The 144,179-nt window shown below is 48.2% G+C and overlaps 1 long non-coding RNA gene across 1 annotated transcript; it reads right to left on the bottom strand.

The window, feature by feature from the left end:
• Nucleotides 1-59,205: 59,205 nt before the first annotated feature.
• LOC146860805 (uncharacterized) lies at nucleotides 59,206-125,505 on the bottom strand. Its single transcript, XR_014979206.1, has 3 exons — nucleotides 125,264-125,505; nucleotides 115,494-115,532; nucleotides 59,206-59,246 (listed from the first exon to the last, which is right to left on the bottom strand). It is a non-coding gene; the product is annotated as an uncharacterized LOC146860805 (long non-coding RNA).
• Between the last annotated feature and the right edge of the window lie 18,674 nt (nucleotides 125,506-144,179).

Below are 144,179 nucleotides of genomic sequence, written 5' to 3'. Positions count from 1 at the left end.
TGTTGGCTCCGGCCTGCTGGATAGATACCCGCCCAGAGACACGGGGGGGGGCTCAGAAGTGGCTTCCAGACTTTCTAGATACGCTTGGCCTGATAGACTGCTGGAGGCTCCGGCACCCCACACAGAGCCAATACACTTTCCACTCCGGGGCGCATGGTAGCCTTTCTAGGATTGACTACCTACTCACTCTGGCTGCGCATGCCTCATTGGTGTCTGAGGCCCGGCACATGGCGCGTGGTATATCTGACCATTCGCCGGTGTGGGTCAGGCTGGATCTGGGTCGAGAGGGAGGGGGAAGGGTGGCCCCTATCAACCCTTGGTATTTCCGAGACCCCAAGATGCGCAGCGCGCTGGTAAAGACAGTAGATAATTTTTTCAAGGACAATCAGGGATCCGTGGACTCGGCAGTGTCGCTGTGGGAAGCATTTAAGACCGTGCTGCGAGGGGAAGCCCTCTCCCTTGTAGTGGCGGCCAAGCGGCGGAGAGATGGCGAGGTTTTGCAGGTTGAGGAGGAGATCGCGGCTTTGGAGGGAGCACTGGAGGAGGAGGTTACAGAGGCCTCACTGCATGAGCTGTGCTTGAAGCAATCCGAGTATAAGGACCTGGTGACGAATGCCGCTAAGACCCTCGGTAGGGAACAGCAGGGCCGTCTGTATGATGTTGGTGACAAGGCCGGGAAACTCCTGGCTTGGCTGGACAAAAAAGAACGGGTCAATAGAGTAGTGCCGGAGTTGACGGGAGAGGGGGGAGAGGTGATTGTGGAACCTGAGAGGATTGTGCAGTGTTTCTCGGACTATTTCCGTATGGTTTATGCCTCAGTGTCGGACAGGCCGCCCGAGGACTCGCATGACCTCCTGCGTGATATTGCATTGCCCTGTCTCTCTGATATAGATAGGGACGATCTAGATGGTGACATAACGGTCGATGAGGTGGCGGGGGCTATCCGCGCGTTGAACTCGGGCAAGGCCTCGGGTCCGAACGGCTTGCCGGTCGACCTGTACAAGCTATTTCCGGATAGGGTTGCCCCTCACCTGCGCGCCATGTTCGTGGAGGCGCGGGGGAGTGGGGCCCTCCCGTTGGATCAGCGACTGGCGACGATTGTGGTTATACACAAAGAGGGCAAACCCCGAGATAAGTGCGCCTCATATAGGCCTATCTCACTCCTTAACGCAGAGCCGAAAATTCTGGCTAAAATCCTGGCGGCCCGTTTGATCAGGGTACTCGGTGACTTGGTCCATCCGGATCAATCCGGATTCATCCCGCACCGTAACACAGCGTTAAATCTTCGGCGCCTACATGGTGTAATCGCCAGGGCGGGCACGCTGTGTGAACCAGCTATTGTGGCGTCTCTCGATGCCACGATGGCCTTTGACACGGTGGAATGGGCATATTTGTGGGCCGTGTTGACCAAGTTCGGCTTTGGCCACGGTTTTGTGAGCTGGGTGAAGTTGCTGTATGAGGGCCCTCTTGCGAGTGTGGTGGTAAATGGCCGGGCGTCGACTCCGTTTCAGCTTGGGAGGGGTACTCGGCAAGGTTGTCCCCTGTCGCCATTGCTGTTCGCCCTCGCCCTTGAGCCGCTGGCTGCGTGGATACGCTGGCACCCGGACATACGGGGACTTAGATGGTCGCCTGAGCACGAGGACCGTATATCGCTCTATGCTGATGACATCCTGTTGTATCTTGCCTCACCCAAGAAATCACTTATAGTGGTCTGTGACGTACTCACATCTTTCGGTAGGAACTCGGGTCTCGTTATCAACTGGAGTAAATCGTATTTATATGTTCTTAGTGGCGAGGTTCCACCGATCCCTCGAACTTGTTCGATCCAGGTTGCTCAGCAGGGCTTCGTGTATCTGGGAATCTTTATCTCCATGGATTCTGCCGTGCGATATGAGAGGAACCTGCTCCCCCCCCTAGCGCGCCTGAGGCGGGATGTGGAGGGCTGGCGGAGGCTGCCGCTCTCCCTCGTTGGGCGTGCGGCCCTGTTCAAAATGATGTCTCTTCCCCGGTTCCTCTACGCGCTGCAGAATACTTTGGATTGGGTACCGGCCAACTACTTTCGGGAGGTCGAAGGCCTCCAACGAGCTTTGCTGTGGGACGGGCGGCCGCGAATAGCTATTGCAAAGTTGACGCTCCCATGGTACGACGGGGGTATTGCGCTTCCAGACATCCGACGGTACTATTGGGCCACCCAGCTGAGTGCGATTAATCATGGGTTTTATGGCCCGGCCCTCGGCCCTGGGTATGCCATGGACAGGTGGTTGCTGCGTGGTGGTAACTATTACAGGGCGTTGTATTCGCGGTCCCTGGACTCGTCCCTCACGGGGCCCACTGGTGTGGCGGTGCGTGTGTGGAAGATGGCAACTGACTCGCTGGGCTGGAAGGATAGGCTCACCCTCGCTACCCCGCTGTTTGAATCTGAGAGATTGGGTAGGCTCTGGCACACAAAAGGCTTTGACAAATGGGACTTGATCGGCATCTCCAGGGTCGGAGATGTCCTGATTAAGGGGAGGGTGAAGTCCTTTGAAGAGTTGCAGAAGGAGTATGAACTGGGGCCATCTGAGTTTTTCCGCTATATTCAGGTGCGTCACGCCCTCCGATCAGTCCTCATAGAGGGTGAGAAGGTGCCTGAGTCCTCTCCTTTGGAGGACCGGGTCCTTGATGGTCATATGCCCGAGAGCACGATCTCGCTCATCTATAAGAAACTGATAAACGTCCGGGCGGATATGCTTCTGGGGTTGAGGGACCAGTGGTCTAGGGATGGCCTCGAGTTGGATGACGAGGATTGGCAGTCTGCTGTTTCCTCTCCTAAGGAGGTTGCGATCCCGTCGCGTCTGAGGCTGGTGCAGCTTAAAATACTGCATCGAGTGTACGTGACGGGGCCTAGGTTGGTTCACATGGGATTCTCGGAGGACGGCCTATGCAGGAGGGGATGTGGTATGGTGGGTACTTTCCTGCATATCATTTGGGAATGTGGTGTCATCACGGAATTCTGGCGGAGAGTCCATGCAGTGATGGGGGAGGTGACGGGCATTGCTATGCAGCCGGAAGCGCGGTGTTGTCTCCTGAATGTCTGGGGGCCCACTGATCACAATGCGGCGCAGACCCAATGGGTGACTCTGGGCAACATGGTCGCTAAGAGAGATATAGCGCGATTGTGGGGATCCGTGGGCCCCCCCACATTGACCGCGTGGAAAGAAAATATGGACTGGAGTATGCTAAGGGAGAAGACGGTATATTGCGCTAGAGGCCGCCCTCGGAAGTGTCACGCCATCTGGGGGCGGTGGAACCAATACAGGGGGGGAATTTGTCTTGCCCCTGATCTGGATCCCCCCGAGGAACAGCTTTCCTCCTAACCTTCTTTCCAGCTCAGTATGGTTAATGGACTTCTTTGGCCCCTGCTGTCCCCCTTCTTCCTCTTTTCACGATACTGTAAATGGTAGATGATTGGGGTCCTGCCTCCCCTGGGGGGCTATCACCATGGGCATTCAGTGTTATTGCCTTGCTGGGGGTTGTTGTGTGTTTTGTGTTTATTTAAAAAATGGAATCTTTGCACTCCTCCTTCTCTGTACTGTGGACGCGTCTCTGTTCCTCTTTACCGAAGCTGCCGAACCTCCGGGTTGTCGGCTGAATAGCTGTGTCCAGACTTTTGAAAATAAAGGTTTTTAAAAAAACAAAAAAAAAAAAAAAACATTTTAATAAAAACTACTTATCAATTACTAAATTAGGATCTCAAAGAAAGGGGAAAATATTATTATCATATCAGTATAACATTTATATTGAAAAAAGAATGAATGAGCTTTCAACTATACAATTTCACATTTATATCAATAAAGAAAAACATATCAATAAATGAAAAAACTTGTAGTGACATAAAAATACATGCGTGCTGCACCAGGCATCACCAGCACTAAAGCTGACCCTACTGGGAAAACAGCTTTTAGTCTCGGCGTCGGCTCAGCATACTGTGAGTCTGGGCAAATCAATTATTCTGCCTTTGCCTGAAAAAAAAATTTATGTTGTGACTTTGCACAATGTAACTGGTGCTCATGTAAAGCGCTCCAATACCTTCAGGTCTAGTACGCCCTTTATAAAATAATCTCCCTCTTTTTTCTGTGATTTGTCTTATGTTATTATGGTTGTATCTTTTGTACTAGTTTGTTTTGGATCCTTAAGTTCCTTTCATTTTAAACTGTTTTGTGGACAGCTGTTGCACAACAGCTACATATACCATCCTTGAGGAAGGCTTGCTGCTAGAGGTAGACTACCAAGGCTCTGACAAGGATTCTTTACAAGTGATAGTTAAGTGTGCATGCCTGTTTTTTCTCATCTTAAGGAATCTCAATTACAATTCACATCACAATTGTGCCCCTCAATACCACAGCCATCTTCAGACATTGCCACCACAGACATTAACGCCATCCAGCATTGTAGAGAGGAAGAGCCCCGTTGGTTGAGCTGACAAGAAGGATGCACTTTTTGTTTCTTCATCCACTTAAGGTTAAAACATTAGGTGTGTTTCAAAAGCTATCTATTTTACGAATGTTCTGAGCAGGAGTGAGAGGCATGAATGATCGTCCTAGCCGTTTTTGGGAGAGTGATAGCAATACAGAGTTGAGCATGCTCACCTGCAGACTCGGGCAAGGGGCTCAACAGAATGGTTTCTGTTAATTTGTGTCTTATTAAGAGGGCAAACCAAGAAAGAAACAGACAATGGCCTTTTCTTCCCTCTAGCACTCTTTTACCTTTGTTCTCATTCCGTTCCATTCTGCTCTTTTTCTACACCTTCCTTCTACCGCTTTAACAGCTGTGTCCATCATTTTCTTTCCATTTTCAATCACTAACCCATGCATCTAACGTGCTTATTTTCATACTTACTGTCAGAGTTCTCAACACTTCCTGTTCCTTAACCATTTATTTTTTATCATCTCTCCCTATCGTAATTTTCTTCCATTCACACTTTAATCCTTTAATCCTAACTTTGTTCTTTTTCCCCTACCAGCATCCTTTTATAGGTCTCACTAAGCCCAGCGCATGCTCCGGCTCGGAGAGACATTTTGGAGGTGAGTTTTGAAAGTGCTGCTGGCTATCCTAGCGCTTGCGTTCACGCGTCCATGCATGCGCGAACCGCCAGCCTTCAGCAGCACTTTGAAAACTTGTGCTTTAGCGCGTCATCGCGATCACTTTTGCTTTCAGAGTGATCGTGATAACTTTCGCTTTTACTGCCCTGCGGACAATGCTTGTTATTTTTAGTGCTGGATTTAAATAAACAGTGTCTAGTTTTACGTAATCTGCCAGCTCCTTTTCTCCTTTAAGAGCATGAAGCCTGCCTAAGTGGTGGAGCCGTATTAATTGCTGTTCATGTGAAGTGCTGGGCGGAGGGGGCGACCTTCTTGCAGGCTCGCTCGCTCTCCGGTGGCAGCAGCCGCTTTCACGGCGTTGCTCTCTGCATCCACAGCTCTTGTTCGCCGTGCGTGGCCTACGAATGCCGACGATGATCCAGCGCTTGGGAAATGCCTATTGACGTTTAGACAGCGCTCCAAAACCAACCAGCCTTTTAGAGATTTGCACAGACAACAAAGTAGATGCCGAAAACCGTAATTACATTCCTGAACTTCTCAGGCGTGCAAGAATGGAGTCTGGTGTGCTCCTAATCACGTTAATGATACGTCTGCCGGGCTCTGTTTTCCCTGCACAGCACGCTCGATTTCGGTCTGTGTTGTCAACCACCGAAGAGAACTCCAGCACATCCTTTCTCATGTGGCGCCAGTTCGCTTACCACTGTATACCGTCAAAGTGATGTTAACCCGGCCTACCAGCCACACACTTTCCTCGCTTGGCGCTATTTCTATTTGCGTTGTATAGCGCCTTCCTTGGCTCCATACAAGTACTCGGCCGTGTCCTTCTCCCCTTCGGTGCTGTTGGTGTAAAAATGTAAAATGTAAATTCAGTATTTGTAAAGCGCACAGCTACCCGCAGGCATCCCAGCGCTGGGGGCCGTCGGGAAGATTAAGCGAGCTATTGCCCAGAGTCACATGGTGCTGGGCTGACCTCCCGCCAGTGCCAGGGATCGAACCGTGATCCCCAGCATCAGTCGCCCTGGCCGCTGCACCACACCTCTTTCCTGGTGTTTGTCCTGAGATCCGCTCAGTGCACCTCTACTAGGTTTTTGCTGGTACCTTGTGCGTTCTGTACTCTATTTTTGCCAAGATTATATTGTATATATCACACTGTCCTCCATTGCGCCCTTACTCTGCACTACTTCAGATTCTGGCTCAGTGTTGTACAAAGAAAAAGCCCAGTACTTCTATTTTTATTGTATAATTTAGTTAAATTATACTGGGCCCACAGGAGTGTCCTTCCCATGCGTGCTTACCTTTCCTTTTCTGTTGTGCAGCCAGCCACAGTGGGCATTTGCTCGCATACATTTGTCTCTTACTCCGCTATTTCTTAATTTAAAATGTACCACAAAGGTTTATCCAGGCTCGCCCTTGCTTCATTGCTCTGCGCTCTTTCTGGCTTAATGCACCCAGAAAGTGTTTTAATAGGGTCCCCTCATTTGTGTCCTATCTCTTATTTTGGGCCAGAAGGATACCCTCTCAAATTGGGAAAGCAAATAGTTATCACCCTGAGAGTCAACGACGACTAAAATGAAAATCTGTCTTCTCTGCACACCACCGATGTGCGCTGTATGGGATTCTTTCCCCTCCCTTATTGTTTTGGCGTACCGTCTTCCTGTACTGTTTACCAACTGGTCACCAGTGTAATTCTTTCCCCATCTATTTCTGTTTACTTTGTACCATGTGCAAGGCTTGAACTGTACTCACAGTTGCATCCCATTTCCATGCTAAATCTCCCCTGCATGGTGTTCAAGTGTGTTTTCTGCCCCTGAGTGACAGTCTGTGTGTTTTTGATATCCTGGGTTTTGATTTTTTTTTTTTTACACTAATCTAGGCCTGTCCCATGACATGATAACTTAAGCGCAAAATCACTTGTGCGCTTCTGGCACTAAGGAAGAAAGGCATCAAACCAGCCCAAATGAAGAAAAAGAACTCTAGGAAGAGACTGACCAAAAAGCTACGTTTTTAAAGGACTAAACCTTGGTAGAGAATGCAGATTCTCCAGATTGATTAATAGGGGAATCAAGTTTATTAAGGACACGTAGACTAACATGCATAGAATCCTTTCAATGCTGCCCCATGCAGCACTTCAAAGCTTAACCGTCACAATATGAAAGACCTTGCACGTTAGTCAGCACCTCTATAACCCCCCCAACATTCCCCTTCCCCAAAATTCCATCTTTCCCCCTTTTGGTTCTGCTCTAAGGCTGCTTTATTTTTGAGATTTCTCCAAATCCAACTAAACCTCACATTCAATCGCCATAAACTAACTGCTCTCGGCCAATTTGTCCTTCATTGAATCATAGGCCATCCTAAATGGAAAGAAATCTCACCATAATTATATATAAAGCCTTTGCTACTCAATGTACCCCTTACAGAGTGAACTGAAAATTTCTAACGCTACCCAGACTTTTTCCATGTCCAAATTGACCCAAATTGGCACAGTAACTGAGGTAACGGGTCTGCGAGGCTTCACTTGAGATAAAAGCAACCATGCTACCCCATCGGCTCTGAATTCCAGCAGTCTTCTCTTATACTCCCTAAAACAACTCTCCACACTCAAATTAAATTTTGCCTCAAATCTAGGATAGAAAATACTTGAAATCACCGTTTTTGTTCATCATGAAACTACAACTATAACCTCCTCCCCTTCAGAAGAGTAGAACCTTCCATCTAATGCGCAAACATCTGATAGAGCGTCATGTGATTCTGAAATTCTTAGGGGTGCATCATATTCACCGTTAGTCAGCACCCGCATATTAATTGATGTATTCTGAAGAACGCCATAGAAATGTATTATTAGAAATCGTTAACATAGAAGTGATTAGAAATGTAATAATGCATTTGTGAAGAGTAACATTGCAAGTTATCATGAATGTACTTAGTAATGCATAATGATTAGTTTCATGCAATGCCATGTATTAGGTTAAACGTGTGCCATGTTAAAGTTAAACGTGTAGGTTGCTTATTTACGTATATGAGAATAATGAACTAATGCTTAGAGTGTGATTTAATAGTGTGTTTAGCATTGTAAAGGCCTGATCGCATATACGTTAGAAGAGAAGGGCCTGTTCATTTCTTATGTTAGTTATCATTGTAGGATGAAAATGATTTCCCTTGGTAAAGGCTTTGGGTTACCAGAGGATGGAAAATCTTAGAGAAGTGCAATGTTTTTTCTCGTTCCCATGTTTCTGTTGCAGGTGGAAGGACATTTAGCTCGTTAGTGAGACTAGGTCTTTGTTTTAGGAGTTAGGATGCTGCGAGAAGCCTACAGGGGAGTGCATCGGAATGTGGACATGATACTTTCGGCGGAGAAGGTGCCTGGGACCCAAGGTCAAGCTAACCATGGTTGGATGCCTTACAAGTTGTCGGAAAACTACTGGGAGAAGACCTGGCAGAAGAGGTGTGCCGAAGGGCATGTTCTATGATTTTGGGGTTTTGTATTAGGCACAGTGCCCCGTGGGTTGAGCAGTTGAGGTTTAGACGGGAAGCTAGAAAGAGTATCTTAGATCGAGCTCTGGCTAAGTGAATGTACTTCTTAGGAAGTCTTCACTTCTGACACCTTTATCCTCTTGCCTGGGAAGGGAAATGTTAAGTAGGGATGTCACCTTAGAGTTAGAGTAGGGATAGACTAACGTTTTCTTTGTTAGACTAATGATTCCTAATTTGGATATTGGCTTAACCATTGCTTTCTTGATGTTCTTAGAATCAGTGATCATTTTTGTTTTTTTAGTCGGATGAGAATTCTACGTAGGCTTGCATTTGTATTAGTGCCCATTTATCTCCTACACCTTGTATTGAGGTGTCTGTAGGTTCAGGTATTTCTGGTTGTAATAAAATCCTATAAATTTTAGATTCAGAGTCAGTGGTCCTTTCCAAATGAAGTCGAATTTCGGTAATTATATTCTGATAATTGTATTTCCTCCCCTCTACGCTATTTAGCAGATAAAAAGATCCTGGCGACCTGAGAGGATTCTTGGAGGTAACCAGGTAGGCAAGAATCCGGTCCTATCAGTTGGTAGCAGAGTAGGGTGGTTGTCTCTGATAGCGAGGGGAGATCTAGATCAGGATAAGAGATTCTTGAGGCCCATAGAAGTCAAGTGATGGTGAATCATCGGATGGTGAGCAGCGGACGACGGCGGCTGATGGAGATTGATGGAGAGTAGCAGTGCGGCGGAGAGCAGCAGTTCGTGTAGGAGTGAGTATGAATAGGGTCAGATGTTTGTAGATTGCGGTGTTGATTTGTTGTGTGATGTCTTGCGGAGTTGGAGTGAGTGTTGAGTGATTGTGAGATCACTGTGAGCGCGCGCAGCCCGGGAAAGTCTTAGGCTCGACGAGTAGCTTAAGCGATTGTGGTGTAGAAGACACCCAAGGTAGATTTTGTTGACCACCAAAAGGGGATCGTGAGACGTCATTGATTAACCAGACTGAGATAGGGGGTGCGAATGTGTGACTGCGTGAGGAACCGACGCTGGTCGTGGGTTGTTGCACGTGGAATTTGAGTATTTGTAACCTATCAAAGGTGATTGTCAGGTCGTTTCGCGGACAGACAGTTGCCAGCCGAGGTCGACAATTTCCAGAGACTGTGGACAGACAGTCAGAGATGTAACTTATTTGGGAGAGCGTATGAATGGGACGAGTGCAAGGGTGAGATGTAAATTGTGAAGGAGGGGAACTGCTGCGAGTGGAGGAAGAGTGACGTCAGAAGGTGCCGCGCTGCAATAGTTCGGTAGGTGTGGAGATGCGCTGCTATTGGTGGATTTGACATCAGGAAGTAAACGAAAATATTGTGTGTGATCTAAATTTGTCCATCATGAAATGCTTTAAAGTTTTATGAGAGTTATGTAGAGGTGACAAACATGTGGTTAATCGTGGGGGAGAAGAAGCCCCTCCCGAGGATACTCCGGCGCATTACATGGCAAGAAATGTGGGGTTGCATACCATAATTTGGCTTGAAAATTGGCATAAAATGACTCAGGGTGAGGGACAATTGGTTTTCCCATGATATGGCTCCTTCAGGTTGGAAGTGTTGTACCAGTTGAAATCTGTGATGGCGGCTCTACGACCTTTGCCGAGACCTAACAATTTGAGGCGTTGCATGCATGGATTAGAGCAGCGCATGACAGGAATAGAGATCGAAATCAGAAAAGGGTGAAAAAGTCGATTAAGGCATTTCAGGATGCAAGATGGGATGCAGAAGAGAAAAGGTGGAGAGTGCAAACAATAGAGGGAGACAGGTTGTATCCATTATTGGTAAAGACTGATGGCTCAAAGGTAAAGAGTGTGGATGATGATGACAGTGATACAGATGATAGCTTACTAGAGAAGTTGTTGTCCGAGAGACCACCTCTGTACAATCCAGATCCCTACGAAGGAATGTCGGTTCAAGCAGAAGGAACTAGTGGAGTACCAACTCAGTCGGAGGTGAGAGTAGAAGGGAAAATTTCAACAGGGGCTGAGGGTACTAGAAACCAGCCTGTAGCCAGCACAGAAGTTGGGAGAGGTGTGAGGCTACCGTATGCTCTAAAGGTACCGGTCACCATTGGACCCATTGTTGCTGTTTACGACCCAGATCAAGAGAAGGTTGGGAGTTCAGTGCAGTCAGTTGTAGGAGCGAGGAGTGTGGTCGAGGGAAATGGATCAGTGAGTGGAATGGAGCAAACTCCAAAGCCTATAGAATGGAGTACGCCATTGCCAGCTACAGCAGACTCCTCTAGGGGATAGGGGGATGAAAGACCAGTGAGGCCGAGGGCTTTGGCCAAGTCAAGATCACATTTGAGGATGTTGGCACCGCCAGCGAGAAATGAGAATCAGAATGAGAGAACTGCAGAAAGTGAATGAGGCACAATAGTAAATTGTTCCGTTCCTATGAGCATGTCGAAAGAGAGTAGGTCTCAGGAACGGGAATGTGATTATGATGAACGAGATGGAGCAGCTTGTCGGGAAATATTGAAGGGGGCCCTGAAAGGAAGAATGTTAGATGTTGTGAGGTTGAAAGCAGAAGTAGATGAGATAATAAGTGGAAACTTGCCTCTTGAGAGAACGTACATGTACGAACAAGATGAGTTACTCTTTGTAGCGAAGGATGTGACTCGCAAGGCACGAACCGCATATGAGAAGTTGTCAGAATTGGCCAAAAAGTATGATGTGGACCTGTCTAAAATGAAATCATTGCAGGGAAGTCATAGATTGCAGTATAGCAATCAAGAATTGGAAGAGAAAAGGGTCATGGGATTGAGGACCTATATCAAATATTTGATCATAGCAATGCATGCATGGATCATGCTTGATAAGTGGAAAGAAAGGTGGTCTAAGAAGAAGAGTTCTAGAAGGACAATTGGAGAGACGCCACCTCCAGGTGGAGGAATGGCCTAGGTGGGGAGTTCCCTTTACGAGAGGTACAGAATGGAGAATACGTGCATGTGCCTTGGAGTAGGGGTGATTTGTCCGCATTTATGAACGATTTTCCCCGGCTGCGGGAGAAGCCCGTGGAATGGTATAAGCAAGTTGATCGGTTTGTCAAGATTTCGAAGGTGTTGTGGGTCGACTTGAACACATTGTTTGATATTGGGGTTCCGAGTGATTTATGGTCGGCATGTAAAATCGCTGTTGAGTGGCCAACCTCAGAGCTTGACAGGGATCCAGTTTCAAATGGTCCATCACCCGTAGTCATGAAGAAGTTCGAACAGGTGATCACGTGGTTGAAGTCGAAAATCTCACCTCAGGACATTGATTGGGTAAAGATAGATCGGACAGTGCAAGAGCCAAAGGAGACGGTGCATGAGTTTTATGAGAGACTCTTGCAGGCCTTTAAGCAGTACAGTGGACTAGATGTGTTAGATACAAAATACATGCGACAGTTTGTTTCAAAGTTTGTATTGGGATTGAGGCCAGAGGTTAGTCTCATGATACAGCAGCATTTGATTTGTTGGCAGAACAAGCCTGTAGATGAGATCTTACGGTATGCCAGGTACTGTAATGATGAGAAAGAATCAAAGCACAGGAAGTTGAAAGACAAATTGATGCTTGTTCAGATGCAAACAGCTCAGGGACAACCTAATGGAGGGACGTTAGGAAGGAAGCAGAGAAATAACCAAGGAGGAAACCAGAATGTCCAAGGTCAGGGAAGACCAAAGTCAATAGATCCTAAAACAGGAATGGATGTGGCGACATTGAAGAAGACCACTGCGTGTCATCTTTGTCACCAGATTGGACACTGGAAGCACGAGTGTCCTTTGAACCCGATGAATCAGGTGCAGCAGGAAGGAGAGATAGTTCAGGTACCTGTATCTGAAATGGTTCCCACAGTGACTAGACCTTGGATGGTGAAAGGGGGGACTAATAGCCCGCAAGTGCAAGTCCCTCAACCACCTAGGGTTCAGAACGTACAACAAGGAGTCCGAACTTACATGCAGATGCCCATGTTCGAGGGGAGTGAGGAGTTCGGCCCAGATCCGTTAACATGATAGTGCCTGAGAGGGGAGGAAGACTGCAGACTTGGAGCAGTCTTAGAGGTAGACCAAAGGGGACCATTTGTGGAAGCAGACATTGATGGTCACCCTACCACCTTTTTGGTTGACACTGGTGCTATCCGGTCTACTGTAAGATCAGCAGTAGTCCCCAACCTACACCTCTCGGGACAATCGATCCAAGTTGTAGGTGTAGCAAATAAGAAATTGACTAGCCCACTGACCGAGCCTATGCTGGTGAGGATAGGAACCTTCAAAGATTGACACCAGTTTGTGGTGTGCGATTCAAGTCCAGTTTGCCTGTTAGGAAGAGATTTGTTGTGCAAGCTGAATTGCACCATCTATTGTACCCCGAAGGGAGTGGAAGTACAGACAAGGGATGGTGATGCAACCTTTTAGGTTGCAAACCAGCGTGTGTGTATAGAAATGTATCCAGCACTGACGGTGGAGGAACTTCCACTTGATTTGAGGGATTCTATGTCAATTGATGTGTGGGACCTCAGTGGAGAGGAGATTGGATTGGTCAAAGGTGGAGACCCAGTGAAAATCCATGTCAAGCCGAATGTAGAATTTCCTAGGATGCCCCAGTACAATCTGTCACCTGAAACGATTGCAGGGATCAAGCTTGTAATTGAGTCTATAATCAAGCAGGGAATTCTGAAAGAGATCATGGGTAGCCCATGCAATTCACCTATCATGGGACTATAGAAACCAAGTGGGAAATTCAGGATTGTACAAGACCTGCGGAAAATCAATGAGATAGTTGTTCCATGTTGTCCAGTGGTACCGAATCCATCTGTAATCCTGTTTCAGATTCCATGTGAAGCTGAGTGGTTTACAGTGACTGACCTGTGTCAAGCATTTTTCACGATCCCATTACATGAGGAAAGCCAGTTTCTTTTTGCTTTTCGGCTGGAGAATCGCGTGTTGACATGGTGTCGTATCCCACAGGGGTATACAGAGAGCCCGTCGATCTTTAATCAGATCTTGAAGAAGAATCTTGAAGGTCTTGTGTTGCCGCAGAACTCCGTTCTGGTGCAATACATTGATGATTTGCTTGTTGCGTCAGAAACCGAAGACGCTTGCAGGAACGATACTATTGCCTTACTGAATAATTTGGCAGAGAACGGACACAAGATGTCTCCGAGCAAATTACTGTTTGAGTGAAGTGCAGTATTTAAGTCACAGAATCGAGAAGGGCAAGAGAAAGGTGTCACCGGATCGTATTGAGGCTATTATGAATATGCCTGTGCCCACCACTCAGAGAGAAGTCAGAATGCTTTTAGGGATGGTTGGCTATTGTTGCCAATGGATTCCTAATTTCTCCTTTGAAGCAAAGCCCTTACAATGGCTGAAGCAAAAGGATGTGAGTGATCCGGTACCATGGGACGAAGACTGCATGAGGTCATTTTTGAGGCTGAGAGAAGCCTTGTGTTGCGCTCCAGCTTTGGGGATGCCTGACTGCATTCGCATTGTTCTGCTGTGAGAGAGAAGGTTGCGCATTATCAGTCTTGACTCAGAGTCATGGAGGTATCTGTAGACCAGTTGCCTACTTTTCAGCTACTCTAAATCCAGTAGCTTCTACATTGCCCGGATGTCTCAAATCCGTTGCTGCAACAGGTGTCAGTATTGAAAGTTGTGAGAGCATTGTAATGGGACATCCACTTACAGTCTATGTGCCACACTCTGTTGAACTGTTGATGACGAGGACTAAAACACAGCACCTCACAAACAACCGATTGACACATTATGAGCAAGTTATACTTGCTGCAGAGAATGTGACGTTGAAGAGGTGTTCTGTTTTAAATCCGGCAACATTGCTGCCTATTCCAAATGACGATGATGAAGATTGTGAGGATCACGACTGTCTTGATGTGACTGAATTGTGCACCAAACCAAGACCAGACATTGCTGATGAACCATTCCTTGACCCTGATGAAATCTTCTTTGTGGGCGGTTCATGTCTCAGAGACAGTGCTGGTCGACTGAGAGCAGCGTTTGCTGTATGTACCATCACAGGGGTGGTTGAAGCTGCTTGTTTAGAGGGAGTACACTCTGCACAGGTAGCTGAAATCATTGCCTGGACCCGTTCCTGTTTGGCTGCTGATCAGATTCGGATAACGATTTATGCCTATAGTCAGTACGGGTTTGGTGTTGTTCACGACTTCGGACAGTTATGTCACAGAGAGGGTTTATGACATCTTCAGGTTCGCCCATTAGAAATGGGGAATATGTGAGACAGCTGTTGGAGGCATTACAATGCCCGAAGGAAATTGCAGTTGTCAAATGTTCTGCACACGGCAAGGGGAATGATTTTGTGTCATTGGGAAACAACTACGCGGACGAAGTTGCCCGGTTCTGTGCAGAACAAGGATGCATATTTACTGGAGGGTATACTGGAGAAAGCCAAGAAAGAACCGATCTCAGCATGATGTTAGCAATGGCCGATACATGGGAGGAACTAAAACGATTGCGGGATGGGGTTTCTGATCAAGAACGAGATAGTTGGATACAAGCTGGATGTGAAAAGGGAGATGTGGACATGTGGGTTTCGAGCGATGGACGAGCTGTGCTACCAGAATGTTTGTTGAGTCCAATGGCAAGATTGATACATGGTGCAGTACATCTTGGTAGAGATGCGATGGTGCGAGTGTTCCGACAGACATGGTATAATCTGAAGTTTCATGCAGTTGCTGAAGCTGTGTGTCAGAGGTGTGTTACATGTCAGCAGATGAATGCAGGAAAGAGAACTGCTGTGACTTTTAGTCACATTTGGAGATCAGGAGGGCCTTTCAATAGGATGCAGTTAGATTTTATCGAGATGCCGAAGTGTAATGGGTTGAGGTACATCTTAGTTGTGGTATGTGTCTTTTCAAGATGGGTGGAGGCTTACCCAACACGTAGGTGTGACACACTCACTGTAGCTAAACTGTTACTGAGAGAGCTTATACCGAGGTTTGGTTTCCCGACCTCTTTGAAGTCAGATAGAGGGACACATTTCCATAGCGAAATTATGAAATTGCTTTGTGCTGCTTTGAATGTGGATCAGAGACTGCATTGCAGTTATCGACCAGAGGCTGCTGGGATTGTGGAACAAATTAATGGAACTTTGAAAGCGCGGATGGCCAAAGTGTGTTCTTCGACATCCCTGAAATGGCCTGACGCACTGCCCTTGGTCCTCATGAGTCTTCGTAGTGTTCCTGACAGAAGGACAGGGTTGTCACCCCATGAAATTCTAATGGGGAGGGCAATACGATTACCAGTGATACCTGCTACTGCTTTGATTAACATCACTGATGACTTGATTCTCGACTACTGTAAGGGACTAGCTGGTGTAGTCCGTTCGGTGTCCCAGCAGGTGCAAGCAGCAACTGTTCCAGCCGCAAGTGACCTGTGACACGACTTGTGCCCGGGAGATTGGGTGCTTGTGCGTAAACACATGAGAAAGAGTTGCCTGGATGTTCATTGGCATGGTCCGTACCAGGTAATAATGGTCACGAACATGGCAGTGAAGTGTGGGGGACTGCCGAACTGGGTGCATGCCTCCCATACCTGCAGAGTTCCAGCACCCTTGGAAGATACAGCCCCTCTCGCAAACGAAAATCCAACTGAGGTGACAGGGCCATCTGAGAGGGCAAGCCAAGCTGTGAGAGTTGCTGATGCAGTTGGTTGTGCACTAGATCGAGCAGAAAGGGGTTGTGCAAATCGAAGACCCGAATTTGACTCAGATGAAGAAAGTGCTGCTGTGGGTGGAGTAGAGTCAAATTCTGCTGAAGAGAGAAGTAGTGCACAGGGTATCCGGAGGGAGAGCAGAAGTGCCACAGAAGCAAAAAGAGTTTGGCCCGTGAGTCAGAGGCGGTTGAACTTGAGATTGACACCTGAGAGAGACCTTGCCCCAGTTTCTGAAACGTCTGAATCTGAGCAAAGTGACGAGGAGCAGGCTCAAGTCAATCTGAGAAGGTCCAGGAGAACCAGAGTGCCGTGTCAAAGGTACGCCTCACCAGAGTGGACTTACGTTGTGACTGATGCCAGGCGTATTGAGCACGGGGAGGCTAAGGTCCTTGACGCTGATCAGCAATTCTCCAAACCTGAAAATAGACGTGTTGTTACGGGTTCCTGGGGTGGAAATCGAAGGGATATTGACTCTCAATATTCTGAATCCACTACTTCTGAGTAAGGTTCGTGAATTGATCTTGGAGACGCTGGTTTTTCCGACTTTTGGTATTGTGCCACCACACCATGAGATAGTGGTACTTCGTCTTGAAATTTTGCAAGGTGTCTTAGAGATTTTGGGAGCTGATCTTGTTCTGGACTGAAGGTAAAACCTTTGTTGTACATAAAAGTCCAAAGGAGAAGATAACCTAGGCCCGAGTGAAAGAAGAATAAAGTTAGGGACTTTCCGTCAAGACAACGAAAGAGGGCTTGGGAAGTCTTTTTGTGGACTATGTAAATAAAGAACTGAAATTGCAAGGGGATTTCCAGCTTCGAGGCGTTGATTGAACTGGTTTGACAAGCAATACCCAGAGGAGAAAGAGACTCTTACATGTTGCTGTCGAGCTAAGAACTTTGAGAATTTTGCAAAAATGGCAGATGCTGGGATTACTCACCGTAAGGCTAAATTAGTGATAGGTACACTCTTAGGGTAGTGATAGTCACTATAGTTGCGATAGTTGTAGCCTCATATATTGCTTCACATGAGCAGGAGGGGGAGGTACAGGGGACACCTGCACCTACCACCTCTAGCCAGAAAGAGGTTACTATAGGAGCTCAAAGAGCTTTGATACTTGAAGAGAGTCGTAGATTTCACACAGATCTGTCTAGAAGTGACTTTAAGCTTAATGCTTATGCAAAGCTGTTGTATAAGTATGTTGATGCAATGGATCCGAAAGATTGCTATGGGTGTATGCAGCTACCTTCTTCAGTAGATGAGGGTATTAGATACCATCACTTGCCACTAACCTATGGAATTTCTTGTAGTTTGCTACTTAGTATCTTTTATGAGAGAAGACAATTTGAGTATTTCTTTTCTAATTACGATGCAGTACTTCCTGAAGTTCCAGCCTATACGCATTTGAATAAATACGATTATTACAAGTCAGAAGATAGACTTCGGAAGTATTTCATACCGAGTTTGGAATTGGATATGGCTTACGCTCACCGACATAATCTGACATGTTAGTTGTCAGACACAGAGAAAAAGTTCATAGGTCAGGTAGAAGATAGATATAGAAAACTAACACAGACACGAAATACAGGAGAGAGTCCAGTGGATTGGACTGACGAGGAGAGACTGTACAGATCTAAGGGGAGTTATGGACCCACAGCGTTAGATCAGGTGCAAAAGGGGAAGTTGTGTGTGAGACGTCCTCAGACGTATTATGAAAAGGTTGCGGTAGGACAGAGTACATGTGACCATATCTTTACCATGGAGGACTCTGCTAAGAACTTTTTGCAAGGTCCGGTGCAAGTGATTCCAACTGTTTATTATGTGTGTGGAAGGAATGCCGATGTGAGGTTGCCTGCAAATTGGTATGGTACATGTTACTTGGCTATTATTTTTCCAAAAATCTATCATGCAGAAGATTTGAATCTTTTGGAGACTGGACATCATTCTAAAGTACGGAGGGCTGCGAGTGCAGGAGCAGTGATTGGTGATATCTTTGGAGCGATGATACCAAGTTTGGGTGTGATTCTGAAAGATGTGAAGATTAGAAGGCTGGCGACTGTGGTTGACGAGTTGTCGATGAACACTGCGAGGTCTTTGCTGTTGGTGGATGGAGAGATGTTGTTGATAAGGACGATGGTTTTGCAAAATCGTCTTGTTTCAGATGTATTATTGGCAAAAGAGGGTGGAGTCTGTAAATTATTGAAAGTTCAGGAATGCTGTACGTACATTCCAGACAATAGAAAGGATATGGAGAGATATATAGACAACATTACTACGATTCATCAAGAGATTGAGGATTTGACTGAGGAGGGTGTGTGGGAAAAGGTTGAAAAAGGATTTGGTCGCGTGGGAAGCTGGTTTGCGAGTTTGGGAAAGGGGTTCCTTGGAGTCGTGCTGAAGCCCCTTATTATTGTTGTGGTTTGTGTGATCTGCTTGTGGGGTCTCATTAGAGCCTATAAGTGGTACAGAGGAAACAGAATTGAAAGAGCTCTCAGAGCAAATGAAGCACGGATGGCTAGACTGCAGGACAGTCAATATCAGAATCTCAAGAATATGGAGAGGTCCGACGGGGGAGAATGGCAACAAGTACTGTTTAGGTCGGTTCTTTCTCCAAGGGAATTAAGTGTGATGATGTGATGACATTTGTCATCAAAGGGGGGAACTGACAGAGCGTCATGTGATTCTGAAATTCGTAGGGGTGCATCATATTCACCGTTAGTCAGCACCCGCATATTAATTGATGTATTCTGAAGAACGCCATAGAAATGTATTATTAGAAATTGTTTAACATAGAAGTGATTAGAAATGTAATAATGCATTTGTGAAGTGTAACATTGCAAGTTATCGTGAAAGTACTTAGTAATGCATAATGGTTAGTTTCTTGCAATGCCATGTATTAGGTTAAACATATGCCATGTTAAAGTTAAACATGTAGGTTGCTTATTTACGTATCTGAGAATAATGAACTAATGCTTAGAGTGTGATTTAATAGTGTGTTTAGCATTGTAAAGGCCTGATTGCATATACGTTAGAAGAGAAGGGCCTGTTCATTTCTTATGTTAGCTAACATTGTAGGCTGAAAATATTTCCCTTGGTAAAGGCTTTGGGTTACCAGAGGATAGAAAATCTTAGAGAAGTGCAATGTTTTTTCTCGTTCCCATGTTTCTGTTGCAGGTGCAAAGACATTTAGCTTGTTAGTGAGACTAGGTCTTTGTTTTAGGAGTTAGGATGCTGCGAGAAGCCAACAGGGGAGTGCATCAGAATGTGGAGATGATACTTTCGGCGGGGAAGGTGCCTGGGACACAAGGTCAAGCTAACCGTCGTTGGATGCCTTACAAGTTGTCGGAAAACTACTGGGAGAAGACCTGGCCGAAGAGGTGTGCCGAAGGGCGTGTTCAATGATTTTGGGGTTTTGTATTAGGGACAGTGCCCCGTGGGTTGAGCAGTTGAGGTTTAGACGGGAAGCTAGAAAGAGTATCTCAGATCGAGCTCTGGCTAAGTGAATGTACTTCTTAGGAAGTCTTCACTTCTGACACCTTTATCCTCTTGTCTGGGAAGGGAAATGTTAAGTAGGGATGTCACCTTAGAGTTAGAGTAGGGATAGGCTAACGTTTTCTTTGTTAGAATAATGATTCCTAATTTGGATATTGGGTTAACCATTGCTTTCTTGATGTTCTTAGAATCAGTGATCCTTTTTGTTTTGAGACGGATGAGAATTCTACGTAGGCTTGCATTTGTATTAGTGCCCATTTATCTCCTACACCTTGTATTGAGGTGTCTGTATGGTCAGTTATTTCTGGTTGTAATAAAATCCTATAAATTTTAGATTTGGAGTCAGTGGGCCTTTCCAAATGAAGTCGAATTTCGATAATTATATTCTGATCATTGTATTTCCTCCCCTCTACGCTATTTAGCAGATAAAAAGATCCTGGTGACCTGAGAGGATTCTTGGAGATAACCAGATAGGCAAGAATCCGGTCCTATCACATCTAAAACCCTCATAAAGGAGATAAGACACAGCAAAGTTGTCCATTTACAACTGCACCGAGGCAAACTTAATAATGCATTACCTGGCCATTTTTCAGTCAAAGTGAGAACCATTTCAACACAATAAACAAAGCTATATTTTGCCTTTGGAGGTCTATGTAGTTTGTTCTGACTTTATCACTCTACAATTTAACATATCCCATCCAGTTTGACTTACCATCCGGCAACTTATGACCCACAGCAGCCGCAGACCTATAACATTTAATAGGCGTATAGCTTAAACCTTTACCAGATAGCGCAGTTAAGAAATTTGCCAACATTACTGCAAACCCCTCCAAGGAATCAAAATCCTTTTTTATGCACCAAGGTTCCAAACGCTTTCAATCACCTGTTTAGGTCTCGCTGAGTCAGCGCGCATGCGCTGCTCGGAGAGACTTTAGTAAGGGCTTTAAAAAATGCTACCGCCGGGCTACAGCTTGCTGTGCAGGTGCGCGGGCGCGCGCTTCAGCAGAGGCGCCATATGGCGTGATTACTGCTGCACGTGCACCACTCGCGCACAAGCACTGCAAGCTGTGGCTGGCGGTAGCATTTTTAGCTTGCTAATCGCGGCACCGGTGCTTTACTTTTAACATTAAAAGTAAAGCGCCGGTGCCACGACTATAGCAAAAGTAAAGAAATAGATGTTTGTTTCTATTTCTTTACTTTTGCTATAATCGTGGCACCGGTGCTTTACTTTTAACATTAGCTCACTCTACAGATTTACAAAAAATGTACTTCATTTGTGCTTTCCTAATTGCTGATATATTTTGAAATATACGTTCAGTTCATTTGCTGGTCTTTTAATGTAAACAACTAACATGCTACAGGTTTTCTTCTGACACTCGCTGTACCCCAGCAAGAGTGTCAGATAGTTCACTTTAGAAAATTCTCCAACTTCGCGGAGAAATTAAAGTAAAAACCAATCTCTATATTAAAAGAATAAGTAGCAATTTGTCAGAAGACATATCCTAATATTGATCTCTGTCTTTGCAGGCACAACAAATGTGATGAGATAGTAACAAAATGCATTTTTAATGCTCATTCGCCTTCTGACCACTTGCATAGGTATTTAGGGGGTGCTGCAGCACCGACCAACCCCCTGCACTCCTACGTTCAGCACTTCTGGGCAGGACCGGACTTGAGAATCCAAAGCAACCCTGGTAAAAACGCACAAACTCATCTCACTGCTTCTATTCCCTCGCACTATTTCTCTTTCCGTGCACCATTCTCTTCTTCCTCTTTGATCACTTTATCTCTTCCTCCCCCATCTCTTTGTCTCTTTCTTCAAGTCTCTTGTGCCTGCTGCAATTAATCTCAGGGGAAAGTGACATTTGAACCAGGAGCAGCCCTGGTGTTTCAAAACCAGCCTCGAAAGGCACTAGCCCAACAGGGAAATGTCCAGAGGCCTGAACTGGTATATGAAAAAACAGTCACAGTGGAGCAGTTTATCTTAATAAAAACACAAGTATGTGAGTATACACTTAAATCGAGTTATGACAACACCTTATTGAGATACACAAATGACCTCATTTAATCATATTCAGCATAGAAAAGGGTCAACATTTCAACCTATTAAATAGACAAATGCATGTCACAATCATCATTTTCAATTACTACGGGTGTAAGTGAAGTGAAAAGTGCAACATAAATCGGGATAAGTGCAGACAAAGTGAAGGGGAAGGTCGTGTGTTTTAGAACATCCAAAATGAATTTGAAGACCTAACCTGCCACTCGAATGGCAATAACACAAATGCAATAACATTAGCAAGAAAAGCAGTTGTACAATCACTGTCAGTCTTGTGTATTAAACAAAGGGAAAAGTCGTCGACGTTTCGACCCCTAATCGAGCCAGCAATTAGGAAATCTTGGAAGCGGGGTCTTCTTCAGGACCAGCGGGGGGTAGGGAAGAAGGACTTACACCAGCAACAGCAAGGAAAACTCATGCTGGATTATTTGTGGAGTGGGCCCGAACGGCTCCATTCAATGTTGAACAACCGGTGCTATTGATGGCAATATTCTTGTCGGTATGTGATGAATCACAGTGGGCAGTGGTTCAAAAGTAACCAACGCTCTACCTTCAGCCCCAGTACATAGAACTGTGGAAACGATGTCAGTGACACAGAAGCCGTGGCTCCAACAGTACATATAAAATTATCATTGTCTCACTCCACCACTGACAGCAACTTCTCAAAACAAGATGCCTCAGGCCTGAACAGCCAGCCTGGCCCTGGTGCAGGGGCCGCATTCACACTGCAGCAATTAGAGCAGATTTGAAAACTATTTTCATTGTCGACTGGCTGGCTGTGGGGCTGCTGATGCCCGTGAGACAATGTTTGTTGGCGACACTTAATGACTTCCTTCTCCACAAATTCCCACACAACCACCCTTTAACAGTGCCCCTCATCTCTCCATAGCCCCTCTCCCACATGCATTTCATTTGTTTTATAGAGTTACTCCTACCAGTGTAGGTTGTCACAGCATTTTACATCACACACACATTATACAGAACCAGGGAATCCTACATGTGTAAATCAGTTTATAGGAATTTTTACATGAGACAATGAGGTTTACAAGGTGTAGGAATCATGCCTTATCCATACTAGTTGGCACTATATTTTGAGAGGGTTTGGTCGCGAGAAGTACAAACTCAGGATTCAAAATACCACAGGGGTTGGAGTTGGAGTTGGGTTTACTAATAAGAATGTACTTCTACCCAAATAAACATGTTTTAGCAACATTAGAATAATGAATGACTATGGTAAATATATAACTTTATAACCTATACCATGCAGTTTGAATGCATCTCTTTAATGCCAGTTCATAGGTCCCTTTGCTGTATTAGGATTATAATTTATAAACTAAAAGTAACAAAAGCATCTCTCTGACAAAAGCAGTAACCCACTGAACTATCTCTACATTGGGTATCCTTTGAGAGCTGCATTGTATACGTGCTTTGCAGAAGGCAAAACTTCCACTTGACATAACTCTGATCTCTCTCCAGCAGAAACATTTATCACCAGATTTGTCTTGACATTTTTATTGTTGTCTGAAGATTGCTGAAGGCAATGAACTGTGCAGCAGATGCTTTTAAATCCATTTTATATAATTGTAAAATCAGCGCCCACCGAGGTCAGCAGTGGCGCCAGTTGCACCAAACAAAAGCCGGCCTTCATTGTAGCTTTCTGGAGCATTGTTTCCTCTTGGTATCTCTTTTCTGGCTCTCCTGGAGTCACATGTCTGGAGCAGGAGGAATCTTTTCCTGATCTGGTTCATACACAGTGACACATCAGCAGCAGGGGACCCTGCAACCTGTGAGGGCTGGCACAGGTAAGCGCTGTTAGGAAGAGGTGGGTGGGAGTGGGGGAAGTTGATAGACGATAGTATAGGTATAGGTATAATTAAATAAATAAATAATTCCATGTGGCTAAGTTTGGCCATGAATGACTTCTGAGCTCTTCTTCCTCTAGTTCATTCTTACTTCTGGTGCATGCTAGGTATTGCCGAACCATGCTGCCCGTCACCATTGTGATCAGGAATAAGAAGCTGGAGTCCAGAGCATAACCAAGTTGAAAACCCAGTGCCTTATCAAGTAAACACAGTTTCAATGAACCAAGTGGTCTTAACCCACATTAACAACAAACATTTCCTCATAAAAATGCAAGTAATTTATTGAGGCAGCCTGAATCCCCATTACCGATAAGAAATCAGTCAGTAAAACTCTCATATATAGAAGACATTTTCATTACTAAAACAAGCCCAAAATGGCAAACCCTGGATATGGGAGGGCAGTTCATTTATACTGTTAAAGAAAATTTCAAAACATGCTTCAAATTAATATTAGTTACAGGTGCCTGATGAACCAAAAACAAAAACCGGCAAACTGCCCTGCCTCACTTTGCAGTTTGTAAGGGCAGGGGTATGAAAAATACCCTACCAGGCACGTATATTCATATGCTTCTTGCCTTCCTGGAGGAAACAATAGCCACAGATCAGAGATATCTGTGCCACTTTCTGATGACTCTTTCCTCAAAGAAGATCAATTTTGCAAATACAAGGACAGATTTATCTCCCTCCTCCTAGGGCTACAGCCAAAAGTCCCAGTTCCTTCAGATGCTGGATATATTCCACCCTATTGAGGCACACACTTACTCATTCCTGTGAGAGCAGTGCAAGTGCCAGTGCAAACTGGTCTACTGGTTCTTTTGCTAGTCTTTTATTGTGACCCAATTGCAGGTCTTGTAGAAGGACAGATCTCAGTCCTCTCCACAGCTCAAACAGATGTTGTTATGTTAGGTTCTGATTTTCTCCCTCCTGCACACAAGTTCCATTTTCACACAATGGCCACCACACAAACACACACTGACTACCCAAACACATCCTGCTTACAGCTTCCCCCACACACAGACCACACCACGCACAAACTTAAATATCCCCAAATAGTTATTCATAGACATTTCCAAAAATGAGACGCTACCTGCTCCCTACAAAGACACAGTAGCGGCCCGTTGAGGGAGTGCCACGAGGGCAGGGAGGCGGGAAAGTGGAGGGGCAGGGTGGGGGGTAGTAAACTCTGGCTCACGGCTGACCGGAGTAATGTCAAGAAATAAATAAATAAAACGAATTTCATTGTGCGCGCTGAAACACCAAATGCTTTACTTCTTTTAGGCACAGGCAGCTCCTCTGCTAAGGTGGAGGAGCACCGCCCCACCCCACTGATGTAAGAGCAGAGCAGCAAAAATAAAATGATAATAATGTTGTTATTATCAATTTATTTTTGGTAGCTGCGGGGCTGGGTTAGGGCAGGGTGAGGCTGATGGCACAGGGGGAGGAGTGGTTTGCACACTTCTTAAGTGCACATGACTGTTTGGCTGGCCCTCTTTGGCCGGCCAAACAGTCGTGTGCACTTTGCATGTTCCCCACCAGGCTGCATTACACAGCCTGGTGAGGAACATGCAAAGCCTCGCGTTCCCTGTCTGAGCGCCAAACCACGGCACTCGGAGAAATCACAATGCTGCATTTCAGCGTTGTGATTGGATCAGGGGAGCCCGGGAGCTTCCTGCTGCCGGGACTGCAGGAAGAAGGAAGCTGAACAAGACAGAGAAGAAGAGGCGGCCGGTGAAAAGGTACTTGGTATTTTTTATTTGTATTTTTTATTTTGTCTCCCCCTCTCCCCACCACCCCTGCCCCTCCACCTCCATTCACTGCCAGCTGCTACTGCTTTTAGGCACTTCATTCTACACTTACTCCAAGAGATGGTAGTCATAGCATGACACACTATAAAGCATACAGTTAACTCAATGACCAGTCGTAGCTATCACTCAATATAAAACAACATTTTTATAATAGTAAGTCCAATGTGGCAATAATTAAAATGAAAATATACATGAAAAATAGAAGGTGTCTTTTCCTTCAGCAGGTGCAAAACAATCCCAAACACTTTTATAAAATGCATGTTTGTGGTGCTAGATTTTTAAAGCAAGGTGCCTTACTGCCAAGGTTATCCAAGGGAAATACTCCAATGATCTTGGTCTCCTTTGTAAGTCCCTATGTTTTCTACAATTTATTGCTCGCTGCCCTGGTTTCTTGGTAGCCATAGAGGAAAGATAGTGTTGAGCCAGATTGGCTAAATTCACCATATAAAAATTCAAGAAACAGTAAATACAAAATCTACCGTTCAAACTAAATTATATCACTAAGTAGCTTCTACAATAGATTAGGCTACCCAACGCATCTTCACTAAAGTGTCTCCGTTTCCAAGTTAGCAGGACTACCATGTCTTCAGTGATCAAGCGTTAAATGTACTGGGCACTGAAAGGGGGTTAGCTATGGCTATAACTATTCTAATGTTTATGAAAGGAAAATTGATGCAAGCTCATTTGGGAACTCAAAGCAAAACCCCCAACAGTACTAATCTCCAGGGATATTTATGATGGAACATGCTGGTCCAAGTCAAGGATTTGGTTGGCATGTGAACCCATAGAACGAGGAGCACCCACTGCAACCAAAATATTAATTATTCTCAAGTCAAGTGGATAATGGGATTTAGGGATAGTGGCAATTGCAGCTTTATAAGCTTGTAAGTCTGGTATAGCTAAGGAAGGGAAGGCCTTTCAATACAGTTGCGATAAGGTAATACTATCATACATTTATGTCCTGGCTCATTCCTCGTCTTTGTAGGTAGATTCCACTGTACTTGAGAATGAGTAATGGATAGGGAGAAGGCGGCAATGGGCAGCTACGATGTAGCCAAATAGCATGGAGAGAAGTTCCTAGCCTAATCCTGCATTGCTCTGGGAAGAAGCCTCACCGCTGTAGTGTTGGCCTACATGGCAGTCAAGCAACTCTCTTTGACAGATACTTGCCTATCAAATGTCACAAACACAGCATTAGCTTAGTGGTCTGTGCCTGGCCATCACAAGCTTCATGTATTGCAGCACACTGAAGAGTGGACAAGCTGAATGCAGCCACAGTGTCCTGTTTACAATATGATTAGTCAATAAGGGAACCATGGCAGCTGTCCTGGTCATAAAAACAGGGGTGTAGCTTGGTCAATAAGATGGGGCAGATGGTGAACTTTAGATTTCCCAACATTCACGCTGGTATAGCTTGTTTAAATACAATATATGAGGAGAAGGGTGTGAGTGGGGGCTTAAGAGCACTACTAATTATGAGGAGTACACAATATTTTTTAAATGAACCCACATGTTCAATTCCTTCAAAACATAGATAAGAGAGCAAGTGTGTGTGTGTTTTTGATTCTGTTTCTATAAAACTCCCAGGTGAAATCTGACAGACAGCTTGCCATACCCAACTGAAAAACTGAAAGCACGTGTACCCAACTATTTATTATAGAATACATTTTTAAGGGGGTTGAAACACCCTACATAAAGCTACGCCCCTGCATCCAAATGGCAGAAAACTCTCTCTTATCCTTGGTAAAGGTTAGGGGGATCCAGCAAGCAACAGCTCTGGCCTAAGACTATGCCATGAGGAGCACAGGAGATCAAGACAGCTGTTAAGCTGCCCTATTAAAAATAGATGATGAAATCCCCCCTACCCTTTGGTAAGGTGTGATGGTAAATACTCCTCCAGGCCCTTGGACGAGCTCAGAAGCTTGGAGGACTCTAGATATCAGGGGACAACATGAAATAACCTCTATAATACTGTTGTCGGTCCCGCAGGAGCTATGTGGATTCATCACTCCCTCACTTACTTGCAGATTCAAGGCCTGAGTGACACAAATGAGTGGGGGAATGGGAACAGAAAAGACAGAAAAGAGAATAGACCTCATATGCTGCTTGGTCCACAGCCATTCTGTTGCCGTACATCCATACTCTGGTCACATCCTGTGTGCTGGATGTAAAGAGGAAGTCTACAAGCAGAGACTTCTAGATTTGGTGTGGCTTTCAGACTGAGCCAATGTTCAAGGTATTTTTATTTGATTTCAACTACCAGCTTAACCAATAAGACATGGAAGACTGAACATAAACAATGGGAAGGAAAATCAGTTTCATTGCTACAAGATTAATCATCTCCAATGTCCAATATAATCGGGTTGGAATGGGATTCACTGTTTTCTAGACAAATGTTTGGAAGACAGCCATGCCTGGGGACACCTATATGACGAGAATTTGCATATAAGTTCTTCTTGGCCTTAGCTTCCATGAGATTTTGCAGCTCAGCATGTGAAACATGGAGCTGCTCTTGGTGGTTTTGCACAGCAGGTGGCTTTTGAGGGCATGATGCACTCATACATGGCATTACCCTTGGCAGCAGAAGTATGGGGAACCGTTTTGAGGTGTGGGTTGAGTTCTTGCTTCCAAATTCTGCCAACCACAATGAAGAGGCGTATTCATCAGACTCATGTAGTACATGGTAGTGTAAATAGTGTTCAAGTGTGTGGTTGGTTTTCTACATCTGGTTATCAGTTTGAGGATGGACAGTTAGGCATAGACGTATATCAGGTTGCACAAGACTCACCAAAAATGGGAAATAAGCTATGAACCTTGATCATTCATCAATAGAGAAGGCATGTCATGCAGGCATGCTATGTCAAAACAAATAGCATTTGTAAAGCTCAACAATGTTATCCCTAGGGTTATCTGGGTGCTGTGTCTCTGTCAAAGAACCACGTCTTGAGTCTCCTTCTGAGGTCTGCCAGTGAGGGGGCTGTATGGAGAAGGTCATTCCAGGTCTTGGCAGCTATGTAGGAGAAGGAGCGGCCACCGTTTTGACTGTGACGGATGCGAGGTGTGTATGTGTGGGCAAGTGAAGGGGAACGCAGGTGTCTAGTGGTTTGGTGTAAGATCAGTTGGTGGTTGGGGTAGGCAGGTCCTAGGTCATGGAGAGCTTTGTAGGCGTGCATGAGGATCATGAACTGACATATTTTCTAGATGGAGAGCCAGTGGATGTTTCTCAGGTGGGGGGCAATGTGAGTTTCTTTGGGTAGGTCCAGGATGAGTCTGGCTGCAGCGTTCTGTTTGGTCCGGAGTCTTGTGAAGAGCTAGGAAGTGATGCCGGTGTAGAAGGTGTTGCCATAGTAGAGGCAGCTGGCGATGAGGCCCTGAATGTCCGTCTTTCTGATGTTGGTTGGGATCCATCTGAAGATTCTGCGGAGCATGCAAAGTGTGTGGAAGCAGGAGGAGGCGATTGCGTTGACTTGTCATTTCATGGTCAGTTGGCTGTCGAGGATAATGCCGAGGTTGCGTACATGGTCCGTTGGTGTGGGACCTGGGTCTGATATCTGAAGGCCACCAGCTGTGGTCCCATGTAGAGTTGTTCTTCCTGAAGATCAGTACTTCATTTTTGTCGGAGTTGAGTTGGAGGTAATTGTCTCTCATCCGTTTGGCTATGTTGGTGATGGAATTGCAAAAGTCATCAGGAAGCTAGAGGATCAGTTGATTGTCATCTGCATAGGAGATCATGTTGAGTCCATGGGATTTGACGACATCCAAGAGGAGGGGTTCAAGTCGATGTTGAACAGGGTGGGGCCTAGGGATGATCCTTGTGGCACATTGCATATGATGTCTTTGGGTGCGAAGGTGAAGGAGGCAATTGGATGCTCTGTGTGCATCCTGTAAGGAAGGAGGCTATTCACTTGTCCACTTGAGCGCATCGTGCGTTATGCCTAAGTTGTAGTCTGTTGATGAGGGTGTTGTGGGAGACTATGTTGAATGCCACAGAGAGATCAAGGAGGATCAGGGCCACAGTTTCTCCACGGTCGAGGAGTGTTTTGATGTTGTCTGTTGGCGATCAGGATGATCTCAGTGCTATGGTTGGCATGGAATCATGATTGAGAGGCGTCCAGTAGATGATTTTGTTCCAGGAATTCAGTGAGCTGCTGGTTGATGACTTTCTCAAGAACTTTGGCCGGGTAGGGTAGCAGGGAGATTGGACGATAATTTTTGAGATCGTAAGGGTCAGCGGAGGCGTTCTTTAGGAGGGGTCTGATGTGTAGGAAGATGTAGGACGATTGTGAGTTTATGAGGTTAGTAGACCCTGAAAAACCTCTGCAAATGATTTGGAAGGTGGTTTATTAGTAATGATAAGTAGGGAACTACCACTAATAATAAGGCTATAATCAAAATAAAAGGTTCAGACAAGGTTTCAATAAATTATTCCCTTGCTCAACACTTGGTAGCTGGCAACGAGCCAAGTCTTGAGCTTCAGAACTTTCAGTGGGACGAACCAGAAAATCCATGCCAGTTTGCGGTTGAAGGTCGCCGGATTGACTCTCACAGTCAAATCAGTCACCTTATAGAACTTTTTACCAAAAAGTTCCCAAACTTCTGGATCTTCTTCCAGAAGGTCTCCTTGAGGGTTCAAAGTGTCCACAACATCAATCCAGGGGTTAAGGGCCCGATTCACAGAACTAACTTAAGACAAAATCCTAAACTTACTACCATTTTGGTATTCACAGAAGGCACTTACTCATTTTGGTATTCACAGAAGGCACTTACTCATTTTGGTATTCACAGAAGTTAGGAGTCCTAAATTTAGGACTCCTAAATGCCTTCTGTGAATACCGAAAGTCTTAAAATTAGGATTTTCTCAGTTTAGTAGTAATATAGTTAGGACTCCTAACTTTAGGACTCCTAAATGCCTTCTGTGAATACCGAAAGTCTTAAAATTAGGATTTTTCTCAATTTAGTAGTCCTAAGTCTAAATTTAGGACTACTAAATTGAGAAAAATCCTAATTTTAAGACTTTCGGTATTCACAGAAGGCATTTAGGAGTCCTAAAGTTAGGAGTCCTAACTATACTACTACTAAACTGAGAAAAATCCAAATTTTAAGACTTTCGGTATTCACAGAAGGCATTTAGGAGTCCTAAAGTTAGGAGTCCTAAATTTAGGACTACTAAATTGAGAAAAATCCTAATTTTAAGACTTTCGGTATTCACAGAAGGCATTTAGGAGTCCTAAAGTTAGAAGTCCTAACTATACTACTACTAAACTGAGAAAAATCCTAATTTTAAGACTTTCGGTATTCACAGAAGGCATTTAGGAGTCCTAAAGTTAGGAGTCCTAAATTTAGGACTACTAAATTGAGAAAAATCCTAATTTTAAGACTTTCGGTATTCACAGAAGGCATTTAGGAGTCCTAAAGTTAGGAGTCCTAACTATACTACTACTAAACTGAGAAAAATCCTAATTTTAAGACTTTCGGTATTCACAGAAGGCATTTAGGAGTCCTAAAGTTAGGACTCCTAACTTCTGTGAATACCGAAATGAGTAAGTGCCTTCTGTGAATACCAAAATGAGTAAGTGCCTTCTGTGAATACCAAAATGGTAGTAAGTTTAGGATTTTGTCTTAAGTTAGTTCTGTGAATCGGGCCCCTAGAATCTGTGAGAAGGTCCTTGGGATGTTAGGACTACAATGCCCATAATACACCTTGCCAAATCCTTAAAGGTCCACTGGACGCACTCCAGGATAGGTGGGCTCAGTTAACCTTTAGCTTGCAGGAAGTCCACTCCTTAATCCTTCTTGAAGCAAGGCGAATCCTTAGGGTTGTAGTCCACAAATGTGCAGCTGGTGCAGTCCTTCAGAGTGCAGGCTGTTTGGGGCAGATCAGGTTTCCAGCAGGGTAGTCCCTTTTCTCCTTGAAGTTTCAGGCAGAGGATCTGAGTCGCTTTATTCAGTGTTCCTGTATGTCATTCATGGATGCACCCCAGACAAATGGGATGGATGGTGCCACCGAGGTGTATGACCACCTACTCCAAGTGTGCAAAATACTTGTCCCAGAAAGCACTATTCTTCCAAAATCTAAAATGGAGAAAGTCTCTCCTGAATAGTTAGATGTGCCTAAGCCAACCCACTGGCATGGCTAAGATTTACTAACACTCCTCTTCTAACCCCTTCACAAATCTAATTACAGGGGCCCCTGTGTGGCCAGGGGTGCAGTATGTGACTATGAGCCTGTACTGTCCTAAAGTGTCATTCTCCCGTTGAAAACCAGCTTGGCCACTAGCAGGCCATTTCACACCTCATTAAGACAGCTTGGCTCAGCGTGGCAGAGCCTGGCCAATCAGGTGAAGGCATCTGGAAGACTGGATTTTGGCATACAGTTCTATAAGTTATTTTCCATAATGGGTATTATAAAACCAACAGTGGCAAGTCCTTGAATTAAATGTTTAGCTCCTATCAATAGTTATACTTGATTAAAGTATTTCCATGTTAGCCTAGTGAGCCAATGCATTACAATGGGGACAAACAAAATTGACAGTTTTTTCCCTCACCAGGGCATATAAAACATGAAATAAAATTAAATGAAAAAGGAATTTATAAAGTGCAACACAATCACCTGAAGGTGTCAAGGCACTAGCTCATCAAGTAAACCTATGTCATAAGATCTTAACTCAGAGGCAAAGGTTAAACAGCCATGTCTTCAGCCCCTTCCTGAAGGTCAGCAGATGAGTTTCGTCTTTTAACCTTTGGGGAAGGGATTTCCAGAGTTTGGTTGTACTGACCAAAAAACTTCTTCCGTCCCAAGCGCTTTTCTTGAACCTAGGGGTCACCAGATAATGGGACTGAACTGAGAGTAAATGACTTGCGCCAACATATAGGGGAAGATTTTGCTTGAAAAAGACTGGCCCTATGTCATGAGTTGCTTAAAATGCTATGCAAAGGGCTTTAAACTCAATGCATCGCTTCACTGGTAAACAGTGTAATTCTCTTAGGGTGGTAGTGGCTGATTTATGCTTAGGAATGTTTATCAAAAGACGAGTGGCAGCATTTTGCACAATCTGTAATTTTGTCAGGTATTTAGACCTGAGGTTGATAAAAAGACCGTTGCAATAATCAGCTCTAGATAGAACCAAAGCAGTGATCACCAGCGTGCGTAAATCAACAGGAATTAAAAAAAAGAATCTTTCTCACTAATTTTAATGTAGAGGAGGATGCTGAGGTAATATGATTCACATGACCTTCAAATGTGAGCTTTGAATCACAGGTGACACCTAGGTATTTTACTTTATTTGAGGGGGTTGGCAGGGGGCCCAGTTCTGATGGCCAGAGTGCTGGGGACCAAAAGGTGGTGTTACTGCCAAAGAGTAGAACCTCAGTTTTGTTGGAGTTTAACTTCAAACAGTTGGTTGCCATCCAGTCTCGACGGAGGCAGGTATAAATCCGTTTCCGATGGTGAACCTGTCACTGACACCACAATTTGGGCATCGTCAGCATAGGCTATCGCTGAAAAGCCCAAAGATCTAATCAGCTGCGCCAATGGGGCAACCTAGACATTAAAAAGGGTAGGGCCTAATGATGAGCGCTGAGGGACCCCACAAGGTAATGTGAAGTTGTGTGACTTGAATTCAGCAAGCGCTACAAATTGTTCTCGATCAGACAAAAAGGATCTAAGTAAGGTGAGGGCTTTCCTTTTATGCCTATCATTTCAACGCAATCCAATAGTTTTGTATGACTGACGGTATCAAATGCAGCAGAAAGGTCAAGCAGCACCAGTGCTGTGTCGACCCATCTGCCTGTTCTGTTATGATGCTGAGATTAATGCCAGTTTAGTACTGTGGTGCTTCCTGAAGCCGAACTCATTGGCATTCAGGAAAGCGCTTGTCTCAATATATCCAGATAGTGCTGCGTTCATAGCCCTCTTGACCATCTTAGCAGGTAGGGGCAGTCTTGAAATTGGCTGACAGTTATTAGGATCAGCCTTAGCTTTCTTCAGAAGGGAAGGACTGATGCAAGTTTCCATTAGGAGGGAAGATGCCTGAGGAGAGCATTTGATTGAAAATGGGGGAGAGGTGAGAGGCAATTGTTCCTGATAGAAGATGGAAAATCTTGGGGGTGGGGGGTAAAAAGGGTCTAGTGGGGAGCTCAATTTGGTAGATAAAAGTAGTTTGATAACCTGCTCAGGTATTAAGAATGGAAAATGTAATAGTTCTAGAGGCTCCATAGATTTAGGGGTTGTTGATATGGCCTCCTCTTTTATGTTAAGGGTGACCAACGTACCTTGTGGAATGGACGCACATTGAGACAGGGGTGTAGAGAAGCCACTGTAAACTAGTTTAACCTTATCCTGAAAGACAGTAGCCAGGGAGTTACAGGAGGTCTGACTTACTGGAGTGTTGACTATTTCAGGGGGTTTGGCTAACTTTTTTACTGTTGCAAATAATTATTTAGACAAATTATTGGCTGCTGTTATGGCTATAGAGGACGGGGTATATTTTGTGGGTATTTTTATGGGGGCGAGTGTGTACCCCCCTCCACCTACCAACTCCTTTGATCTTTACGTCACACTCCGGGCCTTCTCTCAGCTCTCATTAATGTACGTAGCCTGAGGGGGGGGTCAGATTCTGACAGTACTTGGCATATAGCGAGCGCGCACTCACTGCGAGCCAACCCTATGGGTGCTTCTGCTCCACTGAAATATATTGCTGCGTATGTGCCGCCTGGAGGCTATGTGCAGGACTGCAGGTCATGAAGCAGTATTTAAAACTAAAACTAATGTTGAGCCACTATTAGCTTGCTAGACCTCAAATATAAAAGGAGTCTCTGTTTCCTTTACTTTCAATCCCACCTGCGTGGATTGAATGTTTCTGTGTGGCGCCTTCCTGGGGTACACCGCCGCCTCCTTTGCACCAGGCTAGCTGTCCCTCACTGGAGTCCAATGTCCACACAGGCAGTCGGTTTTTATAATTTCCCTGGGCCTTTTTTTAAGCATCAGGGCCAACCACCGATTGCCCACCGCAGCTTGGTAAGTCCGGGATCGGGCCTCATCAATGGCACTCACCACTTTAGTGCCGCTCCGTTCCGCATCGGCAATGTCTCGTGAGGCCTTTCATGCCAGGGCTTCCATTGAGACGCCACACCGGCTTGCCTCCTGTGGGTCCATCACTCCGAACCCGCCACATTTGGACCAAGAAACTCGGGATGTTTGCACCTGGAATCTGCACTAGTCTATTGCGTGCTGTTCTGGCTTCAACGATGCCCCCTGACGGCTCTGCTAGCGATGCGGGCAGCTTCTCCGCTTCGCTTCTTCTTTCGGCCTCAATTTCCCAGCACAGTTGCTCGCCGCCATGTTCTTACAAGCGCCGGCTTCATCAGTGCGCCCCCTCTGCCATTCGCTATCGGCCGCAGATGAAGTTCTTTTTTCAGCCCTAGGGAACAGGGACCGGGGTCTCCCCACAATGCAATTATTTTGTCAGGATTACTGCAGGATATACGGCGAAGTCTCCGGAGCCACGCTAGTGTATGGCCATCCCTGTTGGCTGCTAGCCACGCCCCCCCTTATGGAGATTTTTTACCAAAATGTTCCCAAACTTCACCAAACTTCTGTATCTTCAACCAGATGATCTCCTTGAGGCTTGTCCACAACACCTATCCAGGGGTCTGGAATCTCTGAGATGGTCCTTGGGATGTTGGAACTACAATTCCCAAAATGCACCAGGCCAAATCGTTAGCCGTTCACTGGACACACTCCAGGATGGGGACTTCTTGGTGGAGATGATGCAGGTAGGATCAGTTAACCTGCTGTTTGCAGGGAGGCCACTTCTTAATCCTTCTTGAAGCAAGGCAAAGTTTTTAGGGCTGTACTCCCAGAATGTGCATCAGGTGAAGTCCTTCAGAGTACAGACCGTTGGGGTGCAGATCAGGTTTCCAGCATGGTAGTCATTCTTCTCCTTGCAATTTCAGGCAGCAGATCTGAGTTGCTTGGCAGCTTGTCCATATTTATTCAGTGTTCCTGTGCGTCAATCATGATGGCATCCCTGCCATATGTGATGCTGGGTGTCATCCAGGTGTTTGGCCACTTCCACCAAAGTATGACATATTCTTGTCCCAGAAATCACTATTCATCCAAAATGGAGAAAGTCTCACCTGAAGAGGTAGATGTGACTAAGCCAACTCACTGGTGTGGCTAAGATTCTCTAACCCTCCCTTCCAACCCTACTTCACTAATCTAATTATAGGGTCTCCTGTGTGGCTGGGGTGGGTGTAGGATGTGGGGGTGAGCCTGTGCTGTCCTAAAGTGTCATCCTGCCTTCTACTTCTGCTTTTTCAGTTCTCCTCCCACAGGAAATCCTTTGTCTCTCTAGCAGGCCATTTCACACCTCATTAGACAACTTTGCAGAGGCTGGCCAATCAGGAGAGAGCAGCTGGAAGGCTAGATGTTGGCGCACAGAAAAGAACGTTCTATAACTTCTTCCTGTAATAGGTATTATAAAACCAACATTGGCAAGTTGTTGGATTTATCATACTGTCATTTTAAGTCCTTGAATTAAATGATGTATAGCTCCTTTCCATCAATAGCTATACTTTAATAAAGTATTCCATTGTTAGTCTTTGGAGCCAGTGCATTATGGGGGAAACCATTTTTGCTCACCAGGGCATATGAAACATATTTTATAATGCCCCTGCTTATGGTTACAAGGCACCTTAACCACGGGGCTCCTAGGTGAGACCTTAGACATTACTTATATGTAAAAATAAGGTAACTTTACTACTTTGGAAGAACCTTTGAATTCCAAAGTCAAATTTGCATATAATTCTACTTTAAAAGAAGCCAGCAAGAAAGCAAGCACAACAGTAGAGCCCCCTTAAGTACATTACGTCCAATGGACCTCTATCCCCACATGTCCTACCATATACTAGGGACTTACAGGTAGGTTGTGAGTACCAATTGTAATTATTCCTAATTACCATATACTTTTAATCAGAGACAAGGCCCTGGGTCTGGATAGCAGAGCCCAGGGCACAGTTAGAGTCACAAAACCAGCACCTAGGGGTCGATTCCGATCTGGGTCGGACAGCTCTCCGAGAGCTGTTCGTAGCCTTACCTTGCGACCAACACGTACCTGTAGCCGGTCTGTCCTGTTGATGAAGTACGATGCGCATAACAGCCAAAAACCCGACCGACACGTAGGCTGTGATTCAAGCTCCATTCTCCGTCCGAGCCGTAACTCCTAACGCCAAACCGAGTCGCCCGGAAGCAGTATCCATAGCAGTTTCCACCCTGACAAGTACGATGCGTACTTCCTATGCGCCGGACGGGTCGCCACGTGTGGCACGCCACAGCATCCGGAAAAGAAGCATATCAGGTACGATTCGCGCTACAACTCAATCCTCGGCTACGAGACGGACCAGCTTGCAACGGGTATGAGACGGAGCAACAAGCAGCGTGTACGAGACGAACACATCATGAATCCCATCGCACAGGTCATACCAGTACTCTACATCTGTGACTGGATCAGGAACAGACGCGGACGGCGCAGACGGTAAGTCAGACACCTACCACACAAACAAATGACACGTACCCGCAAAATGGCACACACACACAGGGGATCCATATCCTGGCCACTAACAACAGGCCACCACAGGGGGTTGTATGGCCAGCACCACTACCACCCGCACCAATAGGGCTCATGTTGCCCATCACCCCTGCCATACCCACCCATAGGGGACCTGTTGCCCATCACCCCTGCCAAACCCACTCATAGGGTTTATGTTGCCCATCACCCCTGCCACCCACACCCATAGGGGACCTGTTGCTCATCACCCCTGCCAGCCCCACAAATAGGGCTTACGTTGCCCATCACCCCTGCCACCCCCACTCATAGGGCTTATGTTGCCCATCACCCCTGCCACCCCCACTCATAGGGGACCTGTTGCCCATCACCCCTGCCACACCCACTCATAGGGGACCTGTTGCTCATCACCCCTGCCACCCCCACTCATAGGGGACCTGTTGCCCAGCACTACTGCCACCCCCACTCATAGGGCTTATGTTGCCCATCACCCCAGCCACACTCACCCATAGGGGACCTGTTGCCCACCACCCCTGCCACCCCCACTCATAGGGGACCTGTTGCCCATCACCCCAGCCACCCCCACCAATAGGGGACCTGTTGCCCATCACCCCTGCCACCCCCACTCATAGGGGACATGTTGCCCATCACCCCTGCCACCCCCACTCATAGGGCTTATGTTGCCCATCACCCCTGCCACCCCCACCCATAGGGGACCTGTTGCCCATCACCCCTGCCACCCCCACTCATAGGGGACCTGTTGCCCATCACCCCTGCCACCCCCACCCATAGGGGACCTGTTGCCCATCACCCCTGCCACCCCCACCCACTCATGGGGCTTATGTTGCCCATCATCCCTGCCACCCCCACTCATCGGACTTATGTTGCTCATCACCCCTGCCACCCCCACTCATAGGGGACCTGTTGCCCATCACCCCTGCCACCCCCACCCATAGGGGACCTGTTGCCCATCACCCCTGCCACCCCCACTCATAGGGGACCTATTTCCCATAACTCCTGCCACCTCCACCCATAGGGGACCTGTTGCTCATCACCCCTGCCACCCCCACTCATAGGGGATCTGTTGCCCATCACCCCTGCCACCCCCACTCATATGGGACCTGTTGCCCATCACCTCTGCCACCCCCACCCATAGGGGACCTGTTGCCCATCACCCCTACCACCCCCACTCATAGGGGATCTGTTGCCCATCACCCCTGCCACCCCCACTCATATGGGACCTGTTGCCCATCACCTCTGCCACCCCCACCCATAGGGGACCTGTTGCCCATCACCCCTGCCACCCCCACTCATATGGGACCTGTTGCCCATCACCCCTACCACCCCCACTCATAGGGCTTATGTTGCCCATCACCCCTGCCACCCCAACTCATAGGGCTTATGTTGCCCATCACTCGCGCCACCCCCACTCATAGTGGACATGTTGCCCATCCCCCCTGCCACCCCCACTCATAGGGCACCTGTTGCCCAGCACTACTGCCACCCCCACTCATAGGGCTTATGTTGCCCATCACCCCTGCCACACCCACCCATAGGGGACCTGTTGCCCATCACCCCTGCCACCCCCACTCATAGGGCTTATGTTGCCCATCACCCCTGCCACCCCAACTCATAGGGCTTATGTTGCCCATCACTCTCGCCACTCCCACTCATAGGGGACCTGTTGCCCATCACCACTGCCACCCCCACTCATAGGGGACCTGTTGCCCAGCACCCCTGCCATCCCTACTCATAGGGGACCTGTTGACCATCACTACTGCCACCCCCACCCATAGGATACACATCCATCATACTCCAACATTAGGTATGACAGCAAAATACATCCCCCCTAACATCATGACAACAGTGTGTAGTCTGCGACAAATGCCCACAACAGTGATTATGACTTTGAACATACAATGTAACTACCAGCACATGTGTGACCAAAAAACGAGTGTGGCCTACACAAGGCAGGCATCACTATAGCACTGGGTCTATGTAGCAATAACACCCCCTCACTGTGTAGAACAAAAGTTAAGTGTGGGGTTCCAAACTGCAGCAAATGTCTTGCATTGTGGTGATGGGGTCTAATCCCCCCCTCATCACAGTGACCAAAAGGTAGGTGTCAACATGGTCAAAGCTGCAAATGCCAAACAGCATGTATGATTCCCAGTCCCAACACATGAAACACTTTTGGGGCAAACTAGTGGTTGTGTCACATACCCACAGAGATGTGGTGAGGCTAACAGTGCTGTGAAAACAAAACATACTCTCGGCCATGTGCAGACAAGCACCACACATGGGGGCTGACAATGCATACAGTGTACAATGATACAAAAGCAGAAGTGATCATCACAAAGCATACACACATCTGGAAAATAGACACACTAATCAAAACAACCTGTATAGACTGTAGGTGTCAGGTCACAAGCTCCCATTCCTTGCCAGCAATGACACCTAACAACCAGGATGAATGTGTAGAATGAAGTGATATGACTCACAGGGACAGCAGGGTAAATCTCAAAAACAGCACCCAGACAATGGCCCACAACAGCAATACAAATGCACTGATGCAGATGCACAAACACAAACAGGCAACCTCACACTGCACATCTGACACAACATGTGTGTGTGTCTCAGTATCCCCAGGCAACTACACAACACATGAGGGGGGCTGAACCACAGTGACACAGATGTGGACACAGTGCCATACAAAAGTAAACCATCATTGGGACCCCCTTAGTGGGCAAACAGGCATTGTGAGATGAGAGGCAGCACAAAAGACACATGTGACACAAGCTGGAATGAACACAAACTAACACAGCAAGAGACTGGCACACAACAGCACTACCCCCAGGGACCAGACATTGGGGTGACTCAAGCATGCATGTCACCTCCACTGTGATGACAAAGGTAGATGTCGTACAAACTGTGAAAACCAGACATGTGTCCTGTGCCACAAACATACATCACATCTACACAAACACAAATCACTCAGCCTGGCCCGTCATCCATGGACAAACGGGAGCTAGGTGCACATCCATGCAAACATTTACATCACTCCACCCGCAACACCACACACCCTGAACTGCAACAATGTGCATCTGTGAAGCCCACATGGACAGATGACATTGCACATGCACCCATGACAAACAGGAATGTTGGGAGGAACTAAGGTGCACAGACTCAACACACAAGGACAGTTTACAACCCTGGTGAATGACAGACATACTGCACAGTATGCGGTACCTGACCATGAGGTCAAAGCTCACGTAACCTTCAGAATACCTGCCACAGTCCCAGGACAATGCAGAAGCCAAGGAGAACCACAAGGCACACATGCTGACACCTGCAAACATTGCAGCCCTGAACCGGACAAGTGGGAGCAGTCACTCACACATACACATGTCCCAATCACTGAAAGGTATCACCTAGGGACAACTACATGATATTGCGAACTAACATGTGCCTTGGGGACCCCTGACTGTGTCCCATCTGTGTCTGACTACATAATCACAACTCAGAACTGACAAATCCCAATGATGAAACACCAATTAACAGTAGTGTGTCATGCACCCACACATCTGGCAGCCCATGGCAAAGTTATGGAATGAACACAGTACCACTCAGCAAGCATAAACAACAGGAACATATCAAGAGAACACTGCCTGTATATGAAAAGGGATGTGGACACACACACATATGCTCACACAACACACACCACGGGCCCAGGCTATGTCATGGAACAACACACTTACTTGAGGGGACCCAACGCCTATGGAAGCCCAGCTGTGCCGAACATCGTCACAGCACGTCTCACTCATGTCAGCAGAACACTTGGTCAGTCAGCCATCAGTTACCACACAATGAAGGCTCTGGTCACAACAGCCTGGGTAAGGGAGTCTCCCCTAAGTCAGCTGCACATACTCAACACATGTCCAGCAAGATTCACAGAGGACCCAGTTGCTCCTATACCAATAATGCCCATACCTGTAGGTCCAGTGGTGATGCGCCCAAAGTCAGGGAAATAGACAAATTAGACAATGTGAAGCACATCATATGTGCATGGGGGCAAGCCACAGATGTGACCATGCAAATGAAATGTTCACAGAGATGTCCACAAATTGTTGATCATGACACACCCAGTTAGCTGCAAAGGATGACATGGATACCGACCAGAATAGGATACATATCTCATGGACCACATGGAGTACCTCTCATCAACACCTCTGTATTCAACATTGGAAACCAAGCATTACAGGTGCAAGGGCATGCTAAACATCATCTACCTAGTGGACAGCTAAATCAAGTTCACAAGGATAAAGAAAAAAGCTTTATTCAGCATATGAAATTTTAAACGTCCTTTCAAACAAAAGGCCAATGGCTAGTCCATTATCAAATGACAAGGAGTGAACTTGAGTGACAACTGTCACATGTTGTTTGCCTGCACTGGTAAGGACAGGAGACATCCCATCGGAGGGGCATACATGAGGGCAGGCCAGGCACCGCAGGGACAGGATCAGGGCGCAGCAGAAGGAGGCAGTGAAGGGGTGGTGGATGCAGGAGAGTCACTTGCAACTGCAGTAGAGCTGACTGAAGTGGTGTGTTTAGTCACAACTGTGGGGCACAAGTCAGATGGGGTGGGTGCCGGCACAACTTCAGTGGGCAGGTGAGATGGAGTGGATTGGGTCCCCACTGCAGTGCCCAAGTCAGACGGGGTGGTCGTGGACTCCACTGCAGTGCATAAATCCATGTGAGCGGACTGGGGTGCAGGTGAGGTCGGCAGGACAGAGGGGGGGACACGGTCCCCACATCAGTGGCACTAACCGTCTGACCGGGTGTGGAGGAGCAAGTGGTAGGGGGAGGGCCTCAGCATTTTGGGGATGGTGTATCTGTGGGTGGGGGAATCCGGGGCAGGGTGTGGCGGGGAACCTCTGGAGTGGTGGTCTGGGGGATGGAGGATGGAGACTTTGTCTTGGAGCTGCGTGGTGGTGGTGGGGTCTTGCTCTTCCGGCTCTGGGGGGACTTGCGGGAGGGCCTCAGTCTGACTGCGCCTGGGGGAGGGTGTCCGGGTGTGAGGGGCACTCCCCTCTGTGTGTGGGGACTTCCTCTTCCCCTTGTAATCTGGATCTGCTGGGTCGGTGGGAAGAGGCCAAGGTCACAGAGGAAGAGCTTCTGTGGAGATGGGGTTGCAGGTGAGGCAAGAGAAGAGGGCTGGGAGGGAGATGTTTCAGAGGACTGCGGAGTGGTTGTGGATGACTGTGTGTGTGTCTGCAAACCATCCCCTGTGAGTGTGGTATCAGTCCCCTGCACTTGCTTGTGTGCACGTCTAGCCCTTGGTTTGGGTGTTTGTATGCTGCCCGTGTCTGTGGCTTTGTGAGAATGTGCAGGTGTGTGTGTGTGCTAGGGACAGGTAGGCTGCTAGGAATCGTGGGTGGTGCAGGGGTAGGAGGGGTGCGTAACTGTTGGAGGAGGGACATTGCTGCCATCAGAGAGGAGGCCACAGACTGATTGGTCCTCTGTAGGGCAGACATGCTCGATGAAGTGCCCTCCATGAACCACACCAGTTGCGTCAACAGACTGGTGTGTGCATGGAGGACACTCAGGATCGATGTCTGCCCTACATGGATCTGTCAAAGTAAGTCCACAAACTACTCACTCAGGGCAGCAGGGGACACAGGGGCAGGGGGTGCGGTGCCTGGCACAAAGGAGACATGCACCCGAACACGGGAGCCTCCTTGGACCTCTGGGATGGGAGCCAATGGGAGGGTGGTGATGGTGGTGGTGGGGGCGGTGGCAGGGACAGCCTCACTAGATGGGGTTTGGTGGCTGCTGACACCCGCCTCCACAAGGGAGTCATCCTCAGAGTTGCTGTGGCCCTCAGCTGGGGTGGATGGTGCTGACGACTCCTCTGTGTGGCTCCACTCGCCCTCCGTGCCAATGGGTCCCCCTGACTCCTCTCCTTCTGTCCCTGTCAGGCTCTGTGGCTCCTCCTGGTCCGTGGAGCTGTCCCCTCCTATGGCCGTGGATGTATCTGGAGGATAGAAATAGGAAGAAAGAGAACAACATCAGTCACCTGCGCTGACTGCACACACCACAGTGAGTACATCACATCACAGGGCAAGGCCTGGCATCATCAGCTGAACACTGCACAAAGTGCCAACACTGTTTAGAATAAGCCAATTGTCATTCTCAACATCAACCATGGCACACATATGACTTGCACCCATATGTCTGTGGCATGTTGGATGCTAATACCCCATTGTGCCGACATGCACCAGCCACACATTATTTGGACATGCAAATGAACATGTAGGAGTATGTCACTATACACACAGCACATCTCTTGCCACTGACTCAGTACAGGTGTCCGGATGAAGGGATTGGCAGAGACTCATTTCACATGCTTGTGATGAATGCCAGCAGCACACACTATGATGTTCTCATGTCCTGATAGTCAATGCCACACTGGGGTGCATGGTGCACTCTTGAACACAATGCAGGATCACTCATAGCAAGTTAAATGCCATGGCACTGGCATGCCTTGAAAGTCAGTCAACACTGTCTCCTGTCACAGGGACAGGGCATCCAGACAACAACAGTATGGACTGTGTCACAATCATAGCTCAGGGTTAAAGCAAACTCTGCAGATGACAAGTGCACTTGCCCATTCCCTCCAAACAACATATCCAGGACCCAGAAGACCCCACATCATGCAAATCAGACATATGAGTCTCTGTGAACACAACTCCCTGTACATTAGCACATCACAGTCTGCCGTGCATGTAACCCAGCTGCCTGAAGTACACAGTTGCATACACCATTGTGCGCTGTCAGATGATCACACACCTATATGTCACACAGGTCTTGTCTCTCACAGTCACATCTCAGATGTCCTGCTGACCCTCAAAATCATGGACACCCCAGTTGTACGTAACAGGAAGCCACGCCATAATGACACAGAGGCAGATACCTGAAGGCACATGTCACTAAGCACAACCTGTAAGTTGATACACAGGAGTGGGATTACAGAGTGTTTCTAATGAGCCTGGGTGGTAAACTCCGCTCCGCTCGTGCAGTTTGGGAAGTTTCGGTAACTTTGCGATTCACGTAGAGCACGAAGTTGCCGAATACTATGCAATCTACAGCGTAGCGTAGTTGTTTTGCTTCCTCACGCGCTCAATATGCGTTCTTGCGCGCATGGTAACATTTTACCGTGATTCTGCATTCGCGACTCGATTTTCTATCCGTTCGCGTGTGCCACGAGATTTGTAATATGGCCGCCCGATCCAGCGAGAGTGTGCGAACGCGAACACGTCATTCTGATGCGCGAGCTGACTTCCGGCTGCTGTCTTGGTAAGATCGCGATCCCGAACATGCAAAAACTACAATCTGGCGAAGAATATCTGTCGAGCATCATAAAACCTTCTCGAAAATGATCATTTTGCTCATAAAAACTCCTCAGATTGTGATTTGGCTGTAGTCTTTTGTGGAAGGAGTCCTTTTTTTTTTTTTACTCTTTTTTTTTTCAAGAGGAAGGAAGTGCCCCTGAGTCTCCAAATTCCTGTTCCTGTCCAGCAGGATCCTCCAAGTGCTTTGTCCATGTGCTGTTCACTTTCATTTGGATTTGGAGCTGGAAGGATCACTTTTTGTGTCTGTCTGCTGCATCATATCATTGGATTGGATTTATTTGAGGACTTTTTGATTTGAGATTAAATTTTACAAGTACGTTGGAGAATTGGTGAGTGGGGCTTGTTTGTGCCCACATTTTTCTGGGATTTTCATTGTTTTTAAAAATTATTGTTGTGGGTGGCCTGTACTTTCAACAGGGGCCTATTTGTTTTTCTTTGAAATTTCAGCCAGTAGGCCCAGAGGTACCCATGGGTCCATGTTTCTGTGGTGTCTGTTGAATTTAAAAATCATGCATGGCATAGGATTGATTTGCTAAATGTGGTTGAGGTGTATTTCACTGTTTGGGTGTGTGTGTTAAATAACTTTTGATGGATGTGTGTGTGTGTGCGTGATGTGTAACTTTCCAATCCTTTCGTAGCCCTGTTGATTTTCATGTTTGTATTAAAGCTGTGTTGTTTAGCAGGCCTCCTTTGTCTGGTCATATATAGGCCTGCTTCAGTTCATTGTTTTCCATGGCCTGTTGTGACTGTGAGTGCCCATGTGGCTTGTGGCAATTTTGTAGTGGTAGTTTAGTAGTGTGCTGCTTTTTCCATATAGGCCTGCATGTCTTTTCTTTGTTCCCCTTGGCTTATGCTTGTTGTTGTTGTGGCCTGACCATGCGTGTGGCGGCCATTTTGTGAAGACAGGCAGTGTGCTTTTGGCATAGGCTTACATTGTCTGTCTTATAGTCTTGCTGTTGTGGGTGGCTAGCGGCCATTTTGTGGAGCCATCCAGGCAGTGTGCTTGCTTTTGCCATTCAGTTCCAAGCTTGTGGCCTAGTCTGCCAGTAGGCTCAGAGGTAGTCATCATCAAATCATGGGTGCATAAAAACTGTTTGTGTTGTCTGTTGAATTTTAACACCATGGATGGCATGGATTGAATTGCAAAATGTGGGTTTTGAAGTGGAATTTCTGTTTTTGGGTGTGTGTTAATGAAATAGGGCTTTTCAGCCAGTAGGTAACTGTCCTTTGTATTCAATTTCTTGTTATTATTGTGGTGGGTGGCCTGACCATGTGGGTGGCGGCCATTTTGTGAAGCCAGGCATTGTACTTTTGCCATAGTCCTGCATTGTCTGTCTTGTATTCCTGAGCTTTTCTTGTTTTTGTGAGTGGCCTGGCCATGTGGTGGCGGCCATTTTGTGGGACCATCCACTGTGCTTTTTCCATAGGCCTCCAAGCTTGTGGCCTAGTCTGCCAGTAGGCCCAGGGGTAATACTCATCAATCATCATGGGTGCATGGAAGTTAAACAACTGTTTTTGTGTTGTCTTTTGAATTTCAACATCATGTATGGCATGGATGGCTTTGGATTGAACTGCAAAATGTGGGTTTTACTTTTTTCCTGGGGTATATTTCACTTTTTGGGTGTGGTAAATAAATGCCTTTTTATGTGTATGTGTTCGTTGTTGTTGCTTCCTGATTAAAGCATCCATCCCATCTGATGCACACATTTTTATTTAAGGCAAACAGGCTACACTTCATTTATGTTTCTGTTCTGTGCTATTCTTATTCTTCCTGAGTGTACACAGTACAGTAGTGCACCAGGAGCCCTGGCCTTGTTGTCAAAGTCTCATAAATGGCTACACTGTTGTTGTTCACTGACTTAATAAAATGTAATAATTGTGACCACCCTCCACACACTAAGAAGTTATATATTATATTAGTATGATTGTTCCATCTTTTGACTGATGTTCTTCTGTCTTCTTTGCTTTTAGGTGCACAAAAGACTGAGGAGGAGGTGTGTCATCATCGCCCGTTGTTGTGCCAGACCGACATCCTGCTGCTGTACACGACATGACGTGTGAGTGACCTGACCCGCCATCTCTTCAACTTGTGCAACTGAGTGCTGCTGACATCTGAAGAAGATGCCCCCAAAGAAAGCAGGTAGCAGGTCCTTCAGTACCAAGAAAGTTCCCATCGAGAAGAAGGAACAGAAGAAGAAGGAAGTGTCACTTAAGTCTGGTGCGCCGCCCAAAACCTTTTTTGGAACACCAAAAATGACGCCTGCAGCAGCGGTGTCCGGGGGCCAAGCTGGCTGCACCTCGGCATCAGTGGACCCAACCGACCAACCCAGGCCCAAGCAGATGAGTGTGGAAGAGGTAGCCAGCCTAATGGTGGAAAGCAGTGATGCTGAGCCTGAACTAAGCTTATCGCTATCTCAAAGCAGTACACAATCAATGCAGGAGGGAACACAGCAGATAATTGGTCAACAACAACAGCCGCAACCACCGCCCGCAATAGTAGTTGTTGTTCCTCCCGAAGTAGGGGCAGTTCAGGAAATTGAGCCTCATGCAGAGGAAGAAGAGGAAACCACTACTTCATAAGTTCCATTGTCTTCCAAATCCCCAGCAAGGAAAAGGAGGGTTAGTCCATCAAGTTCTTCACCAAGCCCCCCTTCTGATGATCTAGATGCCACTTGGAAGCCACAAACTGAGTCTGAGAGGGAGACACATCCCAAGATCAGGCATGGGAAAAGGAAGATTCCAGAAAGCCTTACACTTATGGAGGTTGATGTAGAAGAGCAGGATGCTGATGATGATGATGAGCCAGTCATCATGAACATCACTGCCGGCCCAGAGGAGATGGACACCAACATTATTACCCTATCCAAAATGGCTGCGAGCGATGTAGCACGCATACCTCCAACACAGGTAACACCAACACGACCTCCAGCTTCCATATTTACATTAGCAAAGGGCCAGCAGCGTCCCACATCCAGCACAAGCACCACCTCAGCAGAAGTAGGTAGTGGTACTGCACAGAGTCAAATTCAACTCACACCCTCCAGTTCATCCAGCATTGGAAGTGGAATCTCCAGCAGGAGACAAAAGTTAAGCTCCCCAGTGTGGTTAGCGGAAAGGAGGAGAACATTGCTATATGCTCCATTTGTCATACCTCTGTAAGTCGTGGTAAGCTTGGTACAAACTATGGTACCGGAGGCCAAATGACCCATCTGAAAAAACACCACGCAATCCACTGGGAGGAGCACCTTCGTGTCGTATAAAATCTGGAACCATTGCTGTTGGTGGGGATAAATGAGTAGAAGAAGGTCCGCTCACGATGGAACAGGAAGAAGAAGAAGAGGCAGACATTCTCTGTGGTAGTGGTACACAAAGTAGCCCTGTCCCCAGCACCGCAATGGTAACGCCCACATCCTCAGCAACATCTCAGTGGCACAAGAGTAAGAGTCAGCCTGAAAAACCAAGGAGTACTGCATTTAAAAAAAGTGCGTAGTTGAGCATAAGAGCAAGGAATTCCACGCAGCCTACCATTCTTAGCATGTTTACTAGGCCGGATGGGCAGTATGAACGCAACCACCCCATAGCACGTTTGTACAATGCGAAGCTGGCTAAAATGTTAGCACTGGACCTCCTCCCTTTTTCTTTTGTTGAAGGGGTGGGTTTTCTGGAATTTGTGACAACCATCTGCCCAAAATGGAAGGTTCCCAGCCGCTACTATTTCGCCAGAGTTGCTGTTCCTGCACCACATCACGACATGCTGGAATTGCTTGGAAAAGCCTTAAAACAGAGTGCTGTTCAGAGTATGCACCTAACAACAGACATGTGGACCAGTTGCCAAGCCACTGATTACCTGTACATCACTGCACACTGGGTCTCTTTTTCCGGTGTTAACGATAAGATATCTGCAGGTGTTGACACTGCTGAGATTATTAATGACACTCGCAAACATGCAACTGTAGCCATGTTTGCTCTGGAGAAATCTCATACTGCTGCAAACATTTTGGATGAGTTTAACAGCAAGGTCTTTGAGTGGCTGCGACCAAGAGGGCTTAACATTGGTTTTGTTGCCACGGACAATGGCAGTAATGTAGTTAGGGCCATGAAAGATGGTGGCTATTTCAGGGTCCCGTGTTTGGCACACTTCATTAACATTGTTGTTCAATACTTTCTGAAAAATGAAAGCAAAGTCAGCAACTTACTGACCACCTGCAGAAGAATATGCACACATTTGAACCATTCATTTAAAGCCCGGAAGCTGCTGAGGGTCATTCAATGTGAGCATAAAATGCCAGTCAAAGCACTCATCCAGGAGGTGCAAACACGTTGGAACTCAACTTATTACATGCTTGAGCGTCTGTTTGAGCAGTACATACCACTCAATGCTTATGTCATAAAAAGGTTAGGAGATCCTTTTTTTTTAAACATTTTTTAAATTTATTTACAGTTTGAACACATCAATACAAAAAAAAAGACATGCGTAATCAGCGTAGATGCAGATGTTTAAAATCGATAATGTTAACCTTATAAAACCTAGGCCATAAGTCCTTGTCGAGCCAGTATGAAAAATGGTACATAGAAAGAAAAAAACCCACAAATAAATACAGATTTAGAACATGTAACGCTAGCTCGACTGACTACTGTCCATCTCCCTCCAAGTTAAGATCGGGGCCCAAAAGCTATTTCCAAGATCCCGCATTCTTTTACCCTTCTGCTCGTACAGACATCTCTCAATATTATGTATACTCAGCAGTCTTGAAAGCCACATTTGGAAAGAGGGGGCCATAGTGTCCTTCCAACCTGATGAGATTAAAATCCGAAGCACAGCCACAGAAATAAAGACCAAAGCTTCTTCAGACTTTACCAGTTTTAACTTATGGTCACAGCCCAATAGCATCAGGGAAGGGGATAGGTCGATCTTGTGGCCTAGCAGCCCCTCCCAAAACCTTCCCAATTCCCTCTGGATTGCAGTCAGTGAACTGCAGTAAAAAAACATATGCAGAAGATCGGCTTGCCCTGCGTTACACCTAAGGCATCTATCGTCTTCCCTGACCCCCCAGGCAAATAATTTAGCGGGAGAATGATATAGATTGAATATGGTTTTATAGTGCTGGGCCTTCAGATTTGTAGATCTAAAAAAAAATTTATTCAAGGTGAGGGCCAGGTCGAGATCGACATCGGGGTCTCCCAATTTAATAGCCAAAGAGGACTCTTTTTTTTCTATATCATCTTGAAGTCCTGCCATGAGCTGCTTATAGACCAATTTGATCTTCTTACACCCCTCTATTAACATTTCAATCACGGGGGCGTCCTCCAATAATGAAGGCTTTGGTCTCAATGCCTTTAATGACCGTGCTACTTGACCATACAAAAGCCAATGATTGTCCGGGATATCAAACCTCTGTTGGAGGGCATCAAACCCAAGCGGTTCATGTCCTCCCCATATATCCCCGAAAGTCTTAATACCAAGGTCCCTCCATACCTGCAGGTTCCTATCAGCACCCACATAAGGGAGCAGGCTGGAATTACACAATTGGTATTTTACATAACCTTAAAGTGGACCTCCAGACCCCCCATGCCCCTCCCAAGATCTTCAGGCGGGGCCTCTTGTAGTGCCTACGATCAACTTTGCGCAACAGCAGCCCAATGGCCTTTCCCCCAATTAATAACTCGAAGATGGACGGTGGGACCTGGGCTGCTGAATTAGTGACACCACTATTTACCTCACGCTGAAACAGAGTACACATTTGGGTCAGAAGACAGGACCAGTGATATAGTCTTAGGTTTGATAGGGCCAGCCCTCCCCTTTCCCTAGGGAGTGACATGAGGTTTGTAGAGCGCCTGACCTTGCCATACCGCCAGATGAATCTTATAAAAATCGAATCCACATTTTTGATTAATTTTTCCTCCAATAAAAGGGGTATGGCTCGGAAAAAATATAAGACTTTTGGAAACATTGTCATTTTTAAAACATTTACCCTCCCAATCAAAGAAAGATGTAACACGTCTATTCTCTTTAGCTCTATTTCAATAGATTTCATGAGTGGGGGATAATTCTCCGCTACTATTTTCTCCACTGAGGCATTAATCTTGATCCCTAGATAGATCGCTGAATCCACATATCTCGTATCACTTTTGACTATGTTCCCGGTGCAGATTATTTGCGTTTTGGATTCGTTTAAGAGATAACCGGAACGACTACCGAAATCCTCTGCTATTTCAACCAGGGCCATAAGCGCCTGCTGAGGGTTGGTTGTGATGATTGCCAGGTCGTCAGCATAGGCCAAGATTTTGCTAATATGACCATTACAAACCACCAGACTAATCCTGGAGGACCCTAGTATCTTCTGGATAAGTGGGTCGATATACAGAGCGAAAAGGATCGGGGAGCAGGGGCACCCTTGTCGTGTGCCTCTCTTTATGACTATCTTCTCAGAGCTCTCCCCCATAACCACCACCCTCGCTACAGGATCTACATACATAGCTTTGAGAGCTCTGATGGCTTTCTCCCCAAATCCTCTCCCTGCCAGCACTCCCCATAAAAAATCCCAAAGCACCCGGTCGAAGGCCTTTTCTGCGTCGAGTAGGATCATGGCCATCTCCCCTCCCCCGGCGAGCTGGGTATCAAACAGCGCTATTGCTCTTCTAATATGGTCCGTAGTACTGCGCCCCGGTATGAACCCATGTTGCCAAGGGTATACAAGACCGCCAATGATCCTGCCCAACCTTTTCGCCCAGATCTTCAAATAAAGCTTTGTATCCGCATTAATTAGCAATATTGGGTGGTAGGAGCCTAATTTCTCCCGGGGTTTACTCTTGTTATGGGAGACTACGATGTTAGTTTCCCGCCAAGTATCTGGGACCACTCCTGTACATAATATACCGTTAAATAGATCCACTAATAAAGGAATGATCTCTGGTTCAATACATTTGTACACCTCCAGAGGGATCCCATCTGGGCCTGCGGCCTTGCCCGAGGCTAGCTCTTGCAAAGCCTCTATTATCTCACTCCCACTAATATCCCTGTCCAGTTCATCCTTCCCGAAGGCGTTAAGTCAGGGACCATTATCAACCACCTCCTCCCCCTGATAACCATCCCGGGTTTCCTCATCGTACAGGCGTTGGTAGAAATTCTTAAAAGCCTGTATTATCTCCCCGTTTTCTTCGATCAAGGAAATTATATTCCTTGCTTTCCCCTGTGTTATTTGCAAAGCTAACACTCTACCTACCTGTTCTCCCGTTTCATAGCGTTTGGCCCTTGATATTTGATAATCTCCTGTAGCCTTATGGGTGATCGTCTTCTGAAGTTCTGCTCTAATTTTCAGCATCTCTCTCTGGCTCTCACTGCTGTCCCCTCCATTAATTATATCTTTCATATGCTGTTCTTCTGCGTCCGACAAGTTCCCCATTAACCTCTCCACCTCCCTCCTGTTCTCCTTTCTTATCCTGGCCCCATAGCTTATAGATTCACCCCTTAGAGCGGCTTTAAATGCCTCCCAAAGCTATTTCTGGATGCACTATACCTATTGGCCGCAAAAAATTCAGCTACCCATTTCAAAATATGTTCCGTAAATCTTCTGTCTGCCAATAAACGTCTTTCGAATGTCCATCTGGTCCTAACCCTATCGGATCCAGATATTTCGTAAGACAATATCAAAGGGTTGTGATCCGACAATAATTTCGGGAGTTTAATTATTCCTACTCTATTTATTTTGGTTGAAGATATAAAGAAATAATCCAGCTTGGTGAACTTCTGGTAGGGGTTTGAATAATATGTATAGCCAGACTTTGATGGTTCTTTTTCCCCCCACACATCCTTCAACCCGTGGCAATTAATAAGGGCTTTTACTGCCCTAAGAACTCTTGGTTTCCGACCCTGATACAAAGCAGTGTCGCCCCAATCTGCAGAAATATTTAGATCGCCACACAATATTATGGGAGTTGGCCAGCTTGCAAGCTCTAGTTCTAGAACATGGAACTCCCTGCCCATCCACCTGCAGCTGACCCAGGACCACTTCGCCTTCAGGAAACAGCTCAAGACCTGGCTGTTCGAGCAGTAGCAGACCCCCTCCCCCAAGCGCCTTGAGACCCTTCCGGGTGAGTAGTGCGCGATATAAATTCCATGATTGATTGATTGATTGATTCTAGTTCTAGGGAGTCGAAGACCTCCGGATAATCTTCATTTGACCCATACACTACACAGAGTGTCAGGCCCCTTTCCAATTTCGCTAAGACCCATCTACCGTGACTGTCCGACTTTATCCGCCTGACCCCTCCCAAAAATGTTTTTATTAAGATCGCGACTCCCCTGTTTGTTGACGATTGGGTCGAACAAGCCACCAGCTCAAAACCGCTGAGGGACATAAGGTTCCTTTTGTACCAGGGAAGGTGGGTCTCCTGAAGACATAGAATATCAATTCTGTTATTTTTAACAAAGTGAACCAACCTTAGACGTTTCCTCCAATCGTTTAACCCACCTATATTAACAGAGCATACCCTAATGCTTGCCATCTTGACGGGCTATTTGAACATCGCAGTAAACCTGCGCTTTATACTGGTTCACCATCTCTAAGGCCATAAGCTGACTAGAAAGGTAAGCAAGATGATACAAACTGCAATTTTTTGCCCTGTTTTTTCCCCCCTTGACCCCTGAACCTCTACCACCCCTCCTACTACCCCTAACTCCCTCCCCTCCACTGCGAACCCCACCCGGCTCGCAGGCCCTCACCCAAACCCTCCTTAGTGAAGTGCTCAGATCTAGTCTGTGCATATAATGGAGCTGCAGTAAACACAGTGAGGACAAGCACAATAGAAAGGTTAGGAGATCCTACTGTGAAAGGCATGACCGTTGAGATGGCCCAATGGGACCTCGTTAAATGCCTGACAGAGATGCTCCTTCCTTTTGAGGTCTTCACACGTGAAGTCAGCAGGGAGGTCTGTACTATGGGCCAAGCTATCCCATTGTTGTACATGCTAGAGCAAGAGCTGAAGAAGGTGTCTGAAACGTACGCAGGTGTGGATGACAAAGTAGATGCATATTATTTGGCGGACACCTTAGCCGTTCGCTTATCTGAAAATACAAGGATTCAAAATAACATTGTGCCACATCGACATTACATTACTGCCTCAGTTTTGGATCCACGTTACAAATTATTGCTGAACAGTAATGAAGTAATTCCTTTTTCAGAAGTGGATGTTGCCAAGTACAAAACGTTGATAGCTGAGGAAGCCACTGACTTCAATAACAATTAATTTGTTTTGTATTGTTTAGGTTTCGTACTGATTTCTGTAAATCTGAAATTGAGTGTTTTTATGGTGTATGTTGTGATTATGTATTTTTTGTATCTTTTATGATTTTAACGAATCGAATAAAGAGTATTTGACTGACTGACTGACTTCAAAAACAAACGGCTCTTAATTAGAGGCCACCCACCCCAGGCCAGAACAAGTACTACAGGGCACCCAGAGTCAAGTTCTACTTCAGAGCCTGAAAGCAGTGCGTTTGCCTCCCAGCAGTCACCAACACTACCAGCAATAATATCAACAACAGCACCAACAGGATCATCAGCCACATAAAAAAAAACGGCAAGTGATTGGTTTCTACGGAAAGGGTTTTGTACGTCCATTGCTGATGCAAAGGCAAAAGAGGCCAAGCAAATCGGAGCAACCCTGAACATTGAGCGGATGGTTCAGGCCTATCTGGATGACACAACAGAGGTCTTCATGGAACAAAGCTCATTCGTGTATTGGTATGGGAAAAGAAGCCAATGGCCAGTGCTCAGCAGGCTGGCAATAAAGTATCTGGCTTGCCCTGTTGCAAGTGTCTCTTCTGAGCGTGTTTTCAGTGCTGCTGGTGCCATTGTTACTGTGAAAAGGACCAGTCTCTCACCCAAAAGCGTGGAGAGGTTAACCATGATCAAAATGAATCAGCATTTTATACCACCGGAGTAAAAAATACGTGAATCACAGCAGGAAGAGGAGAGCAACTTCGATGACATAAGTAGTGGGTTATATGACCTACTTCTGTCCGAACCACCAGAGTTTGAGGACGAGCTCCTCTTCCCTGACAACTAGCCTTTCAAATTGTTCATCCTTCTTTTATTTGTGTGTGTATCTGTTTTTCTGGTTCAAATCTAATCACAACAAATCCATCAACACTGTCTCCTCTTTTTATTTCCCTATTGGAGTTGCACATCTGTGCATAACTGTCCACTCCACTCCTCAGAGTCTTGCTCCATCTTCCTTACTCTCCCTAAATACATTTCAAGCAAGCCAGACATTGGATGGAGATGGAGAATAGTACAATAAATGTTGCCTCTAACAGTCCCTCCATAAGAAGTGAAACTTGACTACAGCTATCTTCCGTTTTGTTTCCGAGCCGAAACTCATCACTGTCAGAAGGCTAGGCATCTGATCTGACAGCCAAAGAGAAGAGCAAGACAGGTAATAATTAATGAATGATGGCATGCATTGCATTGGATGCTTGCTGTCTACGAGTGAATGTGCATGAAGTCGAACTATACTAGTTTATCTACAAAGTAAAAGTGACTCAAGTGACAGGCAATGTTTCCTTGTTGTTTATTAACCACATTGTACTCCTACTACTGCAGGTGCAGGCCAATATCCGTTGCAATTTTGAATATAGAATATAAACTTAATCAGAGTCACTACAGACTGAGTTAGTGTTGGAGAACAGGTACCACACGGTCATGATGATGACCATACTATCTTTGCACGCAGTCAGTCAGTTGAATCTGAGATAATTGATGGAATAACTGTGTTTCATGGACTGGCATAAAAGGTAAACACAACAATTCGACAAGAACCACAGCAGACCTAGGCTACATGTCTGTGTAGTGGTGTGGAGTAGAGTGTAGTGGTAGGACTGACAGTGGCACATTGATTTAGTCACTTGATTTGGAAAATGCTAGGTTGCTGTATATGCCTTTTGTCTGGATCTGTCAAAATTTAAGGTAAATGGAGGTTGGGTCCCGGGCCAGCCCAGTGCCGTGGTGGGCCTGTTCTGTGCTGGCTCCTGTCCTGTTGTTGTTGTAGCTTAATGCTGTAGAGTGGACACGATGTATCCAAGCTGCCTCAGTCTGAAAGTGTTCTCTCAAGAGTCTTGTCTTCTCTTCTTGCACTCTACCGTAATTGAGTTTATTTTTTTTAATTCTGTTATTTTTCAATACCCCTTTTGTTTTTCCATCTACACTTACAGGCCGGTCTTTACCCTGTGCTATAGTGGGAGAAACAACTCCCTTTTACCTTACCAATCCTCATCAGGCAGGCACTGGTACTCAAGATTGATGTGCGGAGTGTCCATGGAAGGGAGGACCAAGATGAATGACGAGAATGATACAACTCCACAATTGGACCAGGATAATACAGTAACTTTAGTATCATTCATCATTTGTCTTTTAATTTATTTGATTCCTTTTTTCTCTTCAATCATTACGACTGTGTGTTGTTGTTTGTTTGGTAATTAATCCCTACAACTATTTTTTCATTTTCTTTGCTAGCTTTAAAACTAAAAGTAAGCCCGGTACAGCATGTACTTTGGTTCGCTGTGAGGGCAGACAGGCAAGGCAAATTTCATATTGATAATTTCTGCCCTGTACTGTCTAATTGTGTAGTAGTAGTTAGTAAGTACAACTCATTAACCATCAAGTTCTCTTCATCATCATGCATGCATTTCCTTTTTCTCCCTTTATAGATTTCTTGGATAATGGATCATGGTCGTCTACTAAGATTGTGTTTTACTTTTGTTGTGTCCATGCATACTGTCTGTTTTTCTTTGTCAAACCTTTCCCAAACCCCCCTTCCCATCCATTCATCAATCCCTAACCCTCTTCCCCCGGGTTGTGTGATTTATATTGAGGTGTGATTTGACTACATTAAATGTACACCAACAATTGATCAGGCACTTGCTGGGGCAGATGTGGTGAAAGCAAAACTAATTCAATTTCAAGGCAAGGCAAGGATCTTCTGCTTGCCCACCCATGCTGTACTTTACTTCGTTCTACTACTCCTCCCACAGTCTCTCTCAGGCAAGTGACTGTTTCTTTTTTTTTTTCAAATGCTAGTGCCATTGTCTACTATTACCACCACAACCATGGCATCTTCTCCATTCACTTGGGAAACCATGCAGCCATCGCTGTGCCGAACTTAATCATCATCAATCACAGGTAAAATAAGTGTGGTGGGAGGTATAATGGACTAGGAGGAGAAGCTGACAGTACTAGTAGGACCAATAAAATAACTCAGTGAGGGGAACCGCATCTATCTGTTTGTGTGTTACAAAATCGGCAGATCTTTTAAATCAAACACTGGCTGCGGGCCTGTAGCAACATGGAAACCAACCATGTGACGTAAATTCGTAAAACAGTAACCCACACACAAAACATTAACATCGTATGTTTAAGTAAATATATAATTTACTACCCTAATAAAAATAAACTATCCCACTCTGAACTGACCCACCCCCCTCCCTAACCCTAACCAATGTCCAAAAGTCACAAATGTCTAGAAACTCCAACGCCCAAAACCCACCCACCAGCAAAAGGAATAAAAAAAGGGGCAATTCAACAAGGTCCTAAATTCGGCGGGCTTTCAGATGTTTATCTACCAGGATCTTCACCCGCTCCTCTAGGTGCTCCTCCAAGCGTGCCATCCGGAGGAGCATCTGGCGGCGAAATGTCCTGCAGTTACATCCAGAGAGGGGGGCAGCAGTGCTTGATATTGAAGCACAGCGGCGGGCAGCTGCCTGACCATGGCGCTGCAAAACTAGAGGCGGGGCCTGGCTGGGGCCCGGGGCATTGGAGGAGGCTGCAGCCGCCTCCTCCTCCTCCTCCGCCTGAGCCACCAGCCGCCGGTATTCTTCACAAATGGCCTCCAGTTTACGGCGCCGGGCCCTGGCTGCCAACTCCTTCCTCGTGGGTTTCGGTTGGGAAGGAGGATCTCTATCAAGAAAGAAAAAGAACATTGTTGTAACCAATGCTCTTAGCAAAACAGTAACACAAAATTCATTCAACACATAGTGGCACAGTCTCACTAGCAAGCACAGTACATAACATTTGTGGTAAGTATCTATCATCTATCAGTTTCAGGCATTATACTAGCACTATGGACTCCAGTACACACCAGTCGTCTTGTTCTTATCTCTAGTTTAGCGAAATTACATAACCTTGTTGTAGCCGGCATGCCAGCTAAGTCAGCTAAGCTTGCAACCAAGAGAAACAGATATGAGTCACATGAAGCAGACTCATGTTAGTTTTATTTACTATTACTGTCTGCAGGTGGGGAAGCTCATATTTTTGTATTACGGGTGGCACTGGCCATACTCTCTATGAGGGCAATTGCTCAATTTCACTTTCACCCTGCCCTGGGTACTACAAAAAGGCACATTATTTATCTGATCCAATGATCATTGCTTATATTATAGATAGGAACACGACATCAGGTCAGTAGCGGTTGGTGGTGGGAGTGCTGCGGGGCGGTGACGTGGGGAGGGGCAGGGTGGGGGGTAGTAAACTATGGATTACAGACAATTACAGGTAAGTAAACAATACATATAAATAAATAAAACAAGTTTTGTTGCACGCACTGCATCGCATTTGGTGGTGCAGTGCGCACAATGAAATTTGCTTTATTTATTTTTATGTTTACTTACCTGTATTTGGCCGTAATACATAGTTTACTACCCCCACACCCTGCCCCTCCCCACGTCACCACCCGCCAGCACTCCCACCACCGACCACTACTGCATAGGGTACTTTGTTTTCATTGATTGTGTAACCAACAGATAGGCCACCCTTTGCAGGCTGGCTGACACAATCGAAATTACATTAACATAGGTAGGGAGTGGTCCTCGGAGTCGGAGGAAGCCGCCTGATAATATATATATATGATGTGCTTGCAAACTACTGTGAGTCAACTGTATTCTGAAAATACTACTTATATTCCCCTCCACTTTGCTACACTGGCACAGTTTCTTTTACATTCTCTTCAAAGTAAGACTCTCCAGTGACAGTCTCCACCTATGCTGTCTATGATGATAGTACGTCCAGGCATACATCCGTTAAAGTAAATGTCTATCATTCTTTTTTATATATCTCTTAACAAACCTTAGTTGGTTTCACCAACAACCACCCATGCGCCCGCTCCTTCTTTGCTTGCCTTGGCTTTGAGTTTCAACCAAACACCGCTGATGATTCTTGCTATATAGTATCCACCCATACTGTGTCTCCCACCCAGGCAGGCATCTTCTTTCACCTTCCACTCATCCTTCAGCAACCCATGCATCTGATCTGATTCCTATCAGCCACCTATGCATGCTTCCAACATATCCTACTCTGCCAGTCAAATTACATCTCCTCCGTCCTTCCTCCTTCCACCCTTCTTTCCCTCTTTGTTCAACACATCCATCAAGGTCATCTGATCTGAGCTTTAGTCTTCTCCATAAAACCTTCACAGCTGAGTTGGAGTCAGATAGAAGAGGCCATTGGTTACTCAACTGCTAATGCTATTGCTAATGCATTGCTAATGCTAAGTAAAGGGTGTCTTCTTCAACCGTTGTATAATGTTCACTACAATGTAATAAGTCTCAGAGTACAGTGAGTGAAGTGAACACACTTCCAGCTAGTAGTAATGTCAATTAGTAATGAATATAACTTACTACTGCCCGCCACTGCTGCTGGCTCCCCCCTGTAGCTCCTACAGGTGCCGTCGGGTCTCCCGCCCCCTCCGGAATGGCCGCATCGCCATCGCCGCTGGCCCGCCCGGCACTGGTGGTTGGTAGTATGCCTAGAAAAAACATTACACATTTTAAGATGCCTGTACACCTCCCCCTATTTTATTAGTTTTCACTAGGAAGATTGAAAAAAAAGTTAATACAACATATATCATCACTAGTCCAAATCGGGTACTAGAGTAGAGTCAGTAGACAGACACTAGTAGTGTTATTATGGTCCCTAGGGTCATCTAGTCCTACTCTACTCTTTAGAAAGTTAGCCTGAGCCATGTAACCCTTTTAGATTCATCATGTCTACTACTCTTTTGCGCATATTACCTCACAGCTTGTTGTGCAGTAGATGCCTTTGAGGCCACATGAGTGTTGCGTACAAGTGGACTCGTCGAAAAACAAGCCACTTTGTTATGGAGTTCGGTTAGACCGTATTGCTTAGCCATCACATGTACATGTTACACTTTTTGGCATGACTGCGAAATGCTTGCATAATTACATTATACTATCTAACGTGCACCATTTTTCTCATTATAGGCGGAAGATTCCCTTCTACAAACCAGAGATTTGCAGAGCTTATGATGCATGTAACCAGTATTTCTACGTTCTACGGTGAGGTGTCTTCCAAAATTCACACAGATCTTTTGTCTTGTATCATGCACTTGTAAATGTTTACTCTTTTAATCTTATGCTTTTTGCTGTTGGAGCTGGCTGTAGTAATAATTTCATAGAACGACGTACAGAGCTTGTTACTTATGTGAAAATAAACATTTTGAACTTACACATAGACTCTGTGGTATTTGGTGTGGTGGGGTGGACTTACACAAGTGAGTGAGCAAAAGGGTGTTATGTTCTGGGTTGTCTCATCATCATTGTGTATCTTCGTGTGGGGGGTCAGGACCTAATGAGGCTCTATAGCTAGTCGGTCAGGGGATTGTGGGTTCTGCTGACTGAGGTGTGAGTAAGGTCCAACCTCCCATCACCAACATCCTATTTTCTTGTGCATAGCTCTGTATGTGGCTTTGCAGAATCCCTACAACAGTAGTCGTATGTACTATCCTATCCAAAATACTAGTCAAATATCTGGTTGGGCATTTTGTTGGTGGAAATTGTCAAAGCCTCAAGATTAAGAAGACTAGAAGAGGACAACCCAAAGGACAGGACACAGTGGCTAGAGCTATTGGTCAATCTGAGTTTTATTCCAAAGAAATCCTTCAATAAAGAGTGGCCAACTGGGCAAGCTTAGCTACAGACAGACTCATAGTAGTAGTAGTGCAGAGAGTCATAGCAGAGGCAGTTAGAAGGAACTTAGAGGCAGGGATAACCAGAATTTGGAAACAGATAGTCAAGGTCAAAGAAGCTTTTGTACAAAATAGAATTAGAAAGTAGAGCCATAATTAATAGTTCGGAAAAAAAAGTGCAGTTAGGGAAATATAATTGTTAATATTAACCACTGGAGGACTTATGGGGCCAGCAGCAGGGGCCTTGGTAGAGGAGCGGTCCTCTGGTTGTTGTCCCGCCGACTCGGACCCCGGCTTCTTGCCCCTGGGTGGTGCTGATGATCATGTAAGATATAATAAAGAAAGAGACAAACATTAAGGAGTGTTGTGAAACAAATAAATCATTTAAAAAAAACGTCAAAAAACATTTTAGGAAACAAAAATTGCAATAAAATTGACCTATCTAATCAAATCAAATCAAATCAGATGGATTGACTACTGGGCTGCTTGCTGGATTCATGGATCGTCTACTTATTTATGAACACTCCAGTGTTCCATAATCATTCTGATTCCAGAATACTAATGAAGCCTAAGTACCACCTGACCTAGACCACCTATTCCAGACAGGCCAATTGTTCACTAAGTCTGCATTTCCATTTCTTTTAGCCGTCAAAAATGCATAGATGAGATGGAGGACACATGCATAAATGTGTGCATACACCAAATTATGGGTTGGTTGCATCTGATCTTGTTCTGCTACTGACTGATACTGCTAAGCCTACCACTCACTAAACAAACTACAAAAGGTTCTACGGAGGGCTGGGGTAAGCAGCACTCAGTGACAGAGGAGGCGTCACGCAGACCGTAAAGAAATTATGAACTAATACTAACTAAACCTAGTATCCACCCACCACTATTTCACAGGAGGACAATGGAAGGACTAGAGTCTATCTAGCAATAGCATTACCTAACTTCAGTTCTCTAAAGTAAACTCTTACATTAATCAGCCCAAGCTAGCGCAATGTTGCAAACAACTAAGAGTAGCGCCGAGCACCTGTGTCCTACAATCACAGAAGATTTTGAAACGTAATTTTCCAGCAACGTTAGCAGCAGTAATCTTGTTATTCGTCAAAAATGTATACACAACAACACTTATACTACTATATATTAGCTACTCACCAAGCCCCACGACCTCGACTCCTAGCAGGTCCAACAGGTCCTGCTCCCGGTCCAGGATGTCAGACCACCGGTGGGCCAGCTGGTTATGGGTGCGCCAGACCCCTGAGCACCGAAACACTGCCCGGCGCACCTTCGCCCACCGACGGTGACGCTCCTGGCTAGGGTACCCGGAGCCAGGCCTGCCGCCTGCTGCCAAGGTCAAGGGGAGGTGGCGCTGGATAAAAAAAAGCAAGGGTGGCCACCTCCGTTTCCCCAAAAAGCTGCAGGGACTGTACCCCTGCAGGGTGCATTCTGCCGCAAGGCAGGCGGCTCTTGAGCGCAGGTGCCTTGCCCTTTGAGCTGTTAGTGGCAGTGCCCTTGGCCATGGTTCTGGGGTGGGTGGGAGGCGGAAAACAAAAGTTAGAAGGGAAGAAAGAAAGTTAGGGGGAAGAAGTAGTAGCTTAAAGAAAGAAGTAATATTAAGTAAAAAAACACAGTAAAAGTAGAAATAAAATGCAAAATATAAACTTAGGGACAGAGAGAGATAGATGATAAATAAAAAAAGTCAGAAAAACTGTGTAAAAAACTAAGGATTGCAAAGATTAAGGGAGGATAGAAAAGTAGGCCCAGAACCATAGCTTAGAGTGAAAAACAAGATGGCCGCGACCATTCGCGACCGCGTGGGTAAGTTTGACCGATATTTCTCGCTAACACGCAATAATTGATGCAAACATGTAAAATGCGCTCCCGAACATGACATGCGTATCGCGAACCTGCTATACGCGACCCGGAACAGGAAATAAGGCATCGCGAGCGGGCGGGACAATTGAAAAATAAGATGGCCCATAGGCGAACGCATTGGTAAGTTCCCAAGAGCACACAAACAGCGCACCGAACACGCACGACGCGCTCCCGAACAAGTAAAATGCATCGCGAACGGGCGCCCCAAGCAACTACGCATGCTCACGTAGCTACGCATAGCTCACGCAGTGCAAGAACATCTTTGCGTAGCTGTGCGTAGCTTCGCGTAGCGCGACTACACAAACTACGCCCAGGGTTTGTTTCTAAATGCCCTTGAGTAGGCATGACTGCCCATGTCTATGTGAAACAGTGTTTGGCCCTGGACAGTCTTCATGTGGCTAAGCAAGTGTGACATACTTTATATGCATAATCCTGAGGCCCACAATTTGGAGTCCCCTGCTGCAAGGGTATGTTTGAAATCCACCAGCCACATGTGGTGAGTCAGACCACCAATTGGAACACATATCAAGGGCACACACAGATCACATGTCAGATCCCAGGCATTGGGTAAAAAATTGACCCACCCATGAAACACACAACAGAGTCACGGGAACAAATGCTGTCCGGAAGCTGAAGCATAGCTGACTGCAGGGACACAGTGCACTAGTGACACAAGCAACAGACTGTAGGGGCCACACCTGTGGAACAGATGAGGAGGGTGCATCACACAATTGAGGGACCTTAGTATTGGACTACAAGACCTATGTAATGTGGAAGTGTGACCAGGCCAAAAGACTGCAATTATCATGTCAGACATAGTACACAGATTAGGCATGGACTTACCCCCTCCTTGCTGCTGTCTGGCCTTCAGCTACCTATCCAGGTCCGGGAAGACCATCGCCAGGATCCGGAGCATGTGGGGGGTCAGGGTCCGGTGTCTGCCCCTCCTGCGAGTAGGTGACAGCTTCAGCTGGACTCTTGCGATCCTCCGGGTCCAGCCCCGAAGTTCCTGCCACCTCTTCTGGCAGTTGCAGATCCGGCGCTTGTAGACCCCCACCGAACGAACTGCCCGGGCAATGATCAGCCATATCTCCTGCTTCTGGTGGGCATCAACCTGTGAGGATGACAAAGTTAAAAGTACATTAACACACATGCCCCATATTTGTGCTGCACACATTTGGATATACATGTCATCATCACAAAGGAAAATGAGTTACACAGGTAGTGCATCCATGGAAAAGGGCACATAACCTGCATGTCTGATATGTTAACAATGCCTGGGAACTTTAAGCTTGCACAAATGCACTTTAGCAGCAGAACACCTGTTCATTACATGTACCTACTCACTTTGGGGGATGAAGTACTCCGTGAGAATGCTTGCCACTGGTGTACACACTGCTAGTACTGCTAGTCAGACAACATGCATAATTAGGAAGGCAGTGGACTGCACACTCACCTGCTCCCCTGGTTTCCCATACAGCTTGCTGTACTGTGGAAGGAGCCCGTCCAGCAGGGCCTGGTTCTCCTCATTGAAGGCTGGGGCCCTCTCCAGAGTACGTGCCATAGCAGGAGCCAGAGGATGCAGAGACAGCAGCAGTGGTAGCAGGGATGTGGTCCAGTAGCATGTAGTGCAAGCAAAGTGAGCTCCCTGGGGGCCATCCAGCCTTATATCTGTGCTGCAGAGGCAGACTCTGTGCCATGTGTCCCCAGTGATAGGTCCAACACGTTGCATTCAATGAATCTGGCCAATCCATGGAAATGTACGACTCATACACATCTTCCGCATCGTTCAAATCTTCACCTTCATAAAACCCTAGGAATTGGAACATTGTTGTAGGCATCCAACTGAATTTCCAGCGCACAACTCGTCCAAGTTTTGAATCTGAATCCGTCTCCAAGACAGTCCAGAGCCAATGGAAAATACACATGCACCCGTCTCCATACGATTCAATGGCCAAGGCGTACGCCTGTCTCGGACCATACCTGCCCGACGCGTATGCATGATAGTCACCCGCGTCGGACCTCATTGCAGTCAATGACAAAATGACAAAGCGTACGCACGGCTCGGTCATGAACCGTACAATGCGTACGCATTGTCACCCGCGTCAGAACTCATTGCAGTCAATGACAAAGCGTACGCACGGCTCGGTCATGAACCGTGCAATGCGTAAGCATTGTCACCAGCGTCAAACCTCATTGCAGTCAATGACAAAGTGTACGCATGGCTCGGTCATGAACCGTGCAATTCATACGCATTGTCACCTGCGTCGGACCTCATTGCAGTCAATGACAAAGCGTACGCACGGCTCGGTCATGAACCGTGCAATGCGTATGCATTGTCACCCGCGTGGGACACATTGCAGTCAATGACAAAGCATACGCACGGCTCGGTCATGAACCGTGCAATGCGTATGCATTGTCACCCGCGTCGGACCTCACTGGTGTAACTATTTGACGGCTTCAACACACAATTACTTGCCAGGGACACATGTGCACACCTACCACACTACAGCATTGGTCACACAGTGTCCCATGGCATGTAAGGCTGCATTCCCTGTGTGTTGGGGGGGCAACATTTGGTTTGTTGTGTGGCAATTTTGTTCAGCCACTCCTAGGCTGTGCACATGTTCATGAGGGCAGAATCCTTTGTATGTTGTGCACATTACCACTGTGATGTGCAACTGTACAGTAATGGGCATGAGTCACAGGCACAGTTGCAGGTTGGATATGTTTAGGAAATGTCACATACACCCTGAGTCCTGGGGGTGATGGCATGTACGTTACAGTGAGACCTGTAGCCACAATTCAGATGTGCACCCACAGTCTGTGTGCATGTTGTGTCTCAGATGTGGATGATCAAATGTGCCCAATGGGAGACAGTCTACACATCCATGTGGTATATGCAGCAACCTTGATGGTGTGTGTGTGTCTAAGAGATGCACATGTAGGGCCTGCAGGGACAACAGTGACCACTACCTGTGGGACTCACGCTTGCCTTGTGGCGTGTATATGACATGCCATGCCAGTGTCGATGTGGCAATACAGGGACTCTGGGTATCTGCATGTCAAAGATCGGTGATGCCTGGGAGACATCAGGCCTCACATGTCACTGTGGTGTGTGTTTGTAAAGTCACAGCAGTACATAGGTCGGGTGACACAGCCCAATGATTGGCCATTGCACTACATGGGACTTATGTGGACATGTGGAATTGAGATGTGAGGTGATGGTCATGTAGGTGACATATGTGTCCATGTCCAACAGCACACACCTCAGTCCATTGTGTAATGTCATGATGTATCATGTGATATTGAGCCTGGTCATGGCCACATGGATGGAAGAACTGACAATCTTACTTTGTTCATCTCTGTTCTGCAGGACACCAGCTGTCCATCGACCATTCCCAGACCTTGAAACCATGCAGGAACGCGACTGCATCCGACGGTACCGCTTCACCAGGCCACTGATTGAGGAGTTGGCGGACCAGCTGGCGCCACATCTGCTACCTGGGCAGACATACCCTACAGCACTGACCCCAGAGGTGAAGGTGATGGCAGCCCTGCACTTCTTTGCTACTGGTACCTTCCAGTACACTGTGGCTACAGCAGGTGGGATGTCGCAAACCATGTTTAGTCGTGTGCTACGCGATGTCTTGGAGGGGATGTTGCATTTCCTTGATCTGTACATCAAGTTCCCAAGCCCAGCTGAACTCCCTGAAATAAAGTATGCCTTTTATACACTGGGGAAGATGCCGAACGTCATCGGATCTATTGATGGTAAACATGTGGCCATGATACCACCACAGACATATGGTGTACTGGTGAGTTTATTTTCAAACATGTGTGAGGAAAGTGCACAGGATGGTGGGTGCTGTACATTGGCTTTTGAATCCAAAGTTCACATTAGAGTTGGAAGTGCTGGTCGATGAAATGTCCAGAGTAAAGTCCACAGTCATCTGCTACATTGGACTAACATGAACCCTCCATGTCATGTGGGCGAGTTGTGTGCGATTGAACAAGGTGAACGGGTTGCGCACAAAGAACATTGTCCAGAACAGGTTTAGAGGCCCTGGGGGATGTGCTGGGACATCTGCCTCTCACATGTCTTTTTTCAGACAACCCCTCTTCTTCTTGGGAGGGGGATCCTCAGGTGCAGGCCTTTGTGGTACAGGGGACTCTCCGCCAGAGTCCTCCTCCCTCCCTGTGGCGCTGGCAGATGGTGTTGCAACGGATGTTGTGGCCACACAAGGAGGTGTGGACAGGTTTGTGCTGATCTGGTTGAGGCATTGGAGTATGTCCTGATGCACCCCAGTAAAGGCATCCCACTTTGCCTCCATGTGGGCATGGTGGGCAGCCTGTTCCTGTTGTATGTCCTTGAGGATCCCCACTACCTGGCCAAATCCTCCGGTGCTATCCTGGTACGCATCTATGATGCGTGCCAGTTGGGGGTCATCATGCAGTCCAGACACTTCTGCAAGGCACGCCCTCTGCCTCCCACCCCTCCCAGCACCCCTATCCACACGGGCAGGACCAGCGGTGGGACACACAGGTGACACTGGGACCCCTTGAGTGGTGTTGCTGGTGGTGTTTGCTGTAGCTTCCGGGGGGTCCTGTGTCCCTGTGCTGTGGGTGTTCAGTGACTTTGGTCTGCCCATGTTGGCAGGGGTGCCCTGTCGGTTTCCAGATGCTGGAGGCATGGGTACAGGGGGTGCAGATGTTGATGCTGCTGGTGCTGCATGATGACCAGAGGGGCCAGGTTGGTCGTCGTCATTCGAAGAGGACAGAGACAGAGTCAAACCAGAGAGCTCAGTGTCCACCAGAGTCTGGGACTGGGAATCCTCTTCATTTGGTGCTGGGTCCCCAGCACCACCTGTGTTTGGAAGAGACACACAACATAAGTTATGTTTCTACAGGCATCAATGGTTCACACACATGACATATTCTACTGTACGAACGGATGCCTGCCTGTGCACTGCTTTTTTCCGGCTCGTCACGGACAGAGATTGATATTGTTGTTGCACATTGCCCAGCCATGAAGAAACATTTCAATGTGCATGTCGAAGTGTGTGCATGCCCAGCTCATGGATAGATTTGTCTGTACATGACCATTGCTACTCAAGGGCCATCATGTTGCTGACACAGGTGTGTCATCCCTGTACACATGTGAGCTTTAACAAGGACATACGTGCTATTCCACTGGGGATATGTTGTACTATTGGGGCATGTGTGGCAGCAGAGTTTACTAGTCTTTGTGTGCCACATTGGTGTATTGGTACGACACGGTCACAGTCCGGTATGGCTGTGATCTCTTTGGAGGAAGTGTTTTCTTCCAGTGTTCCTAGTTCCCATCTCAATTCATACAAGTGATGATGTCACCATCGTTAATGAGTCTGGTGCTGAGTTTTGTACGAGCATATGTGATTTGACTTGTCAATGTTCCACATGTTGACATGGATTGGGCAAGGTAGCACTCTGGCTTTTCAATGTTCATGACAGTGAGGGCCGGTGGTGTGTGTGTTGCCGTTTGGCTGCTGTGAGTAGCATTTCTGCTCCAATGCTGTCCATGTTTGACCTTGTGTCTACAGTGTCTATGTCAGTGAGTGGTGTGTTGTGTGAAGGATGCCTATGTTTCAACACGATGTAGGGGTAGAATGCAGCTCACAACAGCACCGAGTGTGAATGTGACCATGCTATGGTGTCGGCTATATTGGTGTGTCCATTCCATTCACTGTCAGATGTCCCCTGTCAATTATGTATATGTGAATTCCTGTGTGTTTTGTACAATGTACCATATATATGGCTCTCCACATTTGTCATCTGCAAGCCACACCTCCCCTGCCCGGTCAGGGGCCACCCCTGGGCACTGCATCCCCAGACAATGATTTAGAACATATGGTTGCAATGGCTGTGTGTCCGACCGGGTCTTCTTTGGTCAGTGCATATGTGTGATTTTCAGCCACATCATTTCTCAGGCCCAGTGTCAGACATCTTGACAGTCCCTTCCCACTCCCTATGGGGCAAGCATGGTTCAGTGTGAGCTTGCTGGGCCATGTGGGTGGGTGTGGGTTGTCTGTGACTGCAACTCCCATCATGCTCTTGGCTATACCCCCCTTCCCAGCATGCCCATACTTCCTTCCTCTTGACTCTGCTTCCCTGTGAGGGTGTGTGACAGCAATGGCAAGATGGCTGACTGTGAAGTCCTGGTGTTTGTTGTTGCACAGTTCCCAGCAGGGCCTTGTGCTCCCCACAACAGAGCCCAGTGTCAGACATCTTGTCAGTCCATTCCCACTCCCTGTGAGGCGAGCATGGTTCAGTGTGAGCTTGCTGGGCCATGTGGGTGTGTGGGGATTGTCTGTGACTGCAACTCCCATCATGCTCTTGGCTACACCCCCCTTCCCAGCATGCCCATACTTCCTTCCTTTTGACTCTGCTTCCCCATGAGGGAGTGTGACAGCAATGGCAAGATGGCTGACTGTGAAATCCTGGTGTTTGTTTGGCTACAATTCCAAAGAGAGTCCCTGTGCTTCACACAGCAGCACCCAGTACGGGGTATCTTTTGCTGATATTTCACTGAGATGTGGGTCAATGCATTCTACCCGGTGAGTTGTGTGGAGTTTGTGTTGCGGTGTGTGTGTGTCTCCACATGCTGGTAAGTATTCTCAGAGTTGTCAATCCTCCTTCCCACCCGGCCAGACATCCCACCATGAAACGTTCTTCCATTGGAGGGCGTGCAAGTTGTCTTTCAGGATGTCAGTCAGTGGTGTCCTGCTTCTAATTTGCCCACAACACCTACCAGGGCCTTGTGCTCCCACAGCAGGACTCAGTGTCAGCCATCTTGTCAGTCATTTTCCACTCCCTGTGATGTGGACATGGTTCAGAGAGGTCTTGATGGGCCAATTTTGAGGGGGAGCATTATCTGTGACTACAAACCCCATCATGCTTTTGGATACACTCACTTCACCTGCATCCCCACTATTCCTTCCTGTCAGTCATCTTCACTGTGAGGTAGTGTGTTTGTGGTGGCAAACTATCTGGCAGTGTTTATTTTGCTTTGTGCCACTAACTTGCTCTATTAGTTTGTAGGTTGGTACATGTCATGACACAGTTCCAAGTCACTATGAGATGGCAGGTATTGTGGTTGTCTGACTAGCATACACATCTTGGGATGATTATCTATTGGTTACTGTGGCTTTGCTTACAGTGCATGGTTTCACTGTCCCCTTGCCACACAATATTGGGTATGTTGTTTGTGTACTCACCAGGCTCTGGTATGTCTGTTAGACCATGGACGCTCTCTGGTGGTAGGATGTCCCGCACCTTCTACTCCCAGGTCCTAAAGTAGACTGGTTTGGCTGGAGGGCCATCGCCGGTGCACTGATTTAGGGCGTGATCTTTTTCAATGAGTTTCTTGACCCTCCTGCACACGTCATTCCACTTGTGAATTCACCTTGTCCACAGTCCTCTCCCACATCTTGGTTTTCTGTGACATGGGGGTCCTTTGGACCAATGTACCAAACAAATGTGGCTCTACTCTGATGATCTTGTCTACCAGCACTTCTAACTCACTATCTGTAAAGTTTGGATTCTTCTTTGGGGGCATGGTGATGGGTGGTGGTGGTGAGTGATGTGTGTGTGAGGGTGCAAGTGAGGGTGGGTTGGTGTTGGTTTTGCTAATTGTATGTGTGTGTGCTTTTGGTGATGTGCTGAAGGTGTTTGAGTTGTGTGATGGGTGAGTTGTGAGTGTGTCTGTGGTTGCTGTGTGATGGTGTTTGCTGCTGGCTGTGTCTCCTATTTGCAAGGGATCATGGTAGTGATTGAAGTCCTTTATATAGGTGGAGTTGTGGGTGTGTCTTTGTCCCAGTTTTTTTTATATTTATTGGCTTTGTCATTGCTTGTTTGGTCCTTTTGTTGTCTTTTTTCCTTTGGGTTTTCTAGGCATGAAGGAGACGTTCTTCTGACGGAAACGGGTGCTGATGTTGGCTCGTGTGGGCTTCTCAGCCTCATTCACGTTGCCTATCTTCTGTGTTTCATATGCGTCGGTCACGGTGATCTCTATTACTTGTCGGCCCGGTTTTCTGTGCGTTTCAGTCGTGCGGTTTGGTCTCCGTGCGAGTCGGTCAGGTTTTACACGCATTGCATCGTACTGCGCGGGTCGGTCGGGTTCATTCCGGGTTCGTGTCGGTCGGTGAAACTCGCGTCGGTTTCCGGCCGGATCACTATTTTCCCTATGGCTCGGTCATACGGCTTGTATTCCGTACGTGTCGGTTGTAATTCACACGAGTTGCATCGTACTGCACGGGTAGTACGGCGCTGGTCCGTGTCGGTCAGTCTCCGGTCCGGGTCCGTGTCGGTCAGTACGTGTTGCGACCGGAATCGGAATCGGCCCCCTAGTAGTCAAAATGGGAACACTGCAAACAGGCCCTGATGTTTTCTTTTCCCCAAGATATAGAGCAGGTGACAAAGAATGACACCATTACGATTATGTAATTCCAAAGTGGGTAAGAATAAACCATCACACTGATATTATAGCCTGTCTTATACAGTCACTTGTATAGCCAGGGGTGCCATGTTATTGTGTGTCTTGTGCACTTGGCTCAAGAAGAACATGATGGGAGATGGTTCTGGGCACATTTCATTTCATTTCATGAATCCTCATATCCATATAATGAAAGAAGGTAAGCTTTTCCGTTATTGCAATCTGATTGAAATATGATGATAAAAAGGTGGTTACTAAAGAAATGTGACCAATGCAGGTGTCTAGCAGAAAATCAAATTGACAATGTAAACAACTGCAGCATTCTGTGATTGATGAGTATTGTATCTGTGCTTTTGATTTCCATCAGATAATGGCGTCAGTCTTCAAATACAGTTTATGGGTCAATACCTCCAGTGCTTAATTTGAGCCTGTGCTTTTCGGTGCTCAGCACCGGCACTTAACTGGTTTCAGGTGCTTGGCACCGGCACCTAATTGTCAAAACCATACTTAGAACAGTCAACCACATAGTGGCGCTGCTTATCTAATTTAGAGATGAGCAGAACAACAGTAGTTTAGGAATCCAATATACATTAAAATTGCTCATACCTGCCTCCCCAGCCATTCCTTTAGCTTTGGGTACCTGGAATAATCTGAAATGTCGCACTTACATGCGAGAGAGATGGTTAGTAGTTTTTTGCCAGTGATGACAAGGGCGATGGGTGGTGCAAGCTGCAGTGGCCTCCTAGTCAGAGCCCTAGCACTTAATATTTTACAAATTAAGCACTGAATAACTCCAAAATACAGTACAATTGACTTCTACCAGGGAGAGGTTCTAGGATAAGAACGTTATGGGATGCAGTTGCATATATTCTGATCTTGCTGTTGCAAGTATTCATCAACTGCCACTTGTGAGATGTTTGCTTCAAGAAAGAAGGATTCCTTCATGTTGGGGTGGCAAAACATTGGGTTTGTGTTAAATCTTTTCTTGAGAGTTAAAAACATGCCATTCTCCCCTTTGAATCCACTGAAATGTGACTCTCTTAAAAAGCAGGCTGGTAAATAGAGGCTGTAATCAAGAGAAGTGGTTGATGAAGAGCTGATAAAAGTTGGCAATCTCTGAAAATTGTGGATGTCGCTCACAGTTTGTGAAGGGTTCTACTGTAGAATAGCCTTGAGTTTGTTCTCATCTATTTGTATTTCTGTTGGAAATGAATATCAATCTGAGGTCTTTCACTGGTCATGAAAGGCACACTTCTCCAATTGTCGTAGAGATTGAATTCCTTGAGCTGCTGAAGTATGGCTTGAGTATGTTTGACATGGACCTCCATAGTTCAAAAATAATTGAAGATTTCTTCAATTTAATCCACTTCGCAGACATCAAAGAAGTTTCTGAGCACATTGTTGATGAAGAATTGGAAGCATGCAAGAATGTTGCAAAGCTTGAGGTTCTAATGTGTTCCTGAAAGCACTTTTCCATTTATCAGCTCTGACTCTGACCAAATAGTATGTCCCTCACAGGTCCAATCCTGTGTATGTTTCAGCATCCTTCATTTGACCAAGGACCACCCGTATCAGAGGAGGAGGTTACTCATTCTTGCAGGTGGTCAATAAATGTCTCAGTAGTCAATACAGGTCCTCAAATGATCCCCTTTTTGCGTATGAAAAAAGGGGAGACATTGTCCGATAAATGCTATAGCTCGAGGTGCTAATTTTCTTCAACAGTTATATTGTGGATTCTGTTACAAGATTTTGAGGACCTGGGTTAAAGATTGATCTGGCAATCAAGGTTACTATTGGGTCTCAGAGTCCTTACTTGAACTTTGTTGAAAACTGAACCTCCACAATGCCCTTTCTACAGTCAATGTCTGGGCTGTGAAGTTGCAACCAGGGTGTCCCTAGAATTATCTCAAACCATGGTGCATCTATCAGATCAAAGATGAGCGTCTTGATGTGTTCTGTCTGAACTGTTATGGTTACTGGAGGACCCTGGAATTTAAAGTTTCCTGATAACAGCATTTGACTGAAAATTATTTTGGAGAATGCAGGATTCTTTTATGAATTGTGCTAATTTTCATGTCTTTTTTGTGTTCAAATAAGGAGTGTTACAAATAGACTATGAGATCAATCAACTTTCTCCCTGAAATAAGGTGTTCTTTAAATCGTCCTTCAATTTTCTGCAGAGAAACAATGCCCTTTTTTCTTCTGGCCAACATGTCTATACTAACAAAGAGTCAAAAATGTCAGGATGAGACCAGGTCTTAGTTACCTTGTCTAAGATTCAGGCCTCATTGTCCACTAACTGAACAAAAGAGGATTTGCTGAAACCCCTTTAACTATTCATTGTAGGCCTGGAAATCGTAGCATGATGTATAGTGTTCAGCTAAAGGAATTGACTAGGATATTGGGTTTGAAAAAAAGGCCACATTGGACTGTACATCAGGGTATGGCATTGGTCAACATAGGAAATGCAACTGACAATGATTAAGGAGGTAAGAAAATATATTCACAGCCTTTAGGAATATTCTAGTGCGGCAAGAGGGGCAGTCCAGGGAGCCACAACCCAAACTGTTAGGAGTTTGTGCTAAGCTACTGTCGTGCTTACAGAAACAGCTGATGAGTGAATAAGTGGGGACTGTTAGAAGAGTCAGGGATGAGTGTCAAAAGGTGGGGGTGAGTCCCACTGAACGGTGTGCAGAGAGAATATTGAGTAAAAAATGTTGAGTTGCACAAATATCAAGTAATAATTATCGTGGTTAATAACGTTTGCAAAAATATCGTTGTTAAAAATATATTTTTTTAAATTAATTTAAAGTATTTTAGTATATATTTTCAATGTCTGTGATGTAGGATTTTTTGTATAATAATTGTTTGTATGTATAATATACGCATAAAAAGCAAAAGCTAATGCAGCACATCCACAAATCCTGTATGAAGGTCCGGCAGAATAACAAGTAATAAGGACCTATCGTCATTCAAAATGTAGATGAACATTTTCAAACATCAGAAAAGATCATTTGTGACAGTCCAAGATTCAACAAAATAAGATGAAAGGTCCACTTGATGACAGTAGATGTTCTTTTATTTCTTTGAAAATTCAATATCCAAGATAGAGCACAGCCAACACGTGTTTCGTCAGTACTAGTCAGTACTATAGACTCTCTCAAGGCTGTGAACATAAACATATTCAGCATCAGTAAAATAATTAAACAAAAAGGATAAATTCTTTTATATATCCAGCCAAGAGTGCATGTGTTGTAAAACAACAACATGCTGTAGTACCACTACTCTCAGAAGACCCAGAGAAGAGTGTTAAAACACCGATATGTGTCAAGAAAAAAGGCTCCCTAGCAAAGTGTGGGGAAACAGAAGTGAATTTGTGAAGTACCAAACAAATTCAGAGAAAGCCATATAGCCCTAGACCCGAATACCACAACAAGTGTGAATAGAAGTCAGAGTGAGAAAATACAATATAAAGGAGTGTAACAATGAAAAGGTCCCTAATATCCAAATGCAGATCTCCATGTGTACAGAGGTGAAAACCCCATATGTCAAAGATATAGGCCCTGGACATCTAATAACGGATATATACCTAAATAAAAAACTCAAAGCACAAATGGCTTATTAAATTAAGATCAGTAGACCATGGGCTTAACATTGATAGAGAACTACATGTGTTCTTGCGTGATTGAATATTGACTACTGGTATTTATCCTCATTGCCTTGACTCCTGTGGAAATTACTCGAGAACCATAGGGCCTTTGGGGTAGTTGAAAATGTAGATGTGTATATACTTGCGGTGTTCACTGATCCTTGTAAGTATGTATTCATGTCACTGGGATGATGTATTAATTTCTTTCCATTCCTGGTTAACTGTCTATTATACACTATGGTGCCGATTCCGATCCGGTAAAAAAAAATACCGTACGACTCGCATCCGTATTTTTTTACGTACGAGTCGCACAAGTACCGTACAAACTGCCAAGTACGATTCGCATGGGAAAAACTCCATACGAATCACATCCGGAAAACTCCCCCACACGTCCTCGGGCCAAAAATTGTATCCGACACATCCCCGGACGATTTACCGTACGAATCGGAAAAATGAAGTCCGACCGCGCAAGTACGATCACTTCCGTCCTTTCGATTTCACAACTGTATGCAAAAAACACCGTACGGACCGAACACCCATAGCAAGCATGGAGACACGTGCCCGCATACGCGCCGAACACCCCACCACAGACCCCGCATGTACGTGCAAAATGCCCCCGGCCGCGGATGTACGTGCCGAACCCCCACCCGTGTATGTACGAACCGTACCCCCACCCCACCCGTATATGTACGGACCGTACCCCCACCCGTGCATGAATGGAGTGTACCCCCACCCCACCACTGTATGTACGGACCATACCCCCACCCCACCCATGTATGTATGGACCGTACCCCCACCTGTGCATGAATGGAGCGTACCCCCACCCCACCAGTGTATGTACTGACCATAGCCCCACCCCACCCGTGTATGTACGGACCGTACCCCAACCCCACCCATGTATGTACGGACCATACCCCCACCCGTGTATGAATGGAGCGTACCCCCACCCCACCAGTGTATGTACGGACCGCACCCCCACCCGTGTATGAATGGAGCGTACCCCCACCCCACCCATGTATGTACGGACCGTACCCCCACCCGTGTATGAATGGAGCGTACCAACACCCCACCCATGTATGTACGGACCGTACCCCCACCCCACCCATATATGTACGGACCGTACCCCCACCCGTGTATGAATGGAGCGTATCAACACCCCACCCGTGTATGTACGGACCGTACCCCCACCGTGTATGAATGGAGCATACCCCCACCCCACCAGTGTATGTACGGGCCATACCCCCACCCCACCAGTGTATGTACGGAGCGTACCCACACCCCACCCGTGTATGTTCGGACCGTACCCCCACCCGTGTATGTACAGACCCTACACCCAGCCCCCCTTGTATGTACCGTGCGAAACACCACCACCGATGGACGGTGCGGACCAACACCCTGCCCGTGTTCGTACGCACCCAACCCCAGGCCCACACACCAGCACCCTCCCCAACATCGGGCATGTACGAGTCGTACTAAGCCATAGCAAAGGACAGCACTGTACAACAACATGGCCCATGTACGCACCGTACAGAGGCTAAAAACCCTCCTACTGAACCAGAACTAACCAAAATAACACAAGGACAGTCAATCCGAGGCACACAACACCACAAAACATATCCAACAAGGCCAAATACATCCTATACACTGACCTGCAACTGACAAACAGAGAAACAGAGGCCCAAACCACTACCACTCCTTATAACACACCCACCCAAAGTTCAAACACAGCCATACCCACAAATGGACCAATAAAAAGGCCCAGCACACACAAACCATGATCCTTTGCAACAGTTCCACTGCTGCCAGACCCCAGAGACAACGCACTGCACCATACTTCAACCATCAATACATCTTACACTTGCACTCCTTCACACAACCACCATCACAAACACACCCTCATCACATTCACACACACACACCTGCACACCCACACCCATCCACACCCACACCCCCACAACCATCCACACCCACACCCCACACCATGCCCACCAACAAGAATCCAAAGTTCACAAAGGACGAGCTGGAGTCCCTTGTCGACGAAATCATCAGAGTCGAGCAACAGCTCTTCGGAACATTGATCAGACGGACCAGAATATCAGAAAAAACTGCCATGTGGGAGAGGATAGTCAATTCCGTGAATGCTGTTGGGTCCACCAGAAGGACCAGGCATGAGTGCCAAGCCAGGTGGTACGATATGCGGAGGACGGTCCGCCGCAAAATGACGGACGAGCACAACCAGGCCAACATCACTGGAGGAGGGTCGGCCCGCAGACCGGTACACTACCATCCCTGGGAGGAGAAGGTGATGGCCACGCTGCCGCCGTTGATAGTAGACGGACTGGGGGAGTCCGAGAGCCTGGTGAGTACACAAACAACTCACCTCACATGGGGGGAACGCCATATACAACCCAAATACCAATCATGCACGCAACCCCCCCCAAAGCCAGCACCGGACACAACCACACTCCAAAAACACACACATGCCACTAGCGCCTCCATGCCCCATGCCCCAAGCAAGGCCATGCCAAGTCACAGGCCACACAAAACACCAACACAAGACAGGATGTCCCTGATGCCGGGAGGGTGGGCCTCAAAACTAACATAGAGCAACTCTGAAGCACACAACAATGCCCTCAGCCCATATGGCTAAGGGCACAGCCATACAAACAGTGAGTCCCCACACAGTACTGTTTTGCCTACTAATGGTGGCCGCGTTGCAGGACGACATGGGTATGAAGGCACAATTTGCACATAACAGCAGCCAATCAAGACGCAGCACACTGAAAGAGTGTCAGCACACACCGCCACAGCAGCAGCGCAGACTCAGACACTACGCCCAATGGGTGCCCGCAGAGAAGAAACAAACCCACATGAACAAGCCAATGGCCTTTGCAAGACCTGCAAACTGTGTGTGCCCAGGAAGCTGGGCTGAGGTGACAGAGGTTGACACACAGAGGGAGGGAGAAGGGCAGAGAGAGGGACAGAGACAGAGGTGGACACAGGGAGACAGACAGAGGGAGGGAGGAGGCTGACAGAGGGAGGGAGAAGGGGAGACAGAGAGAGACGCACAGAGGGAGGAGGCTGACAGAGGGAGGGAGAAAGGGAGACGACAGAGGGAGGAGGCTGATAGAGGGAGGGAGAAAGGGAGACAGAGGGAGACGGACAGAGGGAGGAGGCTGATAGCGGGAGGGAGCAAGGGAGACAGAGGGAGATGGACAGAGGGAGGAGGCTGACAGAGGGAGGGAGAAAGGGAGACGGACAGAGGGAGGAGGCTGACAGAGGGAGGGAGAAAGGGAGACGGACAGAGGGAGGAGGCTGACAGAGGGAGGGAGAAAGGGAGACAGAGGGAGACCAAATCACCCTTGGGTGGTGTGGCCATGTCCGCTCGTCAGCAGGTGGACTGTGTGCATGTAGACAAGGTTTGGCAGTGCCTTAACCCCCCCTTCAACCTTTGATAAATACTAGGCCATGTGTCAATCTGTGCACGAGTACATCCGTGCTGCAGGCACAAACAGAAGCTTACACCCAGTATACCTACCCACTGTGTTCATCAGAACCCTGTCACAAATTGTTAAGTTACCTACCTGCATTCTCAAATAGCCTGGAAAAAACACCATTTGGCCACGTACAGTGCAACACGTAAGGCGGCTCTGCATGGCTTGCTACGCCCGCTCACTACACTGCTGACTGCGTTCCCAAAATATGCATCAACTAAGATTGTGTCACACATAGGTAAAGTGTCGACGGCTGTGGCCAAGGGACATACCCATGCACAAGTGCAGTGTGTGAGGACTGCTAACCAAATCCAACCACCCAGAGGAACTGTGCCAAATCAAAAAAGAATGAGACATGGATGTCGCATGTGACACAATTAACACTGTCTCTCTCACACACAGGTCAACATCATCGATCTCCCCCCAACACTGGGGGGGAAGACTCACAGGACCAGGCTCTGCGTGAAGAGGACCCCACCGGCAGTGACGACTCTCACCACTCCGTGGATGACCCAGACCAACCTGGCCCCTCTGGTGTCCATCCACCTGCAGCACCTGCGTCAGGTACAACTGTGCCAACCACCACCCCCATTCCTGCCACATCCCAGGAGACACCCAGGAGCCCTGCCCGCACACAACAACGCAGCCAGTCTGTCCAGGAGGGACAAGGTTCTCCGGGCACCCAGGAGGAGGCAGGCGACACCGCAAATGCCATCCCTCAGGGGTCTCGGAGACCCGATGTGCCCACAACGGCAGGCCAGGCGCAAGTGGGCAGGGGTGGTGGGAGTGGAGGACGGCGGAGGCCCGAACCTGCCCAGTTGGCTCAGGACCCGGCTATGGCACACGTCAGAACCATCCTGGATGCATACCAGCGTGACTCCAGAGGCATCGCCCAGGTAGTGGAGACCCTCAATGAGATGAAGGCCCTGCAGGTTGAGCATCATGCCAGGATGGAGGCAAGACATGCAGAGCACTTGGCGGTGCACAGGGATGTGAGCCAATCCCTCCGTCAGATCGCCCAAAGCCTGGCAAACCCTCCCTGTGCCACCAGGCATAGAGCAGCACCACACACAGGGAGGGAGGAGCAGGAGGATTCATCTGACGGAGCGTCCCTTGCACCGTCAAGCCAGGCGTCTGAGGGTCCCCTCAGGAAGGTGGGTCGTCCACGCAAAAGACCGTGAGAGTCAGCGGAACATCACCATCTCCCAGGTCACCTGGCCTGGCACCTGGCCCTATGGCCCAACAGCAGCACAGCACCAAAGGACATTCTCTGCCACATGGCCTTGCTGGTCACTGTCTGACCAATGTTGACAAAGACTGTGGCACAGACTCTGATGACTGTCAATGGCAAGGACACCAACTCCCCCTGTGAACTTTGGATTCTACACTCCCGCCAAGCACCTCTTGTCACCCTCCCAAACACGTACCCCAGCACTAATAAAATTCATCACAATCACAAGACGATGCCGTCATTTTGCATTATTCCACTACATGTGTGTGTTGTAAAGTCAAACCATGCCTGATTTCTGAATTAACTCCGAACCACCATACCCTGGGGTCTGGGTCTGGCACAGGACACACGTTGGTCACAACGTACCATCCAAGACAGACATGGAGCACCATACTCACCCGTGATGGGCCCAACCAGCTGACGGGGTGCCCGCACAACTGTGCCCACAGACCTATTTAGAAGAGCAACAGTCATGCACAGAGGTCAGGGATCATGTGGAGTGTCCTGGGGTGGGAGTCCCAGGTATGTGTAGACACGTGGCAGAACCATGTCCTGCATGCTTGAGTCAGGTGGATGTGGAGAATGGTGGGCCAGCCAAGGTTGGATGCATGGAGATGGCACAATTGGGTGTTGGATCACAGTGCCACAAGGTTGTGTTGTGGGTGTGGGCTGCATCCTGAGGGTGTGCATGGATTGAGAAGGTCATCCTGCAGCTGGCAGTGATCCACTCCCCCCATCTCTGTTGGACGTTGATGTGGCCTGGTCGCCGGATGTAGTAGCAGAGCTGTGTAGATGCACCCTGGATGTGGACAAGTATCATGGGATTTCTAACACACATGTCCGTAGAGTGCAGGGTAGGAGTAGACATGGATGCCATGATTGACCTGGGGGATGGTCTCCCTCTTGCCTTGAGGTGGATGGAACTGGGGATCTTGTGCATAATGCAGAGTGTGCTGCCGCATGAGGCACAGATGCTGCTGATCAGCATAGCACATGTCAGCAAGCAATCCATGATGGACACCAGCTCGTTTGCGTGGACACTGGGTGCCCTTGCAGCAGGGCCTGCAGCAGCATGCGCCATGTCAAGGAAACAATGCCACAAGTATCACACAAAGACAAGGATCTCAGGAAGGAACCATGCAAAAGGTGTATGTCAAGGAAGGAATGTCTGGTTCAACATGGCACACACACACACAATGGATTCACATGCGGCACAGTGGCCGTCGTGGAGACTGACATGCCACAAAACCTAGACAGCCATGGACATCATGCACAATACAGAATCTAATCCCTGACAAACAGCTTGATTCTTGCTACTCTACACATAGACTCATATGCACCATCTCTGAGAACAATGCCAGACATGCCGCATGCACAGTGGCAACAGACCACCATTGACAGAGATGAGGCACCTTGGAGGCAGAGGGACACCTTTATTACTCATGTGTGTCGGAATGCTAATGCAACTCTGTCAACACATACACAGGTCATGTGGCTGAACATGTGGGACCAACACTGGCACCCCCCTTAGCACCACAGATGCTGGAAATCCATGGCACTGGCACACAAGTGACGGGTTACAGCTTAACACCCCCTGCTGCTCACGGAGAGCCTGCTATACACCATTGAGCCCCTAATGGGGAATTCACACACCATGTCAACCCGGTGCAACCCGTATGTTTCCGAGGCCAGTGGTACACACATTGATGGCTCCATCACAATCCCATTACAGATGACTGTCACCAAGTCTGACCATCAATTCAGGTGAATTCTGCTCCAGGTCATGTGCCCCATGGTGATTCTACATGTATGCTAAGTAACCAAACATGAACAGGAGCAGTGCACACACATTCAAAACAAATACCACTCCCAAAAAGCCGTGCTGCATCCCTTACCCGAAGGTGATTTTCAAACTTGTCCGTGCATGTAACGCTGATTCAGCACATGTTGCTGTGTTCATGAGGAATAGCAGAAGCACAACGATGCCACCAGCAGACAGCATGCGCAAGTACCTGTGGATGGGAGACACACCAGAAGTCAGCCAAAAGAAGTACATCCGCATGCATGTGCATGTACTCGACACGTATTAGGTTGTCAACATACTAGGTGACAATGATGACTCTGGAAAAACATTCTTCTATTGCACCATCACTCGAGTGACACATCCAAACTGTTAGACCCGGCCCTCGTAACCTAGTCAGACCTGACCCCTGCACCTCACACCAGCCCCGAGCCCCTGGCCTGGCCGATCCTTCCCACCAGAACACACACACCCGACCCGGACTTCCCCCGTCCGTAGGCCTTCCCCCCTTCGGCCACCCCGGGCCCGCGTGCCCACTTCATGCACCAAGATGGCCGCCCGGCCCCAGCGCGACCCTAGCCTACAGGCGCCACTCCGGCTGGAGGACATCGCGCTCCCCTTGGGATGAGAAAGGGAGGAGCAGTTTCCATCACACCTCTGCGCTTCCCTGGGAAGGTGGGTTTCGATCGACCCGCCAGCCTCCCCGAGGGCTGGCTCCACGCCTGCTGGGTGTCTGGGGCTCCTCCCGACCCGGCCCTGAAAGGATCAAAGGACAATGGCAGGAAACCCCCAACAAGCGACCCCCAGGTGACAAGACCCCTGCCTGCATAGACTCCGGACATCAAAGGGGAGTCGCCCTATAACAAGGGGTGCCCTGGGACTGTCCGGCAGATTCGCCTTGGAAACACCTGAGCCCTGCTGAGTGACTCGCGGCTCCCTGAAGATCGTAAGACCGCCGAACCTGTGCTTGAGCCCTGCTGAGTGACTCGCGGCTCCCTGAAGATCGTAAGACCTCCTAACCTGTGCTTGAGCCCTGCTGAGTGACTCGCGGCTCCCGGAAGATCGTAAGACCTCCGAACTTGTGCTTGAGCCCTGCTGAGTGACTCGCGGCTCCCTGAAGATCGTAAGACCTCCGAACTTGTACTCGAGCCTGCTGAGTATCTCGCAGTGCCCCCAGACTCCCTTGGTCCCGCCGGACCCCACGACGACAAGCGCATCCCCCAGCTCGAGGATTGTGAGCTGTGCGCCGGATACGCTCCTGCATTTGATCCATTCCCCCAAAGACTGTCCCGCTACCTCCTAACCCCCCTCCAAGACTTTGTGAGCCCGCGCTCTACTTGTATATATATTGCCTTGCTGATCATAAAGATCTCACCACTCCAACCTGATAAAGATTTGTTCTTAAGAACTCTCGGTGTGGTGTCTCTTTGTCGTGTGGTGCCGAGTGTACGATCCTAGATACGAGATTCCTCCCCTGAGGAGTCTCCCGCCAGTGCCCGGCTACGATACCTCGAGGGTTGGTCACAGGACAGTCAGGGCCCCCCTCCGGGCCCCTCTGAAGTCGCCTTCTAACATTGGTGGCAAGCGACGGGATACGGGCCCATAATCTAGAGATTGTACCGTGAACGGCTGACGCACTACCGACAAAGATGGCAGAAGGAAACGCCGTGGCTCTCGTAGAAGACGACGCCAGTACCGTGTTCCAGGTGGAACAGCTGGAAGAGTACACTCACAGGGAACTAAAGCAATTCTGTAAGGAACTCAGAATCGCTACCACTGGTCTCAACACCAAAGAAGATATGCAAAAGGCACTGAAAGCTTGGGTGGATTCGGGAGCCCCCCGCCCAGAAGGAGCGGTGGAGCCCCACGACGATGCAGGACCCTCCCAAGGAGAACGCAGCAGCAACCAGGTGCGAGGCTTCGTACCAGACGGGGGCCTATCCCCGGAGGATCTCGCAGACAGAGAAAAAAGTCGCCATCACGAGCTCGAATTAGCCAAACTCAAAATTGAGGGCGAGTTGAAATTAGCCGAGAAAAAGCTAGCAGTAGAACAGTTGCGAGTGCAAGGAGAACTGGAAGAGAAGAAACTCCAACGAGAACACGAGGGAAGGAGACTTCAACTAGAACATGAACGCAGTTTGAAGGAAATAGAACTGAAAGCAAGAAGCGAAGACGCGCAGCCCCCGGGGAACCGAGAGGCGGCCGCCCCGACGGAACAGAAGGTCCACATCCCCAAGGATGTGGTCAAGGAATATTACAAGAATGATGACATTCAGCAGTGGTTTCGGGCCTACGAGGTCGCCATGACCTCCCATCGGGTCCCGCAGAAAGATTGGGGGGCTGGGTTATGGGGACGGTTCCTGAGCGAAGGAAGAGACACCCTGCTCGACCTACCCACCTCCATGCAGACCTCATATGAACACATGAAAGCGGCCCTCCTCACAAGGTATGGCCTCACCCCGGAGATGTACCGCCAGCGGTTCTGGGACTGCCGGAAGATCCCGGGTACCACCTGGGTGGAATATGTGAATTTCTTCAGCCGTGCCTTCGATGGGTGGATCAAGGGCAGCAAGGTAACCACCCTGGAAGAACTAACTGACCTTATGTTATGGGAACACCTGGCTGCCAACTGCTTTGTGGAACTACGCCAGCATCTGCTTGACAGCAAGCTCACGGACCCGAGAAAGCTGGCTGTCGAGGCGGATCGCTGGACCAACACCCGGGTCTCCCGGGGCCCTGTAGGAGAGTACCCCCGAGCCAGTCAGGGACCACCCCGCCAGAGAGGGGGGGGAACCAGGGAGGGCAGAGAGAGCCCCAGACTAGTCCCCCGAAGTCCCAACCTCCGCCTTTCCCGGCACCCCCACCAGCTGTATCCGGCCCTCCCCTGAGACGGGGGCACCGGGTAACCATCACTTGTTTCCGTTGCCAGAAGCCCGGGCATTACGCCCATGGCCCCACGCACCAACCAGGCAGCACCCCCCGCTAGACAGATAGCCAATGTAGCCCTGGGGGAGGAGGTTGAGGAGGCCGAGGAGTGGGAACCCGCCGCTATGGCCCTAGTGTCCTTAGGGGATAGAGAGATGGTCCCTGGGAGCCTCCTGCCCTCTAACACAAAGAAATATGGGCAGCTCGTCACGATCAATGGCCACCAAGTAGAAGCCCTCCGTGACACCGGGGCCAGCATCACCGGTGTCCTCAGCCATTTAGTACACGAGGACCAGGTCCTCCCCAACGTATTTTGCCCGGTCCATTCAGCCGACAACACAGAAAGCCTATGTAAGGTAGCCCTGGTGCCTTTCGAGTGGGGAGGGGTGGTCGGTAAACTGAAGGTCGCAGTGAGAACATCCCAGCCCGTCGACTGTCTCCTGGGGAACGACCTGGAAAGTTCCCCCTGGGGGCAAGTTGAGCGCAAGACCCACCTAGGGATGATGGGCCTCCCTGAGTGGGTGTGCGCCACCACTCGATCCATGGCGGCTCGACTGACCCTCCTGAGGGACGTCGACGACGCCCCGACCCCTGAAGATGGGATGGTCCCGGCCGAGGGCCCCCACATTCCCCCACCGGAAGAGTCACTCGCCAGTGACGAGCCGCCGCCTTCCGACTCCACCCCAGACACCGAGTTAGGCGATCTGCCCGAATTAGCACAGTGGCGCCACGAAGGGGGCCCCTCCCGAGAGGAGTTCTGCCGAGAACAGGCTACCTGTCCCTCCCTGGTCGGGCTCCGGCAACAGGCAGAGGCACAGGCAGCAGGCGACCAGACGGGGACGCACCGGGTCTATTGGGAGAATGACCTTCTGTACAGCGAACAGAAGTCGGTGGAGCTAGGGTCCGGCCGAGTGCTGGTGGTACCACTACGCTTCCGAGACCTCCTCCTGGGCTTGGCCCACGACGTCCCCCTCGCAGGCCACTTGGGTCAGGACAAAACATACAGTCGCCTCGTGACTCACTTCTACTGGCCCCGAATGAAAGCAGATGTAGAAGCCCACTGCAAGTCCTGTCCCACGTGCCAGGCCAGTGGGAAGAGTGGAGGGAGGCGCAAGGCTCCCCTCCATCCCTTCCCTGTCGTCCGTACCCCTTTTGAGCGGGTCGGGATCGACATTGTAGGACCTCTGGACCCCCCAACTTCCCAGGGGCACCGGTTCATCCTCGTCCTGGTGGACCATGCCACTCGTTACCCTGAGGCCATCCCCCTGCGCACCGTCACGGCCCCCGTGGTGGGCCGGGCGCTGATGGGGATCTTCTCCCGCATGGGTTTTCCCCGCGAGGTCGTGAGCGATCGCGGTACCAACTTTATCTCCCGATACATGAGGTCCTTATGGCAACAGTGCGGGGTGTCCTACAAGTTCACCACCCCGTACCACCCCCAAGGAAACGGCCTGGTAGAGCGGTTTAACCGGACTCTGAAGGGGATGATCGCGGGCCTGGAAGAGCCCCTCCGGCGTAAGTGGGACCTCCTGCTCCCCTGCCTCCTATTCGCATACCGAGAAGTTCCCCAGAAATCCTTGGGGTTCAGCCCCTTCGAGCTACTCTACGGGAATCCCGTCAGGGGGCCCCTCAGCCTGGTCAAAGAAGAGTGGGAGGCGGCGCCCCGAGGCACCCCCCGAGACGTGTTCCGTTACGTCCTGACCCTCCGCAATCAGACTAGGAGGTTCCGGGAAATGGCAGAGGCCAATCTGGAGGCGAGTCAGGAGGAGATGAAGCGCTGGTACTACCAGAACGCCGCGCTCGTCGAGTTTCAGCCGGGCCAGCTGGTGTGGGTCATGGCCCCCGTGAAACCCTGCGCTCTCCAGGATAAATGGACCGGGCCCTTCAAAGTAGTTGAGCGAAAGAGCCCGGTCACGTACTTGGTAGACGTCCAGTCACCCCGGGACCCCCTCCGGGTCCTCCATGTGAACCGCCTCAAGCCCCACTTTGTGCGGACAGAGCTGAGCCTCCTACTGGCCACTGACGACGGGTCCGAAGAAGAGTCGGATCCTCTCCCTGATCTTCTATGCACCAAGGAGAAGGACGGCTCCGTAGAAGGAGTGAACCTCTCCCCGTCCCTCACTCCCCAGCAACGTGAGGATTGCCGCCAGCTCCTAAGGCAGTTTCCGGACCTTTTCTCCCTGGTCCCCAAGGTCACCGACTGGTGTGTCCATGATGTGGATACCGGGGACAGCCCACCAGTGAGACACCGAGCCTACCGAGTCCCCGATCGGGTCCGGTCCTGTATCCAAGCCGAAGTCTCGAAAATGTTGACCCTAGGCGTGATCGAACCCTCAGACAGCCCCTGGGCCAGCCCCTTGGTCCTGGTCCCAAAAGCAGCCGCCCCCGGGGTCCCCCCGGAACTCGGCTTTTGCGTGGACTACCGGGGGCTCAATGAGGTCACCCGAGCCGATGCCCACCCCATTCCCCGAGCCGACGAGCTCATTGACCGGCTCGGAGCTGCACGGTTCCTCAGCACCTTCGATCTCACCTGCGGCTACTGGCAAATTGCGCTCACAGAGGGAGCCAAGGAGCGGTCCGCCTTCTCCACCCCGGATGGGCACTATCGCTTTCGCGTAATGCCCTTCGGGATGAAAAATGCCCCGGCCACCTTCCAGCGACTGGTAAATAGAGTCCTGGCCGATATCGCAGTTTTTAGTTCCTCCGGAGGGTGCTAACCACCCTACGCCAGGCGGGCCTCACCGTGAAAGCCAGCAAATACCAGATTGGGCAAGGTTCGGTAACCTACCTGGGGCACCAGGTCGGGAGCGGGCAGGTCGCCCCACTACAGCCCAAATTCGACGCCATCCTAGCCTGGGAACCTCCCACTACCCAAACAGAGGTCCGAGCCTTTCTGGGCCTCACGGGCTACTATCGGAGATTCATCCGGAATTACGGCAGCCTGGTCGGTCCCCTCACGGGGCTCACGTCCAAGAAGCAGCCCAAGAAGGTACAGTGGTCCCCTGCCTGCCAAGAGGCGTTCAATGCCCTGAAAACGGCCATGTGTACGGCCCCCGTCCTCCAGGCCCCCGACTACTCCAAAGAGTTTGTGGTACAAACTGATGCCTCCGAGCATGGCATCGGGGCCGTCCTCTCCCAAGTAAATGACCAGGGTCTGGACCAGCCCGTGGCCTTCCTCAGCCGACGGCTGTTGCCCCGGGAACAGAGATGGAGTAACATCGAGCGCGAGGCGTTCGCAGTAGTCTGGGCCCTCAAGAAACTACGCCCTTACCTGTTCGGCACCCATTTCAGGGTCCAGACCGACCATCGCCCCTTGTGATGGCTCATGCAGATGCGAGGAGAAAACCCCAAGCTTCTGTGGTGGTCAATCTCCCTCCAGGGGATGGATTTCGCCGTGGAACATCGCCCTGGTACGGACCACGCCAACGCCGATGGCCTCTCCCGATTCTTCCGCCTCAGCGAAGAAAACCCCCAAGAAAATGGGTAGTTCTCTCTGGCTTTCAGCTGGGGGGGACGCGTGTTAGACCCGGCCCTCGTAACCTAGTCAGACCTGACCCCTGCACCTCACACCAGCCCCGAGCCCCTGGCCTGGCCGATCCTTCCCACCAGAACACACACACCCGACCCGGACTTCCCCCGTCCGTAGGCCTTCCCCCCTTCGGCCACCCCGGGCCTGCGTGCCCACTTCATGCACCAAGATGGCCGCCCGGCCCCAGTGCGACCCTAGCCTACAGGCGCCACTCCGGCTGGAGGACATCGCGCTCCCCTTGGGATGAGAAAGGGAGGAGCAGTTTCCCTCACACCTCTGCGCTTCCCTGGGAAGGTGGGTTTCGATCGACCCGCCGGCCTCCCCGAGGGCTGGCTCCATGCCTGCTGGGTGTCTGGGGCTCCTCCCGACCCGGCCCTGAAAGGATCAATGGCAGGAAACCCCCAACAAGCGACCCCCAGGTGACAAGACCCCTGCCTGCATAGACTCCGGACATCAAAGGGGAGTCGCCCTATAACAAGGGGTGCCCTGGGACTGTCCGGCAGATTCGCCTTGGAAACACCTGAGCCCTGCTGAGTGACTCGCGGCTCCCTGAAGATCGTAAGACCTCCGAACCTGTGCTTGAGCCCTGCTGAGTGACTCGCGGCTCCCTGAAGATCGTAAGACCTCCGAACCTGTGCTTGAGCCCTGCTGAGTGACTCGCGGCTCCCTGAAGATCGTAAGACCTCCGAACTTGTGCTTGAGCCCTGCTGAGTGACTCGCGGCTCCCTGAAGATCGTAAGACCTCCGAACTTGTACTCGAGCCTGCTGAGTATCTCGCAGCGCCCCCAGACTCCCTTGGTCCCGCCGGACCCCACGACGACAAGCGCATCCCCCAGCTCGAGGATTGTGAGCTGTGCGCCGGATACGCTCCTGCATTTGATCCATTCCCCCAAAGACTGTCCCGCTACCTCCTAACCCCCCTCCAAGACTTTGTGAGCCCGCGCTCTACTTGTATATATATTGCCTTGCTGATCATAAAGATCTCACCACTCCGACCTGATAAAGATTTGTTCTTAAGAACTCTCGGTGTGGTGTCTCTTTGTCATGTGGTGCCGAGTGTACGATCCTAGATACGAGATTCCTCCCCTGAGGAGTCTCCCACCAGTGCCCGGCTACGATACCTCGAGGGTTGGTCTCAGGACAGTCAGGGCCCCCCTCCGGGCCCCTCTGAGGTCGCCTTCTAACACAAACACACCTCAGACTCACTTGGAAGACATGCAGATGGAGACACACATTGCAACACATGCCACACACAGCCCAATGCGTGCACACTCAGACACTGGAACTCACCACTAAGCAAAGAAGTTGCGTATGAGCCGACTCCGCATGTCCTCTGCCGCATCCTCCTCCTCCACATCACTTGCCTCATGCCCAAGCCCTTCATCCTCCACGGGTGGATGGTCCTGCTCATCTGGATCCAGGATGAGTGGCACAGCTTTCTCCACTGCCATGTTGTGCAGCATGCAGCACACGAGGAATATCTTGCAGACCTTCACCGGTGCATATGGGAGTGCGCCACCGGTCTTGTGGAGGCAACGGAATCGGCTCTTCAGGAGGCCAAACGTCCTCTCTATCACTCGCCTGGTCCGCCCATGGGCGTTGTTGTAGCGGTGATCGGCAGCCGTGCGGGGGTTGTGGAGAGGCGTGATCAGCCATGGCATGTTGGGATAGCCAGCGTCCCCTACATGGAAACATCATGGACAAGAGTGGGTCAGGAGAAGCAGTAAGACAGGAAGATGACGTTAAATACAGGACTGCCAGAGTATACCCACCAACAATACATGCTCGTTCGTTGCGCAGCTGCAGCATCATTTCAGGCACCCTGCTACGCCTCATGATGTACGCATCGTGTGCTGATCCTGGAAAACGAGCACAGACATGTGAAATCACCATGTTGGCGAGACACACCGCAAGGGCATTAATGGAGTGGTAAAGCTTGCGGTTACGGAAGGCTACCTCCCGTGCCTGTGGTGGTACCAAAGCCACATGTGTTCCATCTATGGACCCAATGACATGGGGCATCCTTCCCAGGGCATAGAACTCACGCTTGACAGCTGTCAACTGCTCAAGAGTTGGGAATTTTATGAACTCATCAAGGTGCTCCAACATGGCCTCTAAAAAATCATGCAGAACACGGCTTAACATGGTTTGGGACATCCCACCGACATGGGCAATGGTATGTTGAAAGGTACCCGTGGCCAAGAAATGTAGGGCTGCCATCACCTTCACCTTGGGTGTCAGTGCACCAGGATACCTGTGTAGCGGTTGGAGGTGTGCTGCCAGCCGTGTCGTCAAGTCCTCAATCAAACGTTGGGGGAAGCGGTAGCGGCGTATACAGTCATTTTCCCGCATGTCAGCCAAGTCCGGAATTGCTCGAGGGAGAGGCGGAGCCCTGCAGCGAATTAGAAGGGACAACGAAGAGTGAGTACAGTACACCACCAATGTCAATGTACTGAGCACATGGTCAACAGGCAATACACATATGCTACATACAGAGTCAGGTCTGTGCAATATGCCCTGGACACGTATGCCAGCCATGTGACACTCCTACCAAGAGACAGCTCCAAACGTTTATTCTCAACCTCATAATGCCATGCCATGAAACTAGCTGTGGGCCAGTGTAAGTGAGCAGGCAGACGCATTGCAGGAGTTACAGACAACCAAATATGTGCAGAGGAAGGATGTTTATTGTACAGACAGGTTGCGGAACACTAGAGGCACAGGTCACATGTAATAGAAAATGGACAGACCACACACCTTGCCATGAAGGATTACATTTCAAAAATGATCCCACATATATTGAGAGTATGCAGATATGTCCTTGTTTTGAAACTCCGTGTCGATGCATACACACACACCTTACGTCGGATTCCACATGTGGCCTGGTATGCGTAACACTGTGCCATGGCCATCTACACACAGACACATGTTGGTTGCAGCAACTGCAGATGCATTTGACCAAACACCTACAGCAAGCTAATGGGAACACACGACACATACATTACATAGTCACATCGTGCAACGCGGGTAGTCACATGTTAGGTGTGAAAACCCCTGTAGCTGGCATCAGGGGACAGTTGCATGTGTTGTTGACTGTGCCATGGCAGTGATGCTTTTCACAAGTGTTCTGTACTACATGCACACATGTCAAAGGAGTGAAGGGGATGTCTGGCACATAGTCCACCATCACACATGACATCTGTACACATCTCATCATACATCTATTGCCTTCACAACTCAGGAGTAATGTGCCACATTACAGCCTGACACACCTGTGCCCCACACATGTAGTACTGCACAGACAATGCCTTGATGTCCAGCCTTGGACAAGTATGTCAGCTCTATTCCTTTCTGTGTGCTGCCTGTCACCACTGTCAGGTGTGAAATGCACCGTACATGCGCTCTGAGGGCGTGTGTACGTTCCCCATCACTATGGGAGTGCTGCCGTAGGCCTATCCATAGTGAAACGGCCTGTACACGCGTGTGTACGGGGCGTATCACTATGGGTACGCATACGCGAGCAAAGCCATAGTGAAATGGCCTGTACACGCGCGTGTGTACGGGGCGTATCACTATGGGTACGCATACGCGAGCAAAGCCATAGTGAAACGGCTCATACACGCGCGTGTACGGGCCGTTTCACTATGGCTTTGCTCGCGTACCCATAGTGATACGCCCCGTACATGCGCGTGTACGGGCCGTTTCACTATGGCTTTGCTCGCGTATGCGTACCCATAGTGATACGCCCCGTACACGCGCGTGTACGGGCCATTTCACTATGGCTTTGCTCGCGTATGCGTACCCATAGTGATACGCCCCATACACGTGCGTGTACGGGCCGTTTCTATGCATTTGGGGTGCCCTAGGGCCCTGGAACTCACCGTACCTGTGTGTGAATGTCCAAATTACATAGGGGACACATGAGGGACAAGTATAAAGCCCTACATGCATGCTGGTTGTCATGGAGACCGAGTTTAAAGTTTGAATTTTTTTCATCAGGTGCCCAGCCAAAGTCGGTTTGAAAGAATCTACATTGTTGCAAAGTGGTTGTTGAGTTGACATCATGCTCAATAAAAAAAAGAGCAAAGCCACTGACTGTGGTAGGTTTAAAGGGATTGGAGGAAACATAGGATGCAAATGTGAGTGACCAATCACTCTGTACTCCTGTGAATGAAACAGGGCAGCAAGGTAGATATAAGGCAGCCAGGTCCCATGAGAGAGCACTTGCCTGCACATCCTTTGATTCAACTACACTGCTGCTGCTCGTGAATCCTCTGGCACCATGTCCAGGTCTGTGGAGAGGGCCCAGCCTTTCACCCAGGTGGAGAACCAAGCCCTGCTGGATGTGATCCTCCCACAGTACCCCATGCTGTATGGTCGGCCAGGGGTTCAGGTGAGTGCTGAGTCCACTAGCAAAGACTGTGCCCCTTTTTTGTGACTGTGACTTCTGCCATTGTGTCCAGGTGTAACACACATGCAATGTACTGTAGGGTGGGTCCCGGGTGGGGGAATGCCTAATGTCTCCCAGCCAGAGCATGCTGTGGTGCATGTCTGCTCTCCTCACTTGCATTGTGTGTACTGTGACAATCACTGCATGTGGCATTACACATTCTGCCTGTCTAATCCTCCTGGGAATGTTGTTACTACAGTCCTAATGTGAATCTGTGGTCCCCCCAGTGTGACAGGTGGTAGTACCCACAGATGTGTGTTTGTTTAGTGTACATGTGCTGAGAGTGTACAAATGATGTGTTTGTCCCCTGGACATTGGTGTGTGTGTGTAAGTCCCCTGTCATGTGGGTGAGTGCATATGTGGAGTGTAGCACCCCAGCTGCATGAGGGATGGATATACCCTGCCCATGTGATGTGAGCAGGGAGCAGTGCTGTGTGTCTGCGGTGATGGGCCAGCCCCACACCTGTGACACCCCCCAGTCTAGTGGCACATGTGCAGAGTGAGGTGTGTAGCTGCAGTTGGCAATGGCAGGTGATTGTCCTGTGGCTGTGTGTGTCTGTGTACTCTGCTGAGGGCGCCTCAGTGGCCTGTGGCATGTGACTGCTTTGAGATGCTGCACATAATCCTGGTGTCGCTTGTGATGCACAGTGTGAGCCTGGATGATTGATTGTGTCGTACCCCTCATGCCACCTGTGTACTCTACAATGCCACCTAGTGCTTTTTGCCTTCCACAGAGGAAAGTGTCCCTATGACACAGGTGTAATGAGTTTGATGCATTCTATGCCCTGTTAAAACCAGCCAAATTGTTCTAATGTGTGTCTCTGTGACATGTCGCAGGTGTATTGATGTTGTCTCACTTTTTCATCCTCACAGGTAGGCGCTTGTGCCAAGGAGCAGATCTGGAAGGACGCCGTCAGTGCCGTGAGACAGACGGATGGTCGGAAGCGGCGCCTAGCCCAGGTGAGGAAACGCTGGCAGGATATCTGGTGCTGGACGCGGAGGATCGCACGGGTCCTGCTGGGGGACTCACCTGTGAGCCAAAAGGACCATGGGCGCCGCCGTCTAACCCACATCCACAAGCGTGTGCTGGCCGTCGTCTTCCCTGACATGGACAGGCGCTTACGGGAAAAGCAGCAGCAAGAAGGGGGTAGGTACATGTGTGTTTGTTGTGTGTCACCAGCATTTGTAAGTGCACAGTTGCATGGATACACTGCCAGGGTTTACATGTGCAGTGCAGTTCCTGGTCCCCAAAGTGTAGCGGTGCTGTCCTTCCTCCCTTCCCCTCCTTGGCATGTGTACCCTGGTCTGTGTGTAGTCATACTTGCGCAAGGTTATCTAGGCTGGCAGTTTATCGATGTGCCCAATGCTTGCAGCTTCATGTGTGGGGGTGGTGTGTAACAGGTTTTGGGTCCTTGCCTGTGCCCTGTCCAGTTCAGTACTTGTGGGGTCCATGTCAGTTGTCACTGATGCTGAGTCCAGACATAGGAGTGTGTCTCTAAAGTGTATTGCTTTACAGCATGCATGTCCTATTTTGTGGCCTGTGACATGATGTGCATGAGTGTGAGACATGCAGAGTGCAGGGATGGTGGCTTGTGTTGCAGTCAGTACCATTCAGGACCATGGAGTAGTGTGTATCCAAAAATGTCGACAATCTCTGTGTCTACAGCATAGGTTGTGTTCTGTGCCATTGTACCCTGGCACCATTTGTGTCTACGTAAACTCTGCTAAATGTGTCCACTGTACAGGCTGACCAAATGTCCCTTGTTCATACTCATGGGGGCCAGTGCCTGTGTGTCTTGGTAAAATGATCTGATGATAGCCATTTGTAGATGATGTATTTGTACCGGCGCACCAGGGGTATTTTGTGTCCAATCAGGATTTCTTGCAGGCCATGTGTTTTTATTCCAGACTAAGAGATGTAAGTGCTTCCTGTGTCTCAATAAATTGTCTCATGTAGGGGGTGGTTGGTGTGGGCAAGGCCTTCATGTCTAGACCTGAAGTCTTCTTGCTAGGTCTGGCCAGTGTGTGATGTTTGTCTGGACATACACTCAAGGTGCAGTGACCCATTAATGTTGGGCATGTTTTTAAATATTGCCTTTGCAGCATGTGCCTACAGTTAATAGACATGGTTCCTGCTCATCCCTTTTTACGCCAACGCTGTGTGCTGCAGATGCTGTGCTGGATTGTCCCCAGTGCCTGGCTCCTCTGTCCAAATCCATATCATGTTATTTGCTATTGTGTCATGCTCTCCATAGTTGGTCAGTGGCATGGTGGGTCAACCAACTGTGTGTTGCAGGGCCTACATATGTGCCTTGTATTGTAGATGTTACTCATGTTGCTTTTCAGGCTATGCACTGTGACCTATGTGGATTTGACTCATGTGACATATGTATACAGGTGTCTGATTATTTCCTGTCTCTTCACCTTGCTCACAGCATCGTCGGGGACACCGAGGGAGACACTGGCACGGACCGTGAAGAGGGAGCGAGCACCAGTGCCAGAAGTGCAGAGTTGTCTGGCACATCGAGTGGCACGGAGGCCGACGGGAGTGCAGCGGAGGACCTGTCCAGTCAATCCACCACCGACTATGACGCAGACGGGTCTGAGGCTGAGCACTCCGAGGGGGCAGTGGCTGGTCCCACAGCTGACACCAGCACTCCATCACTACCCGCCCCCTCCATTCCGATCACCGGCCTCCCACTTGCTCGTGTCCCTTCCCGCCGTGCTCGGTCAGCACGTGTCTCCTTCTTGCCAGGCACCGCACCCCCTGCCCCTGTCTCCACTGCTGCCACCAATGTCGAGTCTGTGGACATCCTGCGGCAGTTGCGGGTTGGTCAGACTGCGATGCTTAATGTCCTCTATGGCCACAGCCAAGTGCTCAACCAGATGGAGGCATACTTGGAGGGCATTTCAGCCGCGCAGTCTCACCAACGCAACTTGCTGAGGTCCATAGACTCGACACTGACTGCAGCAGTGGGTCTCCTGCAGCGCTACGTCCCACCCCTACCCCTGCCCCATCCACACTTCCCACTCCCATGCCTGTCCCACGTACACCCAGACGTCAGCATACACGCACCCCACCAGACACAGGCACCACACCAGCAGGGCAGGGCAAGCGCACACCTCCTGGCACGCACACACAGGGTGAGGTAGGCACACCCACTGGGTCGGGAGGCAAACGTAAGTCACACAGCCAGAGTGGGAGTCCGCATTCCGCAAAATCCACTCCCTCCAAATCCACTCCCCTCAGCTCTCCTGGCCACGAATCCAGCAAAGATTCCTTCATGGCCGCTCTGTCCCTGAGCCCAACAGTGACACCACCCCACAAGCGGGCAAAGGAGTCCCCGGTCAGGGTAGTTGAGTGCCCCCCCCTGTCCACACCCTCCTCAGTGGCGCTGTGTACCATTCCTCGCCCCCCCTCCTTGGGTCCTGTGGTCCCTTCGGGTGCAGGGGATACACTGGGGGACCTTGCTGACGTGTGCAGCGCCATCCTCACCACCTCCTTTGGCACTGCCCCACCCCCTGTGGTGGAGTCCTCCGTCCCTGCACCCACAACGCCTGCCCTTGACCCTCCTATCCCTGCGGTGCCTGGTCCTTCCCCCCCACATGATGCCCCCCCCTGTGGAAGACAGGGTGGTCTGAACTGTGCAGGCAAGCTAGGGGACACGCGTCCCACTGTGTCCCCCATCCAGCTGTGACTTATGGACTGCCATATGGGCTTTGTAAATATTGAACTTTATCCACACAAACATTTTTTGATAATGCTGAATAAAGCCATTTTTTTTCCTTAGAACACTACTGCTTTTCTGGTATTGCTGTTGGTGGGGCTGCTACATGATTTTGGGTGGTGATCATGTGTTGGGTGTGTGGGAAATGTAGTAGTGTGCTGGTCATAGGGGGGACCCTGGTATCTGTGTGCCATCACAAGGTGTTAGCTAAGTTTCTTTGTTCATGTAAGCAGTTACTGCATGGTGAAATTGTCCCAAGGTGTGTTCCTTCCTCTGTGTACCCTGACATCTTCCCTGCAGGGTATTTCCAATATGTTGTGCTGAGCTGTGTCTACATTAGCTGGGTGTGTGACGGACCCCTTCAACTTTGGCCATGCATGCAGAGCGATGTCTCCACCTACATCATACGTTGCATCCTTGGTGATCACTGTACTTGTGTATTTAGTCTGTTGACATGACTTCATGTGGACATGTTCCCTTTTAGGCAGTATGCATGTGTGTACTCCCAGCCTCGCACACATGTGTTACATGTACTGCAGGGTCTTTGTGCACCTGACTGACAATTGTGGCCATTGGATCTGTGGGTACTCCACCCTTTTTCTTTCCATGGGCACTGCTGGGGGCCTCTGCACCCACCCCTCCTGCGTCTGGGCACTGCTGGGAGGACTCTGCACACACCCCTCCTGTGTCTGGGCACTGCTGGGAATGATAGGCACCCACCCCTCCTGTGTCTGGGCACTGCTGGGTGGACTCTGCACCCACCCCTCCAATGTCTGGGCACTGCTGGGAGTGATAGACACCCACCCCTCCTGCGTCTGGGCACTGCTGGGAATCATAGGCACCCACCCCTCCTGTGTCTGGGCACTGCTGGGGGGACTCTGCACCCACCCCTCCTATGTCTGGGCACTGCTGGGAGTGATAGGCACCCACCCCTCCTGCGTCTGGGCACTGCTGGGAATGATAGGCACACACCCCTCCTGTGTCTGGGCACTGCTGGGGGGACTCTACACCCACCCCTTCTGCGTCTGGGCACTGCTGGGAGGACTCTGCACACACCCCTCCTGTGTCTGGGCACTGCTGGGGGACTCTGCACACACCCCTACTGTGTCTGGGCACTGCTGGGGGGACTCTACACCCACCCCTCCTGCGTCTGGGCACTGCTGGGAGGACTCTGCAAACACCCCTCCTGTGTCTGGGCACTGCTGGGAGGACTCTGCACACACCCCTCCTGCGTCTGGGCACTGCTGGGAGGACTCTGCACACACCCCTCCTGTATCTGGGCACTGCTGGGGGGACTCTGCACCCACCCCTCCTGCGTCTGGGCACTGCTGGGAATGATAGGTACCCACCCCTCCTGCGTCTGGGCACTGCTGGGAGGACTCTGTACCCACCCCTCCTGTGTCTGGGCACTGCTGGGAGGACTCTGCACCCACCCCTCCTGACTCTGGGCACTGCTGGGAGGACTCTGCACACACCCCTCCTGTGTCTGGGCACTGCTGGGGGGACTCTGCACCCACCCCTCCTGTGTCTGGGCACTGCTGGGAGGACTCTGCACACACTCCTCCTGTGTCTGGGCACTGCTGGGGGGACTCTGCACCCACCCCTCCTGTGTCTGGGCACTGCTGGGAGGACTCTGCACACACCCCTCCTGTGTCTGGGCACTGCTGGGGGGACTCTGCACCCACCCCTCCTGTGTCTGGGCACTGCTGGGGTGACTCTGCACCCATCCCTCCTGTGTCTGGGCACTGCTGGGAGGACTCTGCACACACCCCTCCTGCGTCTGGGCACTGCTGGGAGGACTCTGCACACACCCCTCCTGTGTCTGGGCACTGCTGGGAGGACTCTGCACACACCCCTCCTGTGTCTGGGCACTTCTGGGGGGACTCTGCACCCACCCCTCCTGCGTCTGGGCACTGCTGGGAGGACTCTGCACACACCCCTCCTGTGTCTGGGCACTGCTGGGAGGACTCTGCACACACCCCTCCTGTGTCTGGGCACTGCTGGGAGGACTCTGCACACACCCCTCCTGCGTCTCGGCACTGCTAGGAGGACTCTGCACACACCCCTCCTGCGTCTGGGCACTGCTGGGAGGACTCTGCACACACCCCTCCTGTGTCTGGGCACTGCTGGGAATGATAGGCACCCACCCCTCCTGTGTCTGGGCACTGCTGGGGGGACTCTGCACCCACCCCTCCTATGTCTGGGCACTGCTGGAGTGATAGGCACCCACCCCTCCTGCGTCTGGGCACTGCTGGGAATGATAGGCACCCACCCCTCCTGTGTCTGGGCACTGCTGGGGGACTCTGCACCCACCCCTCCTATGTCTGGGCACTGCTGGGAGTGATAGGCCCCCACCCCTCCTGCATCTGGGCACTGTTGGGAATGATAGGCACACACCCCTCCTCTGTCTGGGCACTGCTGGGGGGACTCTACACCCACCCCTCCTGTGTCTGGGCACTGCTGGGAGGACTCTGCACACACCCCTCCTGTGTCTGGGCACTGCTGGGAGGACTCTGCACACACCCCTCCTGCGTCTGGGCACTGGTGGGAGGACTCTGCACACAGCCCTCCTGTGTCTGGGCACTGCTGGGGGGACTCTGCACCCACCCCTCCTGCGTCTGGGCACTGCTGGGAATGATAGGCACCCACCCCTCCTGCGTCTGGGCACTGCTGGGAGGACTCTGCACCCACCCCTCCTGCATCTGGGCACTGCTGGGAGGACTCTGCACACACCCCTCCTGTGTCTGGGCACTGCTGGGAGGGCTCTGCACACACCCCTCCTGTGTCTGGGCACTGCTGGGGGCACTCTGTACACACCCCTCCTGTGTCTGGGCACTGCTGGGGGGACTCTGCACCCAGCCCTCCTGTGTCTGGCCATGTACGCTCCATATATACACGGGTGGGGGTACGGTCCGTACATACACTGTTGGGGTGGGGGTACGCTCCATACATACACTGTTGGGGTGGGGGTACGCTCCATACATACACTGTTGGGGTGGGGGTACGCTCCATACGTACGTGGGTGTGGGTACGCTCCATGCATACATGGGTGGGGGTACGGTCTGTACATACACTGTTGGGGTGGGGGTACGCTCCATACATATGCGGGTGTGGGTACGGTCTGTACATACACGGGTGGGGGTACGCTCCGAACATACGCGGGTCTGGGTACGCTCCATGCATACATGGGTGGGGGTATGGTCCGTACATACACTGTTGGGGTGGGGGTACGCTCCATACATACATTGTTGGGTTGGGGGTACACTCCATACATACACTGTTGGGGTGGGGGTACGCTCCATACGTACGCGGGTGTGGGTACGGTCCGTACATCCACGGGTGGGGTGTTGGTACACGCAGTACATACACGGGTGGGGGTACGGCCCGTACCCAGGCCTTTGGAACATGGGTACGGGCCGTACCGCCATTATTGGGGTGACGTAGGGGTGGGCGTGGTACGACTCGTACCCACGCTCTTAAGGCGTGGGTATGGTACGTACCGGACTTGTTGTGTCGCCGGTTCGCGTGTACATCCACTTCCGTTGCTGGGCACGCCCCCACCCCCTCGAAGTGACCATGCCCTGAAGGTCAGGTATGTCCAGGGCATGTATGATTTGTGACTTGGGTGGGGGTTTTGGGTCCTGCACCTGCCCCCCCCCCTTTGCCCCTGGGTGTTGTTCTGACTTTCTGCGGCGTCTGTTCCTGTAGAGCAGGTGGACTGCTATGAGGGCTGGGACGACACGTAGGTTCGGGTCCATGGCTGTCCGTTGCGTACAGGTGCTCCTTGCGCACGTCGTCCTGATTTCCCGGCAGCTTTTGGCAGGCGGAGAATTGTATCCGTGCGGGGTGACGTCGATGCGGATCGTACTTCCTGGTTCGTGAAACGCAGCCTGTATGCGTCCCGACGTCACGTCGGCGCTTTCCCGGATCACATTTGTATGTATATTTTCGTCGGTCCGTGATTTTTACGATTCGTACGGAAATGGTGTTTCCGTGCGAATCGTACTTGCATGTTTGTAATGTTTTTTAACCGGGTACGAGTCGGATGGAGAAACCGCTTCGACCGACGGTTCGTACCCGGTTTTTCCAGGATCGGAATCGGCCCCTATATATTTGATCCATAACTTATGTTTTTACACATTAGTAATGTTGTTCCTCATCAGATGTTATCATGAGACTACAACGATGTTTTGGTACAATGTAATCCCGTAGCCCTTGCTATACATTTGACACCTTTTGTTAATTTTGCTAACATTGTCTGTGCTGATGTATTTCATGTGTTGTTTCCTGGTATGTATTTATTCAAAATAATTTGTTACATTGATGCATGTATCTGCTGAACATCTGCTCGTTCTGTATTCCTTCTTGCTCTAATTTCTATTTCTTGCCCACCTATCATCTTTGGACCAATTATTATGCACTAAACATGTGTGTGGGCACACTATGTGCATTATTCTATATATACTCATGATCTTGCATGTTGGGTGAAATTTCTTATCACAAGGATTGAGCGCACTGTAGTTTTGCATCATAGGACGGGAATTTATTGTTTCTCTACCTGGGGGTCTTTCACAATTTTACTGGTTCACAACATTCAAGTTAATTGACAGTGCCAATATGTACATGCACTGTTTAGTATAGTAACAATGTTTGTATTTTTGATTAATTCCAGTGCTGGTGGCTTGGACTTTGTAATAATAACTGGACCCTGCCCGTTTGATCGGAATGGTTATCACATCTCTAGTTTTAGAGAGAGCAGCATATTAGGTGGGACATGACATAAACTGGAGACTTGCGTTGTTAGTCTCGACATCGTTATTAATACTAGGTCCCATTCGAGTTTGTAATCTTGTATTTGATTATTGTTTATGTTTATATAGGGATACTTCGCCCTGTTTTCTTGTTTTTAATGTACACTATTATCTATTGGGACCTTTGGATTAAGATTATTACTCCTTGCCACTATAAAATGGCGCCCGCTATACTGTATTAGTCTGTTTTCTATATCCACTTCCTGGGTGCACGTTCGCCTGCAACCAGGTGCCTGCTATCGGCATGATTGCCCTTTTATAATGGCTGCTTTGAGCGGCACCGCTCTAGAGCGTTATCATGCGCGGAGACGGGGAGGACGCTATATAATCATTTTTGGTGAGCCTTGCGCAACTGTTTATGACATATTACTATCTAGATGATTTATTTATAGGGATTTGACTCTTCATTCCTGCTATTTTTTACAGAGATGGATGTATTATCACTATATATGCATATCGTTTGACCTCACTTTTGGTCACGTACTGTTTTGATTCCTAAGCTGAGTGCTATCCAACATAGCCAGGGTTCTTGACACTATATATAATCTTTATTGGTTATTGTGGTGCAGGGAGTGTAGCTATATATTGTTTAGGTAGCCCGGTGCAACTTGGGTTACGTATTTGTTATTCATCTCTGCGCATTAGTGTTTTTGGTGTTTTACAACTTTGACATTATTGGGGACGGTCAGACTTTACATCAAGACCATGCAGGTTCTGTATGCTGAATACTTTACTATTTTATGTATAGTGACATGTGGTCAGGTTGTACTCATGTTATGGTGTTTTCATCTGTAGGCAATGACTTGCTTTTTTCATTCGGATCTTCCATATGCTGCTTCATTACGAGGTCATTAACTGGGATAGTCTAGAGGAGGCTACATTTGCTCTCGACTTATTTCTTCACTTAGTCCTATTCTTAATATGTGGTTGCTGCTCTAACATATAATATAATTATTATTATTTTGTTATACGACTGTGACGGTATATAAGTCTTTGGAGAGGTCCTAATGTTGCTGATAGGGAGCTCGGGGGACGCTGTTGATTAGTACTCATCTATATCGTATGGTTTATATTCCTCTTTTTTCTCAGCAGATTTCTCTGATTATAGCTATCTACTTTGTGTGGACTTTCTACTACATTTTTTCTATATTTGACTCTGGACTTCATCTTTTTTCACCTTCAATTGATAGGTATGTCACTTTATGTCGTTCACAGTTATGGTGTTGCTTTGAGTTTTTTATTTAAGTATATTAGATGTCCAGGGCCTATATCTTTGACATATGGGGTTTTCACCTCTGTACACATGGAGATCTGCATTTGGATATTAGGGACCTTTTCATCGTTACACTCCTTTATATTGTATTTTCTCACTCTGACTTCTATTTACACTTGTTGTGGTATTCGGGTCTACGGCTATATGGCTTTCTCTGAATTTGTTTGGTACTTCACAAATTCACTTCTGTTTCCCCACACTTTGCTAGGGAGCCTTTTTTCTTGACACATTTTGGTGTTTTACACTCTTCTCTGGGTCTTCTGAGAGTAGTGGTACTACAGCATTTTGTTGTTTTACAACACAAGCACTCTTGGCTAGATATATAAAAGAATTTATCCTATTTGTTTAATGATTTTACTGATGCTGAATATGTTTATGTTCACAGCCTTGAGAAAGTCTATACTACTGACTAGTACTGACGAAACACGTGTTGGCTGTGCTCTATCTTGGATATTGAATTTTCAAAGAAATAAAAGAACATCTTCTACTGTCATCAAGTGGACCTTTCATCTTATTTTGTTGAATCTTGGACTGTCACAAATGATCTTTTCTGATGTTTGAAAATGTTCATCTAAATTTTGAATTACGATAGGTCCCTATTACTTGTTATTCTGCCGGACCTTCATACAGGATTTGTGGATGTGCTGCATTAGCTTTTGCTTTTTATTTCTATAATTGGCAGGTTGTTCCTATATCTATAAGCACTCTTGGGTGGTGGGTGCTTCCAGCTAGACAAGCACCCCGCTAGATACACAACATTTCTCCATTTGACTGTTTCACGCTGTTAACTTTTTCCTTTATACTTACTTATATACTGATGTGCGGGTTCTTTCCCTTTTGGGAACCCTACTACCCCCTTTTTGAATAACTTTGTATAATATACGTGTTACATTTTTATTAGTTATTAATTTTTTATATTTGAATTTTGCATTTTCAGTTTCATAGCGGGTTGTGGGTTCATAGGGGAATAGGGTGGGAACTAATTTAATTATATTAAGTTGATTGAATATTATGTATGTATTAATATTTGTTTAATTTAGATTTTATAGTTTTAAATGTGTAAAGGAATTTATTGTTAATTAATTAATAATTGGTTGTTAATTAATTTTAATTGATTAATTGGTAATTAATTATGGTAATTGTGTCATTAGTTGTAGGTGTGTGTTGTGGTTTATAGGTTTCAAGGGTGGGAAGTAATTTATTTTTAATTGATGAATTATTAATTGGTTGTTCATTAACTTTAATTAATTAATTTGTAATTAATTATTGTATTTGTGTAATTAATTTTAGGTGTGTGTTTTGAGCTTTATATGGGTAGAGGGTGTTAAGTAGTTTATTTATTTTTTGTTATTATTTCTTGTTAATTGACGTTAATTAAAAATAATTAAAATGTTATTATGGTAATTGTGTAATTGATTCTAGGTGTGTGTTTTGGTGTTTATAGGAGTAAGGTTAAAAGGGTGAAAAGCAATTGGTGTTTAATTAATTAATATATAGTTGTTCATTTCGGTAATTTTTTATTTTTTTGTGTGTTGTTTTTACTTATAAAGGGGTAAAGGGTTGCTATTAAATACATTTAAATTTTTTATTATTAGTTGTTAATAGTAATAGTTTTTATTATAAAAATAAGTTTTAATTGTTTCTTATTATTTTATGTTTGAATTTAGGTTTGTTTTGTGGATATTATAGTGTTAAAGTATGTGTAGTCAATTAATGTTTATTAGTTTTTAATAATAATATTTGTGATCGATTATTAATTATATTAATTATGGAAGTAAATTTGATTTAAAATGTTCAAGTGTTTTGTTTACAGTGTGGTGTGATGGGGTAGGAAATAGAACGAATACATGTATTTATTAATTACTTGTTTTGTTTATAAATATTTTCTAGTTTAAAAAAAGATTTTTTGAAATGTATTTATTATTTTATTTTATATAATATTTGTAGGTTTTTGTTATATGTAATTATTATTATAATATGTTTTCTTTTTATATATTTAATATATTTGTTTTTTCATTTTTTGGGATATTGTTTATTTTTTTTAATGATTTTTTTATATTTGTAATATATATATTTGTTTATAACTGTTTGAGTGTAAATAGTAATTTTTGTCTCTCCGCTATCCAGCACTTTCAGTACTGTTGCACTCACTGGAGTGGTAATAGTAACTTTTACCCCTCCGCTATCCAGCACTTTCCCATGCTGTTGCACTCACTGAAGTTGGGATAATAATTTTTACCCCTCCCCTATCCAACACGTTCCCTACTGTTGCACTCACTTGGGTGGAAATAGTTAATTGTTCCCCTCCGCTAACACTTTCCCTACTGTTGCACTTACTGGAGTTAGAATAGTAATTTTTACCCCTCCGCTATCCAAACTTTTTCCTACTGTTGCACTCATTGCAGTGGGAATAGGAATTGTAACTCCTTTGCTACCCAACAATTTCTCTACTGATGCACTCACCGGAGTGAGAATAAAAAATGTTACTCCTCCCTTATCCATCACTTATCCTACAGTTGCATTCAGTGGAGTGGGAATAGTAATTTTTGCCCCTCCGCTATCCAACACTTCCCCTACTGTTGCTCTCACTGAAGTGGTAATAGTAAATGTTACCCCTCCACTATCCAACACTTTCCCTACTGTTGCACTCACTGGAGTTGGATTAGTAATATTTACCCCTCTGCTATCCACCACCTTCTCTACTGTTGGACTCACAGGAGTGGGAATAGTAATTTTTACCCCTATGCTATCCAGCACTTTCCCTAATGTTGCACTCAGTGGAGTGGGAATAGTAATTTTTACCCCTCTGCTTTCCAACACTTTCCCTACTGTTGCACTCACTGGAGTTGGAAAAATAAATGTAATTCCTCCACTATCCAACACTTACCCTACTGTTGCACTCACTGGAGTGGGAATAGTTATTTTTACACCTTTGCTATCCAACACTTTCCCTACTGTTGCACTAATTGCATTGTGAAATTTAAGTTTAAATATTTTTTTTAAGTTTAATGTTTTAATTTACTATAGATTTTTGTTTATTTATATTTCAAATCAATAATATATATTTTTATATTATTTTAAACTTTTAAAATAAATTAAAAATAATTGTTTATTAATTGTTTCAGTGAATACATATGTATAAATTATTATGTTTCTTATTAAGTTTATGTTTATATTTTATTAAAATGTATATACAATTTATTTTAGTTTGTTAAAATTATATTTAATATTTAATATATTTAATATAGTAAATTATGTTACATTTATATAAAAGTCCATATTTTATACATCCATATTTTTTACATATATATTTTTTAGTCAATATTTTTGTACTTACCTGTTTAAGTATAATAGTCGATATTTTTGTTGTCTGTATTATTTACTCAATATTTTTAACATCGATATTTTTTACATCGGTTTTGTGTCAGTGAACCCCAATGAGCATGTGGAAATGTGGTAAACTGCTTATTCATGTTGATCAACTGTTGCAGCAGTGTACAGTGGTGCCAATTTAATATAGTGGGATTGGTTATTTTATAGCGTAGTTAACACTTTGGCCCTTTTGCTCAAGGTTATCTTGTATGAGTCCCTATCACTCAGGCATGACAAGAGACTTGGGCATGCCTTTTTGTCTGTGTATGGCATGCATTACCCTGTGTAATGCTGATGGTGTCCTGCATGCTGATAATCTGATGATATTTGGCAGATAAGGATTGATTTGCTGAGGAGACTATCAAAGTTAGATGAATATATAACAACCAAAATTGCCCTAATGCTGACCTCAGTCATGTTGATTGTTCTTCATTGCCACTCAGGCCACTGCTGTTTTTTTTTTATAAGCAAATTTTTATTTTTCCAACTAAACATACAAAAATACATGGACAACCGTCCAAGCGAACTGGCATCAAAGGATATTGTAGACAGTCATTGACCTTCATCAGCACAACCTCCCACCCCCTCCCCGACCATTTAACCCCCCCACCCGTGTTGACACCCCTAAATCATACCCCCTAGCCACTTCCCCCACACTGCCGAATACATTGTGCGCTCCTGCGTTGCGCACCAATCCACCCCCCTCCTCCACGTAGCACATTTGGGGGGGGTCCGGCCGCTTCCAGGCGGCAGCAATATCTCGCTTCGCCACCACCAAAGCTGTAGTGAGGAAAAATTTCTCATGATGGGAACCGTCCAGACCGTCTGTTATCCCCAGCAGGGCCATTCTGGGATCATGGGGAACTTCCCACCCCAGTGTTTCAGTTAGTTCGGCCTCAATCCCGCCCCAATAGGTTCCCAGACGCGGGCAGGTCTACACCATGTGGAAGAAGTCCGCCGGGTCTTCCCCACAACGTGCGCACAAAGCATCTGGGGAGAGACCTGCGCGGTGAAGGCGCTTCGGGGTCAGAGAGGCAGTGTGCAAGTAGTACAGTTGGATGAGCCGCAGCCTGGCCGAGGAGGTGATCGTCCTAGGTGCCATAAGGGCGTCCCTCCAATCGGCCTAATGCAGTGGTCCCACCCAGGCCTCCCAGCGCAGTTTCATGTCTTCCCAGTCCATGGAGGTGTTATTGACCAGGGCCCGGTAAATACGGGAGATACCCCCTACCCAGAAACCCCATCATCACCTGCGCCTCCGGTGGGCTATGGTCAGGGAGCCGCGAATCTAGAGGGACTTGGGACCGAACCGCGTGGCGCAGCTGGAGATATTTGTAAAACTGTGAGGGGCGCAACGAGAAGCGAGCCTAAAGCTCCCAGAAGGAGCACATACGACTCCCCCGCCACAAGTCGCCTAAGCAGGAGATCCCAAGGAGGTCCCACGCCCGAAATCCCTCCAAGCCCGCAACCTCCCACAGCCAAGTGCCATGCCAGAGTGGTGTAGCGCGGGTCAGTTTCCCCGACCACCGGGTATGCCGTAGAGCCGCACGCCAAGCCAAAAAGGGGGCCCGTACAACATCTGGAAGCGACCAAGGAAGCATCACCCCGTAGAGCATATTTTGAATAGAGGGGAACCCCAGTATCTGTACCTCCAGCCTGTAGGCCGGATCGTCCCAGCCGCCCGAGAACCAGTCATGGACCACCAGGAGCCGAGTCGCAAGGTAGTATAAGTATAGGTCGGTCATGCTCATACCTCCGTCGTGTGATGGAATCCGGCACCGGCCGAGGGCCAGGCGTGCCCTACCGCCACCCCACAGAAACTTGGTCGCCATACTATCCAAGTCCCGGAACCACGGGCGAGAGAAAGAGCAGGGCGTGTTTTGCAGCATGTACAGGAATTTGGGAAGGATCATCATCTTATAGAGGGCAATCCTCCCCAGTGGATTCAATAGGAGCGATTGCCATCTCGCCAGGTCTGATCTGGCCTTGTTGACCACAGGAACCACGTTAAGGGCCCAACAGAGCTCCGGCAGAAAGGTGACCCAAATACCCAGATACTTAAAAGATAGCCTCCGGAGGGGAATATCGGACTGCCAATCGAGGCAATCTCTAGCCGGGTGCAGCGGGACCAAGACCGATTTCTTGGGGTTGAGACAGAGACCCGACGCCCGACCAAACCGGTGAGGAATTCCACGCACAATAGGGCCAGAAGTAGCGGGGTCGGAGAGGTAAAGGAGGACATCGTCAGCATACAGAGCTATTTTGTCGGGGACCATGCCTGGCCAGTCCCACCCACGAAGAGCAGGGTCTGAGCGGACCAGAACAGCCAAAGGTTCCATTGCCAAGGCAAAGAGGAGGGGTGAGAGCGGGCAGCCCGGACGCGTCCCTCTCCCGATAGAAAACGGGCGAGATAGAGCCCCATTCACCAACACCCTGGCCCGTGGAGCCGCGTACAAGATCCGGACCATGGCGCGGAATTGAGGACCGAACTCCATCCTCTCCAGCACATCGTCCAGGTAGACCCACCCCACCGAGTCAAAGGCTTTTTCAAAGTCGACCAACAACAAAGCCAGATACGGAGAGAGGCGCGCTCGGTGAGCCATGGCGAGATGCAGGTGCCGCAAGCAGTGTTGAGTTCCCCGGTTGGGCATGAACCCACACTGGTCCGGGTGGATCAGCGAGTCGAGGTACGGACGCAGCCGCTGCGCCAGAATGGTGGCGTAGATTTTGATCTCGGTGTTAATAAGAGATATCAGTCGGTAGTCCGAGCATGACTGCGACGGAGGCTGCGTCTTAGGGAGAACGACTATAGTAGCCACGTCCGTCTCCGGTGGAAACGAGCCCTTCTCTATCACTTTTGCAGAAAGGCCCAAAAGCTGCGGAGCGATGGTCTCACGGTAGTGGGCATAGTACTCTTGTGGGAAGCCATCCGGACCCGGGGTTTTTCCGGGAGCCAGGTGGCGTCATCAATTTCTTGCAGAGTAACGGGCGAGTCGAGGGTCTCCCTAGCCTCACGCCCCAAGCACTGCAGCTCCGCACCACCTGATCCCAACAGCTCCCCAAGGGGGATCCCGGGCTCTCGAGCACGGTACAGCGTGGAATAATAATCGGCGAAGGATTGAGCCACCGCCGCGGAGGCCGTGTGAGTCTCCCCGGCGGGGCCCACAATAGCGGGGATAATCCTGCCTGACCGGGGGTAGGTGGCCAGCGGGTGGAGAAGAGCACCGTTCTTGTCCCCCCAGCCATACACCCGCGCCACCGAGGAGCGCCATAAAGTTTTCGCCGCCTCCATGGAGTGCAAGCGAATTTCGTCCCGCAGGAAGGCCAGTCATCGCGTCCGCCCGGCGTCATCCAAAGTCCCCGGGTCACGCTCAAGCTCCAGGGCCTGCGCCTCACACTCAGTAAGCCGCTGGAGATGCTTCCGGCGCTGCTGCTGCACAAGACCTTTAGCCGCTCCCCTAATAGTCGCCTTCCCAGCCTCCCAGAGGACGGCCGCGGAGGAGACTGATCCCACATTATGGCGGTAGTAGTTAGAGATCTCAGTTCCCACCGACTTCTGGAAATCCCTATCCTGAAGGAACCAAGCATTCAGGCGCCACACAGGGCGGGCGGAGAAGGGAGACGGGCCGAGGGCCAAAAGCAGCGGAGAGTGGTCCGAGAGGCCCCTAAGAAGAATGCGGGCATCTTGTACCCCCGCGCATTCAGTGGAGGGGACAAAGATTAAATCAATCCGGGTGTGCGAGTGGTGTGCCGCCGATGTGTGGGTGTACTGGCGGGCCTGCGGGTGCCAGACCCTCCACACATCACACAAACCCTGGGCCTCGGCCCAGCCCGATAGCAACTTCGAGCGGGTAGCCCTGGCAAGGGAGACCGTGCCCGTCGCATCCATGCTGGGCGTACACACCGTGTTGAAATCCCCCCCCAAGACAAGCACGCCCGCCGGGAGTGTGGGAAATAAATTTACAGTGTACGAAAGGTCGGGCTGCAACTGGGACGGGGCCGCATACAGAGAGACAAAGGCTAAGGGACGCCCCTCAAGGGAGCCAGAAACCGCAACCGCTGTGCCCCGGGAGTCGAAATGCACCTGGGCAAGAACGAAGGGAAAAGTCCGCCGAAGCAGGATAGCCACTCCCCGGGAACCCCTAGCGAAGCCCGAGTGCCACACCCTGTCATACCCGTAACGAGCAAGAAAGGAACAGTTGTTGCCAAGAAGATGGGTCTCCTGCAAAAGAAGGACATCAATCCCCAGACGCTGCACGTATTTAAGGACTGCCATGCGCTTGAAGCGGTCAAGAAGACCATTGACATTCCAAGACAGAATGCGCATGGCGGCCTTAGGAAGAGTAGTGTCAGCCATCACCCCAGGTCGGAGCATCTAGTGTACGCGGAGGGGGGACGACCCCGGAGCATGATCCCAACAAGGAGACCGGGGGGGACGCAGGCACCGGGGCTCCCCAAGGGGAGAGACCATGGGCAAGCAGGCCAGCGGGAAGGTCAAGAACGCAATGATGCCACAGAACAATAACACTGAGGAGGATCTCCCCAACAAACAAAATCCTCCATAGGAGAAAGAAACAACCCCAAAACCACCCCAATCCCCCACCCCCCACCCTATACTTCGAGAACAGAAGCATCTGTCGCCCTAACTGTGAAGAACAACGACCAAGCTAAAACGCTCGGGCTTGAGCATGTAGTGGACCCCCAATGAACAGGATAATGACCCAATTCCCCGCCCTGGGTCACCCAGCAATCAAATAAACCACCTGCATCAAGAACGAGTCAAATAACAGGACTGCAGGAGAGGTCCGAGGTGTCTACTTGTCCAGCAGGCGGGGCCACAGATCCCGGCCGCACCGGGGACCCGGCTCGGCTGACCGCAACCACAGGGCTGGCGGGGGCGGTCGAAGAGGCAGGGGAGGCTCCAGAGGCCCGACGTGGCCGTCCCATGGAATGTGTGACCACCACCTCCCCTTCAGCACGTCCCCAGGGCACGGTGCGCCTCCTACGACGGGTCCTGGACGGCCTGGATGTAGTCGGTCCCCTGCGACCACTCGACGGTGAGCCCTGTCCAGATCGATGCAGCAGATGTTCCTCCTTCAACCAAGTCCAGGCGGCCCGAGGCGTCTCAAAGAAGATGGCCTTATGCTGAAAGATGACCCGAAGGCAGGCCGGGAACTGCAGCTGGTATTGGAGGCCCAGGGACCGCAGCTTCGTTTTCACCTCCGCGTAGGATCGCCGCTGCTCCTGGACCTCCCGAGTGTAATCCGGGAAGATCATGATTTTATGGTTCTGAAAATGGAGAGAGTCAGCAAGCCTGGCCTCGCGGAGAATAGCATCCCTGTCTCTGAAGTTAAGGACCTTAAGAATGAAGGGGCGGGGGGGGCGCCCCCGGAGGCCTCGGGGCCAAGGAGCGGTGGGCCTTCTCAACAACAAACCAGGCCGATAGACTGTCCACTGGCATCCAGGAGTGGAACCAACCTTCCAAAAAGTCGTCGGCCCGGCCCGACTCAGCTCCCTCCGGAGACCCCACCAAGTGGAGGTTACTGCGACGCGCCCGGTTTTCCACATCCTCAGCCCGGCGGTGTAGCTCCTTAGAGTGGGTGGTGAGCTCCCGAACCTGATCCTGCAGCTGACGGATGTCGTCCTCCGCTGTCGAGATTCGCGATTCGGCCTCAGAAATGCGGGTAGTAGCATTACGCAAGTCCTGGCGGAGAAGGGCAACGTCCACCTTGACCTCACCTACCATGCCCTCCAGGGAGGAACGGGATGCATTAATGGCCTGCAAGATGGCCGCCAGATCCATGGCAGGGGCCGATGCCGCCTTTCCATTCGAGCCAGGACCTCTTTCAGAGGTCGTGAATTGGTCAATCCTGGTTTGGGTGGCCGCAGGGGCCGGCTTGGAGGCCCTGTTCTTGCCCATGATGGCCTCACGTAGTCTGCGGGAGACAACCGCACCCACCGGTGGGCCCCGCAGAGGATCCCAGCAAGCCCAGGGGGGCAGGGGATCCGGGCAGCAGGAGGAGGAGCGGGTATGTAGGGTGTCCACTCACCCAGGCAACCGGCAGACCCAGGCTCTGCAAATCGCCTCCCGGGGCGCTGCCCGATGTGACAGCCGAGCCCTCCCCAGGGACCTCCGCCGTTCCACGGCCCGTCGGGGTCAAAGATGATACGCCGCCACCTCACTCCGCCCCAGCCGATGCCGTCACCGCCTGTAAGGCTCCGTATTTCGCCACTCCACACCAGTGGGCAAACGCTGCAGGGCGGGCCCCAGGGCCCCCGGGGCAAGGACGGAGGGGGGAAGAGAAGAGGGAGCCGGGCCTCCCGACCGCCGGTCGCGGCCCGACACTCGGGGATGGCCCCAGGCCCCACAGCGCCCCCTCGCGGGTCCAGGCGGGCGCTCCCGGAGGGGCTGCAGCAAGGGAGGGGGGGAGGGGAGGAAGGTAGCCAGGGGATCACGAATCCCCCCCCGGATCCACCACTGGAGCCCCCACACTGCCTCCAGCGCACTGCCGCCCACGCCGATGCCGCCGCACTCACCGGCCTCCACTCGGCGCCAAGCCGCCCCTCCAAAGTAGCTCCACTCCCCAACTGGCAAGCAGGGTCCACAGAATGTAGGCAGGGGGGGAGGGCCCCCGCGGTCGCCGCAAACAGGTTGCTCCCACTGTGCCCCTGGAGACCCGGGGCCCGGATGCCTCGTGGGCGCCGCGGGCTCCAGTAGCCCTTGCCGCCGGACTGCTCTCCAGGCGCTCCGCGTCCGTGCCCCGGGCCCGCTTCAATCACGGCTGCCGGCGCCCGGGGGGGACCGGAGCGCTTCAAAGTTCTCCCCCAGGCTGCGGGACTGCTCCGCTTCACGATGCTCCCCTCAGCTCCCGGCCAGGGCGTCCAGGAGCTGACGTTGTCGGAGAAGACGGGGCCGGGCGCTCAGAGCCGCTTCTTTAGGCGGCCATGTCGGTCCGGCGCCCCCTGGTGTCTCCCAGGCCACTGCTGTTACCCTCTAGATTATTAATTCTTAAAGAAGGCTCAGCGCACGCCTTCCATGTCACCTGGTTACGCTGAACAAATTGATTTTAGCCTCATACTGGGTCTTCTCAAGGAAAAAAATAATAAAATAGCTTCCACTTTTTTTCACATATTGATCTTTCTTATTCAGGTATTTAGGTATTGTGTCTTGGCTTCTCCACATAGGAGATGGCGAACGGTACCATACTCCACCACCAATTCAAGGCCCGTGAAATTGAAGGATACTCTTTCAGATAATGATTCATGCCCTCCTACTTTCTTAAAACTCTACCTACTCCCGGAACATAGTCGACTTGGCTCAAATCCAATCAGTTCTTACCCACACAGAGAACCAAGGCCCCAGCACAGATCTTTAAACAAGTCTAACATTAAGCAAGTACCCATTACTCAATCAACTGCTGCTGACAACAAACCACACCTTAAATGCATGCTACTCAATTATAGGGGCAGGAGGAATTTTCACGAAGATGCGGAGATTGCTTTTCCTGCCCGTTCGCAATGTGTTTTTGCGTGCTCCCGGGGAAATATATCTCCAACTTGCCCATGCAGTCGCTAATGGGCGCTGCCATCTTGCTCGTGATGCTTATTTCCTGTCCCGGGTCGAATTACGTGTTCGCGATCGCAATGACGTGTTTGCGATCGCAAACTCTCGTGGGATAGCGCGACCGGCTACCAACAATCCAACATCTCGTGGCGCACGTGAACGGATAAGAAAACTCATCGGCGAACGCAGGGACCCAGTAAGTCGCGACCGCGCACTCGAGAACGCATTTTTAAAGCGCGAACATGAAAAATACTTCCGTTTCGCGGCAGATTACGAAAGTATTGACATTTTCGCGCACTCTGCGGAACGCAAAAATGTCAAAATATCGCAAATCCCGCGAGCTGAACGAAATTTACCGCCCAGGCCGACTCAATTACAGATCAGTAGTGAAACATGGGGTGGATATCGCGGGCCTCATACTTGCAAACAAGCTAGACATTCTAATCCTGACCGACACATGGATAAACGAAGCCTCAACACCTACACTTGACTTACTAGTCCCACATAATCATGAAATCATTAGATTAGATAGACCCAGCAGACCTGGCATAGGTATTGCTAGCATACACCAAAACAATCTCTCAGTGTAACAGCCACATAACATTGCGCTATCTTTATGCGAATACTTATGCATTGACATTTTGAGCAACAACAAGCCACTGTTCAAAGTGCGCATGATTTTCCACCCACCAGGGAATGACATCTCATTTATAGAACAAATTATGGAAACCATCTCAAACACAGGACCACACTGCACTCAAATCTTCCTCGGAAATTTCAACATCCATTAGAATGACCCTTGTGACCAAGCAGGTAACAGTCTTAAATCCTTCCTAGCGGACCTCAACCTTGACTAACACTGCTACCCATAACTTGGGTGCAACCTTAGACCTTATCATTGTCAAGAGTTAAAGCATCCAACTAGAATCAATCATCCCATGTAACTGGAAAGATCACCACCACATCACTTTCCTCATCACAGAATCGGTGAAGAAATTAAAGGCTCAACTAAAGATTCCCAAACAATGGAAAAAAAGCATGCAGAGTATTAACTAGAACGATCTGATAACCCTCCGCAATAACATCTTTATACCTCCCGTCCATTACATCACAGACATCTACAGCAACTCCATGCTGAACTGTCTATACTCGTTAGCTCCCTTACAGCTTAAAAGAAATGTTCACACAAGATTCCAAACCTTGGTTAAATGACAGCCTAAATGGAGAAAGACATGAGCTTATACTATTCGAATGATCATGCAGATTCATACCATCCCTCGAAACTGTGAAACAGCGGAAATCATTGAGGAACATTTACAGCAAACATATTTGAAGCTTGAAAGCGAATTTCTTTAGAGTCTAACTAGATAAAGCCAGAAATCGCCCAAGACAACTGTTCAAACTTGTCAAACTGCAATTTAATAAGCAGCCCAACCCTTCCTGTACAGGTTCTAATCCTTAACCAAATGGTGAGGAGTGTGACGTCTTTATCATGGAAAAGACAAGAAAGATTGAAAGTGACAATATTTACAGATGGCAGTGGTGGTCTAATTGGTAGCACAGCTATTCTCTTTGTGCATTAAATGTAAGTATCCAAGTATTGGTGCCACTCGAGGTTGAGAAGACTGCACCCCACTACCTAAGATGCCAAATCACCGAGGCCCAATTGGACCCAGTGAAAACGTTAAACAGATATATATAAACCTTGGCACTCTTATTCAATTTAATATTAATTCATACAGTTGTTTAAACAAGTCAATTTAAAGTACCAGCAGGACATAAATTTAGTTCTTGCCGTATCAATTTAATATTAATATATAACAGAGTCTTGAATCACAAATTTAAAAAGCAGCGACATTATAATCCAGGAGTAGACAGCTTGGTGTAACAATCCTCCATTTAAGCGTTTAACCGGCAGCCGACACGTGTTTCGTTTCATAGAAACTTTTTCAAGGCTGCAAATAATGCCATAAGAAAAATAATTTTCATTGTTCATATCCATAAAAGATCAAACTTCAAAGGAAACAGGAAAAACGCAATCTTATTTATAAATAGAAAGCAACAATATGGAGATTATAAGATCAGCTATGTTAATATAACGTGTGAACATGCTTAAGACAAGGAGATAGTGCAAATAGACCAAGAGTAACCCGTAGTGAAAAATGTAAAAAGAATGCAGTGCTTATAGTCCAAGATGAAGATGTTCTATCAGATAGAGGGCTATTTCATATAGCCCACTAAAGATTCTGTGGTCTTGTCCAAATAGATACCTTTAATCATTGATAAAGTGGCGACCAAACAGTTGTATAGAAATGTCCAAGTCTTGTATTGGGGAATCGTCTGTCCCTAATGAATTGTCAATAACAGAAAAAAAAGAAAGTCTAAGAACATTCTAGCTCAAGAATAAAGGATATGATATCCCATATATGTTGACAGATTAAAAATAGTAAATATACCTAAATATATTATAGCTCTTTGTCAGAACAGAAGACCGCGTCACGTATTTTTTGTATAAATCCACTGGTTGTTTTATCTGTAAGGTTAGAATAAACATAGAATCAGAATATTTCTAGGATTTGATGGGTGACTACTTAATTTTTAACATTTCTATAGGCATGCTAATCAGTGTTGGCATTCTCATTCCATGTATTACATTGTATTCCGGTTAATTTTTCTAGGTCAATTTTCATCAAAAACATATATCAGAAGAAAAAACAGACAAAGCCGCTTGTGCGAGTTATGTAATACCTTCCAAGCACTCGGCGCTTTCTTTGCCTAGTTGTTTCGGTTAAAAAAACCTGGCAAATTCTATGTATAGACAAGCTGAAACAGTCCGCTTTAAAGGACATGTTTAATAGTGGAAACAATTATAAAACAAAAAAAAAGGACTTACAGTTTTAGTAGTCACAGAAACTAGGGCTATGATATGCCCCTAGGAGCCATAAGGAAAAAAAGAAAAGAAAAGTATTAAAAGGCAATAAAAACCAATCAGTTATATGGTGCATTGATCCCTTACTAAATTTAATTTAGATGTCTCTGTTCTAAGTATCTATTTCATAAAATTCTTGTATGACAATGCTTGCCTATGTAAACGGCTCGCAGTCCCAAGCCCATATAGCATCAGAGACAAACAGAAACAATGAGATCAACATATCATTTAAAAATATGGTTTTTTTGCATAGAAAGAACTCTTTATAATCATTGGAGCAAAGAATGTAGGATCCCCAAATTACAATGTGGTAAGTTAAGTATCAGTATTGTGTCATTAAAAAATGCAAACTAAATCGTTTGTGCATTACGACCAAGTACTCGTATTGCCAATATTTCGACATATACTAGTTGCTTACAGATGCGAAGAAATATCTCATCTGTATTTCAGCCAAGCGTCGACATATACTAGTTGCTTACAGATGCGAAGAAATATCTCATCTGTATTTCAACCAAGCGTCAAGTGACAATTACCCACGGCAATTTACTAAAACCATATTCGTTTACAAAACGGTCCTGAGTAGTGTTGGTCCCAACTAACCAGTAGTATAATAGTCTCCCTTGCGGCGCAGTCGTTCCAAGTATAATACGCAAAACCGGCTCCAGTTACCGGCACTCATTTTAAAGCGATTTCGTCGGCTTAACGTACTGCGTCATGTCACATGACATGTTCCATCAGTACTTGTTCATTGTAATTGAAAGAGGACTATAGTGACTACAATCCTTGCTATTTTAATATATCCCGCAGCGGCCATTGCTACATAATGTTAATCCTGCCTGCTGTGTTATTTCTGCATGCCATTGTAAAATTATTTTGTCCCAATATATTGACAGTGCATTAGTAGGTGTGTGTTGAATACTATCATCTCATCTATAGCCTTGTGCAGAAATTAGATGACGTCTTTTGGTTATTGGTTACCGACATTTCGAACAGTGTTAGAAACAATTCTCTCATGTAAGATATCTCAATTGACGTTAGTATGTGCCCAGTGATTCAGAAGGAGAAAGAACAAATATTTGTCAACTCAGTTTCAAAAGCACATAGTAATCAGACACTTTTTACATATAGATTGTCGTGTCTTTACAGTTTTGAAATCACTTTTAACATGTCATTCATTACGTATCATTCGTTGTGTTAAATGCTGCACTTGTGATTATATTAAATTCCCAGTTTATACAGCACAAAATGAGGGTGGTACATATCATATAAATACAAGTGTACACAGCAAACACAATACCAAGTCAACTTGATTTGATTAGTCCCAACATATACATAATTGGTATTTCTAGCATCCTCTTAGTTGATGTAACAGTTTTATAGGATACTACTGTTGCTGAACTTATTTGTAGGCATTCTTTTCGATGTCTATGTTTGCAAGTTCCTATCTTAATAGTAAGAACCATCTAGTCTTTGAGAAAGATAAACAGCTCCTTGTCGATATTGATTCCTCTCTGTACCGCAAAAAGGCGTATGATCCATTGAGCTTCAGCCTTTCTCAACATTAGCGTCCTATCTCCACCCCTGGCATCAGTTTTAATTTCAGTAATGCCATGGAAGCTCAGACCTGTCAGGGTTCTATTATGATGATCATTGTTGAAATGTACAGCTAAAGGGTAACTGCAATCGTTGATCCTAATGGCCCTTACATGTTCTTGAATTCTTTCTTTCAAAGGTCGAATAGAACTGCCTATATAAATTAGGCCACAAATGCAATGTAAACAAAACATATCTTGTATTGCAGTTCATGAACTGACGAATCTGATCGGCTGTATTGGTGTTATATCTAAAATCCTTCAATTTGTTGCATGCAAATTGGCACACATTGCAATGTGCACATTTGTAGAACCGATGTGGTTTTGTCGATAATCAAGTCATGTCAGCTTGTTTAGGGGGTACGTAACTAGAACATAGAGAGTCCCTTAGTGTTCTACCCCTTCTGTACACAATGCTAGGATTCTGTGTAACTAGCTTTCTCATTGTGCTGTCTAAGTTCAATAGATGCCAATGCTTCTTAAAGATTCTATAGATCTGATGGCTATGCACATTATAGTTTGTGATCAAACTAATCTTGTCTCTTCTTTTCCTCTTCTGTGAAGCATTGGATCTATTTAATATAGAATGTCTGGTCTTTTGTAGGATTCTCTTTCTAGATTCGTTTAAATATGTCTGAAGAGTAACCTCAACTTCGAAAGCGCATTTCAAGGTTCGTCAGTTCTTGGCAAAATATGTTCTCCTCACTACAGTTTTTCTTGAGTCTAGTAATTTCCCCGCAGGGGATTGAGTTGATCTGCACTGAAGGGTGAATACTAGAAGCATGTAAGAGAGAATTACAGGCTGTTGGCTTCCTATATAAGCGGGACATGATTTTATTGTCCTTAGCATAGATCTTAACGTCCAAAAACTCTATTTCTGATCTGTCAAAAGTGTTGTTATTGAGATACTCCGTCAGGGCATCAAACTGGATCTTATTGCCTGCCCAGATGATAAAAATATCATCTATGTATCTTGTTCAGTATACTATAAGTCCTGTCAGTTCTGAAGGTCCAAGAAGCCATAGATGATGTGCCTCAAATCTCTCCATGTACAAATTAGCGTACGATGGGGAAAATTTAAAGTGGCCTGCAAACAGCGAGGGAGCAACTTCCTCTCTCATCTCATATTAGCACCCCCAACCCCTAATGGCCAAGACACCATATTGCCCAGCTCACACCTCCAAAGCAATGCTTCTTTGAGCATATCCAAAGCATTTGATGAAAGCGTGTTTCTTAAAATCCTAACAGCATTAAAATCTTCAAACCACTTTAGCGAACAACAAATGTCTGCAGTGAGATCAAAAAGTCCTAACTCCTACTCTTGACCAAGCTAATTAATGCCTCAGTTCTTCAAGGATCGATACCTGAGTGCCTTAAAGCTGAGCAGATTACCTTCATTTTCAAAAACCCCACCGCAAATCCCTCAGACCTACACAATTTACGACCAATCTTTAAGATTCCGACTCTACCAAACCTACTTTACAAATATATCCATAATCAACTTTGTAACCACAGTGATCAATTCAGTCTCTTAGATCAATTCCAATCCAGCTTCTGTTAGGGCCACAGCACTAAATTGGCATTTACACTCATAGTTGATGATGCACTACAAATGTAGCATCAGACCAAATCCTGCCTTTTTATCCTCTAAGACCTCTCATTAACTTTCAATACGGTCAAACATGCCAGCCTCCTAGACCTACTTGAATGTAGGATGGGGATATCGGCGTCCATTCTTACCTGGTTTAATTCTTTTCTGCTCAACAAAACACACATCTAACCCTACTCAATTAAAGTTTTGGGTCCCTCAGGGGTATTGGATCTCTTCTACTTTCTTTAACTTGTTCATGGAACCTCTTACCAAATTGTTGAACTTATCTAACATCTACTAGCACATGTACGCAGATGACACCCAACTGTAAATCTCTTCTCTGAAGATATTAGGGTGCTCAATACAAAACTACAAAAAATATAAAAATGGATGACTTGTAACTACCTCAAACTACATGCTCTCAAAACGGAATTCCTCATAATTGCCCCAACCAAACATTCACTGTACATCGTAGAATGGATAAAACAACTAACAGCTCCTAACTTTGTACCATACATTATAGATTCAATAAGATCTCTGGGAATAACTCTTGACAAGAATCTGAACATCCAGGAGCACAAGTTGCTGCCATCAAAGGCGCAAACTTCCACATGAACATCTTAAGAGAAATAAGACCCGGCCTACCCGCGAATGACTTCAAGTCAACTGTTCAAGCCCTAGTGATACCCAGGTTGGACTATGGGAGTGCTACCCTCTGTGGCCCACCAAGATCTAACCTGCCACCACAAAGTGCCACTCTTAACTCTGTTGCAAGGCTCATTACAGGATCTAAAGAAACAATCACATCAAACTTGGTCTTAAATCTCTAAACTGGCTCCCATACGAAGCAAGGATTAATTTAAAAATTGCTTTCATGACCCATATTGCCCTACACTCCAACACTCCAAGATAGGTTTAACAAAAACTGGAGCTATCTGGTGACGGTAGAGCATCGAGAGGCATTAGTTCCCCTCTGCTTAAACCACTGAAATTCTATAAAAAGAAAACATATAACCAAGCCCTCTCGGGTATAACCCTGAGAATCTGGAATGCCCTAACCCAAGAAATCAGACTGAATACCTCAACTGCTTCATTCAAGAAATAAGTTAATACTGATGAATTAACTACTGCTGTGGAATACATGAACTAAATGCCAGGAGATAATTTAGCCCTTAGTCTGCACGTATGCTTATTTCCTGCATGCCATGTGCCTATTTCTCGGTTCGTAAGCATCATGGAGCTTAAGAGGTCCTGTTAGGGGAATTTTCCCATACCATGTCCTGTCCATATGGTGATGCTGTTTTTCTAGGTGTTGCCTCGAACATTTTAAACTTCTGATACCCACAAGGGTCATGTTTGCACTATATAAAACTATATAAATCACATTTCTTTTTAAATCTTTAGAAAAAGCCTGTGAGAGGAGTTGGCCTAACGGTTAGGGCGCTCGACCTCGGACCTGGGGGAACTGGGTTCGAGTCTCGGTAATGATGCTAAACATCCTGTGATTCTGGGCAAATCACTTAATCTCCCTCTGCCTAACAAAAAATTAATGAGTGTCCTCATATAACGGAACTGGTGCTATGTAAAGCGCTCTGATACCTGATTGGATTCGGGTCAAGTTCAGCTATATTAAACTCTGCAAAACAAAAAACAAAAAATATATATATATATAGATATACTCCTCAAGATTAATGCTGGATATAATGAGGGTAGAAATTATGGAATGTGGTTGATTAGTAGAGGTAAGTAGGTTCCTACGAATAGTATTAAGGTCACAAACACAAAATAATACCCAGTCAAGGTCTCAATAAATTATTCCCTTAGTTGCCTGTGAGCAGGTACGCTTAACTTAGGAGACCGGTGAGTGAAGCATGTAAAAACATCAATACATGTAATAAGTAAGACTCAATACACAATAAGAATCCAACATTAATTTATAGAAATAGGAAATATGTTTATGATTTCAATGAAACCAAAACTACAAAAATACAATGTAGGGAACAAGAGATATGAATTTTCGAAGAAAAAGTGCTTTCTAGTGCCTAAAAGCCAAAAGCGCCACTTTGGCCCATCTGGTTGCGCTTGACCACGACAAAGTCAAAGTTTCAGGCTGACTGCAATGGAGCATGGGTTGGATACACTTAGCGGGAGGGCCCAGTCACGTTTTCACCATCCGACGTAGTCACTTTTTTGGAGATTTTTCTCTCGACGTCGAGCGAGGTTCCTCGTCAGGCCGGCTTTGGATTTGATGACGGTGGCTTGGCTCAGTGTGATGCCTCGGGAAATGCCTGGAAGTTTTGTTGATGCCAAAAAGCTCTGAAGATTCAGCGGGGCAAACCTGACTCTTAGGCCGAGTAGCGGTTCAACGTCGCCGGCTTGACTCTCGTCAGAGAGTCGATCACCTTTTGGAGCTTTTTAACAAAAATTCTCCAAACTTCTCCAAACTAAAGGTCTTTTGGAGTGCTAAAGATTCCACAACACCAATACAGGGTTGAAGAAGCTCTGAGTTGCTCTTTGGGATGTTGGGACTACATCTCAAACAATGCACCTTGCAAAACCTTTAAAGTCGAGCTGAAGGTGGTCAGCTGGTTTCGTCTTGCTGGAGATGATGCAGATGGAGCTCTTCTAACCTGTTGCTTTCATGGAGTCCACTAATTCACTTTTTAAAGCAAGGCAAAGTCATTAGGCCTGTAGTTCCAAAGTGTGCAGCAGGTGCAGTCCTTCAGATTTCAATCTTCTTGATGCAGGCCAGTGTTCCAGCAAGGCAGTCCTTCTTTTTCTTGTAGTTTCTGGAAGGGATGTGAGTTGGTGGGCAGCTCTCCCATATTTGTCCAGTGTTCTTGGGTGACATACAGGGGGTACCCCTGACCAATGGGGTGTAGGGTGCCCCCCTCAGGTATGACAACTTCCTCCAAAGTGTGGCATATTCTTGTCCAAGAAAGCCCTATTCATTTCAAATCCAAAATGGAGAAACTCTCTCATGTTGGTTAAGATCTGGCTAAGCCAACCCATGGGCATTGGTACTTTTCCCTAATACTCCCCTTCCAGCCCCTCTGCTTATTCAATTACCGGGGCTCCTGTCCGACTGGGGGTGCAGGATGTTGGGGTGAGTGGCGTCCTGTTCAAACTGTGATTGCCTCTTTGAAGACCAGTTGGGCTACTCCACCACAGTCCTACCTTTTGCTCTGCAGCCTCAGATCTCTTCCCACCAGATCTCCTTTGAGTCTATGCAGGTAGCTTTACACCTCATCAGAGCAGTTTGGGCCAGCCTGTCAAAGGCGGGCTACTCAGGAGAGGCTGCTGGAAGGCTGAATTTTGGTTCTTCAGAAAAGAAAGTCATATAACTTCTTTTCTGTGATAGTTATAATAAATCTAACCTTGGCAAGTTGTTGGATTTACTCTAGCTATCATTTTAATACTTCGAAGTATAGTTTTAGCCCACTCCTACCACTAGTTCTACTTTATTAAAGTATTCCAATTTTAGTCTATGGAGCCAATGTGCTACAATGGGGGGGGGGGAATTGGTTGTTTTTCCCTCCAAAAGACATATAAACATAGTTTAAAACGCCCCTGCTCATAGTGGCAAGGCATCCTGCCCTTGGGACACTTAGGGGAGACAGTAGTGGTAACATATATGCAAAAATAAGGTAGTTCAAGACATTGGAAGTACTTTCAATTCCAAAGTTGAATTTGCATATAATTTAATTTTAAAAGCAGCCTGAAAATCAGGGTTGCCGTCTAAAAACTCAGTTTAGAAAAATCTGTAGTGATGCCTTTGAATAAGATAAAAAATACTTTTGCTGGTATGGGCCTTTCCTGGTACCCCGACAAGATAAATGTCTAGAGATCTTGTATTGCAACAGTCTCAGAGACACACTGCAATCTAATATGGATGCTCTTCTTTATGTAATTACAAAACAGATGCTGGGTTGGTAACCATTATTCTTGTCATAATGTGGCTGCCTTGACAATCAGCATTATGGAATTTCCTAACATCAATTTTTATCTTATGATGCTACCAATTAAAATCACAGGGAAATATTTATAGTTATTGTTAAGCTCTTATCTCAATTTCTCTGGAACAAGAAACCATCGTGTACATCTTTACATTGAATGAAATTACCCAAGATTTCAGGAAGGGTCAATTTCCCTGTTTCCTCCTTTCGCACATCCTTCATATGTTTCAAACCCCTAAATATTGGATACCTTCATCTATGGCACACTCATGTTTGCTTTTCAAGCCATATTTCATAGCTCATCTCTCCTTATATGAGCAGCACACTCCTGTTCTCTTTTCAAGCCATATTTAGTATCTCATCTTTCCATATATGAATAGCACACTCCTGTTCGTTTTTGAAGCCATATTTAGTAGCTCATATCTCCTTATATGAGCAATTTCTTCAAAGCTCCATTTGGTATAATAAATGTCTCTTGAAAAATGGAAAGTCGCTGTTTTGGCGAAACTGGTTGAACAAGGGTTTATTTACAGTCTCTCACTCACTTCTCGATAGCAATGCATTCATTTTGAAACTCCTTTCTCTTCCTTTACTCTCCCACCTAAGTGTCTGAAACAAAATTAGCTTTTGGAACCCTTGCTCGCTGCAATACTTCTCTCCTTTCCAACCTCGTCCATTTAGAAATATGATCCGTAGACACCCCCTTCCCCAGCTCCATCACCAACCCCTCCAAAGCAGCATTTATAAATAAAACATTGAGAACGCTTTCAACAGAGGAACCTAAATCCAAACTCAAACTCTTATGGGAATCTTTATTACTATTCAGTTGGCCGATACCCTTATGGGAAAAAATATGGGAAAAGATTTATACTACTGCATGTCCAGCCAATCTCAGTCAAACGTTATACTACTTTTATATTGGACTTTTTTACACCCCAGTAAATCTTTTGAAACTAAAATTGCTCAAAACCACATATCTTCTAGTGTTGAAATACCATTCCCAGTACCTACATTCATATGTTTTTCCTATGTCTTAAGATATCCCAATTTTGGGAGCATGTCTGGACAAGACTAGGGGATATCACATAGTTGTTTTATTTCTAGGTGGTTTGAGTAATCTATGGTCTCATAATAAAATGATTATCTTGAATTGGAAATCTATCGACAATATTAAACTTCAATAGTGGTGAAACTTGGTATGTCATAACCATCGACTGGATTGGTATCATTAACACTCAACTTCTTTATTGGCAAATGCGATAAACTGTGGGAACCACTTACTCATGTTTGTCTACACTTGCAAGCGATACAGCCTAATTACTTTCTAACTTACAATACTTTGTTTGTAATTTATTGTTTCGCTCATTAACCATGTTGTCTTCATCACCTTTTTATCATTAATATGTTTATACACAGTTTCAGGACGTTTTTTTCGGTGCAAGGGTCCATTTTTCCTTTTCTTTATCTCTCGCCTCCTTTTTTTCTTCTTCTCCTCTCCTTTCAACTTTTCTTAGCTATACTTCTTAGGATTACCATCCACTCAGTCTCGTTTTAAATTGGGCATTATTATCTTTTCATTCACTGCTAGATGATGTTGAATTACTTGCCTTCTTTGTTTTATGCTAATGGATTGGTATGCCGAATTTCATGTATACTTTTACTTCAATAAACATATTAAACTTAAAAAAACTATAGTTAACATTTCTTGAAGAGGATGTAAGAAGTAATGGTATACAGGGAAACACAGAATCAGGGAAAAATAGAATCACCTTTAGTTCTAATTATCACTTTCTGGGTGTTTGGTTAAGAGACAACAGATTGAAATGTTTTTAGTTTGCTGCCCTAAATATTTAAACAAATTAACTTACATTTGCATTACAATGATTGTGCAGCTTATTGTAGAGCTTTGCAACTCACCTGCTACTGGAGTTTACAGGGCCAGGGTAATTCTAGCTTTTCCAAATGGACACATGGTATATCAAGCATACACATGTTCATATCTGCATAAACTACAAATGACGGTCAGACTCAATAAGCAACTCACAGACCAGGCTTGGATTTGGTTTAACTGAGCAATTCCTCACTGTGAATGTAAGGCATGAATTGAGATTCTCAGACAGTGGCTTACTGTGTTGTTGCTTATGAGACGAGATGAATAGTTCAGAAACACAAGTGAGCTGTACTCAAATGAATCCTTGATCAGTTGCATTTAAGGATGCACATGAGAAACCATATTTGGGAAATGTCCTGGCCAAAATATCAAGGATATCTGCTCAGAAGGATCTAGGTCAAAGAAAATATGTACATTATGTTTTACTCTAATATAACAGGATGGAAATTCAAACCTGAATGTATGTCGATACTTCGCATACCATTACTTCGCATGATTGTAGTGCAATGTTTTTACTTAGCATAAACCATTACTTCGCAAGTTTTAACTGTGCATGCATTTACAACACAAATGGTTATAAATGTACTATGGCTTATGCTAATTAAAAACATCGCACTAAAATCATGCTTACACTACACTACCTTACACTACTTAAACACCGCTACGCTACCCTAAACCCTTAAATACTACACAGCCCCTCTTACCTCTCTCTCCTCGGTTCCTCTCTTCTCCTTGTTTGCTAAGTAATGGTAGGCGGACTAACATCCGCGTACTAATGGCTGTTTGACGGGAGTGACAAGCCCTGGTCCTTTCACACCGGACAATAAATAGAGCGGAGGAGAAGGCTTCTCCTACAAAGAGATCGCCCAGGCTGCGTGCACATCTCCGACTACGCAGTGGGGTCTGCTGTTACCCTTTTTCAGAGGTTTTCATCTTGATATTCAGCGAGGTCTGCAGCCCCGTCACCGCCCTGCATGCCCAGAGCCTGCACGTGCAAGCGCGCCTGCTGCCCGCTGTCCAGAGGCCGGACGAACACGACTGCCTGAAGGACAGACCGCCACACTCTGCCAAGGTGACAAGCTCTGCCCTCACTTCCCTCTCTCTCCTTCACAGCCGCGTCTCTCTGTGTTATGCGGTTTATCTCGCAAGCGCCGTTGTCAGCTTGAGTTGAGTCATGTTCCACACATTTTTGTTGCCTGAGTTTAGAACGCACGCCCTGACCCCGCGATTCCTAAATTCAGGGATGATGTAGACATCATGCACATGTTTAATTATGTTTTCGCCCCCGACGATGGAAGGAACATTGTATACTGCATGCTGCTTGACAATGTTTTCTTTGCATAACTTCATCGACGCCAGATAAAGGTGACGATGAAATAATGAAGTATGCCAGCCTTTAGTTTACATCCCAACTTATTAATGAGTTGTCAGGCTAAATATGAATCGTGGCTCAAAAATAACTAGCCCCAGTCTCCCTCGAAGCTATATTCCTCTCTACCTGAACTCGCGTGGGTAGGCGCCGACACAGCAGAATTGTCATAGCTTAAAAAGGGGCGGAGGCATTTAAGAAGAACATTTCTATATTCTGGGACCGACTGTTAGGTCATCGACTTCACTTTTATTTTTGACTTGGCAAAGTTCATAGTGCCAATATCGGCAACAGTTATCATAGCACACATCAGTACATAATCATAATAAAACACATGACACTGAATGTAAGTGGAGAAATATTGCTGCAGGTTTATTAGCATAATACATATGCAAACACGGTGGGTTATCTTACGGGCGATCCCAGGGCAGGCCAGCCCCATGCCGCCTGCCCGTCTGATAAGCCTAGAGTCACCATGGCAACGCCAATTGGTGTCTACCAAATGTTGGGAGGGTCCCCCCCTCCCATCCGTGGACCTCCAGTCCACATGCTACACACGCCCCCCCGTGATGGGTGGGCGGAGCATACATGGCAGCCCCCGGTTGCTCAGACCCACAACCGCCTGTCGGTTAGCGGGGCGCCGTAGGTCTTCCAGTGGACACGCTAAAAGATCCCTGGGTATCCTGGCTTAGCACCACACGGTGCTGCTGCATGCTATACCCCTTGGTATGTGCAGACCCTGGATCGCCCTGTAACTCCTCCTGCAACACAAAGTGAAAATTGTTAGAAAAAACCTCCCCCCCCCTTTTTGTCCCTCCGGATGCCGGGTAAGCGGATGGGCGGGCAAGGCAAACGAGCGGACAAGAGGGCGAGGAGGGGGCGGGGACCGAATATGTACCCCCCCTTAGCTCCTCCCCGCCGGAAGCAGCTACCTGTCTGGGGTCTCCCTAGGTCAAGCCCAGGGACACGACCTCCCACCCCTGTGCCTTCCTGTGGCACTAAGGCGGCCGCCCTCAAAGGGGCGGGCCGCTGCGCAACCCCCCCCCCGGGCAGCCTTACATAGTGCCAATATCGGCAACAGTTATCATAGCACACATCAGTACATAATCATAATAAAACACATGACACTGAATGTAAGTGGAGAAATATTGCTGCAGGTTTATTAGCATAATACATATGCAAACACGGTGGGTTATCTTACGGGCGATCCCAGGGCAGGCCAGCCCCATGCCGCCTGCCCGTCTGATAAGCCTAGAGTCACCATGGCAACGCCAATTGGTGTCTACCAAATGTTGGGAGGGTCCCCCCCTCCCATCCGTGGACCTCCAGTCCACATGCTACACACGCCCCCCCGTGATGGGTGGGCGGAGCATACATGGCAGCCCCCGGTTGCTCAGACCCACAACCGCCTGTCGGTTAGCGGGGCGCCGTAGGTCTTCCAGTGGACACGCTAAAAGATCCCTGGGTATCCTGGCTTAGCACCACACGGTGCTGCTGCATGCTATACCCCTTGGTATGTGCAGACCCTGGATCGCCCTGTAACTCCTCCACAGCCTTGGGAGTGGCCACCGTCACTACCAGGGCCCCCCACCAAGGTAGACCTATGTACTTACAACCTGCTGCAGCCAAAGCTTCCCCTAGGTCCAGTCGGCAAACATCCATACCTAAACTAGAAAGGTGCACTTCCATCTCCCTCCAGGCACCCTGTGGACTTGGCGTGTATAAGACCATGCCTGATGAAGCCAAGACCTCTTTGCTCTGCGCCACTGCGCATGGCTCCCGGTAGGCCTTTATACCTACAGCATACCGGTACCGGGCTTCTCCCAGGTCCAGCCAAACAAGTCTACGCCCAACCGGGCCGGCGGCCAGCGTGTACCAACAGGACGAATTCCCCCGTCCTTTTAAACTTTCCCATGGATTTGTCTGAAATGACCTACACCAAACTAAGCGATGGTCCAAGGTTGCCTTTGCATGGCTATAGAACAATCCCTTTGACAAGACACTCCTGCCTGGCAGTGCCCATGCGGGAGGTGGTAAGAGATGACAAGCCCGCCTTGCTTCCTCTTTCACTCCGTTGGAGTACGCCCATCGCATTCCATCAGTCCCCATCAACTGTAAGCCTTGCCCTCCCAAAATTTGCTAGTATACCAGGGAGGGACAGGTCAGGGTGACCACAGAGGAGAGAAACTTGTAAAATGCTTCTCTAATTGAATACTGGGAAAGCCAAATGTTCTCCTGCGGAATAGAGCCCAAAAGTGTTACCCCGGTGTTTCCCTCGATCATATGGACCATACGCCCCTGTTGGAAGGCCACTTCCACAACCTGCATAGCTGCCAGCCAGTGCTGAAGGGCGGGAGAAGTTACCCGGTACTAATACTTGCATCAAAGGTACCTGTTTCATCGAACTCAAGGGAGGGCTACCAAGTGAGCAACCCGGCTCCGCCCTAGTATCCAGAGGTCCAACCCAAGCCCCTCCACGTTCTGCTGCTTCACCTGCCTGTTAACCGAATCCCAGGGCAGGCCCCCGGCCTATAACCCCTGCATGGCCATGCCTGAGCTAAAATACCTCTGAACAGCATGACAACAGGCTAACCACCAGCATTGCGTTCTGAATGTTTCTGACACTGCCAAGCACATGCGCATAACTAGAGCAACTGGCACCATGCCATAAAAGTATCAATTCAGCCTTCTATGACACAAACGTGCCCTTGTGGCGATCCGAGTAGTGCTCCCTTCAAGCCAGCAGCCCTACCCAGGCAACCCGCACCCTCTTGGCACTGGCACACCCCCGCCCCAGCTGCCCTAGAGTGCCTGGTCGTGTGTAGCCACAACCTACGTTTCATCACTACCGTTATATCGGGGTATGATGACACATCTAACTCTACTGTTGAGTGCCCGTTGCACCATCACAAATATGCCTTTGCCTGCTCAGAGTCTGGCTGTAAAGTTGGAAGATATTGACACCCCAGCCCAGCGCGAAAATGGCAGCTCTACAGTAACTGGTGGTATAGACTGTCCCCGTACCCTGATGGAACAGAACGCAATTCCCTTGCTCCTGTTGCGCACGAACCCAAAACCAATTGCTCACCATGGTTCAATACCTTCCTGCTGCTAAACATTCCCTAGCCGGATGTAGACAAATCTAAGTTCTGCAAAGGCTCTACTTCGCAGCCTGTACCATTCTGCCAGTGCCGAGAAGACCTTTGTCATGCTGCCTGGCCTAACCAATCTTGCCCTGTTCTAGAAGCGCCCGCCTCGGCCTTAGAGCAAAAAATTCGCCAGTAACCCCAACTGGCCCTGATGCGAGACAAACCGAGCCAAGGCACAACAGTGAGTGTACTAACTAATAGCAGGTCTAACAGCGTCAACAGGCATCCTCAGCTTACAATGGGTGTGATGGAGTAAGGGTGTCCATCGAGCATCAAGATGACAGCTCCCCTTCTGCCCGACCGTGGTGGGAACCACTCCTGATATTCTAGTACACATGGTCCCTGTTCACCTGTCACAGCCTGATGTACGTGACCTAGGTACATGGTCCCCTTGCATGGCGGCATGCCATTGAGACCAACATTCCTTCCCTGATAAGTGCCACTATCTGCCTACGCTACAATCTTGCCTGGCGTTCTATCATGCCCAGATATACCACAAGATGATTGCTCTCCTCCGTCACTTGACCCTACCACACCTAGAAGAACAAACACAGCAAGAGGAAGCAGCCTGTGATCTGCCCCAAAACCTTCATCCCGCATCAAACCGACCCCCCTGTCTTGCAACCGTGTGCGACACATAGGGAGATTAACGGAAAGCTAACCCCAGTCAGACACAGAAAACCCCACCACGTGGCTGTGCCCAAAAAACCACCATCCCGCATCAAACCGGCACGATGGAAGGACAACAAGCACCTAACGCTCTACACCAGCGGAGACCCCGGAAATAACCCATCGTTTAACAATCAAGTAAATAACCACGGACATCCTTTCAGCATCTGAAGGCCTAGCCCTTCAGAAGTAACCTGGGAGCACAACGCCAGGCATCAGAACAGGCCTCGGCACCTGTGGCGTGTGTGATCTTTGCCCACTACCGTGTGAGCCAGGGCCCCCGTAGCCTTCCTTTTTTTTTTTTTTTTTTTTTAACTGATTGCTGAAGCACACGTAAACCACCCTAGCTGTTCCTTGCCGGTAGGTCATCATACCCTCAGGAGCCCCAAAGAACGACCAGGTAACCAGAACTCAAGCAACGTCACCCAATCTCTAAGACAAGCAACGATGCCATTACCTGACAATGCATGGGAGGAAGGCAAATCAACCACCGCAAACCCAAACCGCAACCAGGGACATATGACCTGTCTTTGAATGCACAGCACACGTGATAAAACAAGTTGTAAAGGCATATTTATTGTCCATTCACCACCAGCACAATAATTTAGAAGAGAGGCACTGTAGACTTAAACAGTTCCTTAATTAAAGGAAAGTGTTGAGACATAAAGTCAACGTTTAACCCCAAGAGCATCTGGCCATCTTCCACATGCAAATAGAAGAAGCTGTGCATCAAGTTTGCCAAGCGGTCAGGTGATTCACTAAAGGTCCCAAAAGAGAAGAGCGAGGCCATGTTTTGTATTTAATGAAGTTCAACTCATGGCTCTTAGCAGCTCTTGCTGCATATAGACAAAGTTCTTCCCCTACTTCTTTCCTCACTCTCCCAGTATATAGGAATTTATGGAAGTTTGTACAAGGTTTCCTCTCCAAATATGTTGGATTCTCCCAGGGATCATAACAATGAGCTATTACACGAATGCTTTCCAACTCAAGCCCCTGCATATAGCTGCAGTTCACAGTTTGTGCTGCGTTGTGACTACTTCAGTACCAAATTGTGTGATGCAGCCCCTATGTTTCATTAAGCCATATATCACATTACACCAAAAACAAGGCAATGTTAAACATGACCCCTACCTTCCTCCTAAAAGTCATTTCTACTTCGTGCCAATCAGAATATGTTGTCCCCTAAAGCCCTTTCCATATATTTCCTTGCCAGATGAAAATCATCTCACACACATGAAGCAGAGTTCTTAAATAGTGCCTAGTCGAAACTAAAGACTTAAGGCAGTCTACTCAACTATGCTCCTCTCCATAATAGGATGGTGATATCTAAACAGTCTTCAACCAAGCTAAACCATATCCTGCATTGTAACCACAAATAACAATCTCTTTCAGGCGGGCTGAAGTCCAAATTACAACTGATGCAGGATTATTGCATTGGTCTATACACCCTGTGCACCAAATAACGCTACACCAAGGACACACTCATTTCTTTTTTGTCACGGGGAGATTAAGTGATTTGCCCAGAATCACTGCATATTGAGAATGCGCTGAGACTTCGGGCCTGGTTCTCTCCAGCATATCGTAATGGGACATGCACTAGCTAGTTGTGCATGGAAAGCATAAGTTTCAGTAGGTAAATGTTTGAACTCTGTTATTTTCCGCCCAATAAACAAGTTTCATTGGGTATCCCTAGAAAATTATTATTAGTTGCCGGAAATCATGTGGTTTGTGTCCTGCGCTATGCTGATTAGGCTCAATGTAATTCCGCACCAATATCGACAGCGCGACTCGACCCTAAAGTAGGAGTGTTTACATGGGCACAGTTCATACATTGCACTTTCAGGCACGGGGAGATTAAGTGAGTTGCCCAGACTCACCGTATGTGAACGCAACCCCGAGGCTAGAACCCTGGTTCCAGTACCAAATCGGCGGCGCAAACTCGCCCCAGAAGAGTGAAGCGCTTACCTGAGCACAGTATATACCTAACACATTCATGCAAGAGAGGAAAGTGAGATCCTCAGAATCACCGTCAGTGAACGGGACCCGAGGTTCGACCCTGGTTCCTGCACCAAAGTGGCCCATCTAGCTAACAGACTACCTCCTCTCTGGCCGTCTCGGGGGATAGGCCTGGCCCTTGCCGCAGACTCTCCCCCTCAGAGCGGAGGCAGCACCCGGGCGCCGAAGTGCAAACTGTCCAGGCGAGGAAAATTTTGCTACCCCGGATAGCATGAAAGAGACACAAGGCTTGGGCGCCTACGCCTGCCCGATGTAGGCTGCTGCACGTGAGCCCCGAAAACCTACCCTGTACCATCTGCTCCTGGTAAGTTAAAAGGTTGCCGGCCTGGGGAGGTGGTAGTGTAGCGGACGGAGCGCGGCCCCGCGGCAAGACCCGGGGTGCCTGCCACCCAGTCGACCACTGAGCATGGCACACCACAGCAGAAAACGAGACGGGGGGGGAGGATTGCCCAGGCCACTGACGCAATGGAAGGTTATTCCAACTTTTATAAAGCATGTAGGATAGATGAAGACTTGCACATTATTATTTATCTAATATTGCAGAGTTTTATACAGTGCTAGCTTGCCGGAGTCCAATCAGGTATCAGGGCGCCTTACAAAGCACCAGTTGCATTACATGGGGACGCACATTATTTATTTATTTTGTCGGGCACAGGGAGATTGAGATTTGCCCAGAATCACAAGAAGTTAAGAAGTTCAGCGTCAAAACGAACTTGAACCCAGGTCCGAGCTCGAGCGCCCTGTCCGTTGCCAACTCCTCTCCCCTAGTCGATCCGCGATCTACAAGTTCCTACACCCGACAGCAGGCTCGCTTCCGGCGGACCACCAACCCTCCCAGGACACATGCCACTGCCTCGAGGGGATTACGGGGGAAGGGGCCGCACAGACCCGGGTGCCCTGACTGCTCCCTTTCGCACCTAATCACTACCGACCCCCGACAGGCGTATAGAAACGCCCGGCATGCGCCAGCCAAAGCGCTCAAGTGGCGCCAATGTACCACTTGCCGAGTCCAAAATAATCCAATAAGAGGCTCGGACGAGGTCCGAACCCGTGATCTCTGGTTTACGAGATTATGAGATCGACGCCTTACCACTTGACCACCGAGAAATTAAAAGGCCGGACTCGAACCGTGATACCTCAGACCCAAGGACGGCAGCTCTGCCACAAAGCCACGAACGCGAACCATCACCCGTAAGGGTCTCTAGGCGAGGGGGGGGGGGGGGGGGACGGTAACGCGGGCCCGGGTGTCCCGGAGCAGGCACTACCAAAAGAGATCTACCTGAACAGAGTCTCAGACCTTAACTGAAACGCTTGTGCACCATGCACAGTCCTATCTATTATGCAGGGCAGCGTTTCATCCAGTACGTGCCCGACCGACTGCCGTGCCCATCCAAGGCTACTCCTACCACACTTGAAACCAAGAAACCGCAGTCGAGGCAGCCCCACCACGGAACGCTCCCCCGTCTTCAGCCGAGCGCGACGGCCAATCCACGTCTTCCACGCATCCAAACCTCTGCAGTATACATGACAATCACAGAATCACAGGATGTAAATGAAACCTCGAGGCTCGAACCCTGGTCTCCTACACCAAAGTCGGCAGTTTAAGCTGGTGAACCACATCCTCTCCCGAGAGCCCGGCATAACATTAAATATTCCGGCACGAGGTGATTATTTGAATTGCCCCGAATACAACGATGTTAGTGAGCACCGGAGTCGGCAGAATAAGCCGACGGACCAAACCCTCAGAGGAGATCTGAATAAAAGGATCAAAGGAAGGAAGCTGTAACCTCGCGACTAGGATTCTACGACCATGTGTATCTAGCGCTGAAACGACATGGAGATGGGAGCGCTGTGCATGAGCGCGTCACGTGCATAAATGTTCGGGCACGGGAAGGTAACTGCAAATGGCCAGGATCGCATTAGCAAAATTGAAAGAATGAATGGGAAGAGGACTGTAGCCTCGAGACGGCGAGTCTCAGACCCAGTCATCTGGCACGGACGACGTGAGGGAGAGGATCGCTGGCATGAGCGCGGCATGGCATTTCATAATCAGACACGAGGGGGTAACTTGCAATGGCCAGAGTCGCAGGGAGTGCGCTCGAGCCCGAGGCTCGCCCCTGGATTGCTGCACCACCGTCGGCAGTTTTAGGGCCATGCGGGCAACATCCTCAACACGACTCTGGTGGAATAGAAAACTGTAACCTAGAGTCACAGAGTCTCGGCCATAACCACTCAGGCCACCGTGACTCAGTGGATGTGAGGCCCAGGTCCCAGGAGGTAACAGCGGATAGCAGGCACTCAAACCGAGGTCCCCATTCAAGGGAGTCCGACCAACCCGCAGGCCCACTCCTATCCCACCGAGGCAAGGGACCCGCTCACCCGGGACAGCCCACGTGCTGTAGAGCGTCGTTACCCAAACTCGAACCCAGTTCCCCAGGTCCACGGACGTGCGCCCTGTATAAACTACGGTCCCCGCCGAGGAGGAGCCAGCGTCGGGTGTAGCAGGGTACAGTCGCTCCCACCCTTGAGACCAGGGTGGGGGGGAGGTAGGCCAGCTAACGAGGTCGCCAGGAGCCTTGCAGGAGGAAGCGGTCAGCTAGGCCCACTTTCCGAGAACAAGGCCCCTCGGAGTGACGAGGTAACGCATGATCGACTAAACATAACAACACACCCCGTCGGTGGGAGGAAGAGCCGAGACTGCCCACACAGGCCACTTGCTCACCCCACAACAACGCAACACAGCCAGCCCTCCGCGCACTGCCCTCCCCCCGCCCGTGGTACACCGACCACAGGGCCCCGTCTCCTGGTACTGCCCAGGGACAGGGCCGGGGCGAGAGGAAGGTGACCGGCAAGACTCACCGCAAAGGCTGAAAGGAGGCTGAGTGCGCACTACGACGAATCCACGACGGCGGACTGCGACCTCGACCCAAGGCAAACGAGCGGACAAGAGGGCGAGGAGGGGGCGGGGACCGAATATGTACCCCCCCTTAGCTCCTCCCCGCCGGAAGCAGCTACCTGTCTGGGGTCTCCCTAGGTCAAGCCCAGGGACACGACCTCCCACCCCTGTGCCTTCCTGTGGCACTAAGGCGGCCGCCCTCAAAGGGGCGGGCCGCTGCGCAACCCCCCCCCCGGGCAGCCTTACAGAAAACTTGCAGAGGGAAGAAACTGTTGTTTTGTTTTTCTCTTTTCTAGATGCAAAGGTGCACAAGCTTCGTGTTCATCTCGCTAATCTTCTGTGCCAGCCTCTCGCACACGTTTGGACTTGTGTTATCGGTAAGCTGTCTTCATTCATCAATGAATTAACGCGTGAAAACTATGCTGGGGGGAGAGGGGCACTGGTGTTTCTGAGGCGCTTCATTTCTTAAAAATAAAACATAAATATATGTAGAGGCCCAAAGTTGTTCTTATGAGCCTGTGGCCAGTACTGCTGGAAGCCGACATTAGCCCTGGTCGCCAGTGTGGCAATCTTTTTTGGCAACTCCCCCTCCTCCCCAAAGACCCCCTTCTGCACAAATTCCCTCACTACCACCATCTAAAAAGTGCCCTTCATCTCTCCCTATCCCCTCACTAATAAACATTTCATTTGTTTTGTAGCTCTACTCATACCAGTTTAGGGTGTCAGTGCACTTTACACCACGCAGACATGATATAGAGACAATAAATAATGTGTGTATTCATCTGTAGAAAATGGTACATAAAACAATGAGGATTTCAAGGTGGAGAAATCACGCATCCATACAAGAAGGCAGTATATTTAGTCTGGAGAAGCACAACTCAGGATTTAAATATCGCAGTGGTTGGAGTAGGTTTTACTAATAAGAATGAATTTCTACCCAAACAAACAATTTTTAGCAACTTTATGATAACGAAAGAATGGGCAAAACATAACATTCTAACCCTTACAATGCAGTTTGCATGCAGCTCTTTGATGACAGTTCATAGTTACTGTGCTGTATTAGGATTGCAATTTATGAACTGAAAGTAACAAAAGGATCTCTGTGCCAAAGGCAGTTACCCACTGAGCTATCCAGATAAAATACAGTTCTATACTATGCATGATACACCTTCCTATGCAGGAGCATCTTAACCATCTGTGCTACTTTATGATCAGTCAAAAATGTCACTAGACAAAACTCTGATCTCTCTCAGGCAAGAACATTAATCTCAAGCATTAGCTTCATATTTGCAATGTTGCCTGCAAACTGCTGGACACATAAGGACCTCTGAAGCAGGTGCCTTTATACCCATAAGTAATTCTAAAGACAGCAAACCCCACCCTCCCACTGCTCGGTGCCAGGTGTCGCTGCACGGGTCGCACTGCCCTAAGCAGGCTCTGCTGCTGAATATAAGAGCTACCCAGTCTTGAATCCTCCTCATGCTCTTTTCTTCCACTACCCTATCTCTTTATCTCACGTTTGCAAATTCTGTTTCAACCCTGCTTTCTCGCTTTGTCACTGTTTTTCTGTCTTTCTTTTCCTCCTTTTTACAAAACATGAGTTCTGATGCCCATCCATGACACACAGTAAGCACTGCCAGCTTCTGCATATTGTTGTGTTATTCAAATGATATGTATCACTGCAATCCCATTAATCTCAGACATACTTTTAGAAGTCTTAATATTAAGTATTTTTAACTAACGGGTGAAATAATATTAATGAAGATCATCCTTGTGAGAGAAGCAGACCAAGCAATATGTTGGAACCAAAGAGTACTCAAAAATGTATTAATCATGGTCCTACCTGAATAGTTTTGTTATTAGGTTAGCAACGTAGGGGCACTTTTACTAACATTTCATGCAATGCTGGGCAGCAAACACGTTTTTCTGCTGTGTTGTGTGAAAGGGAGAGAGAGAAAAAATGATCCATGTTCACAAAGATATGGAACATGTCTACTCTCTGCTTGCATTAGCGCACTTTGTGCTTCCTGGTGCCAGCACACGCACCCTTGCAGCATAGCGCTAGGGCGCCTGCATTACAGGCAGGATTGTTTTTCTGCAGGAAGGGACACCTTCCAGCACAATAACAACCTTTGAAGCATGTTCCTCTTTATATGTGTAATGCAGTGATGCATCAAACATAGACAGAGGAAATAACGAGGAAAAATAAAGTTATGTCTCCTCGTTGCGCCTCACTGGGGAAGACGTAACATTTTGAGGCATTCCCGTGTTTACTAGATTTAATCAATCTGGGAATATGCCAAAATCCATGGGTGGACGCATGGGAACGTCCATGCTCCACCCATGGAATGTCTCCCAAGTAGAAATGTAACGTAACACAGTGCAAGCAGCTGCGTTGCATTACATTTCCTTACCAAGCTACACAAGGCAGCGCAAATTGCCCCTTGCGTGCCTTTGAAAATATTACTGAAGCACTTACCTGGAGATGCAAGGACAATGAAAATGCTTCACAAACCCAGCCTCAGACTCTTGCTAATACTGAAATCCATTTCACACAGGGGAACATGAGCAACAATATTTTGGGGAATTGGACAGAGGTAGTTAGTTTCTAAGAATTCCAAGTGGGCACCAAGTGCCTCTCTGGATCACTGACCGCTAATGTTATCTGAAAGCTGCCTGATGAACCTTACCTTAGTTGATGCACTTAGATCTCAGTGCTACAGAGTGCAGTCCACTAAGCTCGCCCCATATTGGACACACTCAATAAGAAAGGGTTCCACAGAGTTCTTCGCTGTACCTTTCAGTCACTTGCAGGCATTGCTGGAAACGGCATCAGCCTTGACTATGCAGAACTATTTCATGTTAGCCTCTCTTATCAGTACCCCCAAATTGGGATTGACGCATGATTGTACTGGGTGTTGGGCTGAAGTGGCATGGTGTCTACAGTAGATGTGCAGCTGCTCAGAGTGCTTCTGTATGTAAAATTGACAATGTGGCATTGTGTAAATACTATTCATACACCAAAATGTAAGGAGTATCACTTTTGACTACAGAAATTGATGTCAATCTGGCTCAACTATCATGATGTCCAGGCGTACCAGATGGGAAATAGCAAAAGTACAGAAGGTAGGAGATGTCACCTAATGGTCAGAACTGCCGATTTTGGAAATGCAAAACCTGGTTAGAGCTTCTGTGTCTGCTCAACATGCTGTGCAACTCGGAAAATGCACTAATCTCCCTGTGTCTAAAAAACTGAATATGACCTTGTGTAATGTAATCTGGTGCTCATATAAGGCGATCCAAAGCCCGTGGGCAGAGACCGAGCTATATAAAACTGCAAAAAAAAATCAACCACATTTGCAGCAAAATCATTTTCTGAGTTTCAGAAAAGTAGCACGTTCTATGTTCTTTACAAGTTGAAACAGGTAAGGGTACTTATACCAAGGGACGATCCCACCCTAAATAGGTATTTTTGTTATACTATGAAGGCTAACCTATATGTGGGGCATACCTCTAGAGCCTACAGGATACGGTTACATCAGAAGAAGTATAGGTTAATTATGTCCTAAAAATCACTTAAAAGAAAAATGGTACAGTCAAAAGTAATTTAGACATGGGAATAATTCCGATCCTAAACTACTTTTGACTGAACCATCTTTCTTTCAAGCCAATTTCAGGACATAATTAAGTAACTACTTAGTGTGCATACACTGAGCGAGTCGCCCTCACCCTCCCCACAACATGTGGCCACATAAAGACATGAAGCAGGTTGTTGTCGTTCACTGCGTAGTCTTTTATTAAATCTTAAAGCAGTGTAATTAATCCTTTATTCATTTTGATTAAGGTACTTGACGATTTTCTGCAAGGCAAAGGTATACACAATATTATTTACCATCCAATCATGGCCATACCTCTTCGTCATGGCCCCCTGTGCATGTTGTGCCAGCAGGCCCCAACTTGCCCTGTTTCAGTTGTAACTTTCTGTGCTAGTCCTCCTCCCAGAGAGAGGCACTACCACCGGTGCACTGCTTCCGCCTTGGCCCCACCGTACCGGGGTATACCCCCTCCAATGTTCTTAGACTTACACACCGGCATCCTGGGTAGGGCAGGAGAGTCCAGGACCACCAGTAGGTCAGTCCCCCCTCCCGCCAGCCCAGAGCCCCACAATGAATGCTTGCCCTGTCCAGGGTCAGCCAGTCCATGCCAAAAAGGAAGTCTACACCCTTTTCTTGCCTGGGCCCCCGCCATGCTCGTCCTTATTTGTAGGTATGGGTGGGTGGGTAACTCATCGCTGGCCCGCTGCCGCCAGAGCTGCTTGGAGAGGACAAAGAGGATTAATTCTGCCGCTCCCAAAGCTTTTATACCCCAGGAGGAGGGGTGGACGACCCTGCCTCTCTGATGACGTTGTGCACGCATGGGCACGCCTCACCTTCTTCCTCTTCTACCTTGCAGTCTCCCCCTTGTCCCCTTTCTACCTCGAGGAAATCTATGCTGGCTTCCGCCGGGGATGCAACTAAGGGCGCCACGCCCCTAGGTGCGGGTGGCGCCGCTCATAGTGTGCATACACTGAGCGAGTCGCCCTCACCCTCCCCACAACATGTGGTCACATAAAGACATGAAGCAGGTTGTTGTCGTTCACTGCGTAGTCTTTTATTAACCCCTTCGCCGCGGCACGAATTCCGACGCGGCGCTGGGGGAGTTCGGGGTCAGCGCGGCGCCGCCATGCTCGTGACGGAACCACTCCGTCATGAGCCACGGGCGCGCTGTGCTCATGACGAAGTGGTTCCGTCACGACTCCGCCCACTCGCATTGATCGCCCGCACAGGCGGGGAATCAGTGCCGCGTGGGTGGAGCGGCCGCCAACGGCCGCAGCATGACAGAACCACTCCGTCATGAGCACACGGCGCCCGTGGCTCATGACGGAGTGGTTCCGTCATGAGCAGGGAACGGCTTAAATCTTAAAGCAGTGTAATTAATCCTTTATTCATTTTGATTAAGATACTTGACCATTTTCTGCAAGGCAAAGGTATACACAATATTATTTACCATCCAATCATGGCCATACCTCTTCGTCATGGCCCCCTGTGCATGTTGTGCCAGCAGGCCCCAACTTGCACTGTTTCAGTTGTAACTTTCCGTGCTAGTCCTCCTCCCAGAGAGAGGCACTACCACCGGGGCACTGCATCCGCCTTGGCCCCATCGTACCGGGGTATACCCCCTCCAATGTTTTTAGACTTACACACCGGCATCCTGGGTAGGGGAGGAGAGTCCAGGACCACCAGCAGGTCATTACCCCCTCCCGCCAGCCCAGAGCCCCACAATGAATGCTTGCCCTGTCCAGGGTCAGCCAGTCCATGCCAAAAAGCAAGTCCACACCCTTTTCTTGCCTGGGCCCCCGCCACAGGGCGAGGAGCTTACTGGCGGCCTCGCCCTCCCCCCAGCTTATATCGTGCTTAACTGCTTGGGTGCCACCTCTACAGCACTCACCTGTTCCGGTATGACCAAGAAACCTGTGCTGCCTGCGGGTCAACCTCCGCTCTTACCAACCACCAGCTACCTACCGGTTGATGGCAACTACTCGGCACCCAACCGGCGCATCCTAGGAGCCGTTTAACACACCGTCCGTCATGGTGCTTATGCTGTAGCCAAACCCCAGACAGCTTCCATCCTACCAGGGAACTCCAGGGTAACACAGGTAGTGCTGCCAAGACTACAACCCCCAGCCAGTCGGTCTTCGACTCCTCCAACTGGACTCCCCACCGGTGCCCTCAATCATGCCTCTGTTCTGGTATCGGATCGCCCACCTATGGCCCACCGCAGTCCGGAACCACCAGCAGGTCTGACCTCTCTATCTCCAGCCAGGTGACGTCCGGGACCACCAGCAGGTCAGTCCCTTCTGTCACAAGCCAGATGCCCCAGAAGCTAAGTCCAGGCTGATGACCACCATAGGCAGCTTCACCAGAACCTCTGGGAATACTCATGACACACAGCGTGTGTGAATGCCTGTGTTGTGATCCATCTCCCAGCTGCTCCAATCCCAAAGAAGAACTGCTGCCCACCACCCTTACCTGCACACATCAGCCATAGTCAACTTATCAACTGGGCACCTCCTTGTGCCTAGACACCACTCAGCTATGCTGCATATTTTGTGTCCATCAAAGGACCCTCTTGTGCAGGACTTGTACTGACCTAAACTACTGCACAACCGCCCTCTGAGCTATTGCTCCACCCACTGAAAAAAGCTGCTCCCTCTGTGAGAGGTGTTGCTTAACTCCTTACTGTTAAGACCTGTCGTTATAGGCTGCCACAGGGGTATAAAAGGCTGGTTTTGTTTTGCCTCTTACTGTTAAGACCTGTGGTTATAGGCCGCCACAGGGGTAAACATGGCTGGTTTTACCGTGATAGTATAACGCGTGCCCCGTAGATACCCCGAACCCGAGGTGAAGTTTGTAAATTGTACTCCATCACCACCTTTACCAGGGAGCCTCCCGTCACCGTATCCCCTGCTATGTATCTCTTAAGCTTATTCATCCTCCCACCCCCGCATGGCTAACACTACGAAGATGACGTACCCTTGGTCAAGGGAAACCGAGGCTGGATGATTTAATATTGCCTGGTAACTAGCCAGACCCGGTAACCCATGCAACAATACTCACCGCTCAGCCCCAAACGGACTAATACCCTGACGGTTATTATGCCCCCCGTAAAAAAACCCTATGTGAAAGGAATAAATACTGTTCCCTATGGGCACAAACTAGTGGTGGTAAACTTGGGTTTGGGAGGGGTCCTCCTACAACAAATGCCTTGAGAATGATTTTTAAACTTATTAGCATCACTTATTAACATTGCCTGTGAACCATGTCACTAATCAATATCTACATGTTATTGTGATGAGCTTTTAAATAAATGTCTTTAATCCCAGGGATAAGCCTGCCGCCGCTCACATGGAGCCTGCTAACAGAAGCAGAGCCGACTCTTACACCAGATGGATGTTCCTTAAGAAGGCACGCTCCTTACAGCCACACCAGAACACCTTCCTGGGTAATAATGTGCTCCAGCAGAGCAGCATAGCATATAGCCATATACTGCAACACCCCTACTACCTCTCCAAGGTATTGCACCGCACGGGAGTCTGTGGTACCCTGGGGAAATGATCTAGTTATACGCTACCCATACAGAGCCCCCCCCTAGTGAGGGGGTTTGTCTTCCTGCCGCACCAGTGAAACCGGTAGCTACCAGCGCAACCTTGCCAGAGCAGTAAAGGGTGTATCTTTATGATGGCCGGTCCTCAATTATAATAATTGTGATGGAGGAAGTTCCCCCATGGCGCAATAGTGTAAGCCCATGTATAAATCACGGCCAATCGCCAACCAAGAAAAAGTAATAAAATATAGCGGCAATGACACAAATTACTAAAACCTCTTACCGGAACCACGAGGCTTGCAACCAAATCATTTGGACGACGGATGTCGTCCTCCGCTGTCGAGATTCGCGATTCGGCCTCAGAAATGCGGGTAGTAGCATTACGCAAGTCCTGGCGGAGAAGGGCAACGTCCACCTTGACCTCACCTACCATGCCCTCCAGGGAGGAACGGGATGCATTAATGGCCTGCAAGATGGCCGCCAGATCCGTGGCAGGGGCCGATGCCGCCTTTCCATTCGAGCCAGGACCTCTTTCAGAGGTCGTGAATTGGTCAATCCTGGTTTGGGTGGCCGCAGGGGCCGGCTTGGAGGCCCTGTTCTTGCCCATGATGGCCTCACGTAGTCTGCGGGAGACAACCGCACCCACCGGTGGGCCCCGCAGAGGATCCCAGCAAGCCCAGGGGGGCAGGGGATCCGGGCAGCAGGAGGAGGAGCGGGTATGTAGGGTGTCCACTCACCCAGGCAACCGGCAGACCCAGGCTCTGCAAATCGCCTCCCGGGGCGCTGCCCGATGTGACAGCCGATCCCTCCCCAGGGACCTCCGCCGTTCCACGGCCCATCGGGGTCAAAGATGATACGCCGCCACCTCACTCCGCCCCAGCCGATGCCGTCACCGCCTGTAAGGCTCCGTATTTCGCCACTCCACACCAGTGGGCAAACGCTGCAGGGCGGGCCCCAGGGCCCCCGGGGCAAGGACGGAGGGGGGAAGAGAAGAGGGAGCCGGGCCTCCCGACCGCCGGTCGCGGCCCGACACTCGGGGATGGCCCCAGGCCCCACAGCGCCCCCTCGCGGGTCCAGGCGGGCGCTCCCGGAGGGGCTGCAGCAAGGGAGGGGGGGAGGGGAGGAAGGTAGCCAGGGGATCACAGAATCCCCCCCCGGATCCACCACTGGAGCCCCCGCACTGCCTCCAGCGCACTGCCGCCCACGCCGATGCCGCCGCACTCACCGGCCTCCACTCGGCGCCAAGCCGCCCCTCCAAAGTAGCTCCACTCCCCAACTGGCAAGCAGGGTCCACAGAATGTAGGCAGGGGGGGAGGGCCCCCGCGGTCGCCGCAAACAGGCTGCTCCCACTGTGCCCCTGGAGACCCGGGGCCCGGATGCCTCGTGGGCGCCGCGGGCTCCAGTAGCCCTTGCCGCCGGACTGCTCTCCAGGCGCTCCGCGTCCGCGCCCCGGGCCCGCTTCAATCACGGCTGGCGGCGCCCGGGGGGGACCGGAGCGCTTCAAAGTTCTCCCCCAGGCTGCGGGACTGCTCCGCTTCACGATGCTCCCCTCAGCTCCCGGCCAGGGCGTCCAGGAGCTGACGTTGTCGGAGAAGACGGGGCCGGGCGCTCAGAGCCGCTTCTTTAGGCGGCCATGTCGGTCCGGCGCCCCCTGGTGTCTCCCAGGCCACTGCTGTTACCCTCTAGATTATTAATTCTTAAAGAAGGCTCAGCGCACACCTTCCATGTCACCTGGTTACGCTGAACAAATTGATTTTAGCCTCATACTGGGTCTTCTCAAGGAAAAAAATAATAAAATAGCTTCCACTTTTTTTCACATATTGATCTTTCTTATTCAGGTATTTAGGTATTGTGTCTTGGCTTCTCCACATAGGAGATGGCGAACGGTACCATACTCCACCACCAATTCAAGGCCCGTGAAATTGAAGGATACTCTTTCAGATAATGATTCATGCCCTCCTACTTTCTTAAAACTCTACCTACTCCCGGAACATAGTCGACTTGGCTCAAATCCAATCAGTTCTTACCCACACAGAGAACCAAGGCCCCAGCACAGATCTTTAAACAAGTCTAACATTAAGCAAGTACCCATTACTCAATCAACTGCTGCTGACAACAAACCACACCTTAAATGCATGCTACTCAATTATAGGGGCAGGAGGAATTTTCACGAAGATGCGGAGATTGCTTTTCCTGCCCGTTCGCAATGTGTTTTTGCGTGCTCCCGGGGAAATATATCTCCAACTTGCCCATGCAGTCGCTAATGGGCGCTGCCATCTTGCTCGTGATGCTTATTTCCTGTCCCGGGTCGAATTACGTGTTCGCGATCGCAATGACGTGTTTGCGATCGCAAACTCTCGTGGGATAGCGCGCCCGGC

The sequence above is a fragment of the Triturus cristatus genome, chromosome 3_1 (genome assembly GCF_964204655.1).
Source record: "Triturus cristatus chromosome 3_1, aTriCri1.1, whole genome shotgun sequence".
NCBI classification, from domain to species: Eukaryota; Metazoa; Chordata; class Amphibia; order Caudata; family Salamandridae; genus Triturus; species Triturus cristatus.
This window is presented reverse-complemented; position numbering and strand designations above follow the sequence as displayed.